We start from the raw sequence: 128800 nt of genomic DNA, 5'->3' as shown, positions 1-128800 counted from the left end.
GGGCGGAGCGCGGCCGGCCGGACCCGAGCTCATGAGGGGACCCGGTGCGTCAGAGGCCGCGAGCGGATTCGGGTCGTCCTTTCCGCGCCGCGAGCGCACATTCCGGAGCGTCCGCCTGGAAACATGGCTCACATGCCCTCCAGGGTCTCTGGAACGAACCCCAGGTCCTGACCGCTGCGTCCGCGCCGTACCCTTCACGCCCCGGAGCCTGAGGCAGCCCGAAAGTTCGGCGGGCGCCGGGTAGAGGCCCTGAGGAAGCTGCGGACGGGGCTTGCGCAGGGCGCTGGCGCCCCCTCGCGGCCATGTGGGCATCTGCACCCTACACGGCGGCTGGGCCGGGGTCACCTCTGGGAGCCCGCAGCCTCGCTGCTGCTGCTGCTAGCTTAGGGCCAGGAATTTGAGGGTGATGGGTTCAGATATGTGTGGACATGCTGAAAGAACCCCTGAAGGCGCCCCTGGAAGAAAATATTCCTTTTATACTCGGTTCACGCAGATTTTCTTTATTAAGCACCTCTCGTTTGTATGTGCAAGGCATGCATCCGCGGGCCAGATTCAGGGTTTGGGGGAGCTTACAGATACTGGGGGAAAAAATACTTTAACAGTAGATTGGGTGGCGTTTGTGACACGTGTATTGAGGAGTAAGGGCTAAGAGTGAAGCTCATACGGACCTGTGCCTCTCCACGACACTGGAGAACAGGCTTGTGTGTGATTTCAGGCTTGGGTGCACCGCAGCAAGGGGCAAAGTCTTGTTGGACCACGCTTTGTACCGCACTGCTTGCACAGCGTTGTGACTGCTGGCCAAACGCCCCCTATACCCGCACTACAGCGGTTTTGAAGTTGGTATCACCAGAGGTCACCCTCAGTGACAGACCTCAGAAGTGGAGGAGGCCTGAAATCCCAGGAGGCTCTCGAGGCCAGGAGCTAATGGGATCGAATCAGGCTTTCCCAGAGGGACGATGAAATGATGACTTTAATTTCCACTCAGCAGGTGCCCGAGTCGGTTCAGAGAGGTTTCCATTTTGTCAGCTCCTCTGGGCAAGGATGCCGTACCTTTGGCCCATGCTTCATGTCTGATTGTTGGAGCAGGGCCCAGCACGCAGTAGGTGCTCAGTGAATAAATACTGACTGCATGAATGGCCAGCAGCTGACCGTGCTTGGTCTACTGCCTCCCTGTGTCCCTAACCTGGCAGGAATTTCTGGTCGGCTAAGAATGAGCCGACTGCGGACTCTGTTATTAGCTCAATATTGTTGCTGTAGGCCCCCAACCACCTCAGTCGTCCACCTTAACATTTGCTGTGCATCCCAGGACACAGGCATGGAAGGGGACCAAACAGCCAAACCCCTGGATAGTGAGAGCCAGAAAGTGCTGGACTACAAGTCCCAGAACCCTCCAGGCCCCCAAAAGGGGCCGGACTTCCTGATTCAGTGTCGCCTCAGCGGCTCCCGGGGCATGCCCGGGCGAGTGGCGGGCAGGCAGTGGACACACAGCCTGGCACCTGAAGAGTGGCGGCTGAGGATGTTGTTGTCACAACCCACAGTCCCTGCTCCCCGGGGACTTTTCCAAAACCCTTTCCCTACTGTGTTCTGCCTCATCCTCTAGGAAGTTTGTCCTGATTTGGCTGCCCGGCGAGGGAGAGCTGGCCAGTGCGCGCTCTGTCCAGTGTCCGCCACCCAGGATGACGCGGGAAGCCTGTGGGACTGCAAGTGGAGTTTCCCTTGGATCTCGTTGGAATGCAGAGGAAGGAGCCGCTGCCCTGGGCAGCAGCGCGTGCCCTTCCACGGAGTCCTATCCATTCTGTGTCCCAGCCTCTCCAGGGGGGGACACCCAGCAAGCCCGTCTCCCCCGCGGAGGGGGCCCTGCCAGGAAGACTTTGCCCTCAGCATGCCTGGCACCTGGTTAACAATTACACGTATCCTCGGATCTTCGCTTTCATCTCAGTTCCTCCTTCAGAACGCCCTCCCAAAGGAGATGCCACAGCCGCTGGGGGCTCATGGCCTGTCTGAAAAGGGCTGTGGTCGCCAGGTTAAGTCTTCCTCTGTTTAGCCAGTGAGGGCACCGTCCTCAGAGACCCACGCTGGGCCTGGCACGGTGCAAATACTGGGTGCCTGTTCAGAGCCCAAAGCTGGTGGCAGGTGCCACGCTCCGGTGCCCGAGTCACCATGATACTACTAACCAGAGTGGTCAGTCATTAAGCCAAGGAACTCTCTGCCCGTGCCCTCTCCTTCCAGGTCACAACCATGCTGTAAGAAAGCGCCATTGGCTTGAAGCTCAGAAAGTTTAAGTTAGTTTCGGCGACGGGATAAGTAGGAAAAACCCCTGGCCATCACCTACTCCCACGAGTCTTTGTATAACACGAGAGAAGCGGGCACACAGAGGCAGGAAGCCCCCAGCTATGACCTGCACTTTGTGCAGAGGCTGGGCCTCTGTTCCCACCACGCCAGGGGCTGCGGCTATCTTTTTCTGCCAGTGTCCCCTGGACACTTGAGGCTACCCCTGGTCCCATCTGCTAAGAAATTTGTCCCTCCTTCTTTGCTGACATACACATCCCAAGCTCCGCCCGTGGACTTGCAAGGAGTGATGCTCACACCATCCCTGCCCCATCTCCAATGTCCAAGCTTCAGTTCCCAACCTCCAGGACCCAAGTCTGGCCAGTCTGAGTGTTGCATGTCTCTGACCCCTCTGTGATTGGTTGGTGAGTGTCCATGTGACCTGATTTTCTCCAGAGAAAGGCGATCACAGCACTTGGCTCCACTCAGTGTGAGGAGGAGCTTTCTCTCCTCTGAGGTTGCTGAGCCCCAGGGTGTGGCAGCCTGGAGCCGGCCAAGCCAAAAACAGCTCAGAGGTGCAGCATGGAGAGGCGTGGCTCATTTACCTGGATCTAGCTGTTCCTGAAGCTGCCCCATGGAGTTTTCAGTTATGTGAGCCCAAAACAAAGGTGACTTATTTCCCCCTTGATACAGCTTGAGTTCACATGTCGGTCACTTGCAGCAAAAGGCTGCCCCTACTGTGCACCATGTCTTTTGCTGGTTGCTGGAAATAGAGCTATTTAAGACTCGGGGTGACTCCTGTGAGAAATCCGTGGACTCAAATTCCCCCAGTTGGAAGGGGAGGGAACCCAGGCTGAAGGCTTCCCACACCTGGCGTCTACTTGTAGCTCAGTTAATCCGCACCTGCGCCTCTCTGTCCCCAGGGGACACCACGCCCTCACTCGGCCCCACCCGCAGCTGGCGTTTTCCTCCTAGCCCAGGCCGCCCTGGCAGCCCCAGAGTGCAAGGCCCTGGTTTTGAGAAACTGGGAAGAAAAACCCACACACCCCTGTCCAGGCAGCTTCCGGTGGCCCTGTTCTTTCACCAGCTGGAATGTCTCCTTCCATGGGCAGGAGATGCTTTCCCAGGTCACACACTGCTGCTATTTATCTATTTATTTATTTTTATTGGAAAGTCAGATATACAGAGAGGAGGAGAGACAGAGAGGAAGATCTTCGTCTGTTGATTCACTCTCCAAGTGCCTGCCACGGCCGGAGCTGAGCTGATCCAAAGCCAGGAGCCTTGAGTCACTTCCAGGTCTCCCACAGTGATACAGAGTCCCAAGGCTTTGGGCCATCCTCGACTGGTTTCCCAGGCCACAGGAAGGGAGCTGGATGGGAAGCGGGGATGCAGGGATTAGAACCAGTGTCCATATGGGATCCTGGCACATTCAAGGCGAGGATTTTAACCCCTATGCTATCATGCTGGGCCCTAGGAGGTTTTCTATGACATTCCCCCATCACGTCTGTCTATGACACATTCTAACACCTGACTGACTACATGGTAACTAACTTCTTTCCTTGCTCTCTCCCTGTCCTCTCTAGAATTCCTCAAGGAGGGGCTTTGTCTGCTTTCTGTACCCCAGTGTAGAAGGACATTGTGACCCTAGAAGGTCAGCGAGCACAGGATTACAATTGATTGTGGCACCACTGGTCGCTGTCCAGCAACGATGGACTTGGTGCACGGAACCGATAGTCACATGCGTGGATTCTGACTGATGGTCAATAGCTGAAGTTTACTAGAGGCATCAGACTTTATAGACTGAGGGTCATATAGGATAAGAGAGAAGGTATTGAGCTCATCAACAAAACCCGTCAACTGTTTCTATACTTTTGTTTGGAACTCTTGTTTTGTATATTCCACCAAGTGTTCTTCACATGCTGTCCACTCAACTGTTCTCGTACAGATGATGTCCAATCAGTTATACAAAAAGTATCCATTCAGTTGTTCTCCTACAAATGTCATCCCAACAATTGTAATCCTGTGCTCGCTGACCTTTTAGGGTCACGCTGTCCTTCTACACCCCAGCACCCAGGACAGATCCTGGAACATAGTAGATGCTCAGTAAATATTTGTTGGTGGATGGGAGGAGGGAAAGAGGGAAGGAGGGAGAAGGGAGGGAAGGAGGAAGAGAGGAAGGAAGGAAAGAAGGAAGGAAGGAAGGAAGGAAAGATAGGATAGGATAGGTGGATGGATGGTTGGGTGAATGGGTAGATGGATGAGTGGGCGGATGGGTGGATGGATGGGTGAGTGAAGGATGGGTGGGTGCGTGGGTGGATGGATGGAGGATGAGGGATGGGTGGGGGAGGATCGGTACCTGGGTGAATGGATGGATGGATGGAGGGATACATGGATGGGTGGGTTGGTGACTACTGTTAAGGAGTTCAGTGTCAAGTGGGATTGGGATAAAAACATGTTCCGTCCCTTTTGAGTTTCCCCTAGGTGGATTTCAGCCAAGTGCAACCTTGGCCGGATGTGGTTTCAGATTGTAAGCCTTCATTTAGGTTCCTGGGCACCTGTACAGTTGGCGTGATTTTCCCACGTGACATTGAGCATTATCTGGAGAACAAAACTCCTTTCAAGGTCAGAAACACGACAGGGTGGGGGTGGGAGGAGAGGAGGCCACAAGTGCAACCAGAGAGAGGCCAGCTGCCCGGCAGCAGTTACCCCCCTGGGGCCCTGCCAGCCCACAGGCAAGACTGACTGGGACATAGTGGGGGAAAAGAGAGAGTGAGATCAACATCTCTCTTGCTGGAGGGTTGTCTAATCTGGGAGTCAAAAGCCAGTGCAATTTGATTTTGTCCTACGCGCCCCTTCTCCCAACACACACATACACAGATGCACACACACACACACACACACACACACACACACACACATTAACCTTGGACTTCGTGAGATTTCCCAACCCTGTGTTCCAGTGAGGTGGGATCCCTCTCCAAGCTCGGATGGCTGGAGAGGGGGAAGATCCAGGCCTCTGAGTCTCTATCACTTCACCGTGCTGAAGGACGGAGTCCACCACTACCCTCAACCCGGGGAAGTTCTACTATTCTGGTCCAGACAGAGAAACTGAGGCAAGCCGTGGGCTACCTTGCCTGAGCTCCCTCAGATGGGAGGTCCTAGGGTGGCTGGGATTCTGGCAATGGTGGAAAGGGCTGTCTAGACTTTTCTTGCCAAAGTGAAAGGCAAGGTCACAGCACAATGGTCCCAGGGAGTCTCTGCGCTGCTTGATGGGCAGCTCAGCAGCTTTTGACCCTCAGTGTCCTTGGGCAGGGTCAGCCTTCTAGGCCTCCCTCCTGTGTGGGGTTGGTTGGTAGCACGCCATCTTCCTGCCTCAGCCCACCATGCAGCCAATCTGTTTTCACCTGGGTAAGACTTGCTTTGGCTTGCTTTTGTTGTTATCACTATTAAGATACATGGTACCTTTCATTAGGAAAGTAGCAGCATGCTGCTGGCGGGGTGGGGGCGGGCGGTTTGCTGAATCCTAAATCTCTCTGGGAATGATGTTTGGAGGCAGGGCGCTTGGAGAGAATTAGAGTTTGGATGATGTCTGGGAGGTGGACCCCCACCCCTACGGATTCCTAAGAGGAGAAAGAGAAGTGGAAGCAGGCATGTGCCTTGCAGTGTGTCCCCGGGGGGAGGTGCCAGGGCATGCCAAGCAGGTGTCATTGCCAGATGCTCTGAAACTTCTAGCTTCCCCTCCGCGAGATGTTCTTCACATGTCATCCAGGCAGTGGTGTGGCAGCCCAAACAAGGCCAAAAGATAGAACTACAGACATAACCCCTTTCACCGACTGCTTAGACTCTGCTATGGACTCTGGGTTTTGGCTTCTTCTCAGCAGAGTGATAAAAGGATACAGGTACATTTACACACACAGCTCCTCCATCTACCAGTTCCCTCCCCAGAGACCCACAGTAGCCAGGGCACAGCTGACCGGAAGTCAGGAGCCAGGAACTTGGTCCAGATCTTCCATATGGAACCCAGCCACTCAAGTCATCGCCTGGGTGTGAACTGGCAGGAAGTGGGAGCCAAGAGCTGGAGTTGGGAGATGAGGGTGTCTTCATTGGCGTCAGAACCACCACTAGGTCAAATGCCCACCCCTGGATTGAATATGTATGCCATTCCAAAATATACATAGTGAAATCTTGACACCACCCCCCCAACACGCATACACATGATGCAATGATATTAGAAGGTAGGGCCTGTTGCGGCTCACTTGGGGAGTGAAACACCGGATGGAAGATCTTCCTCTCTGTCTTTCCTCCTCTCTCTGTATATCTGGCTTTCCAATAATAATAAAAATCTTAAAAAAAAAAAAAAAAGAAGGTAGGACCTGCCCCTAGGGAAACCCAAACCAAGACCCACAGAACAGGCACACACACAGCACCACCAGTGAACCCTACACCCGTTACACATAGTAGCCAGAAGTAGAATGCAGGATGCAACCTTGAAATACCATTAGGCCCAGCATGGTAGCCTAGTGGCTAAAGTCCTCGCCTTGCATGCTCCAGGATACCATATAGGTGTTGGTTCATATCCCAACTGCTCTACTTCCCATCCAGCTCTCTGCCTGGGAAAGCAGTAGAGGACAGCCCAAAGCCTTGGGAGGGACCCTGCACCTGTATGGGAGACCCGCAAGAAGCCCTGGCTCCTGCCTTTGAATAGGCTCAGCACAGGCCCTTGTAGCCACTTGGAGAGTGAATCAGCAGACCAAAGATCTTCCTCTCTGTCTCTCCTCTTCTCCGTATATCTGACTTTCCAATAGAAATAAACACATCTTGAAAAAAACTAATACCACTGACTTAGATGAGAAGCACTCACACACCTCACTCCTCATTTTGCAAGAAGCCCTCTCCAGCCAAGGTGTGAGCATCAGGCAGTTAGGATGCTTTGCTGCCTGGGGACAGTTAGTTCACAGGCAGGGTGACTGCCAGAAGCACAGCCTGTGTGTGCCAAAGGCACCCTGGATAGAAGCACTGCTTTGGGACAGAGAAGGCTTGTTGGGCTGAGAGCATGAAGCATGGACCAAGGGCGGACAGAGGAGTGGGCAGCAAAGCTGGCTCTGTTGAAGTGCTAATGTTTATTCTAGGACTTGGGACTTCTGCGTCCTGAACTCGTGAGACAGGACAAGGTGCCCTGCCCCTCCCACTGCACCGAGCAGAGCCAGGCGGAAGTGGCCACTGCCCTGGGCTCAGGCCACAGGAGCACACTCCAGGCTGCGGAACACCTCTACCTGCCTCTACTTCTCTGCTTTGCCAGTCTCTACCACTTAACCCTGTCCTTGACCCCTAAGGTGCCGGCACGTCCTCATGGTGGGCAGCGTGTGGGCAGCTCTGGGGCTCACCCTGACCTGCATTTCCGCCCTCAGTCTTGTCTCCCCGGCCTGGCTGCAGACCCCCAATTTCTCCTTTGGCATCCTCACCTACTGCTCCTCACCTCAGGACAATTGGAACCAGAGCTGTGAGACTTTCGGGTCCCTGCAGGATATTCCTGATTTTGCCTGGAAGGTAAGACTTGGGCTCCCCGGACACAGGACCGGCTGGCTCTGCAGAATGGGCACTGGGGGGCCTTTGCTGGCTCTCGGGAGTTCCAGTGCCGGGAGCCCAGCACTGGTCTCCTGTAAGAAGCTCTTATACTTAACGGCTGCTCAGGAACACCTGCGGAACTCTGCAAAGTTCTGGGCTTCCCTTGACCCCTCCTCAGAGGCATTTACTCTCCAGGTGAGGGGTGGGGTCTGCCTTCCTAGGATGTTTTTTTCTTTTGCAAATGCCTGGGATGCCAACAACAGCTGCCAGCCCTCAATTGCACCTTTGTGGAATTAAAAAAAAAAAGTGCCCCTTCTTCATTGCGCTACACCGCCCTCTGCTGGTCACTTCTTGTAACTATTGAGCAAATCCGGTGACTCCAGCTCCTGGACCTCCTTAAGGGCGTCTCCTGCAGCTGTCCAGTGAACAAGGAACATGTTTACCTGGCCAGCCTCCCAGCATGCTGGGTGTGAAATTGAGAGTTGAGGTGTTAAAGGGCGTATAACAACGAACATCATTAAAATCCACAAGGAAGACAATGAATAAGTAACACTCCCGCCAGTCCAGCACCTCTCAGGAAGACGATAGAAACTTTAGAACTGAACTTCACAGGGATGAGTGTTTGAGGTCACAATTAACACACCACTTGGGACACCCTCCTCCCTTACCGAGAAACTAGGGTTTCGAGTCTGTCTTGTTTCCCATTGTAGCTTTTTGCTGATGCATCCAGCAGGTCTAGTCATTGAGTCTACCACTCACAAGATGGGCCTGGAAGGAGCTCCTGGCTCTTGGCTTCTCCTTGGCTCAGCCTAGGCTCTTGTAGGCATTTTGGGGAGTGGACCAGCATTCTGAGTTTCTCTCTCTATCTCTGTTTTCCAGATAAGTTTTTTTTTTTTTTTTTTTAAGTGCTGGCTGCTCACATGGTAGCTAAAGTGGTGAGGCTGAGCAGGGTGTTGGGGCGAGGAGGGAAGTACACAGACAAGCCTGAACTCCGGAGTGCTGTCACAGCGCCTGGCAGTGCCAGGCAGCGCCCGGCAGGCACCTCACCGGGTGACTCTGACAGGTGACAGGGCTTCATAAAAGTGGGATACAGTGCTTAGGGGTCCTGGAGCGGAATTCTGGCTCTCACCTGGTAGTAGTTGTGTGTCCTCGGGCAAATGACTCATTTCCTGGTCTTCTGTCTACCTCCCCCGGGCAATGACACCATGGTGGGGGGTGAGGGTGGGGCTGTGGCTGTTCAGCCGAGGGACCCCCATCCCAACTCCTCCTCCACTCTCTTCCCGGCAGGTCTCGGTTGTGATGCTCCTTGGAGGCTGGCTCCTGTTGGCCTTCAATGCCCTTCTCCTCCTGTCCTGGGCCTTTGCTCCCAAGGGGCTGTGCCACAGGAGGGGCGGTGGCCCCATGCCAGGAGTGCAGGCAGCAGCAGGTAAATCCACTGGCAACCTAGCAAGCATTCTGGGCAGATGTAGGCAGTGAATGAAGGCAGGCATGAATGAGTCTTTGAGTAGAGTCTGACTTCCTGGGTCAAGATCTTAGAGATAAGTAGTGTTCCTTCAACAAGGCAGAAGCTGAGGGGAAGGAGAGATGGCATTCTTAATGCCATGAACCCCTGCCCTTTACCAGCCCACCCCTACAGCCTGTCCTTCTTTGCTTCTTTCTCATCTGTTCCCTTAGTGGCATCTTTATTAGAATCACCATGCTCAGTTGGGAAGGTTGTACACTGCGCAAAGGTGTCAGGATGAGAGCTGAGAGCCAACATCCAGCCCACGCTCTGCTGGCAAAGCTGTGCATTGCCAGGCTGCCCCTCTCTAAGTCACACAGGGCCTTTGGATGCACTTAGCCCAGCTATGATCGCAGCTGTCATCCAGTTAACTCTCCACCACCTCTCCCCTGGATTACTGTGCTAAGCCATCGCTGCCGCCACCTGACAAACAGGTCCTGGGAAACAGAAATCAGATCATGCCTGCTCATGCTGGCTTATCCATCCTCCAGTGGCTTCCTGTCACACTCAGAGGAAAATCCAAACTCCTTACTGTGGCTTCAGAGGCTGCACCTGACCCCAGCCCCACTCCCTTGCCTGGCCCCCTCCTCCCTGCCCTGCCACATCGGTGTGGCTCACATACGTCGTATCTGCTCTTCCTGCCTGCAGTCCCCTCTCCCTAACATCTCCATTCTCTGCCCTGGGTTTGTGTGTTTCACAGCATGTGGTCACACACCTGAGGCTTCCCATCCAGTCCCTGCATCACTGGCCCCCCTCTCTGCACTATAACACGGCTCACCATAGGTGAGGCCATGTGCATGACCTTGAGATTGCCCACCTGTGGTCTGGTGCTGCACACCTAACAGGTGCCCCAAGATAGCTGCAGGATCAGTGGGTGAAAACGCAGCCCCTGTTCTGGCTGGCTGGCTTGCACACATCTCGCTGAGGGAGGGTTGATTCTCATTGTTCCATCCAGCATTTCTTTGTCCAGTTTGTGTTATTATAGCGAAGGATCTGAAACTTGGTCATCTTACAAAGAAGAGAGGTTTCTTTAGCGCATAGTCCTAGAGGTTCAAGGTCAAGAGCTTGCAGTTGGCAGTGGCTCTTTTCCCTGGCAGAGTCCCCAGGGCAGTGCAGGGCATCACAGGATGTGACGGGGAGCATGTATGTGTAGGTATATCCTATGGTCACTTTCCCAATGGTGCCCAGGCCTCTAGTTTCTCTACATCCTTCCCTACATTTATTTGCAGGTTCATTTTGTTTAGCAGTAGTCATTGTAAAGGGTAGGGGGTGGTGTCCCACTGGACTCTGATTTTCTTTCTCATGACTGTATCTGCCTCTGACAATTCTGATGAATGAACACAAGCATGGAGCAAAGGATGAATGAGTTAAGTGGATATGTGGGTGGGTGAACTGCTGGATAAGTGAATGGAAAGACATTGGGGAAAAATGTGAACTGGATGGTTGGAGAAAGGATGGGTGAGTGGGAGGGGCAGATGGCTAAGTGAGGAGATGGATAGCTGCATGGAGAGGGAGGAAGGGATGGAGAGGTAGGTGAATCCTGGGGCAGAAGGTGAGTCCCATGTTCCTAAACTGACAAACGGATGGTCTGTGTTTCCAGCAGCCAGCACCATTCTGGGCCTGCTGGTTTTCCCCATCAGCCTGGCCTCCCCGTTTGCCAAGGAAGCCTGCGAGACCTCCTCCCTGTACTATGCAGGGAAGTGCCAGCTGGGCTGGGGTTATGTGACAGCGATCCTCAATGCAGTCCTGTCCAGCCTCCTGCCCATGATGAGATGGCCCCAAAAGACCACGGTCCAGGGAAGGGTCATTGTCTTCTCCAGAGACTCAGAGAAAATCGTCCTTATGCCAGAAATGGACACATGAAAATCTCCCAGAAGAGCAGGACGAGCCCAGGCTACATGAGATCACCACACAGCCATGTCCACCCCCCACCGTCATCACCGCTTCCTTGCCGTGTGACCTCATGGGAGTCGCTTCCCTTCTTGGGACACATTATTTTCTCTTTTATAACCTGGAAGTTGAAAGAATGCCTACCTCATAGGGCTGTTGGGAGAATTCATCGGAGACATTTCTGTACATAGAGCACGTTGAATCATGTCTGACATATAATGCTCAATCAACATCAACTATGTGTGTCATCAGAGGACGGTGGGCAGGGGGATTAAATGTACTAAGAAAAAGTGCCAGGGCTGGTGTTGTAGTGTGGCCGGCTAAGCCTCCACCTGTGATGCGAGCATCCCATATGGGCGCTGGTGCATGTCCTGCTGCTCCACGTCTGATCCAGCTCCCTGCTTAGGGCTTGGGAGAGCAGTGGAGGATGACTCAGGTCCTTGGGCCTCTGCACCCACATGGGAGACTCCAGAAGGGGCTCCTGGCCTCGGGTCAGCTCAGTTCTGGCTGTTGTGGCGATTTGGGGAGTGAGCCAGCGGATGAATGATCTCTGCCTCCTCCTTTCTCTTTGCTTTTCAAATGAAAATAACTAGGTCTTTTTTTAAAAAGTGTCTAAGACAAATCTGAACACATAGTTGGTGTGCAGATGGTATGTCTTTTCATGAATACTAGGGAATGTATGCATGTTCTTCCTCTCCCCTGCCTTTAGAATTTTAAAGTTATTCATTTCTCCATCAGATATTCAGTGAGTCACTGTAAGGGACAAGATCCTGTGCCAGAGTTGTTGAGGGTGGGGAGGTAAGGACCCATCTTTCCTCACATACAGTAGGGGAAGGTACTTGTCCCAGAGCCCAGAAGTACTGGATGGCCAGCTCACTTCCTCTTCTTTAAAATAAATGTACCCGAGAGGCAGAGAGACCATGATTGGGAGCTGCCGCCCATCGGTTCACTGCCCAGATACCCACAATGTGCAGGACCAAGTCTGGTCAAAGGTAAGAACTGAGTCCCAGCCAACCTGAGCCAACCTGAGCCATCGCCTGCTGCTCCCCAGGGGGTGCGCATGAGCAGGAAACTGGAATCGGGAATGGAGCCAGGACACAAACTGGGACACACCTGTGTGGCCTGCAGGCATCCTAACCAGCTTCTTAACCATAAGGCCAAAGGCTCACCCTGGCAGAGTCACTTTAAAGGAGGTTTTGTTATTCCCATTTAACAGAAGTGCATATTGAGCTTGGCGGGATAAAGTCTCTTGCCCAAGGCTACACACGACCAGTGGGCAGCAGAGCTGGGTCTGGAAGGCAGGTCTCTGGCAGGACAGCACAGGCAAATAGAAGCACTTAGATTTGCTCCTTCAATCCCTTGCCCACTCAGCTCACCTTCAACCAAACTCATGCAGCTTGGAACACTTACCCCAGAATACTCCTAAACACCCCAGAGGTGATGCCATTATTCGGATCATGTAGAGTTCACCAAGAGGGCAGAAAGAGATACGGCAAGTGTTTTTGTCTCTTGATAACAGAATGGAACCATAGCCCAAGAAACCACTACCCAGTGTTCAGATGGCCTTGGGGCATCAAAAGTGCCATCCAAATTTCAGCAATGCATGTCAGCCTGGGTGGGAGGGCTCCGCCGAGCAGACCCAGGAACTGTCCCACTCATGCTTGGGACATGCTCCTCCCCTCCAGCACAACCTCATGATGGCTCATAAGTTCCTTACCTATCTCTTCAAACTTCCACTGAAGCCCCAGCAGGGACAGTTCTCCAGCCCCTAAAACAAATCCAGTCATGAAGAGGCTCTGTGTAATGGACAGGGGGACCATCCTGTAGCATCTTCTCTGGGTCAAAACAGCAGGTGTCTCTTGTCTGCCTGCAGCCTTGTCCCATGAACACTGGAAGTCCCTGTGGCCCACAAACCCAAGGAGAGTCAGCTAGGTAGACCCCAGAGGATCCCTACACCGCAGCCTAACACCACAGAAAGTGCCCTGGGAAGTGCAGGGTCCTGTTGCCCATCAGAATCCTGCTGGCTGGCCAAGGCAACAGCTGATGGGCACCAAAGCTTCTCATCAACAAGGATTCAGCTGGAATTTCTGGCTGTTATGACTCAACAGAATGCTGAGCAGGTACAAACGGCACAGTCAGCATGATGCCACCGCTGCCAAGAAGCTGAGCCCGGCCCCTCCCCCACTCCCGCATCTCTCTTCATCACACAGCCTTGGAGTGCATGCTCTCTTAGAACCACACTCTCGTAAGACCCAGACTGAGGTAGATGATGGATACTCATTCAGAGGAAATGGGCTCCCAAACAGGAAGTCATCTTAGGGGACGCTGAGGGGCAGTGGAGACTCTGGAGGAAAGAGGGAGGCCCGGGACCAAGGGCAGCACCAAGGGAAGCATTATGTTATCCATTTCACAGGAATGAAAACTGAGGCTCAAAATGGTCATGTCACTGACCCAAGGGATCCTAAATCATTGGCCCCTAGCTAGGGGACAGAGACAGATGAGCTGACGCAAGTCACTCCTGTTTCAGTTCTCTTGGGAGTCTTCCCATGTCTCAAACCCTGACTTGCATCTTTTGTAATTCTGAAAAATGTCATTTGCAAGGCAGAGAGAGACAGACTAAGAGCCTGAGCTTGCACCTGCTGACTCATTCGTCCAATGCCAGCAACAGTGGAGGCAGGGCCAGGCCACAGCCAGGAGCCAGGAGCCAGGAGTGCCATCTGGGTCTTCCGTGGGGGTGGCAGGGACCCAATTCCCTGAGCCCTCACTGCGGCCTCCCAGGGTGCACATCAGCAGGAACCTGGATTGGAGAGCAGGAGCCAGGACTCAAACCCAGGCATTCCAACATAGGATGTGCGTGTCCCAACACAAGACCAGGTACCCACTCCTACCTCTCTCTCTCTCTCTCTCTCTCTGTAAGATTTATTTATTTTATTGGAAAGACAGATCTACAGAGAGGAGAGACAAAGATCTTCCATTGGCTGGTTCACCCCTCAAGTGGCCATAACAGTTGGAGCTGAGCTGATTGGAAGCCAGGAGCCGGGAGCCTACTCTGTGTCTCCCGCATGGGTGCAGGATCCCAAGACTTTGGGCCATCCTCAATTGCTTTCCCAGGCCACAGCTGGAGGGGAAATGGGGCAGCCAGGACATGAACTGGCACCTATAAAGGATCCCAGTGGGTATAAGAAAACTTGGGCCATCCTCGGCTGCTTTCTCAGGCCACAAGCAGGGAGCTGGGTGGGAAGTGGAGCTGCTGGGATTAGAACTGGAGCCAATATGGGATCCCAGCGCATTCAAGGTAAGGACTTTAGCTGCTAGACCACGCCGCCGGGCCCGCAATCTCCTTTTTATTAACTCAGGCTCTGAGGACCTGGCATTGTGGTGCAACAGGTTAAACCACTGCCTTTGACATCAGTACCCCATATCCAAACTCCAGTTCAAGTCCCAGCTGCTCCACTTCCAATCCAGCTCCCTGCCAATGCACCCAAGAAGACAGCAGAAGATGAGCTTAACACTTGGGTCCTCCAACACCCACATGGGAGGGCCAGGAGCCAGGAGCTTCACCTGGCTCCTCACCTTGACCTGACCCAGCCCTGGCTATTGTGGCCATTTGGGGAGTGAACCAGCAGATGGAAGATTTCTTTCTCTATGTCACTGTTCCTTTCAAATATATAAACATGTAAATCCTTAAAAGCAAAACAAAACCCAGACTGTTGGCCCACGGCATCCTATGGTGGTTTAAAAAAAAAATGCCCCAGAACAAGCATGACATAGATTCATGGGTTTCCCCGTTCATATATATTTTCTCCATGTGTAGACACAAATCTTCGGTAAACACAAGATACACGGGCAACACTGACAACGAGAGAGAGCACTCCACAGGCGGACTCCACGCACTCCCACTCCAGAACACAGAGACACACGGGGAGGACAAGGATCTCAAGCACACGGCCAGCCAGATCAGCAGGGGCCGTGCCACGTCCACATCACAACCACGGACGATGCTCTCTGGAACGCTCAGAGAGAAGGCAGAGGAGAGGTGGGGCGCTGTACTTTGCAACTAGTCTGTTACAAAAATAAATATGCTTCAGGGAGGTCTGTGACCTGGGTTTGCTAAAATAACATCCTCTGGGGGGGGGGGGGAGCGGTGGGAGGAAATGGCTGAGTGACAAAATATACTTTTCTCCAAAGGGGCCTTTTGAACATTTGCAACCAGTCTTAGGATGCTGAGGGACCAGGTGGGGGAGGGGACTGTGGTGATCCCCACAATGTTGCTGTTCTTTCCTGTTTTGGTAAGGGAGAAATGAGTGGGGGTAGGGGTGTCCCAGCTGAGACTGGGAAGGCTTTGAATCCCCCCACAGAGTTCTCTGCAGAACCAAGGGCCAGTAGGGGCCTCTGTCCATCCCGCCCCACTCAAGCTCAAGTGTGAGTACAGGCCAAGGGCTAGCCTTTTCACGGTATGTGAGGAGACGTGGCCCCTCCAAAAATGCTGGCTGTTATTCCCGAGCTATGTGGGGGTGGCATCGCTGGGAAGAGCCTTCCTCCGTGGTTTTCATTGTCTCCCTCCTCCCTCCATCCCGTTCCATTCCAAGGGCACCCTCAGGAGGGCAGAGCTTGTAGACAGTTTAGCCTGGAGGGCAGGTGCTGCCCTAATCCATTTGGTAATGTCTACCTGTGGACATACAGTGAACCATTCTGAGACCTTGCCCCAGGCCTGGCCCCAGTTCACCCACAAATATTTCCCAAAGCAAACACACAACACCTGCTATCCTGGCCAAGATTCTCCCCTCCCCCTGAGTCTGAGTGAGCAAGGACACTTAGAAGAAAGCCAGCCTCCGGATCCAGAGGTGTTCACCAACACCGCTCCAGGCCTCAGGGACCCTAGACCCAAACCGTGGAAGGAGAGGTGAATGAGGTCTCCCCTGGGAGAGGGGAGATGGATGTAGCTCTGTCCTGTCCTGGGGCGCTCTGAACAGGACCCTGAGGAGCCAGGGTCCATCCCACACCTACCAATCCTTCTTCCCAGGGCCCCATGGCACTTACAGGGAGCTGCTTTTCTGACCAGAAGACAGGCAGCAGCTCCACTTCGGGGGACAGGTGGGATTGAGGGGAATATAACTCTGAGTGGAAACAGGGTCTTAAGGAAATGGGGCGAGGCCTCGGGCCTCAGGGAGGGGGTCCCACTAGTGGCCCCTTCTCTACAGTTCTCAAGTGGAGACAGTTTGCCCGGCAGGGCACAAGTGGCCATGTATGGGCTATCATCCTTGAAAGTAGGAGTGATGGGACAGTGCCACCAGCACCATGCTTCCTGGGTAACAAGCCAGGGGCGCCGCACAATGTCCCGCAATGCGCAGAGCAGAACCCCTTTACCAAGCTGACCCTTGGCCAGGCTGCCAAGACCCCACCCTCAGCCAACTGTTCAGCCATCTCCGAGAACTTCTGCACAGAGGCCTCTTTCCTAGCAGGTGGGTGCCCAGACATAGCTCTTGGACTAGGTCCCCAGAACCTTCTCTCCCCAGGGGTCATCTGCCAAGTGGAGGGTGGGGAATGGGGGAGCAGGGAAGAGGATCAGGAACGAAGAAGCAATCCCTGTTCCTATTCACCAACAATCTCTAGCTCCCACATGGGAGAACCCGCAGACTTGGCCATCTTTGGTCAAATAGGAAAACGTAAGGCTGAACCCAAGGGGCCACCCCTTGGCCACCACCTGTGCAGCAGCCAAAGTCAAGGTGGTTTCCCTGGGCACAGACATCCTTGCTAGTGGACGGACACCAGGACCCTGCTCCCACTCCCAGAGCGGCCTTCAGCTGGGAGGATACGTGGGCAGAGGGATGGGCAGGCGGGTGGCAGCTTGGCTGACGTCTCCCGGCGAGGGCTGCTCACTTGTTCTCGATCAGCGTCTGTACTTTGTACACAAGGTCCCGGGCCAGCTTCAGGACCTGCTTGGCATTGTGTCGCTCGGCCATTTCTGGAAGAGCCCAAGGCGAAAGCCAGTGAGTCTCCTCCTCTCCCAGAGACGGTCCATCCCCAAGGCCCTCTCATCACAGGAGGGCTCTGGAAGGAGAGATCCTGGGAGTGGCGGGGGGTGAGAAGGGGGGGGGGGCGGAAAATCCAGGCCTCAATGTCTCCATCTGTGACATGGGGCCAGGCACAGTTGCCACTGCAGAAGGCTATTCGGGAGATCAACTGAGATGTTGCCAGTTCAGGAGGTGCAGACACACCTTCCACCCTTCCACAAGGGCACTGGTTCAAGTCCCCACTGCTCTGTTTCCAATCCCATCCCCTGCTAATGCACCTGGGAAAGCAGAACAAGATGAGTCTCCACCACTCACATGGGAGCCCAGGATGGGGTTTTTGGCTCCAGCCTGACCCAGCCCCAGCCATTGCAGCCATCTCAGGAGTGAACCAGCAGATGGAAGACCTCTCCCTCTCCAGTTCTCCCTTTTAAATAATAAATTAAATTTTTTTGTTTGTTTTAAGCGAAGCCACAGGGCTCCTGTTGTGCTGCAGCATGTCAAACCTCTAGCTAAACAACAGCATCCTAGATCAGAGCAAAGCCCCGGCCATCTCAAGAGCCCAGGATGGGATCCCCCAGAAGCCCATACCCCTGAGATGGGATCCCGGCTGTATAGTACCATTAAAGAACTTGATGATGTCCGTGAAGTCCATGTTGTTCTCCAGGATGATATCCCGGTAGACTTCCACCAGGGCCAGTGCGATGAACAGCACATAGTGGGCAGACGAGACATGCTTGGCTGCCCAGATGGTCTCCCAGACCGAGAAGACGTCATCATAGACCAGTTCTAAGGGTGGCGGGTTGGAGAGGGGAGGTGAGAGAAACAGAGAGGGACAGACAGATGGACGGATGAATGGAAAGAGTCAGGGGTGAGGTTCCTGGGGCTACCCTCCCTTGTGGAAATCCCCCTGGGACCACCCCTGGCTTCCACTGCCCTGGTGCAGTAGACAGAGTTCAGGCCAAGTGGCAAGAGATGTAGACTCAGTCACTGGGCCGCAAAAGCCCCAATTTACCCTACTAGTGGGGGTTAGGGTCCCTCTGGGTCTGACAACTGCAGATGGAGGTACTGAGTGTGTGGGGGCTTGAGTGACGTGGCTCTGCACCTGCCCTGTCCCTGCCTCCAGCCCAATCAACGTAGTTTGTATCCCAGCGCCATCCCTGAGCAGCAGGGAGCACTGGAGCTGGTTGTTTTTCTCATGTAGTGGGGCGAAGTGAGTGATGCTGACTGCTGTGAAGGAGCTATCAGCCTGGTGCGCCACACTGAATGACTGCCTCCAGACACTTTAGGTATCATAAACATCAATCAGATGCACACAAAGGCAAGGTGCTGTGGCACACATCACTTCTAAGTCCTTGTTGAAACACACAAACCATCCCCTCTCGAGGTCACTGGAATCCTTGGCCTCCGACAAGTAGCTTAATAGAATGGGAGGGAACTGGGCTTTGGAGGTGGAGAAGGTGGGCTTGGTCCTGGCTCTACTGCTATTCTTGGCTCTGAATCCAGTCATTTTCTAATTATTTCCCTCATCTGTAAAATGGGTATCTTAAGAGCATGTGCCGTGTAGTGTTGGTGCAAGATGAGGCAGGTGCACTAAGAGTTTGCACCCAATAGGTACACATGTGTTAGATTTATCTCTTGTCTTTGACCCAACACAACCTCAGCCTCAGTTCCTCAGTAGCTTCTCCCCTGAGGATCTGTGACAAAGAGGCAAGCAAAAGGCCTCCTTGTGAATTCTGTACCTCGCTTGAAGTCCAGGAGGAACCAGCGGTAGCAGAAGTAGAAGTGAGTGTAGTCCCCGTTCTGGTGCATCAGTTCAAACAGCTCAGAGTCCAGGATCTGTCAGAGGAAAGAAAGGGAGCATCTACTGCCTGGGAGAAGGCTGCCATAGTAAGGACACCCCGATCTCTGAGCCCCCAGATGAGTGAGAAAAACTGAGCAGAGGGGACAAATGCACATCTCTCCAAAGAAGCTGTACAGATGGCCATCAGTATTATTTGTTGGGCAAGTCAGAGTCTCCAGACATCTCTTTACACACACTAGGATGGTTAAAATCAAAGCCGAGAGTAGCAAGTGTTGGTGAGGATTTAGAGCAACTGGAGCCCTCGTTCGCTGCTCCTGAGGATGGATCATCATGCACCTGCTGCGGGAAACAATGGTGCAGCCTCTCATAGACTTCAACACAGAGTTCTCACCTGACTCAGCAGTACTACTCACATATCCACTCCAAGAGAAATGGAAACATGAGAAGACTGCACAAATGTGCCCTGTGGTGCTGTTTCTAACAGTTGATAACTGGAAACAACCAGATTGTCTACCCACAGAGGAACAGACACACAAAACTGGCATATCCACACAACAGAATATTACTGGGCAATATAAATTAATCAAGCTTTGATATGTATATGTGATAATGCAGATTTGCCTTGGAAACACAGGAGGGTGAAAGAAGCCAAACCTACAGAGACAGAAAGTAGTTTCCAAGGGCTGAGGGGAGAGAAGGGATGGGGGAGTATCTGTTGAGGGGTACAGAGCTGCGTTTGTGGGGGGCAATGAAAATATTGTGAAATCAGTGATGGTTGCACAACTCACAGATCACTCAATTTGCAAAATGCTAGACTGCCTGAATGTTATCTCATTAGAATTGTTTTGTGAAAACAAGCAGCAGCGACAGCTATCCCTTACTGCACTGGCAGGTGGGAAGAAAGCAGGTCTTAGGACACACACAAAGAAAGGCAAGGTGTGTATTGCCTGATTCTATGGAAAATGGGCACTTGCAATGGGTAAAACATATGAACAGGCAATACAGGGGGAAAGTAACCTATGTAAGCTATAGGAAAAGATAAAAAAGAAAGCAAGCCATTCAGTCACATTGTTTAATAAAACACAAAGTCACAATGGGATGTTCCGGTCAGATCTAAGAGATTGGTAAAAATGAAGTGTGGCATTGATGAAGTAAGAATGGAGTTTGCTGAAAACCACTAACCAAGGGGATTTCTTTTTTTTTTTTTAAGACGTGTTTTATTTTTTACTGGAAAGGCAGATATACAGAGAAAAAGAGATACAGAGAGAAAGTTCTTCTGTTTGTTGGTTCTCTCCTTAACTGGCTGCAACAGCCAGAGCTGAGCTCATCCAAAGCCAGGAGCCAGGAGCCTCTTCCGGGTCTCCCATGTAGGTACAGGGTCCCAAGGCTCTGGACCATCTTCCACTGCCTTTCCAGGCCACAAGCAGGGAGCTGGATGGGAAGTGGAGCAGCCAGGCTGTGAACCAGCACCCATATAGGTTCCCAGTGCATGCAAGACAAGGATCTAACCACTAGATGATCACACCAGGCCTCTCCAAGGGGATTTCAAAAGTTTAAGGAGGAGCCAGCATTGTGGCACAGCAGGTTAAGCCAATGCCTAAGGCACCAAATGCTGCTTTGACTCCTGACTGCTCAACTTCTTTTTTTTTCCTATGATTTATTCATTTATGTGAAAGTGAGTTACAGAGACAAAAGGAGACAGAGAGAAAGAGAGAGAGAGGAAGAGAGAGAAAGAGAGAGAGAGAGAGAGAGAGAGAGAGAATCTTTCACTCTCCAGATAGCCACAAGGACCATGGCTAAGCCAGGCTGAAGCCAGGAGCCAGAAGTATCATCTGGCTCTCCCATTTTGGGTGACAGGATCCCAAGCACTTGAGCCATTTCCAGCTACTTTTCCAGGGCATTAGCAGGGAACTAGACAAGAAGTGAAGTAGCCAGGACTAGGAGTGGTGCCCACATGGGATGCTGGTGTGGTAGGAGGCAGGCCCACGGGCTGTACCACCACACCAGTACTACTGCTCCACTTCTGGTCCAGCTCCCTGCTAATGCATCAGGGAAAGCAGCCGAAGATGATCCCATAGGGCAGACCCAAATGGAGCCCTAGGTTTCTGGTTTTAGCTGGCCCAGATCCATCCATTGCAGCCTTTTACCATTTGGGCGGGGGGGGGGGGGAGGTGAACCAGTGAACAGAATATCTCTCTCTCTCTCTCTCTCTCCATCTTTTAGAAAAGGTCATGGAGGATGAAGAAATATGCTTATTTTAGTGCAAAAAAAAAAGTAGATTCCAGTTTTTCCCTAACAAGGAAAACTTTCTGGCAATCTCTTGTGCATAGATTTCAAAATTCTTTGCACCAAAATAAGTCGAACCTTCAATTCCACTTGCCCACAAACCTCTTGAAGAGCTTCTGGACACTGCAGTTAAGCACAGGGTTCAATGCGACAATGGCACAGTTGATCCTGCCACGTCAAATGACCTGAAACTGCTCCTGCTCTCTGGTCCAGTTATGTCACTTCATGTACACATGAGAAGCTGTGCATGTGAATTTCAACACAGCACGGTTTGTAAAGGCCAAAAAGCAAAACAAAATAAAACTAGAAAAAAAAAAAAGCACAAAAACCAGGAACTCTAATCCTCCTGGAGCAAAACTAATTATACCCAAATGGATACAACATAAATATTCATCAGCAGATGCAAATGAGATACCACACAGTGGAGGAATGGATGAGATTACAAACCCTGATGCGGGACCAGGGGTCAAGACAAGCTGCAGGGGAATTCAGACTTTTGGGAACTATTTCTGTCAAGTAGGGGAGCTGGAGAAGTCAAATGATATGTTTTCAGGGACACATGCACATGGGTAATTAAAGGTTCATGGGAAACTAAAATTAAAAGATTTACTTTGGTGCAAACATCTTTGAAAATTGTGTATAATTTTTCCATAAGCTCTTTCCATGAACATTTTAAAGATCCCTCTTTTATGTAATAAAGGTTTTTTAATGCACTGTAATGATATAGCTCAAATTCTGGAAAGCAATTACTACTAAGAGGGTAAAAGTGGAGGAAATGCGACCACGGGAGGCAGACAAGAAGGCTGAAAATCTGTGGTTAATGTTTCATTTCATGAGCAGACAGTAATAGACACATGGGCGTTGGTTACATCGTTCTATATTTTACATTATTTTTTACTCCACCCAAAAGACTCCATATATATTTTTTAACACAGCTAACTTGATGACTGCTATAGCTCCTTTGCTGTGCACAGACAGTAACACATCCCCGGGTTAATACATTTCCATTCCTTCCACTTAAAGTGGTGAATGTTTCACTTCCCTGGGGAGGCAGAAATATTAACTCCAAGGGATGCTACTGAGCTGGCATCAGGTCAAGGCCTGGCGTTGTGGCATAGTGGGTACATCCATCACTTGTATCCCATACTGGAGTACCAGTATGAGTCCCAGTTGCTTGGCTTCTGATCCAACGCTCCGCTAATGTACCTGAAAAAGCAGTGAAATCTGGCCCAAATGCTTAGGGTCCTGCACTCACGTGGCAGATGCAGAAGAAATTCCTGGTTCCTGACTTCCTTCTGGCCCAGCCCTGGCTATTATAGCCATTTGGGGGAGTTAACCAACAGACAGAAGATAATGCACTCCCTCATATTCTCTCTCTCTCTCTCTCTCTCTGCCTTTCAAAATAAATAAACAAGCATAAAAACGTTTTTTGAAATCTAGAGAGCTAATACACTCTGAGAGGCACTGGCAGGCCACAGTAACTGTAGACATTTATTGGGAATCACATGAAAGGGAAAATGGCCCATTTTCTAGATGAAGAAACAAGACCCAAGGCCAAAGTTACACAGCTAGCAAACAGCAGGAACAGGATTCCCAGGCAGGCTGCCTCCACACCACGCTTGTTTTTCATGACCAAGCGGTACCTACTGCCTCCCACTGCACGCCAAAGCAGAACTAAAGGCAGGCGTGTACCTGGATCAGCGACCTCATGTTGGCAAAGTGTGTGTCCATGGCGCCTCCGTGCGGGAAGTTCTGGTTCATTCTCTTCATGAGCTCTGTGAAGCAGCTGAAGGCCAGGGCCTCTGTGAAAGCAGCACAGTTAGAGGGTGGTGCCCGAGGTCAGGTCACTGCCCAGCACCTTGGGAAACACCGGGGCAGTGCAGGGCCAAGGGTACTGCATCGCCAGGGAGCGCTGAGTCGGCCATACAAGTCTCTTTCAGCAGTGCTGAATCAGGAAACCAAAATTATACAAGTTGTTCCTTTTTAAAGGTCCCTCTTGGCCTCGCAGGCATCTGACACAACAGTCAAGGTTCCACTTGGGAGCCTGCATTCCCCATCAGAGTGCCGGTTCAAGTTCTGGCTCCTCTGCTTGTGCCCCAGCTTCTTGCTAACATACACCCTGGAAGGTGGCAGGGGACTGATGGCTGAAGGACTTGAGTCTCCGGCCACCCATGCGGGACACCTAGATCGAGTTCTGGGCTCCTGGTTTTGACCTGGCCAAACCCTGATTGTGTGAACATGTGGGGAGTGGAGCAGTAGATAACAGATCTCTCCCTCTGTCTCGGACTCCCTTTCAGATAAAATGAAAATCCTTAATATAAATCTATATAGGGATGGTGGTACAATAGGGTAAGCCATCATGAGTTGTTTCACATCCTAGGTGTTCTACCTCCAGTCCAGTTCCTGGATAATCCACCTGGGAAGGTGGCAGAAGATGGCCTATGTCCTTGGGCTCCTGCCACCCACATGGAAGCCCCAGACCCAGATGGAATGTCAGATCTTGGACTTCCGCCTGGCTCAGTCCTGCCCATTGTGGCCATTTGGGGAGTGAACCAGATGATGGAGCGATCAACTGAGATGACTGTATGGCTTTATTCCTGATTTTTTTTTTCATATGGTGAACCATCCTGATGTTTTTGTTACATCAAATCACCTTTGCTTTCTTAGGATAAATCCCCCATGGCCAGGGGTAAGGACCTTTATATATCTAGTTGGTGTCCGTATGTTGGTATTTTGGTGAAGATTTTCACATTTATTTTCACAGAGGATACAGGTCTGTAAGTTTTCTTGCAATGTCTTTGTGTGGTGTTGGTGTCAGGGCACCATGCAGGCCAGCACCCTTATTGGGGGCCTGGGCTCCCACAGTGAATAGAAATCACTCCCTCCTTGGCTGATGTTTGGCTGACAAAGGCCTGGCAGGGCATTCATGTTGGGCACTGTGGAACACAGGACTTCCGATTTCGCTAGGCTATTCACAGCTGGGTACTCTGAGCACCTGTCCTGTCCCAGGAACTACCCTGCCCCCTAGTGGAGAGGCAGGCCGCGCACTCACCGTCATCCAGGATGACCAGCAGCGGGGCCAGGAGGTCGCACATGCCCTGCACGTAGCCGATCTCAATGTGCTGCCAGATGTAGCTGCGAGAGAACAAGGGATCCAGAGATGGCACCCACAACCCTCCCCTTCCCAGCCCCACATCTGGTCTCCCCTTCCTCACCCAGACTGCTCCCTCAACCTCCTGCCTGCACCCCCAGTCTCAGCCTCACTCCCTGCAAGCAGCCATGGGAGAGGCAGCCATCAGGTCAATCTTTCAGAAGTACTGTTCACAGACTCCACCTCCAGGCCCCGAGAACTCCCCAGGCTCTCAGCCACCTGATGTGATGAGGTTCAACCCCCTTTATTGGGGTACACGGTATGCTTGGTGCCCCACACATCACCTTCACAACCTCACATGTGACTTAGTAGGATTGCTTTTTCTCTATTCACATGGAGGGACTTTGTACAAACACAGCACACATCACGTCTCTCTGTCTCTAGCCTGGCAGGTCCCTGTGACATTCTGATCTGCCCCTTGATTAGCGACAACTTGTATCTAATGAGCATTTGGCCCACAAGACATGCATTGCATCTTTTAATTTTCAAAGTAATCCCATAAGTTGCATCAGTGTCCCATTGCACAGATGAGGAGACTGAGGCTGCAAGAGATCAATGACATGCCCAAAATTGTATACCTTACAGAAGTAGTGTGGGAACCCAGGAGGCCTTGAAGGTATGTGATCTTGAACCTCTACGGTAAGTGGGCTCTTCAGCTTTCCTCAATTTTTAAGATTTAGTTATTTTTAGTTGAAACAGTTACAGAGAGAAAGAACGAGGGAGGGAGGAGGAAGGGGAGAGAGCCAGAGAGATGGAGATCTTCTGGTTCACTTCTCAAATGGCTGCAGTGTCTAAAGCTGAGCGGAACCAGAGCCAGGAGCCAGGAACTGGCCCCAGTTTTCCTTAATTCTGTCATACCACCTCTGTGAGGCCTTCCATGATGTCTCCCTGTGCACCTAAGCAAACACTGATGCATCTATCCTTCTCCCCTAGCCCACATTTTTTATTTCAGTACAGCATCTATCACACTTTGCTATAGTTAAGACACATGTTTAAACACATATGTACTTGAGGCTGGCATGGTGGCATGATAGATTAATCTTCCTTCTCTGGTGCTGGCATCCCATATGGGCACTGGTTCAAGTCCCAGCTGTTCCATTTCTAATCCAGCTCCCTGCTAATAGCTGGGAAAGCAGCAGAGGATGGGTCAAACCCTTGGGCTCCTGCACCCACATGGAAGACCTGGACGAAGCTCCTGGCCTTTGAGATCATCTCAGAAGTGAAACAGCACATGGAAGAGCTTTCTCTGTCCCAATTTCTCTCTGTAATTTAGTCTTTCTTTCAAGAAAAAGAAGTGAATCTTTTTATAGAAAATACATGTATTATGCAATATATTATATAATACACAATCGATTGGTTATTGGATTAAGATATACATGTGACTTTGGGGGACATTTACTAAACTGTCAGCAGTCACTAGTTCTGTGTCAGGGACACTGCTGAGTGGCCATGGAAAGAGAACTTTATCCTTCTGTATCATGATATTCTGATTTCCTAGATTGGTTTAGAGCATCAATAAGCAGGCAAAGGATTAATGTGTTATACCACTGCCATCAGCCCCAAGTGGGGGGTTACTTTCATATTTTAGAAACACCATTACACCAATTATATATATAATTACATATTATATATATATATATATATATATATATATATAATATATAATTGGGGCTAGGGTTCTAATGCAGTGGGTTAAGGTGCAGCTTGCATTCCATATCAGAAGGCTAGTTTGAATTCTGGCTGCTTCACTTCCAAGTTAGCTTTCTGCCACTGCATGGAGAAGCATGGAGAAGGGCAGTATCTGATGGTTCAAGTGTTTGGACCCCTGCCACCCAGATGGGAGACCCGGATGGAGATTCAGCCTCCTAGGCCTGGCCATTGTGGTCATTTGGAAAGTGAACCAGCGGATGGACAGCCGAAGAGACAAGGCTCAGCCCCTGTTGAGCTGGGGAGTTTTGAGCAGTGTGTGTTGGGGGGGTCCCATCTGGACCTCCACAGCCTCACCCACGAAAGGGAATGGCAGTTACCTCATAGGGTTGTTAGTGGACAATGAGATGATAGTACATGCTCAGGAAGGTGTCTGGTATACAGAAAGTGCTTACTAAATGTTTGATGCTATCGTTATTAACTGTGGGGTAGACTGAGATAAGATACCAGGTGGGCATCATGCCAACTGCAGAGACAGAAAGCAGTTACAGCCAGGCTCCCAGCAGCCCCTGCCTTGCCCATGCCCCTTGACCTTTTCCTCCTCCTCCCCTGCGGCTGTGCCCAGCCCCAGCCACCTGCACATGACGTTACGCAGCTTCTCCAGGTTGGCGGGCGTGAAGTACCAGTAGTTGCGATCGCATCTCTGCACGTCCTTCTCAATGCGGTGCAGGTTCACCGTGTACAGGTCCAGCAGTTCTGGCTGCAGCCCCCAGCAGCAGGGGACAGGGCAAAGAAGAAAAAGACCCCACTGAATTCCCCCACTGGGGAACGCCTCTCTGTCCCTCCCAGCCCCTTCTGCTTTCACTGACATGAACACCTGCCACTCGGAAGAGTGTTCCACTGTTTGCTCATTTCTAGGCTTCCTCTATGTTTCCTAGCAAAGCCTCTTTTACCATCTATGATGGAAAATCTTGCTTATTCCTTTACAAAATGAGACACTCCCATGAAGAGCATACAATTAACATTCCCATTTTATAAATAAGGAAACTGAGTCTCAGAGCTAAAAATGGAGCCAGGACAGTAATTCAGAACTGCTGAACTATCAAAACCACTTGAGCAGGACCCTCAGAGCATGCCTCACATCAGGGACCCTGGGATGGTTGGGACGCTGGGTGTGGCTTCTCCCCTTTTCTTCCTCCTTCCCCCCAGATACAGGAAGGGAAAAAAGAGATTGTGAAAACGGTGATCTCACCCACCTTCCAGCAACCCTTGACCATCATCACTCTTATCAACTATGCAAAAATCATAAAATTACAATAATTAATAAAAAAAGGAGCCAGTCCTCTTTCATGAACACTGAACACGGAGAAAGAAGAGAATTCCAGTTGTGGTAATGTGTTAGACTAGACACCTTAGCCCACAACTGTGATGAGACACTTTTGTGATACAGCCCAAGAAAAAAAGAGGCGTAAGGAATATTTAAGGATCAGATAATAATCTAGAGAGGCAAGAAAACAGAGAAGCTCCCTTTTCGCCTTGGGAGAAGCTATCAAATCAGGAAGCATTCACTTTTTTTTTTTTAAAGATTTATGTATTTGAAAAGAAGAGGGAAGGAGGGAGAGATGGAGACAGGAGAAACCAGGAGAGGGGGAGAAGAAGAGAGATAAGGAGGGGAGGAGACGGAGGGAAGAAGGAAAATCTTCCATCTGCTGGTTCACTTCCCAACAGCCACAACAGCTAGGTGTGTGTCAGGCCAAAGCCAGGGGCTAGGAACTGCACTGGGCCCAAAGATTTGGGTTAGCTTTCTCTGTTCAAGCAATTCAGTCTGCCACCCTCATGGGAGACCCAGATGGAGTTCCAAGGCTTTGTGCTTTGGTCTGGCTCAGTCCCTGGTTCTTGCAGGCATTGAGAGAATGAACACTGAGTAGAAGATCTCTCCCTCTCAAATAAATTATTAACCAAAGGAAACTGGCCAAGAACTCTTGGGTGTGGGTAAGCTGATGATAAACATACAGCAAACCAAGGGTATGTAACATGAGGGCAGGTGTCTGGTCCACATAGCAGTGAAGTTGCTACATGGGATGCCCTGGATCAGAGCACTCCTGATACAACGTCTGGCTCACGCACACCCCAGGAAGCAACAGGCAAAGGTTCAAGCAGTTCGATAAAGGAAGAGACACAAAAATCAAAACACATCTAGGGAGGAGAAGGGGTTTTTGCTAAGAAACAATAAACACTGCCCATGACATGACTCACACACTATAGCCAGGCATGCACTGAACAGGCATCTAGCCCAAAGAGTCTATGAGTATACAGGAAGGATGGGAATGGGACAATGTCACTTGCTTGGCAAGGGTTTGCAATGGAGGAGGAATTGGAAGCTAAAGCCTTCTCTTCCACTCCAGGGAGTTAACAGATAACTAACAGGTAACTAAAAACAAGACTGAAAAGCCGTGCCACAGTGTGTTAGCAACACAGGGGTCACAACTGACTCCTCTCTCGACAGAAAGTAAACCCAAGTTTGAGCGTTTCAGGGGAGGGATGGAGAAGGGACCTTCTGGGTTCTGCATGAAGCCTTATCTCCATGTCTGAACTCCTCAAACCTCAGGCTTGGATCTCTTTGATGGAAAATAACGAGTCCTTATCCAGAAGATGGATGAATGGGACCTGGTTCCAAAGATCCCTCTTTTCACCTTGGATTTAATGGGTCTGGACCTAAATACTTGGGTCATCATTCTCTGCTGAAGCAGTTAGGTTCCTGCCATCCACATGGGAGACCCAGAAAGGTGTCTTGGATTTGAAGTGAACTTGAACGCTTGGCGGACATTGCACCTGAGTCAACACCATTAAGGTCGCTTTCCATCAAGTGCTTCCTCCGTGCCAGCTGCACAGGACGTGGCCTTATGAATTCTGTGGGCAACTCTGGCAGGAAGGTGCTGCACAGAGAAACCAACAACCAGAAGCACAAAGAGATTCAGTGATGCTGAGATTCCACCCCAGGACTGTTCACATCAAGGTCAGGTTCTTGGACTCTTCACCCATTATCCCAAATGCTTGGGGGCAGACATGTATGGAATTATTTGGGGTGGTCTATTTGTATATTTACACAATGGCCCAGTTTGGGGATAGACCCAAGTCTATACTTGAAATTCTTCTATGCCTTGTATACATCTTATACATAAAGGTGAAGGCAATATCATGCTTAGAGCACCTGCTGTAAAAGTGACCGATCCCATGAGGTCAAGTATGGGAGTCTACTTGGGGCAGCATGCTGGCATTCAGCATGTTGAGGATTTTGGAGCATTTCTGGTTTCAGAGTTTTAGATTAGGGATGCTCAACCACTATCATCCTCTCTCCCAAGTGGGTCCTTGTTGGTGGAGAAAATGCTATGTACCAGGAGTCTCATTCTTGGGTTGCATTGTACTACTGAGGTCGGTGGCCCAGTCCCTGCCCTCCAGCCACCCCGTCCCTTGCAGGTGGAGGTAACACAACAGAGAGGAGGAGAGCCTAGGTGACTTACAGAGTAGGTGACGCCACTGGATGACACAGGGGAAGCTTCACTGTTGGCAGAAGTGGCCACGGCCAGCGAGGCCAGGGCAGGAAAAAGACTTTCCATCTCGGGCTCCTCGGACAGGTTGTCCTCGCTGTCTGCCCGGTTGTGCTTCTCTGCCTCGCTCACCTGCCAGCTCTCCATCATGGCACCATCCTTGTCAGGCAGGGCCACGTCTATGCTGCCAGAGATGGACATGAACTCGTCCATGCTCTCGTTGGCCAGAAGGTCGCTCTCCAGGCTGTCCTGCACAGCCAACTCCTCGCGGGGGGCCTCGTCCCGGGAAGTGGTGGCCTCGCTGCTCTGCCCGTCATCCATGCTGCTGTCCCCAGGGCGGAGTGCTGGGAGGACATTCCGCTGGGCATCCAAGACACTGTCCTCTGTGCTCAGGCTGGGCTCCGAGTGCTCCGAGAGGCCAGAGGAGAAGTTGTGGGAGGAAGGATGACCAGAGTCCGGGGAACAAGTGCCGTTCACCACGTTCCCATTGGGGATCTTGGGCTGTTTCTCCTCCAACCTGCCTTCTGCCTCCACCTGCTCCACCTCATCCACCGACTCAAACACCTGCAGACGAGCACACAAGGACAATGGACTAGGATGTTTATCCTGCTTAGGACAGCAAACTAAGTATCCAGCAGCCACGGTCAGTTTAAACATGGAACCTGCTGCATTCCTCAGAGAAGAGTGAGACAAGGCAAGTGGAAGCGAACAAGAGTCCTCTGCGAGTCCATGCACACATAGAATAATCCAGAATGAAACAACAAAAGGACTGAAGTGGGTACTGAGGAAGGTAGGCTGGGGACCTGAGATGGGAGTGTAGCCTTTTTATCGTACAAACTTACACCACATGAATGTAATTTTTTCAAGTAGAAAAAACACAAGTTAACATAAGGAAGGGACTGGGGGAAAAAAAAGCATACCATAGTCATGCAGTTGCTAAATGTGGTTCAGTTTGCAAAAGTAATTAGATATATATAAAATATGAGAAAAAATTATCTCGAGTACATTTGAAAGATTCATTTGCGGCTCCCTGTGTCCTTAAATCACTCTTATTACAGACACAGCCTGTGTCCCAAGTCTGTTAGAGGATTGCTCTTTGGTGTGATGATATTACCAACTTGATTTAGGATTAATTTCATGAGCTTCTATTTTAAAATTTCTTTTTTATTCTATTGACTTCAATTATAAATATATATATACATTTAATTTAATAGCTATAATATATAATAGAGATTCTTGACTCCAAAGTTAAAATGAGAAAATAAGACAAATTCTGAGAAAAGTAGCTTCTTTCTTTCTCCTTCCTGCCTTGGTAATTGTTCTAATTATCTCACCACTGTTTTCTTAGTTGCATAATGATACACCTGCTAATATTTCCTTTTTGTCCATAAAAGGACTCTATGTGCATTCTCTGCATTTTTCTTTAATACTGAAGGAGACTGAGTTTATCCTTAATAAAATGGGGAGCTGCCCAACAATAATTATAACAGCATTTATGCAGAAATTCTAAAAGCACCAACCCCTGCTAGATATTATCTACATATTCCCGTATCAGGGAGGGCAGGTTGGGGTTAGAGGATCAAAGCAGAATTTAATTTTCTCTGCAATCTCTGATTTTTTTTTTTTTACAGGGAGAACAGATTCCTGTACAGTTGGAGCTTCTTATCCACATGCACAGACTCACCCAATTGCAGATAAGAAATATCCAGGGGAATGAGTTTGTACTACACACACCCAGAGTTATTTTTTTTCCTGTCATTATTCCCTAAACAACATCATCCAGTAACCATTTATGTGGCCTTCACTTTGTGTAAACTAAAGTCCCTGGAAGTTAGTGCACAGGTTACAGGCAAACGCCTACACCATTTGGCACAACAGACATGAGCTTCATCTTTGATATCCTAGGGAGGGTTCTGGAACCAATCCCCTGTGGATAACAAGGGACAGTTGTATTACTCGAGTTGCTAAACAACAACAGTCCAGTCTCAAGGTTCATAGAAAAAAGCTAGAACACAACCCAGAAAGCAATTGGTTGATGATGGACATCTACCAGCTGGGAGGGAGGGGCATGGGTGGATGGGAAGGTGCCCCTGGGCAGGTCACCTGGGTGCTGCTGCTGGAGTCGCTCTGCAGGCGGATGTTCTGGTGGCCGGAACTGCAGCTCTGGGATGACTGTGGGAGAGAAGGGCAAGAGGGAGAGGCAGTGAGGCTGCAGGCTGGCCTGGCTCCTGAGGGGTGCTGGGCTGCGAGCCAGGAAGTCTGGCTCCAACTCTACTGCCACCCTGGACAAGTCCCGTCAAAGACTGTGCTTCTTATCTGTGGGCAGAGAGAAGGGGAACTCCACTCTGCTCCCCTGAATCTCCTCACTTTGCCCTCTGGGCTTCCAATCCCACCTACAGTGCCCCATTTCAAACTGCTCTGTATTGAAGACTGCTGGCTGATATTCTACTTCCACCCACCTGCTTGCACCTGTGGCTTGGTTTTGGTCCCACTCCCTCCTGCCCTGTCTTTGCTCACTCTGACACCAGGCTTGACTGAGAGGCTTTCTTTGGTCCAGGACTTCCAACTCACTTGACACAGCAGAGGCTTGGTGCTGGGGTGTTTCTGCTCTTAGCATATGCCCTCACCACAAGAACATGCCCAGGCTGGCCTGCTGGGCGGATACAGCAGGTGAAGCAGGAGTATATGACAGCAAACAGGTGAGAAAGCCCACTGAAGAGCAATAAAAACTTTTTCATTGATGGGTCACTGACGGCTGCCATCAAAGTGAGCCCCACCCAGCCAAGCTCAAGGAAGAGACACCGGTCAAGAGATTTAACTTGGAGCTGAGCTCCTGCTTAAGGATGTTAAACCAGAAGTTCTGGGAGAGCAGGCACATCTACCCTGACCGATGGAACATTCTGGACATTTCAAGGACACTCTTGACACCTAGCAGTGTCAGTAACTACTCAATAACCATTTGTTGAATCCCATTCGCTGCTTCAGATGTACTATCTTATCTGTGCTCCATGCAAATCTCATCTAGATGCATGATTATACCCATTGTACTGACAGAGACACTGAGGTTCAGAAGCAAAGACACTCACGGATTTTGAAAAAGCGTGACTCAAGTTGGAGCCCAGGTCTGATCCCCAAGTTATCCCTTCCTCAGAAAACCAACTAGGCTAGGAGTGAGACTGTCCCAGGGGTGCTGACGGCCAGCCCTTTCCATGCCTTGGCTGCTGGAGTAGGCCTGGCCTTCACCCCCCATCCACCCAGATCCCCTGGGTCAGCTGCCCATCACCTCGTTGCTGATGGTGGAGTCCCGGTGCATCATCCGGTGCAGGTGGCTGTCCAGGCTGGCCCCCGATGAGCATTTGGCCAGGGCAGCCGCGTGGGACTCCCGCTCCCTCTGCCGCACGATGGCCTCACAGCCCAGCCACTCAGACATAGTTTGTGCATAGCAGGCATGGATCTGCTCATCCACCTGCAGGGACACATGTTGAGGGGTGCTGGGAACTCTGTTCCCAGGGTGCTGGGAACTCTGGGGACAGCCAGCCCGCCTGGAAGATAGCATCTCTGACCCAAATCTCACCCTTGCGGCTATCCCCCACCAGGCTGACAGCACCTGCTGTGTGGAGAGAAAGCAACGGGCACAGGCGCTTTGTAATGTGGGCACTCAGGGCAGCTGGGGAGTGGCCTGAGTGGTGCCCTCCTATGCACTTCCCTAACATTCCCCCAAGTCCTGCAACATACCAACTCACACTGCCATCCTCGGCTGCCAGGATCCCTCACCATCCTCCTTCCTCCCAGCATCCTGCCAGTCCCAGGCCAGTCCCTCCTCCTCATGTACCTCTCAGCAGCCTCACTTCTCCTTGCTGCCCTTGCCTCTACCCCTCCCCCCCAATAACCTGTGCCCTCCTGCCTAACTCCTTGTATCCTCGTGGCCTCCCCTTCAGGCCTTTCCTCCTGCTGACCCTGCTTCCAGCAAGCCCTCCCTCACCCTCTTGGCCTGAAAACAATTCCTTTAGAGCAGCAGGTGCAATCAGCTCCTTGGTGGGAGGTGAAGGGGTAAGGGGGCTGCTCTGTCCAGCCTCCATCTCCTCTCTGGTTCTTATAAGTTTTTTTTTTTAGATTTTAATTTTTTATTAGAAAAGCAGATTTACAGAGAGGAGAGACAAGAGAGAAATATCTTCCATCTGTTGGTTCACTCCCCAAATAGCTGCAATGGCCAGAGCTGAACCCATCCAAAGCCAGGAGTCAGGAACTTCTTCCAGGTCTCCCATGTGGGTACAGGGTCCCAAGGCTTTGGGCTGTCCTCTACTGCTTTCCCAGGCCACAAGCAGGGAGCTGGATGGGAAGTGAAGCAGCCGGGACACGAACCAGCACCTATATGGGATCTGGTGGTTATAAGGCAAGGATTTAGCCACTAAGGCTATCATGCCGGGCCCCAAATGTACATTTTGTCAAACGAAAAACACAGGGGCCAACATTATGGTCTGATGGGGTAAGCTGATAACTTGCAACACCAGCTTCCATATGAGGGCTGGTTCGAGTCCTGGCTGCTCTACTTTTGACCCAGCTCCCTGCTGGTGTGTCTGGGAGGGCAGCGGGAAGATGGCCCTTACACCCACATGGGAGAACCGGATGAAGTTCTGTCTCCTGGGCTAGACCTGGCTATTGCAGACATCTAGGGAATGAGCCAGTGGATAGAAGCTCTGTCTCTTTCCCTCTCTCTGTAACTCTCTGAAAAACCTGGCAAACTAAATCTCATCAGAAAATTTCAAATTTAGTTTGAAAAAGACTACAGAAGATGAAAAGACACAGCTTAGTCCAGGGGAAATTTTTTACAAAGCACACATATGATTAAAAACTATTTGGCAGGGGGAAACATCTAGTCCTTGGACCAGATAAGACAGATGAAATCATTTGGTTTGATTCAATAAGCACAACCCCAGAGGGGACTTAAAATTCAACAAATATAAGGCAGGCTAATTAATCATTTTGCATAGCCCATGAATGATATTATATGTACCCAAGGAAATCTGAATCAGATCAGTATTTTGCACCAAGGCAATAATCCAGTTGTAACATTACACTATAGTTTTTGTTAAGGTGTGACCTTTGGGGAAAACTAGTAAACAATATATAACATCTCTCCACTACAACTGCATGCAAATCCATCCCGATTTCATTATCACACAGCTCACTGAAGGCCTTCCATATTTGTCTGGGCTATGTTTGCACTAGATAGCACTGAGATCCCTGTGTCCATCCGACATGAAGCCATAGCTCTGCCAGCCCCACGGCATCCAGCTCCTCATGTAGCTGAGGACGCCGCCAGCACAGAGCAGGTGACTGACCTCTTTCCTCTCGATTTCCGTCATCCCGAACTGGTAGTGGCCCAGCAGGAAGGGCCACACGGCCTTGCGGATGGCTGGCTGGATGCCCCCGTAGTAGATTAGGCGCAGCAGCTCCTGCTCCTCGTAACTCTGTGCAAGGCAAGAGGAAACACAGGGTTAGGTCAATGGAACAGCAGGGGAGGACCCGGTGGTCCAGCAGTCCTGCTTTGTGCCCTCAGTCCCCAGTGGGCCTGCAAGGAGTGACAAAGCCAGAAGCATTTACCATGGGCATTCATCGTGTTCTGAAAAGGAAAGAGCAAAACCCCCTCGACTTGCCACCTGTGGCAAGACATGCATCTCTCCTTGGGCTCACCCCATGGTGATTTATGGGACAGGATGCAGTGTAGACCACGTGACACAAGGTGCAGAGCACACGGATGCAGACATGTCTAGGGTGAATTCCCTTTGCGTAAATAGAAAGGTAGGCCCGTGTAATGATCAACATTTCTAATTAGTTTTTCAGTCAGTTTTTCACACTGCAGCTAGTAGAAGATATAATCCATTGTTTACTGACCTTGACTCTAAGAAAAACTTCCCCGAAGTTAACCACTCCGAAAGGAAGGTTTTCAGCTGCAGCTTCACCTACTAAGAACTTCTGTGCACACTGGGATATCACTTTGTCTGCTGCATTGCAGAATCGCTTTCATATAAGGAGTATAGAAAGACGCAGGGTGAACTTGAAGTCTTGAAACTTGATTACACTATAGCCCTCATCTATTCTCCTGAGCAACGGCGGTCTTTCTGTTTCCTACTTGTTGAACTCTTTATCCAGTGGAGGATTAGGCTTGTGGTTATGAAGTAAACTAAGAGTATGTCATCCAAAAATCAATCAGTCCAAGAGGCCCTAACTGCTTATACAGTCACACATCACTGACCATTGCAAGAGAACTTCGTGGGAAATGGAATTAAAAGATGAATGCACATTTTCAATAGCCTTCTTGAAATACCCTAATATGTGATGGTGGTCCCACATGGTTTTAGCATCCAATGATTGTGCAGTCATTGGCATTTCCGTAAACACTCTCTATGATGTTAGAACAAGGGTGAATTACCTGGGGATACAGTTCACAAGGTACCCCTATGGTTATGTGTATATGACTTTCTGTACTTAAGGAAAAACACCAAGGCTGCAGGAAGGCTTCTCTGAGGGGTGGTGGCAGCCCTAGTTCCTCTCACTTCCTTATCTGACATTCTGGTAGTTAATCAGCATTTCTTTTGTCCCTGTTGGAAATTGTTACAGCTTTGTCAGCATTGTTAAATATTCAGAGAACTGTTTGTGACAGAGGCTGTGAATTCTTCAAAACTACATATCCTTAGGCATGTGCAGAGGCTCAGTGGGTTAAGCTGCTGCCTGTAGCACCAGCATCCCACATGGGTGCCAGTTTGAGTCTTGGTTGCTCTGTTTCCAATGCAGCTCCCTGTTGATGTGCTTGGGAAAGCAGCATAGGATGGCCCATGTGCTCGGGTCTCTGAATCCATGTAGGAGACCCAGATGGAGATCCTGGCTCACGTACTTCCCTTGGCCTAACTCTGGTAATTATGGCCATTTGGGGAATGAATCAGCAGATGGAAGACCTTTCTCTGTGTGTTTCTCCTTCTAGCTCTGTAACTCTTTGAAACAAATAAATCTTTTAAAAAATTTTATAAATCCTCTTCTCCGAGAACCCATTGCTAGACTCCATCTCCCAGTATTTGTCACAGATGGGTTTATGGCCACGTGATGCATTCTGGCCAATGTGCTGTGACAGGAAGAGATGTAAGGCATTTCCAGGTCTGGGCCAGAGAGGAGCAGGTATGTTTCCTCTGCATTCTCTATTTCCCCTTCCACTGATCACAAACAGACAATAGTGCAAGACGACAGAACCACAGAACTGGAGGATTCAAACTTTTAGTGGACAGGGAAGATGCCCACTCAACTGACCCACCTGGGCATAGAAAGTGAAAAAGGAACACCTCTGGTGTCAGGCACCTGAGCCAGTAGGGATTACCTGGTAAGGGGGCTCCGTCTACTCAAGGACAACCACACAACTAAATGGGATGAAGACATGGCTACACAGCTTGAAAAAGGCTAAGATGAAGATTTTTTTTTTGGACAAATTTATCGTTTCAACACATCTGTTCATAGGTGATTGCATCCCACATTGGGAAGGTAATAAATCTATAGGGGGCTTTCAAAAAAACTAAGCCTTGGGCTCTACTCCCAGACATGCCAAATCAGAAAAGGTGGAGCCAAGCCCAGTATTTCAGAAGTACTCAGGAAACACACAGGCTGGCTGGGGATTACAAACACCACGCCTTATGAGAAAAACAGCTCAGCACAGCTGCACAAATCTTAAATTCTCACTGATCAATATTACTTCTAGGAATTCCCTCTCGAAATAAAAGTACCAGTAGGGGAAAGATCCTTTCTTCTACTATTTTTTTTAATAAAGAACAAAGGTGTCTATTATTAAGAGGAAGATCTGAAAAACACAGGAGCGATCAACATCAAAATGTGAACATTCAATATTTTACCTAAAGATCTGAAGATCATTTCTGATACCACTTTATCCAAGGCAGCATTACGGTCTGAATGTCACTCTGCTCTGGGTACCATGTGCTTGGCCACTTTGAACCATTTTGTGGCAGAAATAAACCAGTGGTTCTCAACACAGGTTCCACTTTCCACTAGCTGAGGGACCACCAGTGATGGTGTCTATGGCCAATTCATCTAGGGGACTGTCCCTTGTGCTCCCCCATGCGCTTCTGGTTTCTTAAGAGTGACAGGGCTCCAAGAAGCCATGTAGAATTCAGAAGACCATCTAACCGGAAGCTTCCCCAATCATCTGGAAAACATTTTTCAAACCCAAGTATCATCTTTGCAGAAAGCCTGATAAGAAAATTTCAGAGAATATTCAAGGAGTGACCCTCTCCAGGTATACTATGCAACAGCAGAACTCCAGGCCCCAAGATAGAGACAGCAGACAGTTTCGAACAGGGGTAGAGAAGGAGGGCCTGGGCCAGCTGCCTTGCATGCCCAGCCATTCTCATCACCCTAGCTGGTTTCGGCTGGCTGCAAAGTCATTCCTGGCAGAGCCCAGTTACGGCATTTGATCCGGGGTCAAGTATACCACTGGTACTTAATAATTGCTTATCAACTGTTTTATCCTGTACCCAAACAAACAGATGAATATCCCTTATCTGACATGTTTGGGACCAGCAGTATTTCCAATCAGCGATTTTTCCTTATTTTGGGATATTTGCCTATGCATAATGAGATATCTTGGGGTTGGGATCCAAGTCTAACATGAAATCCTTTATGTTTCATTTGCTCCTTACACATATAACCTGATATATTTTCCCTGTACTTGCCTTTTGACTGCAACCTGTCACCTGAGCTCAGGTGTGGGTTCAGATTGGTGCACAGAAAGCTCTGGCTTTTGGAACATTTGGGACTCTGGATTTTTCTCTTACGGCTGTTCAACCTGTATGTTTTTCATTTCCCTCATTCTCCACTCACACAGGTTAAAAAAAAAAAGACCAATTTCCAGGTGCAGAAGCCAAACATATCAACTCGAGCCCCTGAGCTGGTGAGTTTATTTCTCAGGTGACAAAGCAGACTCCCCTACAGTCTTGGTCCACAGGTAAACCAAGCCTTACTGTACTGTCCTGCAGGTACTGCTCCCAGATCCCAGCCGTCAGCCCCTGTCCAGCATCGCAAGGCAAATCTGGAGACACAATCATATGATTGACCAAGGCCGACAGGTGCGTCCTCACCGTGGACAGGTGTCTGCAGTAGGCCAGCCCTGGATGGGAAGGGAAGCAAGGTATTACTATCCACCATCCAGTACCTCTGGCCTTGCCTTCCCATCCTACTGAGCCCGCACAACCCAGAGAATCCTCATCAGCCCCATTTTCTAGGCAAAGAACATGAGCCTTAGAAGAGTGACATTGTTTGCTCACTTGCCTGCTTAAAAGCTATGTGAGCCGCAGCCTGGGACAGGATGGCACCAGCTTCATCTGGGACCAGCTTCATCTGGGTGGGACCAGCCAACACATGTAATCTACAGGCTGGTGGCAGAAAAGGGGCAGGAAGGGGGTAGGTAGGGATTCCTCAGGCTCACTATGCCTTAATCCCCTCAGGGAGAAAGAGACACAGATGGCTCCTATTTCAGTTTCAGCCATGTAAAGGCCTGGTGGGTCAGTCACTGGAACACACTGAAGGCACATAGCTAGCTCTCAGAGATTTGGGATGGTCATTGGGCACAGCGGTTAAAATACTGGTTGGGACACCTGGATTCCATATTGCAGTGCCTGGGCCTAAATGCCAGTGCAACTTCTGGTTCCAGCTTCCTCCTAATGTTCACCTTGGGAGACAGCAGGTGATGGCTTTAGAACCAGAGACCCTGTCACCCATGTGGGAGACCAAGACTGAGTTTCCAGCTCCTAGCTTGGCCTGGTTCAATCTTGCATGTTGCAGGTATCTGCGGGGCGGGGGGTAAACCAGCAGTTGGGTGTGTTCTCTCTGTCTCTCTGCCTTTCAAATCATAAATAAACCTGATACAAATATTTATAAGGCTAGTACTGCCCACTAAACGGAAGGAGTGACCCCAGTGTGCTGCTCTCATGAGCTCCATCAAGAGCTCCTGGAGAGCGGCGGGCATAGTAGAAGCACTCAGCATTTATTAGTGTGTGCTTTTAGCTGTGACCATGTCCCCTCCTTCTGGATTTCTCATTCCCAATTGTTACAGAGAACCCTGGATGACCTTCACTCTGGACTCACCCCATGCCAAAAACAGGATGATGATGATAATAATGATGTCACTAGCATTTAAGATAGCATATACCATATGCCACCAGGCTGTTGCTAGAACCTGCTTAACTAAACTCATGAAATTATCCCCATAGCCTTATGAAGCATACATTATCATTATCTCCATCTTCCAGATGAGGTAAACTGAGGCACACTGGGTCTATGTGTTGTCCAAGCCAATGCGGAGTTGGGGCTTGGCTCCAGGCTACCTGGCTCCAGAGTTGGGCTCTCAAGTCACTCCCAGGAGTGACCCACATCCCCAGCAGGTGACACTGCTCTGGAGGCACCTCAACACCCATTCCTCCTCCTCCAGGAAGGCCTTCCCTTGGATTCAACAAATACTTGCCCAGTGTCTGCACCACGCCAGATACATCAAACCCTGGAATGGGCAGGAAGAGAACAGGCAGACCCCTTATCCCAGTGCAACTCATGTTCTTCCTGCCTCCTCAGGCACTCAAGATGAGTCCTGTACTGCACAGGCCTACATGGGCGATAGGAAGACTTCTCTGCAAACTCTGAAAATGCACACATTTTAATCTACGCAATTTGGGCTACAAGGTTGGGAACAAAACATGCTAAGCGTGAACAGATCAGGGAAAAACAAACCCTTTGGAATCAGGCCAACCAGGGTCTGAGCCCCAGCACTGCTACTTGTCAGCTGCATAACCCAGGGCAAACAATTTTGCCTTGCTGTGCCCCATGTGTTGAATGGAGTCATCAGAATACCTACATGGTGGTGAAAGCAGGTACTCAATAAATGCTCCCCAGAGACCCCACTGGCAATGAAGGACTGATACGTACACCCATAGAAGGCTCTGGAAAGGATCTGGTATTTCATATTGTCACAGAGCAGTTTCAAAGGTGCCCTGTAGATGGAGAGAGAGGAAGACACTTAGAAGAGCTTTACACACAGCCCTGGTTTTTCTGGAGAGTAGCCAACTTGTTATCTGAAGACAGAAGAGTGGAATCAGCCAGTCACAGGGGGCTACAAAGACGACCACTATCAGTTCTTCCCACACAGCATCACCACCCTCTTCTTTTGCTGCAAATACCCACAATGAGACACAGAACACAGTAGAAAGCCTCTGAGGTTTTAGGACTGTGTGTTCCTGAAGAGCAATCATGTTTATCCTGACTGATGCAGGTGAGTAACCTCCAACAGCTTGAACTTGGCAAAGCAAGAATCTTACCTAGATCTGGTTAATTCCACAGACTATGCTAGTTAGGGCAAGACATGCCCCCCCCATTCCCAAATTTTGGTAAAGCCTCTCATCTCTTGCATTTACAGTTCCAGCTCTCCTACCTCTCATGGTTGCAGCCATTGGTTGAGCTACCATCGGCCGAGCCACTCTGTGAACAAGATGAGCAGGAGGACTTCCGAGGGCTGGGTTGCCATAGTGATGGCAGGTTATTTACAGAGACATCCATCAGATCCTGGGGGACTGTGGCATGGAAAAGGGACAGAGAAGAGTGCTGTGATGCTTATGTAGATCCCAGAGATCTCACCCCCAGGCAAGCGGCTCCCTTATCAGGCCAGCACAAGGATAGGGAAAGACCCTGAATGTCAGAGGAGGAAAGAGTGACCTCATAGTTGACCCAAGTCCTTGAGCCCATTTGATTCCAAGAAACCCACCACCGTGATCTCAGGGCCCAGAAGATGGAAGAGCTGATGGCAGCTGACAAGAGAGAATGAGAACATGGAAATCAGAGCCAAGAAAACAGGCCAAATCCCTGAGCAGGCAGCCAAGACTTGCCATGTTGTCACTGAGTTTTGTTCACAGGGCAGTGACAAGGAAAACAGGGGACTTGCAAGGTGCTTTTGAGGGAAGGCACATGGTTATGGCTCCCCAGACCTAACCCTCACAGAGAGTTCCTAATGGGAATATGGGAGGGAGACTGTCTAAATAGATGAGGCAGGGCACCGAAAGGAAGAAGACCCTGTGGATTCTTGGAGATCATTGGTGCTGTCCGTGGTTCTGATGGCCAAAACTGTTCAACTGAGCATATCTCAAACAGATCAGCAACTCCGGAGTCTTATTTGGGGACTGCTGAAAAGCCATCTGCACCTGCTGCATCCCTGGACCACAGAATGGAGACTTCCTGGATGTGATCTGGGGACACCTCCCTCAAAGTTGTGTTTTGAAAACAATTTTGACAGAGCAGCAATCCCCAAGAGTCCCTGATCTTGTAAATCTATTCATTAAGGGTTCCTGATAAGCTACTCCAAAGATTTTCCCTTGTTTTTAGCTTTCCCAGTTTTTTTAGAAAAACATTAGTATTTGCATGACTGCAAAATGGACAGAATGTTGATCTTATAATTTCTGTAGTCAAAGTCCTGGCCTGTTGGCAGCTCAAGAGAGATGCAAGAGGGCTCGGCAGCGTGGCCTAGTGGCTAAGGTCCTCGCCTTGATCCCATATGGCCACTGGTTCTAATCCCGGCAGCTCCACTTCCTCTCTGTCTCTCCTCCTCTCAGTATATCTGACTTTGTAATAAAAATAAAAATAAATCTTTAAAAAAAAAAGAGAGAGATGCAAGAGATTTGTTGGGCTCATAAGAAATATTTCCTATAAAAAGCTAAGTAGTAAACATTTATGGCTTGAGAGCCATTTTGTCTCCACCATAACTGCTCTATTCTATAGTCATGGTGCTGGTGCAAAAGTAGCCATATACAAAATATAAGCAGTAAGCATGAACATGTTCCAATAAAACATTTGTTTGCAGATGTTGAAATATGAACTTGGGATTCTTTAGTCTTTCCCTATTATCTAAGAATATAAAAATCATTTTTCAGCTCTGGGTCTATCCAGGAGGAGGCTGGATTTGATCATAAGCCATGGTTTTCTAACTCCTGCTCTATGAAATTAAATGAAAGGCACATTTTCTTGACACTCCCTGGTCCCAACATGATACCTGGTAACACCCTGCCTCTTCTCTTGCATGTAGAGGAAGTGGGGGTTGTGGCTCTGCCATTATTTCATCATAGCTCAGCAGCTGACCAGGCCATCACCTACCCTTCAGCAGAGTGAGCAGCTGCCTGAAGGAAGTAGTTCTTACAGTTACTCCATGTGGTTGTTACAAGCCCCCTACCCATGCAGACTCATCAACAAGCTGACCAAGGAAAACTCTCCATTCTCTGTGAAATATCCTAGAAAAGCACCCCTCCCCCGCCCAGTTCTTGGGGAAACACAGCTCTGTTTAGCCCAGCTGTGGCAACTATGCCTCCCTCCCAATTCCTCCTACCCATGCAGACATCACCAATGGATCTCTTCATTACTGACATTTCACTAAAGGGCAAGAGCTGGACAGTGTGAGGGCATCTACTATATCTTGCTTCTATCTCCCTCAAGGTCAAGATTCAAATGACAACATGGCAGAGGTGGCTGTCCCTCAGCCCCAGGGGAAGCGGGAGGGAGCCTGAACATTACTGGGAGGCTGCTCCTTCAGGCCTGGTGTAGGAAGGGTGGCGTCCCGTCTGCTGTATGCCCACTGAGCGCCCCTGGCCACCACCAACATGGAGTGGCCTGCAGGAACCATCATCCAGGCAGGACCCACGGAGATGGAGGAAGAGTTGCCTGAGTGGTCGGGGAAAACTTGAGACACAAAACAATGAGAATTGGTGAAGCAGGAGGTGAGGCAGACTAAACACTGACACAGTTACAAGAACCAACTCTTAAAAACAAAAAAAAGACAGGTGAGTCAGTACTTTAGATTTCGGGGTCCATCCAACCTCTGTCATAATGTTTCAACTCTGCTACTGCAGAGACAATAAATGAAGGATGTGCCAATAAAACTTTATTGACACAACAGACAAGGGGCTGAATCTGGCTGGTAGGAAGGGGTTTGTTGATTTCTGATGTAGGTACTGTCCCATGAAGGTCTTCATGCCTCTCTCAGGCCCCTGAGGAAGCCAACCTAGAATGGGCCAACATGTGGACATGGACTGAAGCTGACTTTGGAGACAGTGAAACTACAACACCATCTCCCCCAGCGGCCAGGGCAGAATGCATGGCGTGGTGGCTAGAGGCATACGCCTTCGCATCCCAATCATGTGCTGAATCAGTTGGGTGAGCCTGGACCAGCTGCTCCTTCTTTCTGAGCCCCAGTTTCTTCTTCTGAAAAGTAGGTGGTGATGACAGTGGCACCCATCTGAGAGGCCTACAGTGGGGATGGAATGAATTCAGGCAATGGAGAACATACAGAAGCAGCTGTGGCAGCTGGGACTGGTTACATGATGCCTATGATCACTCACAGAGCACCTGCCAAGCACCAGGCCCCACACCAGGTGGTCGGTTGTCCCATGAATCAGCACACTGACCCCTCGGGATCTGACCTGGGATGGAGAATCTTATTACCTTCCTCCTACACACAAGAAAATGAGATCAGAAGTAAACACATCCCAAAAGCCTAGTGCCAAGACAGAACTGCATATTGAAAAGTTCCTAATGGGGGGCAAGTTGGCAGCTGACACCCTAGAGGACACTTGGCATTATCTGGAGGCATTGCTCACTCTCACGATTTCACCTTGGAGAGCTGTTGAGTTTGCCACTTGACCACTTCTAGGTAGAGACCAGAGATGCTGTTCAACCCTACGAAGCTTAGGAGAATGAATGTGTCCAACACAGCAGTGCCGGAGTGGAGAAGCCCTGTTGAAAAGACTTAGCTGGGGTTTCCTCAACAGCAGACAGGATTCATAGGCAAGTCGATTCCTGGGGAAAGGTTCCCAGCAACTATCAGGAGTGAGAGGAGATGAGCAAGACAAGGCAAAGAAGAGGGCAATGAGTAACAAGTCACCTGTGGGGCAATCAGGGCTTCGTCTGCTAGAGGGTCATGGGAATCTGTGTGACACATGTGTGTCAGAGTTGGCTCACGCAAGGAGGGAGGGAGCTGGGGCATTCATACACCAGTTCCTGTCAATCATGGGCTGAGAGGTGCTCCGGCGAGGCCCTGATTCTTTGGTGTTTCCAGCTGCCCTGGGTGGCAGGCTCAGGCTCTTAGGGGACAGAACAGAGGCAGCTCAGCATCTTGGCGGATTGCACCTGTAGCAAGGTGGCCTTGGTGTAGGACCAGGGCTGTGTGAGCACCAGTAATACAGAGGGACAGGTCAGGGGACACTATACCGTTATGAGGAACAGATTGATCAGCAATACTCCTAATTCCCTGGAGCACTTAAATAATACAAGAACATGAGGCTCTGTGGCTGACTGGCTATGAAGGAACAACATGGGGGAAGAAAGCCCGGGCTCACCTGAGTTAACACTGAGACCCGACCCTGAGCCCACTCCATGTCCCAGATGTGACTCAGCCACAGGTGAAAGCCTGGTACCACTCATCTGCCCTTGCGGGCACAGGATATCTGCTTTCCTAATAACCTCTGGCTGCCCAGCACATGCTCACATAAGCAAATCAAGGCTCAATGCTCTGGTGCATTGGGGGTTGGGGTGCAACAGGGTACAGAGGGTGAAATGAAACAAAGGTCACAGAGGAGCCTATGCCTTGACAGCGTTTCCTAAACATGCACCACCTTCTCAGCTGGTCATGGTGGTCCCATCTATCTATCTCACACAGTCCAAGGCAAGCTGTCTGATTCCTGTTGGTACCTGGTGTGCCAATGCCCAGTGTGTTGCTGTTCCCTCTGCTGTTTCTACTACTACTGACTGAGGGTACACTGTGTGCAGGCTTACCCCATGAACTTGATACTGCCCCCTCGCCATCCCATTGGATCCTCGCAACAGCCAGCCTTCATAGAATCTTAACAGCAGAAACTCTGTGACAGCAGCTGGCATTTGAGTTTTCTCAAACTGCCAAATGCCTTCTCTCACTTAACCCTCAAAACAACTCCATAAAGTAAGCATTACAAACACCCTCATTTTCCAGATGGGGAAACCAAGGTGTTGCCAGGGAAATGAGTTGTCCAAGATCACTCAAGACTCAGAACCCATGCCAAGGCCACCACTTCATGTAACCCCTTGTCTAGTGGCTTCTTTGGCAGCCAAGTAAGAAGTGGTCATGTGTTCTTGTTTAGGAAGCAGGGTGAGGGGAACTGAGGCTGTCCAGATGCAAACCTCTTGATTCCAGAAGCCCATAATGCCCCACTCTGGTCCCAGAATCCAGACCTCTCATTTTCTAGTTCCAAACACCTGCAGTTGGCTTCAAGTTGCAGGTACAGGTGGGTCCCCGGCCCTGGGGACAGGGCAGCTTACCGAATTCTGACTGCATGCCAGGGTAGATGATCCTAAACACATAATCTGTGGCCTCGTCATCCTCCTTGTCCGAAGACGTGGACTCAGCTGAGCTCTGAGGGCTTCGCTTGCGCAGCTTGGGGAACACTTTGCCCTGAAAGTACACATTCCGGTGCATGGAACCCAGAACATGCACCTGCCATGTGACCCACATAGCCTGGCAGGAAGTGTTGGTGGGGGGAGGTTTACCCAGGCGTGCAGGGGCCCAAAAGCAGCATAAAGTCTCAGAGGCCACACAACTGCCTGTCCCCCTGCCACCTCCAGCCCAGTCTCTTCCAGAAACACTCACCTTCCCTCGCTGGGACCACAGCGGTGGGTCCAGCTGCCCATGGGGGAGCAGCCCATTCTCCAGGCACGAGAGGAATTGCAGGAGGTGCCCGCCCTTGGGGAAGCGGAAGGGCGGCCTCTGGATGCCATCCTGGCTGACCAACACCACCGTGCCACCGCTGTCCACTGCCGCCGCCACCGGCCAGAGGAGACCCAGTGGGAAGTCACTAAGAGGCATGGTGACAGGACCCTCCCTGCAAGCACATTGCTCCCCCACCCCTCCACCCCAGGTGGCCCTGGGGAAGGCCTGGGTGTCAGGTCAGGGCAAAGAGTGACCCATGCAGGACAGGGTCAAGAAGGACCTGGGTAGTCTCCCCAGTGTGAGCACAAAAGGCACCAGACACTGCCAAGACTATTCTACGGATCTACACAGCATCCCTCCTTTTACGTATAGAGAGGTTTCCAGATTTTTTTCCCTTCTCAGGGCACTGGTTGACTCTGGATAGCAGGTACCAGCACAGTACACAGTGAAAGGACCATCTTACTGAACCACAATATCCCTGTGAGGCCTACTTCACCAATGATGAACCTGAGGCCCAGAAAGGTTGAGGAACTTCTCCAGGGTCACCCAGCTGATGAGGAGCTAGGCCCGCATGCAAACCCAAGTCTGTCTCGTTGCAAAGACTTAACCCCATTGGAGTTCATACCTTACTTGCCCCCTCAAGTAGGAAAGCCTTATGCTGACCAGGTGGCCATCAGAATACCCATTTTATAGATGGGGAAACCAAGGCTCATAGTTGTGAAGGCACTTGCCTGCGGTTGCACAGGTCATGTGAGATGCCTAGCACAGTTGTTTCATATGCTAATAAGAGGGCAGGGATGGAGGTGGGCAGGAGATCTAGAAAGACCCTTGGCACAACCCTGCTGCCCCCACAGTCCCTACCTTGCTGGTGGCAGTGCAGGTAGACGATCTCCTCCAAGCGGATGGTCATGGCATAGTCCCAGTAGACACTGGAAGGGGAAAGACAGCGAGGTTGCGGGACACCTGTCTATGTCACGATGGGGAAGGGCTTGCGGGCAGAAGGTCACAACCACAGGTTCCTCTGTCCTTCTACCACAACCTTCCTATCCCCAGACCAGTCCAGCCTCTTCATCTTTTCCTGGTCCTAGCAACTCAATGTTTTTAAACCACCACCCTTTTTCACCCACAGAGCTAAGGTGAAACCAACCCCACCAACATTCTATCCCATCTAAGACTTCCAGACGGGTCACGTGACTAAAATCCGGCCCATCAGCCCGTGCCACAATCCCGGACATAGAGATTGGTTCAGAGATAGCTCACAGACTATAGCAGAACCAATGAGACTCAACCGCAAGATCTGTGTATGAATCACTGGGTGAGGAGAGTGAAGAAGATTGATAATGTCAAGATTCATGGCAAGAGAAAGCCCGTCTGAGAATGGTGCTGATAGACAAGCAGGGCCAGACACAGACTTCGATTCCCCATCATGCGAGTGCCTGCATGCAGCCATGCCTAACGGTGTGTATGAGCCAGTGCTTAGGTCTTTCTGAGTTCATTTTTTCTATAACCAGGATCTAAGAGACTTGGACAACTCAGATCCGAACTCCAGCCCACATGAGTTCAAGGGCAGGAATTCAAATAGCTGCTCTGATGGCTTGGCTTCTCCAAGCCTCAGTCTCTTCCTCTATAAAACGGATGTAGTCACAACGCCCACCTCATAGTGTCAACTACATCATCCCAAGGGCTTAGCACAGAATCGATGCATTCCAAAGTGGGTGGGAAATGCTTCTGGTGATGACTGGTTCTGTTTCTAGCTCACAACCTGCTGCTGCCCTAAACATGAGAACACGGAGGTAGGTGGAGACCCCTTCCCCTTGCACTTGGGCTCTGGGGTAGCTTGGATCTCCACCAGAGGACCCTGCGGGAGGGTGGGATGGACGGACAGCCCCAGAGGCTGCTTGCCTGCTTGGGTCACTGTGTTTGTGCAAGGGCCGTGCTTCTCTTAGTCTGCTCCAAGCCAGGACTGAGTATATGAGGGCTGCAGGAGAAAGAACTCCTAACAGTCAACCAGTGGCTCCAATAAATCTAGCCAAATACTTTAGAACTGTGCTGCAATGGCAACCCATGTGGGTGATGGTTCGTGCCCCAGCTCCTTCAGTTTCTATCCAGCTCCCTGCTTAGGACCTGGCAAAGCAGCTGAGGATGGCCCAAGTCCTTGGGACCTTGCACCTATGTCGGAGACCAGAAGAAGCTCCTGACCCCTGGCTTCAGATCAGCTCAGCTCTGGCTGTTTCAGCCATTTGGAGAGTGAACCAGCAGATGGGAAATCTCTCTGTCTCTCCTTCTCTATATGTAAAATCTGCCTTTCCAATAGAAATAAATAAATCTTAAAGAAAGAAGACCAACATGAATCATCCAAGTCACTCAGCTGGGAAGGAGCAAGAGCTGGAACTCTATCTTGGTTTTCATGTTTGAATAGCTTTATTGAGGTTTGATTTTTTTTAAAACCATAACACTCACTCATGGTAAATACGCCACTTGATGAGTTGGATGCATTAATTTATAGATGGAGGCAACCATCACCACACTCCAATTTTAGAACATTTATATCAACCCCAAAAGATCCCTTTGTTGTTCATTATTCAATCAGTGCTCTTGGCTCATGCCTTACGTTACCCTAGGCAACCAGTACTCTGCTTTCCGACTTACAGATTCACCTTTTCTTGGGTAGGCACTTGGCCTGGAGGATAAGATATTGATTAGGACGTTCATGTGCCAGTGGAGAACCCGGCTTTGATACCCAGCTCCAGGCACTGACTCCAGCTTCCTATTTATGCAGATCCTGGCAGGCGGGGGTGGTGGCTCAAGTGATTAGGTCCCTGTCACCCAGGTGGGCGACTCAGAACTCCTGGTTCCTAGCTTTGGCTTTGGTGCAGCCTTGGTCATGGCAAGCATTTGGGGAGTGAGCAAGCAGATAGGAACTTTCTCTCTCTCTCTCTCTCTCTTTCCCTCCTTTCCTGCCTCCCTCTCACCCTGCAGGTGAAGGGCACCTCCTTGGCACCTATGCTGTTCCTCCAGGAGGGCCTCTTAACACGAGTCTGGCAGGAGTTGGGACTAACTACATCTCATTCATCTGTTGGTCAATATCTCCTCCTATCCATTCACTCATCAGTCATTATCTTCTTCCTTCCTTCCTTCCATCCTTTCTTCCTGAGAAAGCACCATCAATCACTCCCCTACTGATGCTACTACTGAGAACAATAAAGATATTCTGAAAAGAGTTCAGATGCATACCTAGGTGCTAAAATATTTCTTTTCTATTAAAGCTTATAGTGTTAAATCATATTAGTACTATTAAATTGTATCTGCAGGGCACTTCAAGATAATGCACAAGAGGGAAGGGGGTGAGTGACAGGGACCCAAGATCTGTTGTTATGTGAAAAATTCTTCATTACAACAACTTTTTGTTCTTGAGAGAGCAAAGGGTAAATCCCACCTAAATCCCAAATGACAAGATGCTTTCAGTTGGCTTCTGGGTCTTTCTGAATATTTGGCTGACCCTTGAAGCCATAGCAGGTGGCCACACAACCAACCAACCAGGCAGAGGAGAGGAGAGGAGAGCACAGGGGACACAGGACAGACTCGGTGCTTACCTTTTCTCATAGTCCAGATCCCCCACAGACCCATTCATCAGCTGGTTGGGCGTCCACTTCAAGGTCATGACATCAGCCGTCTGGTGCAGGGACAGGTACCCCGGCACAGCCTCCATGTCGTCTCTCTGCAGAGAGAGGAGGACTTAGACCTGGCCGTCGTGTTGGAGTCCCAGTGCACACAGGCTCTAGCTCATCTGAGCCAAGGATGGATAATCGGATGAAGAGGGTGGGCTATTCTTTTCAAAGTCGCCGTCAAGGGGAGGACCTTCAACCTCTGTCCAGGTGGCCTATTGCAGCCACCCCTCCAGGGCAGGCTCTGCAGAGTGCAACTATGATAGTCACCCAGTCACATTTACACTCACACCTCCCTCCTGAGGTTAAGGGGACCTGTCTGCTTCTAGGTGGCTTTGGAGCCAACACAGGCACTCTGTCCCTCTTGCCAGCACCTTGTGCAAAGCAGAAGGCCTTAAGGGAGGGAGAAAGATGTGGTAGCTTAGCTCCATGACCTATTTCACAGATCCTACCAGAACTCTCTTTGCTTATACCAAAACCAGACCTCTGCCCCCCCAAAATTCACCTGTAGGATTTGTCATCTGCTCTGCCTTTCTCCCTGAGGTGGGGGTGGGGCGCCAGGCAACATCACCATCCCTCAGGCACAGAGCAGGTGGCTCTCTACCCAACTCCCACCAGAAGCAGAGATACACTGCCACCAGGCACTGAGCACCAAGCAGGTACTGTGTGTGTCTCTGCGTCCTGTAACCACCCACCTGTGTCCGGCCCTCCACAAGGACACACAGTGTCCCCAAGACACACACACTTTGCCTCCTGCCATTTTATGGTCCCTGAAGCGGCCACATGTCTTACAATTAGTGGCTGTGATGATCATCTGACCTTGCCTCCATTATGTCTGCAGCGTGCCTGCTACTTCATTCACGGAGGACAGGTGCTATTTAAGCGTCTCCTGAAAGATGAGATTGTGATTCATCTTTGCCTCAGAAAGCTACTGGGCACACAGAATGGCAGACAGAGCAGCGGACGGCTCATGGGCTGTCAGTAAAATAGGCACTTGTTCCTCCCCACAGGGAGGCCTGCAGTTCCAGGTTGTCTTGCAACACCAGCACCCAAGTGCTTTATGGGACAGAGGCCATTCGCAGAGATGAGAGGGGGCACTCTTGCAAGAAATGCTGCACTTTCAGTATGGACTCGGTTCACAGGTCACCAACCTCATTGTGAAACGGGACACAGAGGGAATGTTTTTGGCTTTGGGAGACACACCACGCAGCTCTGCCGCAGCAGCCTGAACGCACCCCTAGACTAACCATATGCTACTGTTATGGTTGTGTCTCAATAAAGCTTTATTTATACAAAAAAACATAAACAGGTGGAATGCCACAATTGGCCCTTCTGTTAATGAAACAAAAAAATAATACAGGGAGAATTGAGGACATTAGTGATTCTAAACGGATGGTGTTACTGAAGACTGTACTCTGAGCCATGCAGAAGTTTTAGGATTTTCATAACTGATATTTTCCAATTATATTTGCCTAAAAAGGGTGATGTCTGATTTAAAAACAAAAACAACAAACAGGGCTGGCGTGTGGTGGGCAGGATAAAACCACTGCCCGCGACACCGGTGTCCCATATGGGCACCAGTTCTAGTCCCAGCTGCTCCACTTCCAATCCAGTTCCTTTCTAATGAGGCCGAGAAGCAGCAGAAGATGGTCCACGTGTTTGAGCCCCTGCACCCATGTGGAAGACCTAGAAGAAGCTTATGGGTCCTGCCTTCAGCCTGGCTCAATCCTTGTTGTTGCAGCCACTCTGGGAGTGAATCAGTAGACGGAAGACCAATCGCTCTCTCTCTGTCTTCCTCTCTCTCTGTAACCCTGATCTTCAACTCAAGAAACAAATCTTTAAAAAGATAAACGTAAGAAAACGTAAAGGATACTTCAGAAAAAGTTCATGAAGAAAGCAAGTAAGTTGGAGGGGAAAAATGGAAACCTATGCAGTGGTATCTCACAATTTCCATGAATTTTTGGAAGACTCTCCGTTGGTCTAAAGAAGTCTCAAAGAACTCTTTCCAAAAATTGGGGCTCAAATTTCTAAGTAGCGGAAAAACTGCACCACTGAAACACAGTTTTTCACTGCTAGATGGTTCCATTGAAAAATGGTACACTTTCGACTCCTTAGACCTATGGAAATGGGGCTTGCTCTGCACTGAGGCCCAGAGGAGAACAGCTGCTGGGGTCAGCTGGCTACTGAAACTGACAGCCCACAGTTGGAGCAGCTGGCTCTCTCTGCCTCCTCACAGCTGAGCCTAGCCCCCACACTGACCCTGTGACTCAAGGACCAAGGAAAGGGACAGTCAGAGAAGACACTGTGAAAGTGGCGGGCTGCAGGTGCCTCACAGGAAGGAGGGAAGGAAGGAAGGAAGGAAGGAAGGAAGGAAGGAAGGAAGGAAGGAAGGAAGGAAGGAGATAATGACCGATGGGTGAATGAATAGGTGGAGATATTGGCCAACAGATGAATGGATGACAGGGGATGGATAAATGTGTAGACATGTGGGTGAATGAACAACGAGTGGATGCAAGAATAGAGGGATGGGAGCTACAGAGAATGAAAAAGAGCTGATGAATGGGTGGGTGGGTGAAGGAAAGGGAAGAAGATGCCAACAGATGCGTCAGAAGGTGAATGGAAATGTTGGCTGACAGATGAATGGATGCATGAATGTGTAGATATCAGCAGATGAGTGAACAGATGGCTGGGTAGGTGGATATCAGCAGACAGATAGATGGATGGATGGATGAGTAGGTGGAGGGGAAGATGGATAAATGGATGAGCAGCCTGGAGCCAGAGGGAACTCAGGTTAGAAGACTTGGAGCCAGACCCTCAGGGCAAGGCCCAGGCCCCCATAAACTCTCACCGGCTGCACCAGGACATTGTTCTTGCCATAGAGCAGAGTGGCGCGGGAGTTCTGATGCAGGGACTCCACATAGTCGCGGGCGGAGAGGGATGGCCGGTCGTCCATACTGCCACTTGAATGTCTCTTCTGGATCTGGGTGCCGATGGGGGAGCAGGGACAAGTCCTGAAGCATTCAGGGTTCTACCCAGTTCTGCACCCCCCAGGTCAAGCCCAAGCCTTGACCTAAGTCCACCCCATGGCCCCACTGTTCCCCTGACCACCACCACTCACACAGAGGGCTGGACGCTTGGTGGGCGAGTCCTGCCGCAGGTGCGAGCTGTGGATGCGGTGTCTCTGGACCAGCTCATCAGCCGAGGGGTCCGTCCAGAAGTGATCGGCGGTCTTCATCTTGGTGTACTCCAGAGCACAGGGCCCCACTGTAGGATATGTGGTGGCTGGGAATCATAGCTCTCCTCCCCTCTCCTCTACCACCAGCTGGACCTCTCATGACCCCTCCTATCCAGACAGCCTGGACAACTCCAAAGTCCCTCCAAGAAGAGGCCAGAACAAGGGCGCAGGAACCAGCAACAGGTGAGCTGCTGGGGCAGGAAAGACCCCAGTGCAGGAGTCCGGCTGAGCGCCAACCACTTACCCAACAGAGATGCAAGGATGGGGCCGTCCACAGGGTCCATCAGGAGAGCATCCTTCTCATAGTATTTGCTAGCAAAATAGGAAAGGGTATGCAGGTGTGGACGGAGACTAGCAGAGAGCCCACAGTGAGTGGACACACTGGGGGCAGCCCCAGGGACACCTCGCAGCCTCAGCTGCCCCATCTGAAAAGTGGCAATGATGATGACGATGATGATGATGATGATGGTGGTGAGCACCTTTGTTTACAGCTATCTGAAGAACTTCGGAGAGAAACAAGAGATTAAAGAGCATTTAGCACAGTGCTTGGGAAGCGCCTGCTGAATCCCTGGTCTGGTTCTGGCTTTACGAGAGCAGCAAAATAAAAGTCATGAGAGCCACCACTACAGTGTTTGTGCTGAATGATTTGGTAGGTCGGTTGTTTGCTATGGTCTTGTGGTTGCTAACTCATTGAAAATTCATGTATTCTAGAAGCAACAAGAATTTCAAGGCCATTCTGACTTCCCAATGATCTCCAGCTCAGAAAGGGCCACTGAGCACACAGCAGGCATGCACAGGACATGCACAGTGCCAGGCTCCATCAAACTGGCTTGGCCCTTGCCATATAGGAATGGGAGATGAAGGGCACAGGATGTAGAATGGGTTCTCAGCACACGCGCTGCCTCTGCTCTCCAGCTGCCTCACTAGATCTTTAACCAACAGGGCTGGCTAACCTTGGACTTGAATCTCCAGAGCCTTGAACTAAATAATCTTTTCTTTTTATAAAGTCAGTGGCCTTGGCTAGTTCATCGTTGTCATAAGAAAAAAAAAAAGCTAATTAACCTGTAATTTGCCAGCAAGGAAGAGGTTCACTGGAGACCAGGTAAACAAAAATTGGATTTCTTATATTTTCTCTTCTACCTCCAAGCCTACCCCTGGGAATGTTCTTGCCCCATCCCAATTCATCTGTCTGATTCCTCATGTCCCTCCAAGGGAAGTGTAACTGTGACACCTTCCGGGCCCTTGCCCCCAGCCACCTGGTAGAGATGAATGCCCTCTTAGAACACTCACTATCATCCTAACCACTTGACACCTTTCTGGCTGGAACGTGAGTTTCAGGGACTTCACTCTGTGTTTTCATGTGCCAACAAAGGGGCCAATGTATTAAATAATTCTCCCATCCGTGTGTGAAGATAAACAAGCCCTTGTTACACTGAAAGACGGGGAAATTCTCAAACACTGATCTCCCTGTCTCTCTCTCCATTCCCTCTCTCTTTTTCCTCTCAGGAGCTGCAAACACACTCTAGGCATAAGGAGCTATAGATTCTTCTCTGGCTCAAACACTGCTCTCACACTAACACTGCCCAAGCACTCTAGCATGGCAGCCCTGGCCACTGTACCCTCAACATCGAGGTGAACGCCTGGCACACAACAGATTCTCATTAAAAATTGTTTTTGGATGAGCAATTGTGTGGATAGATGCTTAGTCAAGAAGAGTCATACTCTAAAGCCTCCACATCAGATAAAGCTGAGCAAAGGGAGAAAATGTAACTTCTTTGTACTTTTAAAATGCTGTGTTCTCACAAAATTCTCCCCTCACTACTTCTCTAGAATACCACTAATTTCTATCTCCCTTGCGAAAGAGACACACAGCGAGTCTCCCAGGAGCATACCGTTGTCACGTAGATTGATCCATGCGGAAAAGAAGAAATCCAAGATGCCCCAATCCCAGACTAAATATGAAGACCCTGCATGAATAATAAGCCCCTGCATCTTTTCAAGCTTGGAAAAAAGCCTGGACCAGGATCAAACATCCAGGAAGCATCTTTTAAATCACAGCCAAGTGGAAGTGCATATCAAAGAGGGGGGGAAAAAAAGCAACTTTGTGCAGGTGTACAAGAGTGTGCAATCCCCATGTGACCAGCAGGTGGCAGCAGAGCACACCCAGGTCGGGTCTCCCCTAACCCCTCTTGCAGCTCACCTGCTGTTTTCCACAAGGTAATGCACAATTTTGTCCAAGACCTTCTCAAACAAGGCCGTGCGGATCCACAGGTGCTTGATGGCGAGCGGGGACAGGTTGGGCAGCTTGGGCAACTTCCGTACGTTCTCCTGAAGGCCCTGGATCTGGTTCCGTCTGCAAGATCAATCAAGGAGAAGAGAGGCTGTCAGCTAATGAGCTTAGGGGTAAAACAAGACAAAAAATCTTAATGCGCAGAGGGTGAGAAGTTGTGGTCAGACAAACAGTCCGATACTGCTGGTGAGTGAATCAGACTCACAACATCTCTGTCTGCACGCATATCCTCCCCAGCTCGGGGGCTCCCATGACCATGCCTTCATTCCCCTCTGCAGCAATTTGCTGACCACTGCCTGCTCTCACAGTAGGACCCACCTGCACACAGCTGGTGGTGAAGCCCCCCAGGCTGTCACCTGCAGCCCTCCCCTCCTTGCCCTCCACTAGGCTGAGCCTTTCTCACACTCCAGGTCTCAGCCAAGGTACCCCCTCCTATAAGAAGCCGCCTCAGATCAGCCAAAGCTGGAGCGTGCTCCCTCCAACCTCTGGCATTGAACTTCCACTCACCTTTCAGTTCACCCCTCCACAGTGTGATCTTGGTGGGTACAAACCAATTAATGTGTGCTCTCTTTAAGGAAAACACTCCCTTCAAGTCCACCCAGTGGTAAGCACGGACCTTCCTCTTGCCTGCATCTCCAGGGCATCATGCAGGGCCTGGCCTACAGACAAAGCTCGGTATGTGTGTTCGTGAACAAGTGAGGTTGTGCCCCACGGGAGTTGGCACAGCTAAATCTGAAGCCGTGTAGTTCTGGCCAGCAGCCCTGAGCAGACAGAGCCTGAAATAGCACCCAAGATGGCACACACGGGTCGTGCCTGTCTCTCTCTTTCTCTTGCCTGTGAAAGACATGAGCAATCGATCCACACAGTGCCCCAGGATGCCCGGGTACGGTGTTATTTCACAACATGGTCCCTGGGAGCACCTGCTGGAGAGGAAACTCATCTGCTGTCTCTGAGCAGGCTCCAGGTTGGGGGTGGGGGTTGGCTGTGCAGTCAGGGCTTCGGGATGTAGCTCTGATGGAAGACTTATGGTCATCCACACAGACCAACCAAGACAAATGGGCAAAATCAAAAACTCCCACTCAGTGGGTACCTCCAGGTAGGATTTAGCCAGAGGTCCTGGCTTCTGGTCCATGCAGGAGAGACCACATGGCTTTGACCATGTGCACTTAGAAGAGGGCTTGGCCACTGCTTCTCAGGCATTTACACGGTGCTCAATACCGCCCCCAATGCTGGGCACGGGATGGGGATAACGCAGCGGCCTGCTCATCTGGATGTCATGGTCCTGTGCAGCAGTGGGACCTTGGTCAAGCAAACCGCAAACCACTGAGTGAAGAGTTGAAGATGGAAAGTGACAAGTATAGGGAGGAGAACACACAAGCAGGATGACCCGAAAGGGAAGGAGAGAGGGCAGGTGCCACGGCACGGATGGCTAAGTCACCAAGCGCAAGCACTGCTTCCCACACAGAAGGGCCATTCCCAGTCCTGACTATCCTGTGTCTGATCCAGCTTTCTGTCCGTGGGTCTAGAGGGCAGCAGAGGATGGATGGCTTAAGCTCTCGGGTCACTGCTAAGCTGGTGAGAGATCAGGGAGTAGCTTTCAGCTCAGGGTTTCAACAGGCAGGTTTCAGTACTCTCTGTGTGTGTGTGTGTGTGTGTCCCCTCCTCTCTCTTATTCTGCTTTCAAGGAAATGAATTAGAAAAAAGAAAGAGAGGCGGGTTGAGAGTTGGAATTTACTGTGCTGGGCGAAGGCCTGAATGGTAACAAGGAACCAACCATGGGCTGCTTACTACAAGGATTTCTAAAGGGAAGACTTCGACTCACAATGACAAGTCTGGTGGTGGGCACAGCCTATGCAAAGGCCCTGGGGTGGGAAGGAGTTCCACTGCGTCTGAGGAGCAGATGACATGCGAGGAGAGTACTCTCGCAGGAGGAGAGGTTGGAGCTCTTGCAGAGCCTGGGGAGGGATCTTAGGACCTGTCCCCCAGACCTCCCCCACCGCTCCCCGGCGCACACTCACGCGTTCTCAATCAGCTGCTCCAGGTCCTGCACCTTGCGGCTCAGCTCCTCAGCCGGCGGGAAGCTCTTGCCCACCTTCATGAAGAGCGCCGCGATCTTGTTGCTGCGCAGGAAGCCGGCCGCCCGTCGCCGCAGCCCGTGCAGCACACACGCCTCCACGGCCGCTGCAGGGGACATGACCATTCGCAGGCTCTGCCCTGCCCACCCGCCCCTGGGGTAACCGGGCTGGCCCTGGGGGCTTCCATCTGATGGGGGAACACCTTGGAGAGTTGGGAAACCCTCCCAGAATCACAAACTTCATAGGGGAAAAGCATGGATGCTTCCGTATCTGCCGCACGCACAAAAGCGAGTGGGAGCTTTGTGGCGGACGCACAGATAAGGCTCAAGGTCAGTGTCTCCCCGTTCTCACACTCGCCCAGCCACTTAGCAGCTGTGTGACTGTGGACAGTGACTTCCCCTCTCTGGGCCCCAGCTTCTGCATATGCAAACTGGGGACAGCAGGTGCATTAATCTTCTAGGGTTACTGCCAGGATAAGGTGGGAAAGCCACAGGGAAGATTGCTCAGAACAGAGCCTGACACTCAGCGAATGCTTTATGAATGCACAGTGGCGGGGACAAAGGGGAGACAGGGCCATGTGACTGCTGGGCTTTCTCTGGGTGGAAGAGTCACATCACTATTAAAGAAAAGCCCGGCACCTCTGGCACCTATGACTCCCATTCCGCCTCTGACCTGACAGGGGACAAAGAAAAACCATACCCATTGATCAGAAGCGTATCCTGAGGCTCAGAGGGGGAACGTGTATTTTCTAGGGTTACCCCACCACGGAGTAAGGGCGCTGGGATTCAAGCTGGGTTCTGAGCCCATCTGGTACCCGAACACATGCGCTTGCTACAAGGACTTCCCATTTCTGGGTTTTCTCCTGGAGGTTCTGCCCAGTGCTTTCCAGAAGAAAAGAGACTTGGGTTGTAGTCTAGGGCCTCTCCCTAACTCGTCATGGGACCTCAGGCTTACGACTTTGCCTCTCTGGGTGGCAGCGTGCCTTTCTGGGCAAACTGGCCCCAAGCAAACCATTGTAATGGTGCTCACTGCATCTCGGCACCCTCCCCTGGCTCCAAAGTCACCCACAAAGTTCCTTTGCCATCAGAAATGAACTCGATGGTGTCAAAGCCAAATGCGCTGGTGAGACAGCCCGGACTTCCCCGAGGCAGCCCCACCTTGACAGAGAAAGAAAGAGAGAGAGAGAGAGAGAGAGAGAGAGAGAGAGAGAGAGAGAGAGAGAGATGGGGGTGGGGGGAGCTTCCTCGGCCACAGACTCACCACAGAAGGAGATGATGTGGCTGCTGTCCTCATGCACAAACTTGCGTGTCACGGCCTCCTCCATGATCTGTTTCACCTGGGAAGTCGGACAGAGGCAGGGAAAGTGGTAGAGGATGGATGTGGCCCGGGCTGCACATGCCCCACAAGGGCTAGGCCGCCTCCCCAATGAGCCTTTTTTGTCAGGACGCCTGGGACTCAGTGGGTACCCATTTCCCACTTCATCATCCATTTGGCTCTTCTGCGTGGTGGAACCCTGATTTCTTCCCATGTCACACAAACACCATCCCTTTGGCTGCCCACATTCTTCAAGGCAGCCCTGCCTACACCATTCCCTATTACAGCTCATTCGAATATCTACCACCCTTCTCATGCTAACGACAGGTCCTCTGTCTCTTTCTCCCTCCCTTCTTTCTAGGAACCCCATGAAGGTCAAGGTCTCGCCACAAGAAACACCTTCCAAATGAGCAAATATATGAGTGGATCAGGCGGATCAAGGAATCCAGTAAGGATTGTGTTGAAAATCAGCCCTGAGATCCAGCACAGATTCCAGCCTGGGCCAGACCAAATCCCGGAGGACAATGTTCCCTGCTGCCCTGGATGGAGTCATTCCTGGCCCACCTCCCTGCACATCAGGCACTGTTTTGCAGGTGAATTCTGCTGAAGAATAAATACACGAAAATGAGCCTTCCATGGGAAATAGAACCTTCCTGGGTGATCTAAAGGAGTATGTCCTTGAAACACTGGATGGGGGCACAAAAATGCAGACAAGAGACACTTGGCTCTCAGAACCTGTAGGTCCTGTACTCTGGGTCCCACCAACTTTGGGTGGATGATATTTGGGCAAAAAAAAAAAAAAAAAAAAAAAAACCACATCTATAATGGACATGAGCTGACTTGGACCTAACAAAGCGACTCTATATGGAGTTGACATTGTAGCCACTCAGATGATTTCAAGTACCCAGGAGTCAGAGACTGTTAGGAATGCTACTGATGACACCTTCATCCCCATCACATGACTGGGTTCAAGTTCCACTTGCATGCTAATGTGCTCCCTTGGGGAGGCATCAGACCCTGGCTGAAGTCCTTGGGTCCCTGCCACCCCCATGGGAGACAGATGCTCTGACACAGGGCCTGGCCACCTGCCCACGTCCTCCCCCGCAGTGAGCACGGCCACCGCCAGGCCCCATCTGCTCTGTGTCCATAAAAGGAAGCTGTACGCTTCCATAGGACACATGGTAAAGTCTGAACGTGCTCTCTCTCAACTCAGGCAGGGGGCAGGGAAGCCAGCCTCGGGCAGCTCTAGCTCTGCCACCAACCAGCAGGAGCCCCTCGAGGCCCCACTTCACCCCCTAAGACCTGCCCGCTACACTCCCACTTCTAAGATGTTACCACTTCTTGCACCCGCTTTCCTCTCATCTTTCCTCTCTCACCCTTGGGCAGCAGGTCCCGCGGCCTCCTCACCTCTCCCACTGTTACAGGCTGAGCTGCGTTAGAATTCCCTATACCTCTGAACCTTGGCAGAAGTGATCAAATCCTTCCCAGGGTTAGTAATGCTGGATGCATCTGAAGAGCATCCTAAGCTCTCCCTTGGAACTCCCCACAGTCCTGGCTGAGGCTTCCCCTGGTACCCCGGGAGTGGCTTCTCTTCTCCCTCTGTTCTCTCCTCCTCACCTCCTGACTGCTGCCTGTCCACCAGCACGACTGAGCAAAGACCTATCGCAGCAGCCATGAAGAGAGACCCAACGCATATGGCGCAAATGATGGTGAATTCGGCTGGGCAGGAGGCAGAGGCCAGCCCCCTCTCGTTGGTCATGGGATGCTGAGTGCAAGGTGCAGAGAGAGATGGGGCGGTCAGACAGTGCTGTCAGCCAGGGGCTCCACATCCAAGGCTGTGTGATGTAGCAAAGGCAGCACCACCTACAGCCGATTAGACACTTCTGGACCCCTGTCTAGAATGACCGAATCTGAAATCTGGACATTCTCAAGCCCTGCGGGTGACTCTCAGGCAAGACGAGTTGATTAGAGAGTTTGGCGGGTGGGGAAGGGACGAGAATGGAACATGTGTGGCACGAGAAAGGGCACAGGCTGCACAGTCTCAAGTGTGGAGAAGGTTGTCTGTATACGGCAGTGGCTTCTGATACTCAGAGAGGGCAAGAACCTCTCCCGATGTCACACAGCCAGGAAGAGCCCGGGACTCCCTGGTGGTGGAGATGCCCCACCCCACTGGCTCCCAGCTATCAGCTAGAAAATCTCCCTCAGAAGTTAATAACAGCCTGACAGCCTGAAGCCAGGAGAGGCAATGAAAAAGGTCAGTGCTTTAGCACTGGAGTGGAATCTGGAAGCTTCCTTCAGCCAAGGGCATCATCTGTAAGCAGGAGGAGACTGTCCACTCCTTTGGGGCGGGATGGGGCGCCATTTTTAGGGTGGGGTTGGTAGGGGAGAACAGGCCTGGGCCTGCGTGACTTTCTAAGCTTCTTCTCAGATTCTTGCCTGGTTTGGGGAGTACCAAGGAGAGTCACTGTGGTTGGTATAAACACCTCGGAGCTGGGTGAATCTGGGCGCCCATCCCAGCCTGTGAGGATAACCTCCCCGTGCCCTGTGCCTGCTGGTGCCTCCCTCTTTCCTCCTGGGCAGTAGAGCCTGCCACCCCTTGAGGGCTGCAGTAGTGGATCACACAGATGTGATGGGTGAGCGGCAGGTCTCGTGCACAGTAGAAGCGTTATAGTGAGAAAACTCGCTGCTCAGTTTCTGGAGCACCTGCTATGTCAGGTTAGTCCAAGTAGGGCTAAGTGGTCAAATGGTCCCATTTTACAGATGGGGACACTAACGCATGGGGCAAACAGGCAAGCAGTCCAAGGTCATAAAGAGGCAGCAGGGTTCAGAGCCAGGGGCCCTTGTTATTACAGATTCCTTCTCTCAAGGGCAGAATTTGAAGGGCATTTCTAACCCAAGGCATTCTAACCCAAGGATGTTCACTAAGCACCTACTGTGTGCCAGGTGCTAGGTAGAGAATAAATGAGCCATTCGACACAGAGCACTACTACTTCCAGCTTAAAGATGTACAAAGGTTCAGAGAGTTCATGCTACTTTGTCAGGGTCACAAGACCCAGGAAAGAAGACCTGGACCTGGGTCTGTCCCATGGCCTCAGCCCTATCCAGTCCTGCTCATCTGGAAACCCCAGGTGCTGGGAAATCTGTGAGAAGAGGCTTCCTCGGTCTCTCCCAACTTGGGAACCAAAAAAAAAAAAAAAGATCAGGAGCCCTGGGTGGCCTAGACAAGATTCTGCCAACCTGATGGGAAGCTTTCATAAGAGGGACCCCGTAAATGGTCACAGTAACGAAGGACACAGTGACCGTCCATTCTCACGGACGCTGTGACATCCAGGGATGAGGAGGCTCACTCCGTTTGGAATTGGCTTATCAGCATGAAGGTCAGGTGTCAGGAGGCGGCAGAGCCCTCATTCTGAGCCCAGCATGCCTACACTGGCCTGGGGTCCGCTCCTTCACCACTCATCCTCCATGTAAGCTAAGCAAGTTTCCAGCATCTTCTGTGGAAGAAGGGCCATCGTGGTCATAGCACCCTCCTTCCCGACTTGGTGCAGGGACTCGCCAGAAGCGAGATGACAAAGACAGGTACTCAGAGAGCAGCAGGTGAGCCAGCCAGGAACCCTTCAGCTCGGATCCGCCTTCCCAGAGCCTCTCTACCACGAGGTAGACCCGGCCCCGCCCCTTCCACGTCGGGTCTCCATGCACCTGCCTCTCTCCACCCCCGGCCCCACCCTGCAGCCACTCAGAAACCAGACCCGCCCTCCCTCGTTCTCTCTCTTCACCTGCAAATATTTAAACAGCATAACAGAAGGATTAATCACCAGAGGGAGCCAGGCTGATCTCAGCAGGGACACTTGAACCAGTCCTGAGAGCCAGAAAAGGGCTTCGGGAGCAGTGCTATTTTTTTTTCCCCCATCCTCACACCTGCCACCTGTACACGACCAGGGACTCTGGGACCGCTCACCTTGAACCTGGCCAGCTCCCCGCAGTCGACCAAATACATCCCTGCCTGCCTTCCTCACACTAGACTGTGCCCACAGCCCTGTGCCCCAGCACTCAGGGATGTCTTGGGGATCTTGGAAATTACAGGCAGAGACCTCAAAGGGAAATCTCCTCTCCCTGCCATGCACATGACAGGTGTCAAAATGAGGCAGGCAATCTAGTGTCAAAAGTTAAGAAACACAACCCTTGGCGCTTTTCCCTGATTTTAAAAATATTTTCATCTCTTGGGAACACCAATGTGTTCCCTTTGGATGTGGTCAACATGGACCATCTGTGATACCGACTAGGCATAAAAATAAATAAATAAATAAAAAATCACTCACCTCAGAATGGGCAGGAGCTTCTTAATTACAACACCCACATACCATATCACAGGGCCTGGGTTCGATGCCCAGCTCCAGCTCCTGACTCCAGCTTCTCACTAACACAGCCCATGGGAATCAGCGGAGAAAGCTCAGGCAGTTCCAGTCTGGATTGCATTGACTTTGGCAGGGCTGTTTCAAGCACCCAGGAAAAGTTAGCTTGTACATACATACTCTCTGGATCTCTCAAATGAGTAAATATTTTTTAAAGATTTGCTTTATTTTTTATTATTATTATTGGAAAGGCAGATAAACAGGGAGAAGAGACACAGAGAAACATTTTCCAACCCCTGGTTTACTCCCCAAATGGCTGCAACAGCAGGAGCTGAGGCAATCTGAAGCCAGGGGCCAAGAGCTTCTTCTAGGTCTCCCACATGGGTGCAGGGTCCCAAAGTCTTGAACTATCCTGTACTGTTCTCCCAGGCCACAAGCAGGGAGCTGGATGGGAGGTGGAGCAGCTGGGATATGAACTGGTGCCCATATGGGATCCCAGTGGATGCAAGGTAAGGATTTAGCCACTAGGCTATAGCACCAGGTTTGGTAAATACTTTTTTTTTAAAAAATATCATTTGCATAGCCCCTTGCTCCTCACCCAAGGCCTCCTGCCTCCTGCGTGAGTCCTGGGTGTTGGCATGCTACCCATGAGAGAGGAATGCTGGTGGTGATGTGCAGCACTAGTCTGAGCCAGCGTATAGTCCCCTAGGACTGTGGACTTGAACCTGTGTAAGAAACCCATGGTGGAGGGCACTGTTAAACCAGGATGCCTGCAAGGCCTCTGCAAGTGACTCAAAAAGGCAAGCAGGAGATGAGAGGGGGTGACTCAAAGCCCCCTTAGCCACCATTGCAGCCAAGGGGCACTTCTGTGCCTCTTCTGCAGGTTCCTGTTGCTGACTCACAGAAAACATGCAGGTGCCAGTAGCTCCAGCCTCACCAGGACCGCTGACCCAGATCACCTTGGTGCCTGTGCACATCCGGTGCCTTCTGCCAGGCATTTCTTCCCTCCTCTGCCATGCTCAGCCTCCCTTTCCTGCTCAATCCTGTCATTTCTGGTCCTGCACCTGGAGCTCAGGGCCCCGCGTGCCTCTCCTGTGCCACCCTGTGGCTCCCACCACTGGGGAGCCCCTCCACTTGCCATCCCCACCCACCTAAGCTCTGGGAAAGCCCCCATCCTCCAGGACTAAGTTATGCACCTGCTCCTCACTTCCTCCTCGGCTTCCATGGCAAGATGAGGCAGTTACTCCTCTCCCAGACTACTAGGGTGATGCCTGCCACACAGCTCAGGGCACTGGAAAAGGACGGGCAGAATTCCAAGTACGCCTCCCTGATCCTAGGCAAATCAGGTCCCTTCTTGGGGACTCAAAGCTGCCATCAATGAAATGGGTATGAGCTGTATCTTCCTTGGTGACATAGGATCATCTGAAGGCCCTCCCCCACCTACAAGTGTCCCAAACAAATGTCAAATCAGAAATATTGGGAAGAGAGGTCAGCATCATAACACAGTGGGTTAAGCCTGCAACACCAGGATCCCATCTAAACACTGGTTGGAGCCTCAACTGCTCCACTTCCAACACAGCTCCCTGTTGATGTGTCTGGGAAAGCAGTGTTAGATGGGCCCAAGTGCTTGGGACCCTGCACCTATGAGAGATGAAGTTCCAGGCTCCTGGCTACACGTTGGTTCAGCCCTGAACCACTGTGGTGATTTAGGGAGTGAACCACCAGGTGGAAGATCTCTGTCTCTCTCTCTTTCCGTCACTCTGCCTTTCAAAAAAAAAAAATGAACAAATCTTTGGGAGAAAACTGCAGTGGCTGCCAGAGGTTTGGGGTGGGTGGGGTGGGGACGGGGAGAAAGAGAAGAGCAGAGAGAGCACAGATGGTTTTGAGGGCAGTGCAGACATTCTGTGAGACTATACACAGAAGACCCTGCCTGGTAACTATGTGCCCACGCAGGCTCGCCAACGGAAGCAAAGGAAGGGGAATGGCCTCCCCTTGCTCTGTCACCAAGGATGAACACTGCCGGGCATCCTGAGCCACCTGCCATCAGGGCTCGGTGTCTTGTTCCAAGCAGCTTCCTCTGCCGCAAGGGCCTCTGGGGCTGCCGCAAAGGAGAGGCTGGCAACAGTTTGGTTAGAAGGCCTCCCTGCCACCTCCATAGGGGACGCTCTGGGAGACCTTACCCACTCCGTCTCTGTCCCTCTCCTCCCACCTCTTCCTCTTTCCTTCCTGCCACCAAGGCTGGAGCCCAGCCACTCCTCTTCATCCTTAAAGGGTCAGCTCAAATGCCACCTTGGTCCACCCTCACCATACCCTGCAGTGCTGTTTGCCCATCCATTTCTGAATCCCTCATGATTCTTAACTTGCAAGTCTGCTGTTTGGTGCTGAGACCGTCTGCCCCAGGGGAGCAGAAGCCTCCACTGTGCTGCTAACTGCCCCAGCATCTGGCATGGAGCCTAGCATATCTCAGGGGCCAGCAGCTCAATGCTTCCAGGCCTAGACCTACTCTCACCTGCAGTGCCAGGACAGCCCTGTCCCCCACACCCTGCTCCCCAGCTCCTTTACCCAGCACAGGCTTTGATAAAGGCAGAGCTCAGAAGGGACTGGGTGTAAGCAGGGACTGGGGATCAGAAACGGCAAGGCTGTGGCACGTGGCTCTACAGCCCCAGAAGAGCTCTGTGGCCAGCCTCCTCCCCACTCCCCTGCCCTCACCTGTCTGTCAGAGCTTCCAGGAGAAGCAAATGCGTCTCCCGGAGCAGCTGCCAACCTGGCCCCAGTTAATCGTTGACGGACTCGCTATAAAACAGGTGCCAGCTACTGTTCTCCAGCGCTGTGGGGTGCACCAGCCTGGCCCAACCAGGAAGGAAGGAGGCATGTGGCCAGAACAAGCCCTGGGACTCCTGCCTGCTCTGTTCAGACCTCCTTCACAACAAGGGCCACTCCCCGACCCCCTTCCCCAAGGACCAATCTTGGCATCAAGGTCTCCTTCCATTCCCAGGAATACTGGCCACCACAGTGCACATTCCCAGCCCACGCCCTGGAAACCAGCCCACTTCCTGCCCTGGCTGTCCTGCCTGCTGCACGTGGCTCCCCTGGGATCCCCTGGCAACATACTCTGGCTCCACAGGGGCATGCTAGCTCTAGAGCAAGCCCTGCCTCTCCGGAAACCTGCCCACAGCTTGGAGGGGCTGGCAGCTCTGGGAAAATAAGAACTGAAATCCTCAGAAGTAAGAACTGAATACATGCAGGTGTGTGTGTGTGGTGGAGGGTGGGAGTGCGGGAGGTTGGCATGCTGATGCAGTGGGTTAAGCCACCAACTGTGATGGCAGGATCCCACATGAGCGATCCGTTCGAGTCCCAGCTGCCTCTCCTAGGATCCAGTTCTTTACTCATGCCCTTTGGAAGCAGAAGATGTTGACCAAGTGCTGAGCACCCCTGCTGCCACCCATGAGAGAGACCCGGATGGAGATGCTGGCTCCCAACTTTGGCCTATCCCAGGCCCCGGCTGTTGCAACCATTTGGAAAGTAAACCAGCAGATGGAAGATCAATCTCTCTGTTACTCTGACTTTGAAATAGATAAATCTTTTTCTTTTAATGGACACAAGCAAATTATAAAATGGACTCAGCACCTCTTTCTGACCTTAGGAGGAAAAGCATCCCAGACTGTGTCTAAATCACTGGCTTCAAGTCCTATTTCCTCCTCTTATGGCTGTGTGATCTTGGGCAAGTCACATCCATTCTCTGTGCTCAGATTTACCCATCTAACATGGTGCAGAGTGTTCCAAACGGATTAGCCTCGCTCATATAGAAGCAGAAGCCAGAGGGTAAGTGGCATAGCGGGAGCCTGGCAGCCCTGCTGTGGGGTGGACACTGCCCTTGCTGCTGGACACAGAGGTTCACACAGCTACTCATGGACAAGACCACAGTTCAAACCCAGGGCGGTGAGACCCCAAAGCTTGGCTCTCTCCCCAGTTCCACACTGTCAGAGCAACTGCTAACTAAGTGTGTGGCACTGGGCTTAGCTGTAGAGTAACGTCTATGCGAGCTTGGCGGCCAAACCCCAGTCTCTACCTAATAATGATACTCTCCATGACCTTATCCAAGTTCACTGCCATCTCCTGTGCCTCCCTTTGCTCGTCCTGAGAGTGACTGATCCACTTCATGGGGATAATCAAATAGGATCATCGTTAAAAACATGCTCTTTACACGCTGGGTTGTTTTGCATTTTTGAATTCTTATCTCAGTAGAACGACTCCAGCTGAACCTTGGTTGTTGCAAAATGTCTTATCAGCTGCTGAGTCCTCAGGAGTCTTAAACACAGACTTGGCAAATTCAGAGAAAATAGGGGAGACTTGGCTCCCAGGAAGTGGCGCCAGCCAAAATTAGATCAGCTGAGATTCTTAGAATCCTGGAACTAACTGATCAGCCTCATCCACTCAGACAGTAAGGAGAATGAGACCACAAGACCAGACCTGGGGTAGGCATCTGGACTGGCAGTTAAGACGTGGGCATGCCGCATCAGAAGCCCTGAGTTCAAGTACTACATCCACTCCCAGGTCCAGCTTCCTGCACAGCCGCGAGGTAGCAGGTGACAGCTCAAGTATGCAAGTCTCTGTCACCCAAGTGGGAGACCTGGATTGAGTTCCCCAGCTCCTGGCTTCAGCCTGGCCAGCCTCAGCCGCAGAGGTTCGCTGCAGGAGAGACCCTAACCAGGAGAAGGAGCGAGAAAGCCGGGGTCCTCCTGTCACCTTTGTCCCATGCAACCCAGGGACACCCGAGTCTGCTGCGGATGTCCACCACCTTCAAAAGCTCCTGCTGGAAGCCAGGGACCTAAAAAAGCATCCAAACCCACCAGGCAGACAGTACTGGGCTATTTCCAATCAGGATTTCTGTCCCCCTTCAGCCTGCAAATAGGTCGCACACCCACTGATTGGAGTCGACCCTACAGGGCAACAGAGGGCCCAAAAATATCCCACCCAGCATCCGATCAGCAAAGGGTTTTTTTTTTGTTAGGCACAGTGGGAGCTGGAGGCAGGGTAATTTCCAGACCAAGAACTGGAAGCTCCACAAAGAGCAAGAAGGGTTTCTCCTTCCTGGTTTGATTTGACCTGATGGAGTGGTACCTTAGTTTCCTCCCTGCTCTCCCCTCATCTGCAGTAAAAGTCAAAGCTGTCACAGGCACAATGGGCCTCTTGTTCTTCCTTGGGCTGGCTATCCCTTCTCTTTTTTAAGATGTATTTATTTTTATTGCAAAGGCAGATTTACAGAGAGAAAGAGAGACAGAGAGGTCTTCCATCCACTGGTTCACTCTCCAAATGGCCACAACAGTCAGAGTTGTGCTGATCTGAAGTCAGGAGCTTCTTCCAGGTCTCCCATGTAGGTGCAATAGCCCAAGGATCTAAGCCATTCTCCTCTGCTTTTCCAGATCATAAACAGGGAGCTGGGTTGGAAGTGCAGCAGCCAGGACTAGAACCGGCAACCATACAGGATGCCAGCGCTGCAAGGTGGAGGATTAGCCTATTGAGTTATCATGCCAGCGCCCAGGATCTCCATTCTTGCTCACTGCATGCCAGCCTTGTACTTGGCTACTCTCTGTTCAACTCTAAACCTTTGCATATGCTGCTATTCCCTCTGTCTGGCACAGCCTTCCTGCCAATGTCGCTATCCCTCCCTCTTTTCCTTCAGGTTCTGACCAAATATGACCTCATGTGATGCAGCCTCTGAAGCAGGACCTGGGACAAGGGCAGGTGCTGAGCTGTTCGGGCAGGAAAGGACAGAAGGCAGGGAGGGTTCCTCAGTTGAGACAGCCTCAAGTACAGTTCTAAGCAGAACCCTCTTTAACCTTTGCATCTTCCAGAGTTTCCCACTTTCTGACAGGGGCAAGGTCAAATGCCACAGCCTGGCCTGCACACACTGGGGTGCACACACCTTCCCTGCCTCCTCAGGCTTCCCCTAACTGCACCCAACCCAAGTGGTGTCTAGAGATGTTTTTAAAAACTACAGGAGCACTACAAATATTGTATACAATGACCTTCACACTATGTGTATAAAGCGATTATGAAACATAAATTAATTTCATGCTTAGACTCAGGTCCCACCCTCAAGACACTATATTTAGGCAGATGTAAATATTCCCAAATCTCAAACCCAAAGCACCTCTGGGTGCCACGCATTTTGGATCAGGGGTAGTACAGTCAGTTTTGGGTTGGCTCCTTCTCTGTGGTGACAGTGGCAGCCGTGCTGAGATGGGGGTGGGCAGTGTCTTGTGCCCTGCAGGAAGCTGAGTTGCACCCCTGGCTTCTTCTTGTGGGATGCCAGCAGCAACCCCAGCTGTGCCAACACAAACATTTTCACACATTGCTAAACGTCCCTCAGTGTAGGGCTGCCAGCCTGAGTAAGACAGACTTAAACGGAAAAAAAATAATAACAGATTCCCTGTTTATCTGAAGTTCAGATGTAACTGGGTGACATCCAGCCTATTCGAACCCGATCTGGTGGGGGGAAAACCCACCTGGCCCCTCCAGAATGAAAAATTTTGGGTTACAATGAAGTCATAATAATGGCAGGTGTCTCTCTCAGCTTCCTCTGACCTTCTCAGTACAACCCACCTTGTTCTTTCCTCATCTCCCCAACCTGGAGGCTGGCAGACCCACTTCCCCAAACAGACTGTGCCCAGCAGCTGTGACATCAGCTCCCATTTGCAGAGCTAAATGCAGCTTCCCCTCCAGGATGTGCCTCATCACTCCCCCACCTCGCCCCCCGCCTCCTTCCCAGGGTCTCATCTGCCACCCACAGGCCCCTGCCAGCACCCTTTCCAATGAAGAGGCCTCCAAGGCCCCAGCCAGAGGCAGGAAAACAAGGCAGTTAGTCACTTTGCTTCCGTTATCCACTGGCATCACGTGGCCAGTTCCTTTTAATGGCAGTCGTCATGGCAACAGAAAGCCAGCTCCTGCTTGCTCTGGAAACCAAAACAAAATTAAGAGGTGGCAGAGAGGGCAGCGAGAGCCAGAATAGAGCTGGCTGGGTTTCACTGGAGGAAATCTCGCAGTGGCCATGCTTGTTCCCCAGCGGCGTATGGGGGACAGAAAGAAAACAAAAAAAGATGCATGCCCCCCCGGAGAAGCTCAGGCTAAGGTGGTGGGTGTCTCCACACAGCTTACTCTGCCAGGTGAGTAATCGTCATCTCTCTATGAATACCCTGCCATGCAGACACGTGTGAGTAAGACTGCCTCGTCTCCAAGGTGGTGCCCTTAAACAAGTCCAGCTGCAGCCTCTGCTTATCCCAATCCCCCACCCCCGTCCTCCCCGACACCTGCCTGTCATCATGGGCTACGACCCAATGCTAGCCCTTCTGCACCCGGCACCATTCTCCCTGTTCCCTGCTCCAATTCCTTCTCTCCTGTCTGGCCCCAAGCCTTCCCCTAAAAACCTGCTCATCTTCCACAGATCTCTAACATCTCATCCTTTGAGCTGGAGGTGAGGCTTCCTGGGCCTCCTGCACCTGTTCAGTTGTCTCCATTCAGCACCTCCCCCCCGTATTTATCCTCCACATCTTTCCAAGTGGCGTGCCGGTCCCTGCAGGTCATGCAGCAGGCCTGTGTCGTTCACTGCTATACCCACAGACCCTAACCCAGTGTCTAATATCCAGTGTCTGGGATTGGAAACCAGCTCTGGCTTGGCTTGGTGCTGCTTCCCGCCCTGCCTGCTGGATGCTGGATCCTACCGACTGCCTAGGTCAGCACTGGACAGAGCTCTCAGCGTCGTGGTGGCTGCAGGCTTACAAAGCCCTCTGGAAGGCTAGGAGGCACCTTCAGTAGGGCTGTGAGCCAGGGACGGGGAGAGGGCAGATCTGACCCTTTGGATTGCAGACAAAATGCTCCCCCTCCTGTTTCTCTGCACACAGGCTCACTCCCACTGGAGGAGAAAAGGAAGGAAGCACAGGGCATGAACTTGTCACCCTGGCTGAACAGGGGGCTCAATGCTCGAAGACCCGAACCCACTCCCCTTCATTGGCTCCAAAACATCCAGTCCTTTCTTTGCGCCATACAATTTTGTCATACGCACCATGAGACTAGTACCACCCACTTTGTGGTAGACACAGATGGACATGTTTCTGGAAAGGAGGTGGTGAGAGTTTGGCTCTGATGTTGGACCAACCTGAGATTTGGTGAGCCCTTTGCCGGCCAGCTTCTCCTGAGCAAGTCGCTCCACCCCACCAAAGCCTTGGGTTCCTTGTCTATAAAGTGGGGAACACTCGACCCACCTCACAAGTGACTCCTATGCGGAAGAGGGGAACCAGCTAATTAACAGCCATGCCATCTCTGGCGATAAACATGGGCAGTGTTGTTTTATTTTAAATCAAATAATTTTTCCAGGGTCCACACCGACCTGTCCCCTGTCGCAATTTTGAACATGGGGGGCGGGGAGGCTCTGAGAGTTCTGATGGAAACGGGGACTAGACAGCGATCTTTGTGTCTCCCACAGGGTCCCTTTCCTGTCTCTTGAGCAGGCCTGGAAAGGGACCCTGCACATCCTGCGCATTTCCTACTTGGAAACTCTAGCCTGTGCATCCAGCCCTGGGCTGACAGACTGAACACAAAAGGACCTTACACACACACGCACACACACACACACCCCACAGGGTGGGGCAGCAACAGGTGCCCACCTCCAGGCTGCCCTTGGCAGCTGCCACCGCGCAGGGAGGGGCTCCTCTGAGGGTGCTAGGTGCTGGCACCCCATGCAGACACCCCCACTTTCAACACACACATGCATGTGCGCCAGTGAGGCCCAGGGGTCAGGCTGGCTCGTGAGATCTTTAGGATTCAGGTTCAGAGGCAGCTGAGCGATGCGGTGGGGAATGAGTGACGGAGCTTAAGAAATCTACCAATACACACACACACACACACACAACCACCATCTTATTTACACGAACTCACACATCACACACAGACCTAGATGCACCAGAGGCAGGCAGAAACACAATACACGGACCTGTTCTCACAGACTCACCGCCTCAGGTCCTCCCCACACAGGCGTGGGCGTGGGCGTGTGTATCCGCACACATACGCATGCACACGCACCCAAACACACACCACACACGCTCCAGGCATCCAGCCATACACACCCCTCTTGTGAGGCTGCTGCTGTTAACCTTAAAGCTCCCGGGGGGGGGGGGACAGGGGGTGGCCCTCTGAGTCTCACCTTCCTGCGTGTATGTTGGGGGCTGGGGAGCAGCACGGGACAGGGTGCTGAGGGGACACCGCCTTCTGGTTGAGGCATGCCTGCCCCGGGGCTGGCAGGGAGGCAAGCCCCTGATTCTTGGAGGTGGCAGGGATGGCGGGGGGGGGGGGAGGTTTTGTTTTTCCAAATGGAAGCCCCCCCTTTCCCGCTGCCTCTTCTACAGCCTCATCCGTCTCCTCCATCACCTCCACGCACCCTGCTCGTGCCCCGCTCCCCAACCCCAGCTCCCAGCACGTCGCTCTCTGACGCACACAACTCCCCCCTCCTACACAAGAGGGGTCCTCCTCAGATGCGACAGGCTTTGCCCTCAACTCCCACCCGGAGGTGGGCACCAGCTGCCGCACCTACCTGGGCACACAGCCCTGCCGACCCTCCAGCGCCAGCTCACCACTCCAAGACCCACCCCTCCAACCCGGCAACTGAGGTAAACGCCATTGCCCCGCCCCGCCGCCAGGGGCCACCCTCCCGGCGCCACCCTGTCCCCCTTTGCGCGGTTCCTCAGCTCCGGCGGCCTCCCCGAGGATGGCGGCCCGCGCCCCTCACCCCTAGCCCGGTGGCGCCTACCTCTTTCTTGACCGTGCGCAGCAGCCTCTGGCGGGTCTCGGCCTCTGAGGGAGAAGACAGGAGAGCGAGGTCAGTCGAGGAGCAGGAGCTGGGCCCGGGGCGACCCCGCCGCCGCTCCCGCACCCCCGGCGCCCACGGCCCTCACCCGCGGGGGTCAAAGCCATGGCTGCGCGCCGCGCGGCGGCTCCCGGGCTTGGCGCGGCGACGGCGGGAGCTGCTGCTGCTGCTGCTCCTGCTGCTGCCGGTGCGGCGGGCGGGGCGGAGCCGGGCACCGAGTGACGGCCGGAGGGCGCACGACGTCAAGCCCAGCCGCGACCGCCCCACCCCTGGACAGCCCAGGCGCGGCTGGGGAGATCCTGCGCGCCCTCAGCCCCTCGAGCTATCTTTCTCCCTGCCTGGGGACATCAGACTTGGAAAATCTGTTGTAGGCCAGGCCCCAAGAAGAAACGAGAGAACCGTCACTTTTTGCCTCTTTAAAATGGGTATGACGTGGTGTAAAATGAAATAGTGGGGTGTCAAGCATTGGACACAGACCTGAGAACCAGGAGCCGACGCTATAGATGGCGGCTGCCATGGCTACGACTATTATTCTCATTGTTAATTGTTGAGTTGCTTTCAAGATACACCGGCTGTCATCCAGGAAAGGCCACAGGCCAATGACCTTTTCCCCTTCATGCAGGTGGTTGGGGTGCATAGAATCCTCCCAGGAGATTGGCCTCAATAGGATGCACTTGCCTTCCTTCATCCTCTGGAGACTGGGTAACAGGGAGCATGCTCCACAGTACAAAGCCTTGTCCCGCCTGGAGTCCCCCCTCCTTGCTGCCTGGCAGCCACGTCCAAGTCCCTGACCATGGCCATGTGTGATGTAATTCAGGTCAGTGTGCTGTGGGCACCTGCTGTGTGCCATGTGACTTTGCTAGAGATTTTGGAGTGGATGGGCCAAATTAAGCTGAAGATATAGTAGGGTGGAAGGCTCTGAAAAAAATAAATGAAGTAGGTAAGAGAGACAGGAGGGCCGAGACAGGTGGGGCTTGTACCAGAGGTAGGGAGAGTCCCCTGATCAGGTGATCTGTGAGTAAACAGGACATGGAGGAGGCCATGCTGTGGGGATTCCAGGGGGAGAGAAGTTTAGGTTAAGGGGTCCAGCAAACCCAGAGGGCCTGGGGTGGGAGCTGCCCACTGAGTGACATGTAGCGAGGAGTAACGTGGTGGTGAGGTGGGGCCAGTGGGGTGCTGGGCTTGAGATCCTGCAGGGCCTTGATAAGCACCATCCCCCAGGGCCCCATCTATGTTTGGCTCCACTTTCAGTTGGAAATCATGCAATGAGTGCACCTGCCACCTGGCTAGGGGATAGGGGATGTCTGTCACAGTCCCACCCCTGCCCAGGAGCGTGGAGGGGGGAGGCTCACTCCACTCAGGATTGCTGCTGGGCAGCAATAGAGGAACATGTTAATATCCTACCACACGCCAGGCGCTACACTGGGTAAGGGCTCTGGGCATCTCCTGAGATTCTCTTCCCCATAATACTTCCACCAGTTGAGGAGCGGAAGGGAGCAATAGCCCACATTCCAACATTAACAGTTCTCCCCCTCGGCTGCACCCTGAAGTGAATTTGGACCCTTTGGAAAAGCGGTTTGCCTAAGCAATTGCTCTTAGCAAGTCAATCTTCGAAGTTGGTGGGATTTTATTTTTTTCTTCCCGTCCCAATCACTGAGTAACAGCCACTGACCTATACTGTGCCTCCTGGGACGTTTGGAACTTTGCTTCCAGGATAAACGGCCTGACAGCACTCAGCAGCGACAGCAAGATGGGTCTGACTGGGCTCCCACACAGTGCCACAACTCTGAGTCCAGGGCCTGGTACCCTGGAGCATTCCACACCAGGGTGTGTTTACCTAAAAGCAGCTTCCTAAGGCCTGGATCCTACTTTATTCCAGATCCAGAAAACGCACCTGAGTGAGTCCCAAAGCCTTCCCCAGGGTCTGGGAATTGTGGCACCTGGACCATGCTACTCTTTTGGCCGCAACTCAGCCCTTGGTGGTTGACCATAGCCAACAGCAGTAAGTCTGCATCCTCCTACCTTGTCCCTCTGGTGCCCTCTACTGGGAAAGCTCAGCTTTGCACTCATCATCAATGAGTCTTGGAAAGAACCGGTTTACTTTATTTACAAAGACGCCAACATGGAAGAATTCTTTTGGAGCAAAGAGGTGTGCATAACTGGCACAGCACATGGCCTCCAAAAGAATAATTAACAATAATAGCTATAATTTATTGAGCACTTAATGTGTGCGATGGTGCTACAAACATCGCACATAGGATCTTGTTCAGTTCTTTGTACCAGACAGCCTTGTCACATAGGATCTGCCTGTAATCTGCATTTTGGAGCAGAGACTTGGAGGATTTAAATAGTCTGAACAAAGACATGCATCTAGGAAAAAAAGAGCGTGCGAGCACGTGCGAGAGAGACAACATCCAAAGCTGGGCGCTCTTAACTTATCGGAGGACCCCTAGTCAGTGTTGCATTGTGGGTACTTTGCAGCAGAGTGCCCTGTGGTTATGAAACTTAGTTGTGTGCATCCACTTGCCTGGGCGATGAGGCACGCAGATATTTGGCTACATTCTGGGTGTGCTGCGAGGCTGTTTCTAGATGACATGGATGGCAGTGAAGCAGGTGGTCTTGCCCGATACACGTGAGCCGTGACCAAGTCATGTCGCTGTCCCGCAGCGATGGACTTGGTGCACGGAGCCGATAATAACACGCGTGGACCCTGACTGATGGTCAAAAGCCGAGGTTTATTAGTAGCATCAGACTTTATACTCTGAGGGTCATATAGGATAAGGGAGGAAGTGCTGAGCTTATCAACAAAACCATTAATGCTTGTTTGGAACTCCTTTTGTCTTGTATATTCCACCAGGTGTTCTCATATACATATGCAGATGATATCCAATAAGGTATACAAAAGGTAGCCATTTGGTTATTCTCCTCCAAATATTATCCAACCAACTGTAGTCCTGTGCTCACTGACCTTTTCGGGTCACAATGTCCTCCTACAAAGTCATTTGAAGATCTGAGTAGACTAAATGCCTGGTGGTTTGGAACTCTGTCCTTGGTTTGGAACTTAAGGTGCATTAGCAGGGAGCTGGATTGGAAGTGGAGCAGCCAGAACAGGCACTGGCACCATATGGGATACTGGCACTACAGGTGGCAGCTTCACCGCTACGCCACAACACTGATCTCAGAAAATATTTTTTCTCACTGTGAAGTGTTTGGGCTAGGGCTTTTCTCTGCCATGCAGTTGAAATCATCTTATTGATGCAACAGGGCTTGGTAACGTATGTCTGCTTCCACGCACACAAACAGGAAAAAAGTCAGCCTGCTTTTCAACATTCTGATCGCTATGAATGTTGCTGTGATGGGCACCTGGGTGCAGGTCCTTTGTGAATATACTAAACACGCAAAGTAAACACGCTTGTGTATTTAGCCCAGGTATCTACCTAGGAGTAGCACTGGTGGGTGATATGCTGGCTCCATGTTGAGCACTCTTAATTCTTTCCCAAAGTGACCACACCCTTTTGTGCCCTACCAACAGTGTTTTTAAATGTGGAGTTTTATGCCATATTTTTTTACCAGCCTATTGAAATATAATATGCACACCAAGAAATGCATGCAAGTGTACAAATAAGCGAGGTTGTCTTGTCATCTAATCACACACATAACCAATGCCCCAAGTAAGAACAAAGCACTGGGGTTGGCACTGTGGCATCATACGTTTAACCTCATCTGTGGTGCTAGCATCCCATATGGGTGTTGTTCGAGTTGATGTGAAATGGTCTCTCCTGTGGTTTGTATTCTCCTGGTGATTGATTGTGTTGAACATCTTTTTACATGGCTGTGAGTCATTTGTCTTCTCTGGAGTCCTTTGCCCATTTTAAAATGGGAGTGTTTGTCTTTTGGTTGTCTCGTTAGACCAGTTCTTCATGCACTGGGGAGACGAGACCTTTAGCATAGATGTGATCGGCAAATAGTCTCTCATTCTGTGTGTGATTTTTTTTCTTTCTTGCCATCTGCCTGCAGGGTTGGTACACTTAGGCTTTTCATTTTTATAAAGCCCAACCAATTTGTTTATTGTCTCTTTTGTTCTTTCACTTTCGGTGCCATTGCTAAGAAGCCATCACTAATTCCCCAGGTTGGGAATATCTGTCCCTAGCTTTTCCTTTGAGAGTTTTGTGGTGACAGCTCCGTTCTGAGTTTTGTAAGATGTGAGGGTCCAGATGGACGTGCAGGTGTCCCAGCGCCATTTGTTGAACAGGCTATTGTTCTTCACAATATCTTGAAATCAATGGATCTCAGGTGTTTGGATTTACTCTGGACTCCAATTTCTATGCAGTGGTCTAGATAGCTATCGTCATGTCAGCACCACACTATTTTGATTACTATAGGAAACTGCATATCCCAACCATGACCAGAGTGTTTTTAGTTCATTTGGTGACAACTTATGTTCATGTCACCAAAGCCAGCATGCTTGTCTTATTTCTGATCTTAATGGGGGAAACGTTCCTCCTCTCCTCATTGTGACACTGCCGGATCTGGGTTTCCTACTCATGTCATTTGACAGGTTGAATGTTCCCTCCTCTCCCTAGGTTGAATGTTTCTATCATAAAAAGATGTTGCTTTTTGTTAAAAAGCTTTTTTTTTGTTTGTATCAATCAGCATGATCACTCTCTCCATTCTGTTGAGAAGTCAGAAAGCTTCTAAAGGAAAATGAAGTGGGCTAAAGAAGAAATAGAAAATAGGCTTAAAGGGGCAGGTGTTTAGCCCAGCAGCTAAGATGCTTGTCGCAGGGTTGGCATTGTAGCGTAGCAAGCTAAGCCGCCAGCCATCTGTGACACTGGCATCATATATTGGGGTGTCAGTTCAACTCCTGGCTCTTCTGCTTCAAATCCCACTCCCTGCTGATGTTCTTGGGAAGGCAGGAGAAGCTGGCCTAAGTGCTTGAGCTCCTGCCACTCATGTGGGAGAACTGGATGGTATTCCAGGATTTTTTTTTTTTTTTTTGCTTTGATCTGTCCCAGCACTAGCTGTAGCAGTGATTTGAAGAGTGAACCAGCAAATGCAAGATTCTCATTCTCTCTCTTGGAAACAAAGTGAGAAATAAATCACATTTGAAAAAGATGCCTGTGTGCCACATTACAGTGCCAGAGTTCAATTCCCAACTCAGGCTATAGACTCCAGCTTCCTGCCAATTCAGCCTGGAAGGCAGTAGCAGGGCATTCAGTAATTGGGTTCCTGCTACCATGGTAGGATCCCTGGGTTGCGTGGCCAGCTCCCACCCTTGGCCTGGTGGTTGTAGGCATTTGAGGGGTAAGAATTCTGTTTTTCTGCCTCTCCAGTAAGTATTTTTAAAAGAAAAGGAGAAGGTGTTAACAGTGAATCCATTGATTCCATCATCAAAAATCTTCCAACAATGCTGATGAATGACACTGAATCTTCACACAGAGTAGCATCAAGGCTTCTCAACTCAGTCCATTTAACATACCACATCACCAGGCGAGAAGGACCAGGCTGTGACCCACACCCCGCAGGCTCCTGTGATGGTGGTCTCCACAGAGGAAACTGGGTCTCTAAGAGAGAAAAGAAGTGACCCACCCAGGTTGTGGTTACACAAAGGCTTCTAAGTCCAGATGCCAGAAATATGTTATTGCCCTTTTACTGCAGAAATGGCTCTCCACTGAGCCTCCTTTTTTTTTTTTTTAAGATTTATTCTATTTATGTTGCAAAGTCAGATAAACAGAGAGGAGGAGAGACAGAGAGGAAGATCTTCCATCCATTGATTCATTCCGCAAGTGATTGCAATGGCAGGAGCTGAGCCAGTCTGAAGCCAGGAGCCCAGAGCTGCTTCCAGGTTTCCCACATGGGTGCAGTGTCCCAAGGCTTTGGGCTGTCCTAGACTGCTTTCCCAGGCCACAGGCAGGGAGCTGGATGGGAAGCAGAGCCACTGGGATTAGAACCGGTGCCCATATGGGATCCTGGTATGTTCAAGATGAGGACTTTAGCCACTAGGCCACCAACTCACTCCTTTTTAAACTTTAATTACAATGTATCAGTGTAGAATTCTTCCATATCAGGCCTGGCTCCAGAGCCTAGTGGCTAAATTCTCATCTTGCAAGCGCCAGGATCCCATATGAGCACCAGTTCATGTCCTGGCTGCTCCACCTCCCTTCCAGCTCCCTGCTTGTGACCTGGGAAAACAGTCGAGGACGGCCCAAAGCCTTCATATCATGCACCCACGTGGGAGACCCGGAAGAGGCTCCTGGCTCCTGGGGCTCAGTTACTGCCATTGTGGCCACTTGGAGAGTGAACCAGTGGACAGAAAATCTTTTTGTTATCTCCTCTCTGTAAGTCTGAATTTCCAATAAAAATGAATACATCTTTAAAAAATTAAAAAAGAATTATTCCGATACAATATCAACCAGAAGCTCCTCAGATTTCACCAAAACGTGTTGTCATTGTTGTTCCATTCATGTGAACTTTCTGACTTATCAAAGTTTTGGCACACCTGTCAGAACTCAAATGTCAGGAGGGAGAGTATGTGGATTCAGAGCTTGCCTGCATACACAGCGTGGCTGCCTGTCCCCACCACCTCCACTGAGGTGGATGGCGGTCACTTCAGTACCCACGCATGACACAGGGGGCCTTCACATGAAACCTTGACCACAAGGGAGCTGCCGGACAGTCCCAACACACAGGAAACAACCTGGGCTTGCTCTCTGGCCAGGGGAGGGATGAAGGTTCCCACAGGAACAGAATCCATGACTCATGGAAGGCAGGCCCCTCTGGCAGGGGGGTGGTGTCTGAACCTCTACCCCTGCCACCTGGTATCTGGCCTCTGTGGGTCTCAGGTTGCTCATCTCAGAAACAGGTTCTCACCTGCTACATCTGGAACGTTTGGCATAATGCATATAACACTCTTAGCACACAGGCATCAGTGAATAATAAATGCTGAAACACGGTGCCAGCTTCTGGACTGCGGGCCAGGCTGTGCCTTCTCCTCCACCAGCAAATCTATCGCTCTGTTGATCCTCTTCCCCAGCTGCATGCCTGCGTGCTCAAGCTGGGTCCTTCCCATTGAAGACATCATCATCAACATCAGCCATTTGCCTGGTTGTGGAATCCACCAGTCACTATGGAAACCCTGTAGTCTGGCAGGCTTCGGAGTAGACTACCTGAGACCCTTGCTTTCCATTTCTGCAGGATGATCTGAGGCTGTTTTCTAGGGAGGATCAAATAGGATGGTCCTTGGGAGGGGAAGACGTATTACTTTATAGGCCTCCTTGAATTGACACCATCTCCTGTGTGTTCTTGAAAAGTGGATGGTTTCTAGATATTTGTATTTTCAAGGACTGCTGGAAATTATCTTTTTCTTCCTCATTCTCCTTAGAGAGATGAACCTATCAGGGACTGAAGTCGTGTCCCTTAGGGATGTGGGGAAGGGGCAGACGTCATGTTTGAGACAGAAGGTTAGAACTAGGGAGTGGGAGGGATGAGGTGAGTCACAATGAAGGAGGGTGCTGGGTCAGCAGGCAAGCAGGGCTGGGTATTGGGGCCCAAGGGACCTGGGTTTAAGGGAGAGAACCGTGTGATGGCTTTGTTCACCTGCGTATCATGCCCCATTCCCTGGTGCAGCAGTGGCAGATTTGCTGGCTCCTCAAACAGTGTTGCTGTGTGTTTTATCCAGCAGGTTTGTTCCGTGGGGGATGAGCCCAGAGATGATGTTTGTTTCATTTCCCTCTTCCCAAAACAATCTACGGTCTATGCCTGTCAGAGTCCCCATGTGTTTTGCAGACATGAACAAACCCTTCCTTAAATCCCTTTGGAATATCAAGAGATCCCAAGTCATTAAAACAAGGTTGAGGGCCCCTGTGCGATGGCTCAATTAGCTAAATCCTCACTTTGCAAGCACAGGAATCTCATATGGGTGCCAGTTTATGTCCTGGATGCTCCACTTCCCATCCAGCTCCCTACTTGAGGTCTGGGAAAGCAGCATAGGACGGCCCAAAGCCTTAGGACCCTGCACCCATGTGGGAGACCCAGAAGAGGCTCCTGTCTCCTGACTTCAGCTCAGCTCAGCTCTGGTTGTTGAAGGCAATTGGGGAGTAAACCAGCAGATTTTTGGAAGATCTTTGTCTCTCCTTCTCTCCATAAATCTGACCTGCCTTTCCAATAAAAATAAAGTAAAACAATGTTGGAAAAGAAGGAAATAGTTGGAGAACCATAATAAATACAGAGCACAGAAACATGGATGGGGATCCCGTTTCCCAAATATCCCTCAAGAATCACCCTTCTACGGTCCCCTCTTACATCATACCAGGGTTGGTCTGGGAGGTAAATAGTACAGAAGAAGTGATGGTGTACTGCTTCTGAGATTAGGTTATTTAAAAAAAATAAACAAATAAACACAAAATGCTGCAGATGCATCGCTTTGCTTTGTTGATCTCTGTTGGAAGATCTCAACCCCTGCATTAGAGGCTGGGGAGAGCCAGGCCTGGGGATCTGCACTGAAACAAGCCCTCTGAATAACTCTGGTGCCTGTTCAAGTGGGAGAGCTACCCCACCTTCCTGTGCTCAGAATGGCCTGAGCTCCATCAAATGGTGAGGTCTGGAGGGAAGCTCACGGCAGATGTTCTGACTGGTCTTTAACCACAGGTGTTAAGTCCTGTCTGTACCAGTGGATCAGGACTCATGGTCAGCAATCTGACCTCATCCGGCTTCAGAGTTACCTGTGGGATTTCATGAATCCAGGTGGCTGGCTTGTCTCCCGTTTAGGCCAGTTAAAGCAAGAAATGTCAGAGCTGGCACTGGGGATTGGTATCTTTTCACAGAAGAAGGAGAGTAGCCAGCCTAGAGGAGCCCTGGTGCTCCTTAATGTTAAAGTCCTCGTCTTTACCGATGACACAGGAAGCCGCTGCCCTTTGCTTCTGCACCTGTGAACTTGAACACGTTGCTGATGTTTTATATGTCTTGGCTGCCTCTTCAGTACAAGTGTGTTCAATGAGAACTCTCCCATCCTTGATGAGAAAAGCATTCACCGGAGTAACTTTTGGGACTGGAGTCATCTATTCAGCATCCCTTTCCAGTAACAATAAAACAATGTTGGGAAAGAAGAAAATAGTTGGAGAACCCTAATAAATGCAGAGGCCTTCATTCTTTCATTTATTCATATCCCTGAGTTTCTCGGAGTCTTGATGGACTTTAAAAAAAATTGTTGATTTTTATTTAAGAGACATGTTTACAGAGAGAAGGAGAAACAGAAAGAGCTTCCATCTGCTGGTTTACTCCCCAAGTGGCTGCAATGTCGGGAGCTGAGCTGATCTAAGGCCAGGAATCAGGAGTTTCTCCAGGGTCTCCCACATGGATCCAGGGTCCCGAGGCTTTGGGCTATCCTTGACTGCTTTCCCAGGCCACAAGCTGGTTGGGAAGCTGGGACACGAGTTGCTTGCAAAGAGAGAATTAACCAATTAAGCCATCGCGCTGGCTCCATTGAAGTAATAAGTAAAAGATCATTTGAAAATAGTAAGATAAAGATCATTTGAAAAAGAGTGATAGATGTCTCCCTCCTCCTTAAAATAGGTACCCAGTACATCTCTCAAGGACATACACGCCAAACTATGCAAATATCGAGAGTTAACAATTTAAAAAATGAATAAATAAACCTAAGTTACAAGCGTGGATGCAATAAATGAAAAAGATACAAGAGACATAATAATGATTTTTTTTTTTAATATTCAAAATACGTTATCGGTTTACAAAGCACAGCGAATCCACTTGCCTGGCCCGGTGCCAAACGGACCTCATCAATAGACTCCAAAGAAAGTCCGAGCAGCTGTTCCGCAGTAACCACTGCAATTCCAGGGTTTCAATCTCAGCGCTTTGCAGGGCCACCTGGCAGAGAAATCCGTGATGGTTAATAGAGAAGATGTGCGGAGGCAGGAGGAGGGTGGAGGGTGGAGGGCGGAGAGGGAGGAGGCGCCAGCGAAGGGCCAGGCTGGCAGTGTTAAATTCAAATTGAGCAGAGATCGAGGGCCGGCACCTGTGTGCGGTACGTCTCGCTGGAAAGCTGGGCTGGTCGGCACTTCGGTGCCCGGCAGCCCCTTCGTGAGTACTGCAGACCCCAGAAGAGGAGCTTTGGCGGCTCGGGCTTGGCGAACACCGATGATCAAGAGTTGCTGCTAGGCGTCGCAGCGTCCCCGTGCACGGCGCTGTTGTCAGCTTGATTCCTGAGAGAATAGGTGAGCTGTTGTGACCCGAAAGCCTGAAGGCCCAAGATAGAGCAAAGGGGAGAACCCATCCTGGTGTAAGGGAAGGGCTGGGAACCCAAGGCTTGGGTGCCTGAGAAAAGAGAACACGGGGCCGTACCCACTGGAGACCTCCAAGCAAGCGCAGTATCATCTTGAGAGTGTGTATAGGGCAGAAAACCGCAACCAACGCACTTCTTAAGTTCCTGAGGTTGTTTTGACCAAGTTCGCTAGCTTTTGCTACAGGAATCTTTTCTCCTTGAAGCACCAGGTTGGAAGAAAAAAAACCCACACCTTTATCTGAATCTAGGTAGTCAGGGACTGGGAGGAGTGTGGGTGGATTTAGAAGGATGTCTACTGTAACTGTGATATCCTGGGGTTTTCTGACCACAGGAACATCCTCTTGAGGACCACAATGTCGGGCAGGAAAAGGGGCAAGGCCAGGAAACACGCCCAAAACAGGTTACCCAATCAATCCACAACATCTGCTATGGCTTTGGTAAGTGTTGCAATGTTTACTGCTTCCTTTGTGCTAGGAACAATAAGGAACATGGAACCTATTGTTGAGCCAGTAGAGTTCAGACTTAGGATCACCTCCTGGCTGGCGATCAGAAACCTTCCCAAGAAAAGTCAGAATTCCATCAACGTTGGCCAGGAAGGAGCGCTCACCCACCTGGGTCCTCCTCCATGGCTTCCTGTTCTCCTTTGCAAACAAGCTTGCTTTCCACCCAGCCTGGTGGCCGTGGTTTCTTCCCATGTCTTGCTTTCAGCAAAGGATTCCTCGTGGGAAGTGTTTTGAAAACAAGCAAGTTCACTAAAGCAAACGGCTATCTGAAAAAGTTCACCAGGGAAATGGAATTAAAAGTTGTGTTTCTTACGGTGCTCAATGCCTTTTAAGAAATCCCTCTGCTTTTCTTTGTTATACATTTTTCATGAGCTAGTGGCAGAGCCCTGATCTGCATAGACTTAAACAAATGTTGACACCAAAATACATGTGCCAATTCCATGTTCCACAAAATGGTTGCCGTGTCCTTGGAACTTGCACAGCCTCAAGTAGACGAGATTTCTGGTTGTGTTTAAAACTCGGAGTTCCTTCTGTCTGCCTTTTGTCTGTTCCTGTAAGCCATTGCATAAACAACCAGGGAATACTGTTATCTCAATCTTTTTTTTTTTCTAAAGAACTACCCAGTAGCTGGTGCCCTCTTATAACCTATACTCCTACTTTCTGGTCCAGACCACACCTACCTTTGCTGGACATGCAGTGGCCTCCTGTGGTTTCCTGGCTTTTGCTTCTGTCCCCACCTCTGAGTGTGCTCCAAGTTAGAACCTGAGAGGGACTGATGCTGGGGTGCAGCTGTCACCTGAAATGCTGGATCCCCTATGAACATGGTCCTGACTATTCTACTTTCAGCCCAACTCCCTGCTGATGCAAAGCAGCAGAAGATGGCCCAAGTGCTTAGGTTCCTGCTACCCAAGTGGAAGACCCAGATGGAATTCTGGACTCGTGGCTTTGGCCTGATCCAGCCCTGGCCACGGTGACCACTTGGGAAGTGAACCAACTGGTAGATGCCTGTCTCCCATTCCATCTGTCTCCCCTATTTTTCATAATTTTTCAACTAAACCTTTCCTTTATGGCAGACCAGACAAATCAGTTCAAGCAGCTTCTCTTTTCATGTCCCCGCATATCACCCTGGGAAGATTTCTACCTTCCCTTCACTTTCCTGGCTTCTCCTGCTAAGCCCCCTTCCTTCATCTTCCAGCCATGGACCTCCTTGTTTCTTCAATGTTCCCACCTGAGACATTTCTTTCTTGCGTTTCCTCCCACGTATGGTTTGTGTAACTTTGCTAGTGCAGTCACCTGCTTCAAGCCTTTGGTTCAATGTCAGCTTCCTTTGGTACCCTTGAACTAGTGCCACCTGCCCCTTTACTAATTCCTCTCCATAACCATGTACCTCCTGACACTCCTCACTGCATGTGGTGCTGCTCTCTCCATTTTCTTAGCAGTTCAGGTGCACAGCGCTCTATGTACTAGTTATCAAACTGACTTCCTATCACGGGAATGTGAACCCTTCCAAAAAAGGTACTTGCCTGATCACAAATGCCTTTGGGAGGGTGAATGGATGTATGGAGAGCACTAGTTGTTACTTTGATCTCTGAAAAAATGTACAGCCCCAGCGTGAACACCAGCCACCACAAGAGGAAGTCAAAGCCCCTGAACCAGAGAGTGGTCCAGTGACTATGGAGGAGAAACCACGAGGAGCAGAAGGAGAAGCTGCAGCTCAAGGTGGGAGTGGAGGCAAGGGCGGGGAAATACTTCATGCAAGCAGATGCACTCCAGCGGAAGAAAGTTCTGGACAGACAGCCTCACTACTCCCCTGAGTCTTAGCAGAATGTGCAAGTTAGTTGGCAGTTCTTCCCCCATCCTACAGCGAATTATCAGGCTGTCAGTGTTTGATTTGTCTTTGACCTGAAATCTTAGGGAAAAGAGGTTATTTTTCATAAGCCAACTCAATAGAATTGCTGTTCCCACTTGGGCCACATCTTTGCGATAACTGATAAGAATTCTAGGTACATCCTTTCCTTGGCTTCTTAAATTGCTGTATTTGAAAAGCTGACCAGCTCCTTGCCTTTCTGGGTGTTTCACCTGCCATGTAGCATCCTCTTGGGTCACAGGTGAGCCTCATCCTGCTGGTACAAGTGAGAAGACAGGCTGTGGTATTGTTACTTGCTGAGGATATGTCCAAGGTGATGACACAGCTAGAACTAGTTTTTTGCTCCCTGCAGCAGTATGGCTTCTGATGAGTCAACCTCTAATCATGTAACTAGAACAGTACACAATCTAGAACCCTTACAATGAAGTTACACATTTGAATACATCAAATTAAGACGTGAAACAGGGTACTTCAAAAAGTTCTCCGAAAGAATCTTAAGTTAGCAAATAAAAAAAATCTGTATGTTCAAAAGTCTTAGAGTACATGGGAATGTGTATGATGGAAACGGTGCAGATTTCAAATGCTTATTTTGTAAGACAGACCAAGATCAAGCTCTCTGCTGCTGATTCAAACAACCTGGGCTGCCCATGTAGTTGGGGGTGATGACTATCATGCTCCTGATTCGGGATCCCTCCTCACTTGGGCCCTCTGTGGAGTTCACCTTGCTTTTCCCATAGGAAACTCAAAGGATTTGAAGGACACTAAAGAGAAGACTTCGAGGCTGTATGACGACTACTCGTTGAATACTATACAGAACTTGGAACATGTGTGGCAGTCAAAAACAGGTATGCTGGCCAATGACCGCTTAATTCCCTGGAGCTGTTCATTGTAAGCATGGGGTCACAAACAGGAACCCCAGTGGGTAACAGATACTCCAGCGCTTCCTGTGAGTGAATGGAGGCACACCCTCACTGTGCACCTACTTGTCAGAGCATTTGTGTGGAAATGACTTTTGCAAGGTCTTGAATGAATTCTTCACTTAAATAGAATGGCTAGTTCTTTGTGTTGATGTATATATTTAACATAATACATGATATATATTTTACAATTATATATGGCATGCATTATATAATCATAAATTATATTACATTTCATATAATCATAATAGATTAGTAATTATTTTATATATGTAGTATGCATTTTTTTAAGTTTGTTACACATGTTAACTTTCAGTTTGGCCTTTTGGAAGGAGCAAAAGCCTTTGTTTTTGATTTGTCTTCATTGTTAAGTAGTTGAATCTCGTTACACTGACTGGTTTACCAAGATCCTTGCTACAGGTAACTTCAACTGCCCAGAGAATCGTGTCAAGATTCTTGGGAAATGGTGATGTGGGGCGGGGTAGGGAGTGTTGAATCGGTCATCTTGTTTCATGGTTGCAACCTAGCTCAATTTTTCAGGTTCAGCAGGTGTATCTACAGAGGTTTGTACAAACCATATCCGTGTGACATCGCAGCTCCGGAAACTTGCCTATACATACCATGTGTATTACCACCCAAAAATAGAAGGTGCAGCTGCGCAGATGATTTTACTGAATCAGCAGAAGTCGAAGATTGGAAAGTACTTTCTGCTGGATGGAAGCTCATTAGTGGTATTCCAGAAACTGGATAACAGGGTTAAGTAATGCTATTTCACATTGGCCTTACTTGCTTTTCCATTTGTGCTTATATATTGTATGTATAGTATGTAACAACACTGTTTCTCTACAATAGTTTGTACAGATGTCCTGAAGGTCTTTTACCCATGTAGTTTGCAACAAAGGCAACATGCCATATTTGGTCATCCCTAGTACTGAATGTCTCAATTTTCGATGCTTCCATGGAATTTTAGAATTTTTAAGCACTGTGTGATGATTTACAATGCTAAATCATTTTGGCTATTTTCGTATTTCCTCAAACTTGAGCCATCCCCCTCAAAACACACACACACACACACCACATTCGTAGGATTTATCTTCTCCAATTGATTCTTCTGCAGCATCAATAACTTGCAGGGTTGGGAGATGTTTTTCATTTTGAGTATTAGGTACACATGCTTTGTGAAACATGGGTCCTCTGAGCATGTCTGTATGTGAAAGATGATTGTGCTATGTGGTGTGTTGGATGGCCAACTGACGTGTGACTTGTCACGCAATGGAAACTGCTATGTGTGGAAGGACATCTGGACATTGGTTTTTCTGCATCTCAGAACATGAATTTAATCAGCCGGAATGATGACGGCAGCACCGTGGAGATTACACTCGTGTTTAACACGGAGGTCCTGCCCACCTCTGTCGATTACATCCGCTACCACAATATCATCATGAGAAGGTACGTTCACCATAGTCCATTTCTGTGGGATGGTGTCGTGTTGATGTGTGCCAGTGAGGAGGGAAGAGGTCATTGCCTTTTAGCATTTACATTTTAAGATCTATTTTTATTTTTATTTGAAAGTTAGAAATATAGGAGAGCCAGATCTTCCAATGGTTGGTTAGCTCCCACAATAGCCACAGTAACTAAAACTGGGTTGGTCCAAAGCCAGGAGCTTCCTCTGGGTCTCCTACATGGGTGCAGGGTCCCAAGGCATTGGGTCTTCCTATTTATTTATTTATTTATTTATTTATTTATTTATTTATTTATTTTGACCTTTATCAGGGAGCTGGATGTAAGTGGAACAACCAGGATTTGAAACAGTGTCTAGATAAGGGTGCTGGCACCACAGGTAGAGGTTTAGGCTACTATGCCACCATGCCAGCTCTAGAGTTTCTATCGCTAACAGTGCTCCTGTATTGTGAGTAAAGTTGTTTGTGATGAAATGATCCTTGAGAATTAAGTAGAATGTGCAGGTTCAGCAGCTTCTCCCGGATATATACTTGATCCTTTCTCATCCTTTTTTTCCTGAGTCTGGTACTTAGCTAGCGGGAGTGGCTGGGCACCAACTGTGTACATCTGTGCATATTTCCTCTATGGTGCAAATACATTTGTTTCCTGTGCTGTGACTCGTGATGACCAAATGCTCAGGATTAAAATGTGAGACAGTTTGTAGGAGATGTTGTAGTCAGTTCCTGCTAGGAAGGATGTCTTGATGACATGAACGTAAGATTTTATCATGAAAAGACAAAGTTCTGAGAGCAAATGAAAATACCTCATGTAGTGTACTTATCTAATATGTAGTGTTAATGGAAGTAATGGCGAACTCATGGGAGATTATTTTTCCTAGTGTATGCTTGTATGTGTTACCAAATGCTTCATAATGAAGATGTTTCCAACAAAACTTATTCTTTACATTTCTAGAGTTCTGAAATTGATGAATTTTGAACAGATTGGTCGCAACTATTTCAACCATAACCATGGCTATGTGTTCCAGGAACACGGGTTCGTATGGAATGGAAAAATCTCATGTCATACAGATTTTGGGCATATACTTTTCTCTCTAAAAATTTATTTTTTTCTGAAAGCAGACTTACAGAAAGAGAGGCAGGGAGAGAAAGATGTACTATTCACTGGTTTGTTCCCCAAATAGCTGCAATAGCTAGAGCTGAGCCAATCCAAAGCCAGGAACCAGGAGCTTCGTCTGGGTTCTCTCAAGTGGGTGCAGGGGCCCAAGAACTTGAGCCATCCTCGTCTGCGTTCTCAGGTCATTATCGGGGAGCTGGATCAGATATGGAACAGCCAGCATGTAAACCAGCACTCATTTAGGAATGCCAGTGCTTGTGAATGGAAGTGCATACTACTGTGCTATGGCGCCAGTCCCAAACATATACTGTGGGAAGCTACTCTTGTAAAGTGGTGTAACTTCAAAGCGGCCTTTTAAATGGTACCCACAAAACATGAACAACAATTAAGTTTTCAGTTTTATATACGTTTCAAGTAAAGTAAAAAGACTGACTTAAAAAATTCTTGGCATGATTAGTTGTGAACCATAAGGTATCTAATTGTTCTATAAACATCATGGGTAGCCTAAATGAAAAGCCTAGATAATGAATTTCTTGAAGATATTTTCAGTCATAACAATTAAATTGTTGTGTATCTGTATTCCACATGGATGTATAAAGATGGATTAAATATAAAAGTTTAATTTTTTGCAGACATATTTAAACCTGTAAAAGGTAATAAAAATGATCTAACAAAGATGAAACCTTATAAAGATCATATCTGGTCAACCTTTAAAGGCCCCTTGAAAGACCAATTCTTCTTAAGCATAGAGAGCTCAGGCCCCTCCAATGTTTGGCTTCATATTGTAAACTTGGACTTGAAGGCTATCTTCTCATTTGTGGTTTACAGAATGGAAATCTGGCCTGGTTATAGCACCTCTGTTCTGCCGTACGAAAACGGCCTTACCCTATGTGTTGATGCATGTCACAAAGTTGTCCGATTTGAAACTGCTTATGATGTAATATGCCGGTTACGTCATTCCTTGCCACCGGATAGAGTAAGGAATAAAGTGGAGGAAGAACTAGTGGGATGTGTTGTAATCACAAGGTAAGTCCAAGTCACGTGGATTACTTGCTCACAGGAGAAGGCCCTAAGGCTTCGTAGTCATTGAGTGCCGCTGCAATCTGGGAGTCAAAGGCGCAGGAACCTGGTATGATCATAGTGTGATCCAACACTCTGCTCTGGTTGCACTACCTGGGTGTAGATGCTGCTGTCCTTACAGCCCCTAATGTGACTTGCTGTAACCCACTATTGGCACGTAACAGAACGTCTCTTCTCCCTGAGTTTCGTAACAGGGTGTAGGTGACTTGTGACCCATCAGTAACTTTCATTTGAAAATAGTTGCATTTTTAACTTCTATGAAAAAGATATTAACTCAGTCAGAGAACGAATTTCAAGAACCAGTGGCTTGGCAAAAATGTTAATGAAGTTGGAGAATTTACGTTGCCCAACTTTGAAACTAGTGATAATTCTGTAGTCGTTCAGACAGACTCTCCTCGCGTAAGAGACATACAGCTTAGCAGGATAGTTGAGACGCCCTGGCTTAAGCCTCACACCCAGTGACTTTTGACAAGGATGTCGAGACAATTCTAATGGGGAGTAATAGTCACTTCAGTGATGTTGCTGGGACAACTTAATATTCACCTGCGCTCTTCCTCATGCAGACTCAAATTTAACTCAAGAATGAACTCAAACTCAATAGCTCCAAGTGTGAAAGCTTAAAGTGTAATTCTTAGCAAGGGGTCAGGAGGCAGGAGGTAGTGATAAGTCTTCAGGTGAAACCTGCATAAATAGGAAACAAAAAGCATAAGCAATAACAAAAAACAGCCAACCGGACTTCTCCAAATTAAACATTTGTCAAAATACTTTTTTCAAAAGAAAACTGACCAAAGGTTGAATTGCAACTTTTTTCTAATAAGTTGCATCTATAACACATGACACATGTATAGGGCAACAATTGAGACAACAGGATTTACTTTTAAATTTAATGGCTGCATAAAAACGTGTGTATGGGTTTCCATGTGATGTTTTGCTATGGGTATTGTGTAATACCCACTCAAGCGGAACATGTCTCCTCAAGCATAAAACCTTTTAAAGGTGAAAACATTCAACGTTTGTTAGTTGTTGTTTTAAGACAGTCCAGTTCTTCAAATTGGAGACATTTCAAGATAGTTTTCCTAAGGAAATGTGCTAATGATGAATACACAAACTTTTCAAGTAAATGATGACCCCAGTGAGATACCACCATATACCCACTAGGACAGCTAAAGCAAAGACTTGTTAACAGGTTTGGGATGTGGCCAAATCAAAACCAATCTACATGCATTACTGGTGGAAATGACATTTGCTTACTCCCCTCCAACCCCCAAAAAGGTACGACCAAGGGATACACTCCAGTCTGAGCTATACACCCAAGAGAGATGAAGAGATTTGTCCACCAAAAGTAGAACGTAAATATTTCACCAGAAGTATAAACAATGGTAATGCTATCAGTTGGCAAATTATCCATACAATGAAATATTATGACTCGGGAATTCACAGGCATTAAGCACCAACATTTGCTGTTAAATGGAGGAACTTAAAATATTATGCTAAATGGAAGGAGTCAGTTGGGAAAGATCCCATACTGTGCAGCTTAATTTCTATGAAGTTTATCAGTAGGTAAATATATAGACAGAATTGGTTACTAGACAATTAGGGTAGAAATAGAGGGATTACTTAGGGTAATATTTCTTCCTTGTGTGATGAACAGGCTCTAAAACTGATACACAACTTTGTGGCCATACTGAAACCGCTTGGTTTATACAAGTAGGTAAGTTACATAGTCCTTGAATTATATCATTAAAAAAACGTTTCTTTGTAGGCTTTTCAACAGATTTCATGCAATGACTGCAGTTTGGCATAACTCTATGTGTTACTATTATTCCACAGATTTAACAACAGGACCTACAGAATAAATGAAATTAGTTGGGACGAAAATCCCAGACATAAGTTTATGAAATCAGATGGCAGTTTCATCAGCTTTGCTGAGCACTGCAAAGAGGTATGAAATTTTATTTTTCAAAATACAGAACTTAAAAGCTTTTTTCATGCTATTTATATGGATAATTCTGAAGATGAATTTGCTCAAATATGTGTGTATATATGCCTGTTCTATATAGAAATAAAATACATAATAATGAGTACAAGTAAAGTCAAATTCCCAAAGGGAGAATATTTCTATTCTCCATGTCTTTAAATGCCTTTTATGTAGGGCAGTCTTACAGAACTAATAAGTCCTGTTTCATCAGTCTTAGAAGTGACTGTATTGGTTTCAAATATGTAAATGAAGGGCTAGGTAGAAATTAAAATCTGGTAAAGACTTATATTACTAAATGATTCCTGCTTGTGGCTACTAGAAACAAAAGTGGATGGCTATTGCATCTTCATGTGAGAATTTGACACCTAGTTACTAGGAAGTTCTAAGGGTCTACAAAACCTGGCTGACCTCCAAGGGGATGTTTCAACTGCAATTTGACCCTGATCTGTATGCCATACTTTATCGCTTCTCGGTTTTTTTGGCTAAGATCAAGTGCACGCCATACCTTGTGCTTGTCCCTCATCTGTGCACCATACTTTCTGCTTGTTCATCAAGCTGTAAAGCACTTGGGAAGTGCCTGTTAAGTTAGCCTGGGCATCCATAGGCAGGACAGTTGAGTTCCTGATCTCCAGGAACTTAGAGACGAAGAAGGTGAGCACGCAGGTCGTTCAGACTGTGGAAGTATTAAGGCAGGTATCTGGTGGCCAATCAGATCAGATGATCATGAAGGCATGTGAATGTCAGAATGGAATGAGCTGTGCACACATCAGGGAGAGGAGAACTGCAGGCATTGTGCAGGAACACCCTTTTTAGGATGAGCCTGCTATATTCATATATTAGATAGCTGTGTCCCTTAAGTAAAGTGAGAATGCAGTGGAGATTACATGAACAGGCCGGGGTTGTACCATTATTGAACAGTGATGCAGGAGCCACCTTCTGAAAAGTTTTGTAGGCAAGGACAAAAATGTGGGATGATACTTCCCTTGAAGGGTCTCATGTAGACAAAGTATTGTTTGTCTGGACTACCTTAGTGAAAAGAGTGTGGGCTGTGTGGTGATGGACGTAAAGGCAGAAAAGATGGGAGTGGAGGCTGTTGAAGGAGTTCAAATCAATGCTAATGGTACAGCCTGCATTCAGTTTGGAGAAGTGAATGGAAATGGTCAAGCCTCAGCAATGGTGTGGTTCTGGTGCAAAATGATATGGCGTCATTTACTGCAAAGAGGGAATCATTTTAACTTGTGGCAAAGACTAACGCTGTTAGCAGCCTTAGCCACATTTGGTGGTTGGTTTCAGGCATGGACCAGGCAGATAGGTTTACCAGGATTAGAGACTTGCCAACATCATTTGATAAAGGCATAAAATAGTAAGGAGTTAATAACATGCATGAAGAAGTGATTACAACTAGCCAGGAAATACAAGCTTGGGGTGTAACATAAGGCCTCCCCACTGCTCCTGCCTCCTAAATTTCCTGACTGTTGTACCTGGCTGATATCTGTGTGTCCTATAATTATTGTCTCCAGGGTCACTGAATCGGTAGACATTCTGGATATTCCAGCCATACCCAGACCACACACATAAACACAACACAGATGCTAATCTGTAACCCCAGACCCCCATGAAGTCAATGCTATTCTGTTACATACCTTGTTTTTATCTCCTGCGTCCCAATCTGTAACTACAGGTTTAATTTTATTTGAAGTTTATTTATGTCATTCTTTTTTTTTTTTCCTTAGAAGCACACACATGGTCAAAGAGTAGGACTTCTACAAAACATATTGGCGCATTTGTACTGTTTGTTTTTCCTTTTTTTTTCTTTTGAGAGTCCTTTGTTTTTATTGGGAAGGCAGATTTACAGAGAAGAAAGACAAAGATCTTCCATCCACTGGTTCACTCCCCAGATGGCTGCAAAGGCTGAAGTCAAGCTGATCTGAAACCTGAAGCTGGGAGTGGCTTCTGGGTCTCCCACATGGGTATGGGGCCCCAAGGACTCTGCTGCTTTCCCAGGCCATAAGCAGGGAGCTGCATCGAAAGCAAAAGAGCAGGGACTAGAACCAATGCCCAAATGGGATGCCAGCACTGCAAGGTGGAGGATTCACCTGTTGAGCCACTGCACCAGCCCTTGTAACTACATGTTGGGGTGTTTATTTGATTGCTGTTCTCCCCAGTAGATAATGCTGTCCTGTCCCTCTATCAACTCATTGTTTGTTTGTTTGTTTGTTTTGGTCACATCTCTCATGCTTCACCTTGTGCCTGGTACAAAGTAGCAGCTCCTGTATAGGTTGTAGTCATTGATTTGTGCATGTCAGCAGCCCAGAGTACTGCAGTTGGGGACTACATTGGGAATAAGAGCTTGATGTACTGAGGCAAACTACTTTCCTGGTGTGTGTTGACTGGTAGGAGTCTTGGTGGAAAAAATTAAATACTTCATCACTCAGATATTTCAGACTATTTTCAGAACTGGCCCACTGGGGATTCAAATTAATGCGACATGTCATTGGTTACCTTTTATTATCATGAGACCCAGAAAAGTAATTGAATTCATGCCATGTCTGGTTAGAGAAGCTTGAACCTGGCCCTCAAAAGATCTATTGACCAAATAAGCCACAACAGAACTGATTCTTATTTAGATGTTCGTGTTATCAGGGACCTTATAGGGTATTACCCAAAAGCTGTAACAAATGAGGGATACCACGTACAAAGTTCCTGTACGTTGTACAGGAAGAACAGCACATCCAAAGACTTTGCCAGATTGGGTAAGAGGAGAGGTGGCAAGTCCTGGCTGTTCCAGCTCCCTGCTGATATGCCTGGGAAAGCAGAAGATGACCCCAGTACTTGAGGTCTCTGCCATCTACATAGGAGACCTAGACAAGAATCCTAGGTTCCTAGCTTCCCTGTGAATCAGCCCTGCCTGTTGTAATCATTTGAGGAGTAAGCCAGTAGATGGAAGGTGAATCTCTCTCTTCCTCATCTCACTTCCTTCCTGCCCCAACTCTTTCAAATAAATAAAACAGTAAATTTTTTTCCAGATGATTCAAGAAGTTTTAAGATTGACTTATTATTTTTTTTTTTTACAAAGCCAGATGTACAGAAGAGGAGAGACAGAGCAAGATCTTCTGTCTGATGATTCACTCCCCAGGTGGTCACAATGACTGGAGCCAGGAACCTCTTCCCGGTCTCCCACATGGGTGCAGGGTCCCAAGCCTTTGGGCCATCTTTGACTGCTTTCCCAGGCCACAGGCAGGAAACTGGATGGGAAACAGGGCTGCCGGGATTAGAACAAGCACCCGTATGGGATCCCGGTGCACTCAAGGTGAGGATTTTAGCCACTAGGCTACCACGCCAGGCCCGACTCAAGAATTTTAAAGGCATGACTGGTAAAAACTACTTGGCCTCTCCCTCGAATATACACAGTTTTCTTAGAAGTAGCACAAAGGCTCCAATGTAATGTTTTGTGGGAGTCCTACTCTCACATAATTCTGATGTTCTAGAGATGATATGATCTCTCAGAATTAAGACACGATGCTTTCGTGCACTTGGGGGAATGTCATCACCAGCATGCCTCAAAGCCTCATCTGATTGAGAACAAGTGCTTTCGTCCCTGTTCTCATATGAAGTTCCTGTGGTTTTGCTGATAGTCCCGCTCATCTTTCTTGCTTCCGTTGAGCAGCGTTATAAACAAGCTATCACGGACTTCGAACAGCCAATGCTGGTGAGCTTTGGAAAATGGAAAAAGGGGAAAGAGAAAACACAATGTGAACGTATAAAGCTCATCCCTCAGCTGTGCACCCTCACAGGTACTGCTCACCTCCACAGTCCCTAGAGAAGAAAGGCTCTCTCAGAAAGCAGATGTAGTAGCGTTGTAGAACAAGGTTCACGGAGAACCTAGCATCGCAATCCCCAGCTAAAGACCACAGCTGAGTCTTCTCTAATATGGGTTGATCCTTGCTTTTGTTGCAGCTGTATCATTTGAATATCATTTGAATTTTTTTTTAAGGTATAGCCGAACGGGTGCGCAGAAACCACCTTGTGATGCAGAACCTCTCCGCATACACACGTTTGAGTCCACAGACTAGGTGGAATAAAGTAAGAAACTTCATTTCTGATCTAAGCAGGTGAGTGCTGAATTTTCTCAGTCTCTCTGCATGTGTGTAATTTGGCACCAAAGCGGAGACCCACATGTGTCCCATAGCACCTCAGATTCTTCTCCCCAGCCATTTTTTTTTTTTACTTTTTCATTCAGAGAACTTTCTAAGCGCATTCCTGGCACGACAGAACTTCCTACATCACCCACCAAGTGTGAGATCAAGCCCCACCTCCCCAGCCTCCTACTTGCCCCAGCTCCCACAGGGAAGAGCCCGGAGAGTCTTCCTTTGAACATGACAATGGGAGGCTTGGTAGTTTAGATGAGCCTTGGGGTGCCCAGATCCTAGATCAGAATACCTCGATTCCATTTCCAATTCCAGCTTCCTGCTAATGTCAACCCTAGGAAGCAGCATCAGGTGGCTGAACCACTTGGATCCCTGTCACCCAATGGGAGGTCTGGATTGAGTTTTTGTCTCCTAGCTATGACCTGGCCCAGCCCCAGGTTTGACAGCCATTTGGGATGTGAATCAGTAGATGGGAGATCAGTCTGTGTTTCCATCTATCTCTACCTTTCCAAAAAGAAAAATAGTAATAAAATGGTATTTTTGGAGGAGTGTGTCTAATATTTTGGTCACTGTTGATGTTTTGAGGCCAAGGCGGGGTTGGGGGAAGAATGAGACAAAAAGACTCTGGAGCCCAGTGCAAGTAGCCTAACAGTTAAATTCCTCACCTTGCACATACCATGATCAATATGGGTGTCAGTTCGTGTCCCAGTGACCCTGCTTACCATCGGGATCCCTGCTTGTGTCCTGGGGCCAGTCAAGGATGGCCCAAAGCTTAAAAGGACTGAGATGGTAGGGGGGGCAGTGATGTAGCATTGCAAACTAAGCCTCTACCTGCAGCTCCAACATTCTTCTGGGCACAAGTTCAAGTCTGGCTGTTCCATTTCTGATCCAGCTCCCTGCTAACAAGCCTGAGAAGGTGACAGAGGAAAGGCCCAAGTCTTTGTGCCCCTGAATCCACGTGGGAGATCCAGAGGATGCTGCTGGCTCCTGGCCTTAGACTGTCCTAGCTCTAGCTGTTGTAGCCCTTTGGCGAATGAGCCAACAGATTGAATCACACTCTTTTGCTCACTCTCTTCTTCCCCTCTCTCTCTGCCTTTCACATAAAAATATGTAAGTCTTTACAGAAAGACTCTGACTTGCCTGTATACATGTGAGAGCCAAAACAAGATGATTTCGGAGATGCAGTGGGGGTCTCTACAGCATCCCAACATGGACTGAGGACAACACAGTCCTCTACTTGGGTTTAGAGGAAATGCGAGTTCCCTGTGCTGGGCAAATGAATAACTAGTATTTGCTTATTTTCTTTGTTTTTGCACATGTTGGAAATATTTTCACTTGCAGATATCGGTGTGTGCAAGAGGAGTTTAAAACGTGGGATATGGAATTTGATTACAATTTATTGAAAGTCCCGGCAAGAATTCTGGAGGATACCAAAATCTTCCGAGGCAAAGCATGGGTAAGATGAGTTTCAACATTTTCATTTCTTAGTGTGGTCAAAAAGAAATAACATGAAAAGCAGCCTGTGTTCATGATGGCAACACTCTTAGCCAGCTTTTGGCTTTTTCCATATAAGAGGAGATGCAGACATCCCATAAGAATGCATGTAAATGTTTAGCTAATGTTTAGTTAATGTTATTTAGTTAATATAGTGGACAAGTGCTCATGGCCTCCAGGGTCAATTTGAAAGCTCTTTCAAAGAGATCTCTCAGAATAAGAATTATCCGGAGGAACCAAGGTTGAAAGAAAAAAATAAGAGAAAGTAAAATTCAGGATACATTTAAGCAAGGAACAAGTCCTGAATCGTGTAGTCTCCAGAACCACTGGAGGCAATGTTGCAACAGGAGGAGCAGTGAACGTCTATAAGATGTAGAAGGAAGATGAAAAATGTTATATGGGTGAAAAGGCCCTAGCTGGAGGTCTATCAGCATTTCTTATTGATAATTTCTAGTTTCATTTTTTGTTTACGTATTTAACTGAAAGGTAGTTCGCTGCTTCAGTCTCCAAATGACCGCAATAACCATGGCTGGGCCAGGTTGAAATCGGAAGCCTGGGACTCTACCGTGGTCTCCCATGAAGGTAGCAAGGGCCTAAGCCTTTGAGCTATCTGTGCTTTCTCTGGCACATTAGCAGGGTGCTGGACTAGAAGTGGAACAGCCAGGCCTCAAACTAGAGCTTCCATACCCACTGTGTCATAGCACCAGTCCCCATGCTAGGTTTTAAGAACCTGAATGTCTAGAGCCATCCCAGTCTCATGAGAGGCAGAGAAGCAGATGGCTAGAGCTCCTAAACACTCATTCCCTTTCCGGATGTCTATGGCAGCTGGAGTTGGGCCAGGCCTGGATGTAGGAACTCCACCCAAGACTTCTGTGGGTGGCAGGAAACCAAACTCGTGGAGCATTACCTCTGCCTTTTATGGTACATGGTTAGCAGAAACATGAACTCTGGAGTACAAAAGGACTCGGACTCGAGCATCCAGTATGGGATATGGGCTGGCATCTTAACTGCTAGGTCAAGGGCCCACCACTGAGCTAAAAACAAAAACAATTCCACTCTCGCATTAAAAATAAAGACACAGGACAGAATTGGAGGGCAGTGTCATGGCCCAGCAGGCTAATCCTTCACCCTGCAGCACTAGCATCCCATATGGGAGCTGGTTTGTGTCCTGGCTGTTCCACTTCTGATCAGCTCTCTGCTTAATTTTTTTTTTAATAAAAAGATATGATTCAGCCGTTGGCTTAAAATTTTAAGACGGTCATACCTAAAATAGGAAATGGCACAAAATTACAGTGAAAAGGACCTTGAATAACAGTGACCTTTTTAAGGTATAAACTTTTAACTATGTCCAATTCTTTTCCAGTGTGAAGCTAAAAGAAAACATGCAGAATGGTCGAAAAGCGTAACATTACTTAGTGCGAAAAAAATGAAGAAATGGGCAATAGTGTATGCTGCAAGCTGTGAATCTCTAGCCAATTATTTATCTGCTAGACTAATTAATGTTGCATCTCAAATGGGTATGACAGTAGAAATACCACAAATGTAAGTATAGTAAAATGGACTTAAACTTGATCCAAAAATTCACTTGTCTTTTGAGGAGAGTTTATTTTACTCAGAAAAGTTTTGGGCTCAAAATAGTAGTAGTAAGAAGGCGTACAAATATTTCCCATGTACTCCCTGATCGGCATTCTCCACCAGATAAACTCATTACAACGGATGAACCTGCATTGAAAAAAAAAAAAACACGTGACCTTCCGTAATTGATGCCAAGACCCTTTCTTGGTATGGTCCATCCTTGAGGTTTGGTTCCATGTATGTGGCATGTCATCTGTCATGATGGTATCCCACAGAGGCTTCAATGTCCTAAAAAAAAATCTGTGCTGTTTTATCATTCCTTCCCATCAACCCACAGCTTTGAATTTTCCAGAACTTCGTGTTCTTGGACTTGAACAGCATGTACAGTTTTCAGAGTGGCACTCTTCACTTAGTAGGATGCATTTCAGATTGTTCTGACTTTTCATGGCTTGGGAACTCACTTCTATGAATCCCTAAAAAAATACATATATAGTCTCTCTGGATATTTTTACAGTTTATCCAATCGCTTCCTGGAGAATCTCTTGGCTGCTTCAAGTTTGGGTGATAATGAACAAAGCTAATGCAAGGTTTTTATGATGCAGACTTTTTATGTAGACACAGGTTTTTCACTTTTGTGTGAATTCCAAGGAGTATGATTGCTGCATCACATGATTAAATGTATGTAAATGTTTATAAACAAACTGTCATAATGGCCGTATGGTTTTGCATCCCCATCTGTCCTCAATGGGCATTTCTATGGTTCTGTATCCATGCCAGCATTCACTGTCACCTATGTTCTGGATTTTGGTTATTCTAATAGAGATGTTTTATTGTGCATTTCCCTAAAATACGGCATAGAGCATGTTCCCTTGTGCTTTTAAAAAATAACTATTTCTTAAGTTTATTTTAATTGAAAATGCTTCTGTCTGCCTCTCTGTCCTCTGGCTCAGTCTCCAGATGTCCACAATGGCCAGGGCTGGGCCAAGCCCAAACCAGGAGCATGGAATTCTGTCTGGGCCTCCCAGATGAGTGGCAGGGACCCAAGTACTTGAGCCATCATGTGATGCCTGCCAGGAATGCATTAACAGAAAATTGGATAAGAAGCAGAGTGGTTAGAATTCAAATTGGGCAATACAGTGGAGCAAAGATAGCCTTTGGAATTAACATTCGCAAAAAAAAAAAAAGTGTACTGTTATTGAATCTGTAGGTTAAGTTGGAAAGAACTTGAATCTTGTAGGTATTGTGAGAAACCTCTTCATTTTTTTAGTTCTTTGATTTCTTCCCTACGTGTTTTCTTAGGCTTTTGCTTACACTGAAGTGTTAGATTTATACCGAAATACATCATTTGGGAGGGAAGTACTGATATAAATGAGTAATTGCAGTTCTCTACTTGTTCATTGCTGGTATAGAGAAGCAGTAAATTTTCATGCTAATCTTGAAACTTATAACCTTGCTACAATCACTTTATTGTAGTTTTTTTTTTTTTACTTTAGATTTTCCACAGTCATGTCACCTGTAAGCAAAAAGCTTTGTCATTCCTAATCTGCATAGCCTTTCTTTCATTTTCTTTCATAATAGCATTAATAAGGACTGTTGGTACAATAACAACTGATGACGGGAATACCCTGGTGTTACGTTGTTAGTGGGAAAGTTTTAAGTTTTTCACCATCAAGTTTGAGCTGTAGATTTTTAGGTTCTGTGTCTCAAGGAGGTTTTTCTCTACTCCTAGTTACCTGAGAATATTTTTTCATCATAAGTAAGGGTCAAATTTTTTAAGATTGATTTTTTTTTTTAAATTGGAAAGTCAGATATACAAGGAGGAAGAGAGACAGAGAGGAAGATCTTCCGTTTGTTAATTCACTCCCCAAGTGATCACAACAGCCAGTGCTGTGCTGATCCAAAGCCATTAGCCCAAAGCCTTTTCCAGGTCTCTCACGCTGGTGCAGGGTCCCTAGGCTTAGGGCTGTCCTCAACTGCTTTCCCAGGCCACAAGCAGGGAGCTGGATGGGAAGCGGGGTCACTGGGATTAGAACTGATGCCCATACGGAATCCCGATGCATGCAAGGCAAGGACTTTAGCCACTGGGCTACCATGCAGGGCTCTAAAGGACAGATTTTTGTAGAATGGCTCTTACGCCAATTGATATGATTTTTTAGTCTGATTGTAATGCATTATACATACAAAGACTAGCTTAGTCACATACTTTCGTACCAAACGGCTGAACTTCAGCCACTCATAGCGTATTGTTCAAATGACATAAACTGAGATGTAACCCATCAAAGCTGTTTCTGCCCCTCACTTTTATTTTCCATCCATCAGGGTTGCCTGGTTTACATCCCCAAATCCTCTGAATCTCTTCTGTTTGTCCTTCCTTCCTTATTTTTATTAGAAAGTCAGATTTACAGAGGAGAGACAAAGATCTTCTATCCGCTGGTTTACTCTCCACATGACCAGAGTGGCTGGAGCTGGGCCGATCCGAAACCTGGAACTTCTTCCAGGTTTAGCACACGGGTCCAGGGTCCCAAGGCTTTGGCCTGTCCTCTACTGTTTTCCCAGGGCACAGGTAGGGAGCTGGAAGGAAAGTGGAGCAGCCAAAATACAAACTGGCACCCATAAGGCATGCAGGTGAGGACTTTAGCCACTAGGCTACCCTGCTGGGCCCCATTTGTTTCTGAGAGCTATTCTGTGCACCATGAAAATCTGTTAAAATTGTTTCAAGTTTTCCTTCTGAAAAGCTATAGGAGCCCTTTTAACTGATTAATCAAAGTTCTGCTCAGTTTCTGGTCGGGTAACTCTAATTTCCTTGCCAGGTCTGATGTTTGTGTAATCTCTGCAGATTCTGGTGGCATTTGTTTCTTTGCCTTTGTGGTGCCTTCATGGTTTTTTGCTTGATGGCTGTATAAGATTAAGCAGACTCTTCAGCACGTGATAACAGGTGTGGCTCTGTCAGTGGGTCTCTTCTCCTGCCTTAGGTGGGAAACGAGGGCTTGAGTGGAACACAGTTGGGTGTTTCTCTTCTGCCAACTGGAAGGCTAGAGCTGACTGTGATGGTTGTCACTGTTTCCTAAGGAGGGTGGAGCTCGCTTCTAGCCCGGTCTCCGGCTACCACCCAGAAGGGACAGTGGAATTCTGGCGCACCCCTCAGGTAACGGGGTCACTGCTGGCACCAGTGGCGGACACAAACCAATATTCCCCACCATATAAGGGCCGAAGTGACCCCCCACTTCAGCTTCCATGGTAAAGGGGGTTTAAAACTCCCTTGCACGTCTCTTCCTGGCTCTTCTTAGCTCTCTCCTTCACGTCCATCTTTCCACTACACAGGGAAGAGAAGCCCTTGACCAAAGTTCCCTGGTTGCTTCTCAGTTTGACTTTTTACTTGTTTTCAGGACGGAGTGGTTGACATCCATGCTCTGTGTAAATGAACCAAAAGGATGCTTTGTCTTGAAAACAAAACCCTTAGGGTTATAGTAGCATTGTGGTATAGTGGGTTAAGCCATTATCTGTGATACAAGCATCCCATCAGAGTACTGGTTCGAGTCCCAGCTGCTCTGCTTCTGATCCAGCTCCATGCTAATGTGCGTGGGAAGGTGGTGGATGATGACCCAAGTGCTTAGGCCCTGCCACGCACATGGGAGACCCAGGATGAGTTCTGGGTCCTGGCTTCAGCCTGACCCAGCCTTGACCATTATATCAATTTCATGAATCAGTAGAGAGAAAATTCTTTCTCCTTCCCTTCCCCCATCTTTCACCTTCCCCCTCCACATCCCTCTACAACTATGCCTTTCGAATAAATATTTTTAAAAACCTGAGATCATTCCTTTGAGAAATTGCCATGTATTCTCATACCTGAATGAAATATAAGTGCCTATTGTGTTTCACTGTTCATGACCTGTTGAACACAAATGATGCCTGTTTTCCAGGGAAAACCTAAATGAAAGGGACACCTATCAGAGCAAGGTAAAATCACTTGGCAAGACGGCACAAATAGTAAGTGTCTACATGTGTGTACAGTCTGCAGTGATTATTCTAAAACCTTATTTATTTGCAGTTTAGAATTCAGAATGTTGCCTCTGGTTTCTAAACCACCCAATGGATGCAAATGTAACTCCACGATGCAGCTGTTCCTTAATATGTCCATTTTCTTAGGCTTAAGAACTTGAAAGTATAACAATGTTAAGAAAACATCCTACAAATAATTTGGGTTACAGTATCCAACATCTTCACTATTTTGATTCCAAGTTCTAAGTTGCTAAGTTTTTGCTCTTCGCCTTCTAGTTGATATTTTTCTCAACCATCTTTTGTCTGACATCTTATACCAAGGTGTGATTATATTGTATTTTTTTTTCCCTCTTCCTTGAGTACTTTCTCCTAATCAATCTTCCCTTCTTATTCCCTCAGGATGATCTGGTGGGGCAAGGGGAGAGGGGGGAGGAGGGATCTTTGTTTCTTAATCACAAAACCCAGCCATTGTCTTTATTGTTGCATTTCATAAAGCTGAGACCTACCCCTTCTGTTTCCACTGAGGGATCCTTGCTGCTCTGAAGAGCACCTCGTGTAAGCCACACTCCTCCGATGCTTTTACAGTATAAAACTGGTTCCTATGACATGATTGGAAGTCAGTACGTTGTGGAATGGCTTTATTTAAATAACTCGGGTATGGAACAACTCAGAGTTTAAGATTCGTGGCGAGAACGCTAGACATCTCGCAACGTTTCTCAAGGACATGTTCTATTCTCATTAACTCTGGGTGCCGTGGTGGACACTAGATCACTTGAAATATTTCCTTCTACTGAACTGTACTTATCCCCTGACCAACATTTTTTTCTGCTCTCCCTTCCCTCTTCCCACTCCAAATTCTGACAGATACCATCTGTTCTCTACCTCTATAGATCAACTTTCACAGGTCACACTTGTGGATGATATTCATGTGGTATTTGCCTTTCTATGTCTTTCTTATTTAACATGTGTCCTTTGGGTTTATCCATGTTAGGAATGATAGGATCTCATCTCTTGAGATACATACACATAGTCTAGGGAGTCTTTTTCTCTGTCTTAAGGTTCGTCTTCAGGTACATGCATAGCCCATTCTTGTCTCGTTTAGTATTACATTATCTTACATGAAACACATCGTATCGGTGAATGATTTGGGATGTTCCCAGTTCTGCTCTTACAGTGCCATTATTGTACATAGTCTCTTGCACATCGATCTTTTGGGTACCTGTGTATGTGTGCCTGTTGGGGCTATCCCTATAAGTAGCAAGTGCAATCTCATTAAATACTGTGCTAATCAGCTTTCCAGAAACCACTGTCCCCTTGTTTATCTTCACCAGTAGTCTCAGGATTCCAGCAGCCAACTTTCTCCATGCTCTGTGGGGTCCATCTGATGTGCTTTGTTAGTGTTAGGCGATCAAGATTTAAGGTGAGCATCCTGACCTTGTGGTAGAATCTGATTCTTTTTCTGTGACTCTTCCTGGATGGTGCTGTCAGACGGCTGGGTCGTTTCCCAGACACACTTGCTGGGATAGGCAGGTGCTTTGGGGAAACAACACAGCTTCAATGGCTGCAAGTATCTATCTGGGTTCCACTTCTCTCTATCATAACCTTGCAATACTTGATTGCCTTGTTGGACTCGGTGAGTCTCAAACACACATATGCCTCTGTGCTTTCTTGCAGGGACATTTTGTGCTAGAAGTTAACATATTTGTTATCCACAGGACCATGTTTGTTTACCATGCTAAGGGAACCCAAGGATTAGAAGATAAAGATGGTAGTTAGAAGATTTGTAAAGGCATTTTAAAAAGCTTAACCTGCTTACCTACACACATTATCTCATGCCTTCCCAAGTGCGTTAGCAGGAAGCTGCCCCAGAACCAGAGCAGCCAGGACTGAAACAGGCTGGATGCTGGTGTCACAAGTGATACCTCAACATGCAGTACCAAATGCTGGCCTCCCAGTGCATTTTTAAAACCCATCCATGTTCACTTTATGATAAATTTCTAACAACTGAATCCTGAAGACAAAGGACTGTTTAAGTTCTGACTATTGATGCAGATGGATATCTTGTCTATCTTCTAGCTCCTCGTGACACCCCTCACAGCTAGTTACATGCAATGTGGTTCGGGTCCCTGTTTGGTCTTAAGACTCAAATGTTTGTGAATGAGAGAACCTAATTTGTGAATACTGTCTCTCCTCCCTTCTGAAAATAGCTTGCATCTCTACAGTGCTATTCTCTTGAAGCATTGTGTGTTTGCTTGTTTTCAAGGTGCTTTGCCTCCTTCCCAATGAGGAGAAAGCTAGATATGATAGCATTAAAAAATTACTGTGTGAGGAAATACCAATTTTAAGCCAATGTGTGGTGGCACGGACCGTGGATAAAGCTCAGACTACACCACCTATTATTTCAAAGATTGTACAGCAGATGAACTGCAAGCTGGGAGGAGCTCTTTGGAAGGTCGATATAGACGTATGTAGAACTGGGTTACCTTCTCTTTCGTTTGCGTGTTGTGAACCTTCATGCTATTTTCATGTATTTTTTAGCTTAATGGTTTAGTTTTGTTCCTGTGCTGTTTTAACTCAGTGGACTACCTTTTTTTTTCTAAATGAAGCTAAAGAAAACAATGTTCATTGGAATCGATTGTTTCCATGATGTTGCACATAAAGATCAATCAGTTGCAGGGTTTGTGGCAAGCAGCAATGAAGAATTAACACAGTAAGTTTTGGCAAACACTGGTTACTATATAGTTGTCTTGAAAGGAGTAGTGGGTCTAACTCACACTTGTTGTTAAGAGGTTTGTGAGTTCAATGGATGTGTTGCTTTTCAGGCAAAGTTATGCTCCTAAAAGATAGATAACTCTGTCATCTTCTTTGCTGCCTAACCTACCACCAGTGTGTTGCCTTGCAAAAAACACCTATTTCTGTATAGTTCTTTGTGTTGGACCATCAGGCCCTGTATATGGCTTATGACTTTGGAAGATGGCAACCAAGGCATCAGCCAAGCCATGTTCCCATCTGGATACTTCAGGTCCTCTTTAAGCTCATATCATTGGATCATAGACCATTCATTTGCTTGTGAGATTAGCAGAGGTTCCTGGTTGCTTGCTACTATTGGCTACAGGCCAGTCTTGGGTCCTGGGGCCATCTGCATTCAAGTCAACTGAGCCACAGTAGTAGGGATGATGTCTTGATAAGGTCACAAAGTGCAGGGATGAGAACAGGTAGAATTCTACCTACCAGAGACTGAAAAGTCTCTTCATGGGACTTGTTAATGCACAGAATTACTTACAATATCAGTGAGTGAAAAGAAATGGATCACTAGAAATGTCATCAGAGGCCTGTACGCACAGGATCAACACCATCATGTCTGCAGGAGACAAGTTTCTGTGTCTTGACTGCTCCATTTCTCCAGGTGTTTTAGCTGTAGTAAAGTTCTTGCAGCAAATTCCCACGGCCAAGTCCTTTTACCACAAGCTGAAAATACCAGATGCAGCAAGGTGTTAGGAGGTCCTTTATTCCATCAGGGTAAGAACAGGAGCAGGGGTAGAGGGGGAGAGCACGCAGGGAAGTGTCTCCTGCCATGGAGGCAGGATGGGGGGCTACTAGGACAGGGGAAGGGGCAAGACGGAGGAGGAGGACAAGGTAGAGCCAGGTAAAAATGGGAAGAGGGGGCACATGTGGAGGCTCATTTATACAACCCAGGTGAGCCTGCAAAGTGTTGGGGGGAGGGCATGGGGAATTGGTTGGGAGGGGCTGTAGGCAGACCCCAGGGACTGCTGACTGAGATTATCACAGGTGATTGGTAGGTGGGTGGGGATTAGGGGGAGGAACTTCGAGAATGGTGGGTGAGGTTCTCAGGTAAGATGACATGAGGTTACATTTCATTGGACAACCAGAACGGTGCATATTTTGCAAACTATGGGAAGCAGAAGCAGTGCCAGGTCTAAAACGGGATGTTCGAATCACTCCACACACCAGAAGCCCTTATTTCTTTTCCTCAGAGTGGAAGCCACAGCACACCTTGAAATGAGTTTGAACATTCTTGATAGTTCCTTGTACATCATGGTCTGTGTGGTCATCCCCACATTTAATGGACACCGGTGGCCCTCAAGAGTGTAATTCCAGAATATTCATTAAGGAAGACACATCTTTATTTCTACAAGTGGCAGCATATTCTCATTGAAATAATACTTGAATTAATATGGGCACATTGTTTTGCTCTGTTCTTTCTTTGTACTTGGAAAATACTGTTGTGAGTATAGAGATAAATCAAGCCTTCATTCATTGAACATATATTTTCGAACTCTCATTAGGTCCAAATGCTGGGAGCAGAGCACAACAAATACATAATGTCAGGTGGTCAGATAGGATTCCTCTGAAGTAAAAGGAGATATAGTAAGAGGATAGAATCTTGTGGCATTTGATATGCTGAAGTTGGCGCAAAAGCTCATTGTTCAGAGCCAACTGCTTGCTCGGATGTCTGTGGATGATGAGTCTTTGTTGGAGATCATGATCCTGAACTGGACTTTTGTTTGCATTTCCCCTTAGGTAACTAACTCTCCATGATGAAAACATGAATAGCTAACAGTGATGTGATCTCACACTTCCTTCTGGTCTTACTATTTGAGTGCACTCAAAGTTTTAGAAACTAAGTCATCGGAAATAACACCAAGATTCTGATCTTTGTAGGGATGTAAAAGAATTGATTCCTGATGGAATCTTCAGATGCTGATGGGATTTGGGGTGGGCTTGAGGGGAGGGGGGATTCAAAATCCAAATGACATTTTCAGAACCTGGTTGAGACTGATGATGGATGTTTCTGCAAACAGGTGGTACTCTCATACTATCGAACAGTCTACAGCACAGGAGGTTGTGTTTGCGCTGGAAGGCTGCTTGCAAGGTCAGTCTTTGGTGGAGGTGGGTGGCTGTCCTGGACTCCATACCAGTGATTCTCTGCCAGGGGAGATGCTGTTCCCAGTAGTCACTGAGTAATGACAGAAAGACATGATCCAAATTGGGGTGGAGATGTTTCTGGCATTTGGTGTTTGTAGAAGCCGGGGATGCTGCTCAGTTCTCCAGCAGGCATGAAATCACCACCAAGAATTACCTAGTTCAAAAATGGATAGTGCCACTGTGGCCAAATTTTGGACTGGACTTCAGATACAAGCAACAAAAAAATCAGTCCTGAAAATTGTAATGTTGAAAAAAGTGATCCTGGAGCCTGCCCTCCCCACCCCCCCAAAAAAAATAGCAGAGACCAGTTTCATTCAAGGAAACATTTCATGTACATGCTTCCGGTTTCCTTCCAGAGGCTATTGAACAGTGGAAGAAAAACGTCTCATCAGAACCCAAGAACATCATTGTGTATCGGGATGGAGTGGGAGACGGCCAGCTTAAAAATTTGCAGACCACAGAAATACTAAAGCTGGAGAACTACTTAGATGCGAAATTCCCTTTCAAGTAAGTATATTGAGTTGTAAAGGAAGGAGTTCTGGAAACTCTGCAATGCTGGTTTTCTTTTCCCCTAGAATATTCCTGTTCTAGTGTTGGTATTTCTTTGCAAATGGCATATTTTGATGAAAGGGAAGAGGTTTCGTAGTGTTTCATCCGAGCAAGCCAATACAGAGGCGCTCACACATGCTAGCAAGATTGGAAAGTCTCTTTTTGCTGGTGGTCAAGAGCAGGCTTGTACACCAAAAGATCTCACTCCTCCCTCTACCTCCCCAAGTGTAGAACAGCAGGGTTTATAAAGGTAAAAACCACAAACCAGGAGAGGCACCACGGAGGATTAATACAGAACTAGAGGTGGGGGCGGATACTGAGCTAATGCAGAACTATCTTAGGGAAGAAAATAATCACTATCCTATAGGCTTTTGTTACTGAGCCACTCATTCTGCATCCCCCCCACCCCCATTCATGCTTAAACAGTCTCACCAGGATTTCTGGGTTTGTGCTTCCCCGCCCCCTCCACAAGCAGGAGGTAGTTTCCGTGGTAACCATTTCACAAGTTGGGGTGGGGTACCTCATTTAAGTTACAGCCCAGCTCCATCAATAGGGAGTGCCTAATGTCATGCTTGTTGACTTCAATAGAAAGGAAGGATAGGTGGAAAGAACTCCATCCCTACCCATTGTGTTAAAGTCACAAGCAGTGACTGGAATGTGGCAGTAGCCCAATACTTCTATCTCTTCTTCCCATTTCCTTGCAAGTCCTGATGTGGGTGAGAGTGTTGGTCTCAGGAGGCTCACAGCAATGCATAAACACAGCTGATCAGTGGGGTGTGCATGCATGTCCCTAATATACCCTGGAGTTCTGTAAACTTGGGAGTTGGGAATCCTTCCCACCTGCTCTCAGCCCCATCTCTTTGATAGCCTGTGAGGAGGGTCAGTGGGAACAATTCTGAGGCTGTCAGGAGGGAATGAGTCCTCACCTTGGGTGGTGTGGGTTGGTGTGACCAGATATACCTCTTTGTCCTTGGAGCTAAGATGTTGGAGCTGGGATTGGGACCCTAGTGTGAGATGCTGTCCCGTCTTGACGGCTGCTGACATGAGACTGAATCAATATAATGACACTTTTCCCATTTTTTTTTTAAAGAATTGGTCTCACTTTCATCGTGGTGAAGAAACGAATAAACACCCGATTTTTTGCCCAGTCCAGAGAATATGTGAATCCGACTCCTGGCACAGTTATCGATACAGAGTTGACCAGGCTGCAATGGTAGGCATTTTGACCTCTGGATTGAAAATGCTGATTCACTTCCTGGCAATAATATCACCTTAAGCTTCTGATTCTTCATGGCTAATTTGGATTCTTTTTGTCTTTTACTATGAGCTAGGGCTACTTCACTTGAATGTCAAGGTTGTGATTGGTCTTTCGTTTCATAACTTAACGTTTACATCTGTGGCCAAATTAACATTAATCTTATCATTGCCCTAAAACTCCCATCTTGATACAAATACGAAAGATAGAAAAATTGTTTGCATTGACATTTGGAATCATCACAGATCAAATGATATTATTGATTATTGCCCCCAGAATGTTTATTTTTGCAATAGCCTTGGGATATTTTTTAAATGTGTTGGTGCCTTTAAAGAAACAATGAAGCAGCAGGGACCAGTTTCTCCTGACACTTGTCCTATATGAACCTGGATGAGTGCTGTGTTACAGAAGTCAAAGTTTGTGGTGCATAAGTTACAAAAGTCCAGCTTAGTTAGCTGTCCTCATCAGCCCTCTTATCCACACACGCCATGTAGAATTGCCGAACAGTGAATTGGGAATTGAGTTTCCACTGTGAGAGGCAGCAGGCAGAGTAATCAAAGGATGAGACCTGCCGGACATTCAGATACTGAGTGTTATAATAAACCTTCTGTTCTCAAGCAACTAAGTTGGACCAGGAGATTCAGAAATGTAATCAAATCCATAAAAACATCAAAAAGGCAAAGTACTGAACTAAAAAGCCTTCAAGTGACTAGATTGGATGAAGAGATTCAGAAATGTAATCAAGCAGAAATCAAAGAGGTAATCAAGAGGAAAACAACAACAAAACAAACAACCACAGCCGAGTGTTGGACTAAAAGACTGACTTGTATTTGCCTAACCGTCAATGTCAAGCAGGTGGGAGCATTTGCATCAGGGATCGAGGCACCCAATAAAAAAATGTGCTTAAAAGGTTCCCATAATTCAGTGTAGGTGTTTTAAAGATACCTAAAGTGTGAAAGAAGTTGAGGGACATTGTGAGACAAGGCAAGGTTTGCTGCATGTCAAAGACATTCTCTGTAAGGTGTGATGGGGGAGCAGTGTTCCCAGGGACAGAATCTGAGGCTTGGGATATAGAGCAAGATGGATGTCTTGGAGAGGCTTACAGTATGACTACAGAATGGCAGGCTTGAGATGGAAGACTGGTATGAACTATCATGGGAATCGCACTCCAAGGAGGCAGCCAGAGGGCCATGACAGAAAGGAAAGTTGTTTGCTGCCTAGCAGAAGGGATGGCGATGCCATACCCGGAGCTCATGCACACTTCCATGCTGTTTACACAAGGCTGTGCCTTTGCCCAAAATGCTCCTACTTCAAGATTATATCTTGGGAAGAAAGAAGGTTGCAGCGATGGATGAGTGGGAGGTGGGTATTAACAAAGAGTGCAAAAGCAATGAGTAAAATAGAAGGTATGTAGAAACCAGGGGTCTTGGAATAACAGTGTTTGCATAGGAGACAGCTTCCCAAACTGAAGTTGTTAAAGGCTGTTTTGCAAGGTGATTGTATAAGGAAGAGTCTGTGAGGGGGCATTCATCCTGATGGGTGGGGTTGAAATGGAGGGCAGACTTGTTGATTCATTCAGCCACTAGCTGGGCGGGACCACAGGAAATCACAGATGAAAACAGTCTGGTGGATCTGCCCTGGATTGGCTCAACTCCAGCTGTTGGCAGCCATTTGGGGAATGAACCAGCAGATGGAAGATCTTCCTCTATAACTGTGCCTTTCCAATATTTTTCCAATTTTTTTATTGGAAAAGCAGAGTTAGAGTGGAGAGAAAGTAAGGCAGAGATACAGATCTTTTTTGCTGGTTCAGCCCCCAAATGACTGATCTAAGGCCAGGAATTTCTTCCAGGACCCCTCCTCCCCAACCCACCCCTCTCAACCCACCACGAGTGCATGGTCTCAAGCCATTCTCTGATTTTCACAAGCCATAAGCAGGGAGCAGGATTGGAAGTTGAACAGTCAGGACACAAACTAGTGCCCATATGGAATGTCAGCGCTGCAGGTGGAGGCTTAGCCTACTACACCATGGCTCTGGCCCAGCACAAATATTTACCAGCCAGCTGCATCACCTACAGAGTTTGTGGGCTGCCTAGTGATAGTCTGAAAAAAAAAAAAAAAAAAAAAAAGGAGGCCTGCATTTGTGAACCTACCTATGGCCCCAGGCAATGTGAGTGTGCCAAGTTAATGTTTCGTTCCGAGTGCCGGAGCACTGAGTGGAAGCCCAAGTCCCATGAGAGTTACTGCTCGAGCCCGTGATCTCGCTGCTCTTTCACTGGTTGGGCTTCTAAATGTAAAGGACATTGGCCGTGGGGTGAGGTATGGTAGGGTTAGTCAAGCATACTATATACTCTTGCTCCAGACCCCAGGTTTGCTATGCTCTTTGTCTTTTGCAAGAAGCTAACGGCCATGTTTTCTGTCATTCCAGGTATGACTTTTACATTGTGAGTCAGTCAGTGAGGGAAGGCACCGTCACCCCCACCCACTATAATGTCATCCATGACACAGTTCGCTTGCAACCAGACGTAGTGCAGCGGTTAACATACCAGCTGTGCCACATGTATTACAATGTGACTGTAAGTGCTTGTTTGTGTTGGATTTTGCTTTTCCTTGAAGTTTGAAAAGCAACAGATCAGTTTTGAATAGTCTGTGCAAAGCTCTGGGAAAAGCAGACAGCTAAAACAATCTTTGCTTTTCCTTTTCCTACAAAGGACATGATTCGCGTTCCTGCTCCTTGCCACTATGCCCACAAACTGGCTTACCTTGTGGGTAGGAGCCTTAAGAAGGAGCCAAGTAAGAAACTGTCCGAGTGTCTGTACTACCTTTGACCTCCAGGACTTTAAAGACGACTCCGTGTGGCTTTGGAAACCCCAACTGGCACATGGGGGTAGGGAGATGAGAGCTGGCAATGGGGATGCCTCACAGCTTACGTTTCAAATATGCTACAAAGATGCGATGGTCAGAGCTGCCCGAACACTTCCTAAGTGGGAATTGACATGGTTGGGCATTGGGGCCACATGGAAAGCACACCTGTGAGCCAGTGCAACCTGCTTGGATGAAGCTGTTACTTTTGTTTCAAAAGTTGTTTTTGAGGACAGGAGAGGAAGACATAAAATCAGTAAAATTAGGTAGGGGCTTATTGTGTTGGTATTTTTTTTCCTTGGGAGTTTCCTATACTTCCACCCTGCTGATATGTGGATTGCGTGCTTAGTTCTGAAGGCAGAGTTTGAATGGATTTTTGCCCCTTCAGTAAAAAGGGAAACAGAGTATTCTCCTGACACTTCTGTTTGGTTCATTTTAGTAGGTACGTGTTTCTAGCGGGACACTGTCACGTTCATTGTCCCATAAGCAAAAGAGTCTTCAGTTGTTGAAGTGAAGCTATTTTTGCTTTCACTGAAAACCTGTTTCTTCTCTCTCCACTTAAAACTGCCTTTATTTAAACTATCTTCAGACTCAGCAAACAATGTGAGAATTTCTGGCATCACTACCTAAATATTGTATTTAAATGTATACCAGGAGGGATAGGTTTGAAAACAAGGGTCGGGGGGGGGGGGCGGCGGTTTGTATCCTATGTCAATTTAGGTTTACAGTGTGAACCACTCTGGTGTGAAGTGAAATTGAAACAATCGTTTCCCAGAGCATAATCTGAGTAGCGTCCTGCTAAAAGCCTTGTTATCACTGGTGTTAAGTCTACAATGTGACCAGCACATGATTAAAGAAAAACGAAGACTGTTCCTTTTCTGAAGATAGAATTGCATTTATATGAGAATACGTTCCTAGGGCTCTAAGGGGAAAAATCATTCAGAGGGAATAAAAGGAAAGGCGTTGTTAAAGTTTCCTTAATGTTCCCTGTGAATGCAATATGCATTGCTTTACATTATTGGGGTTTTTTTTAACGTTAGTCTTGCACTATTGACCTTCAAATGGTGTTAATAAAGATACTTGCCCTGGCACAGACTTAGCTCAATCTGCGCGTGCCACCTATCCCCTCCCCCTGCTGCCTTCACATCCCCAAGCGAGGCTGCACCACAAGCAGCACACTCTTGGTTCTCGGGCTTTGGGGCTGGAGGTCGGGTTTAGGGGGAATGGGTCCTAGCTCCCCCAAGGAAGCCTGCAGCTTCATTCCCAGCCTGGCTCCTGGTGCCTGCGGTGGGGGTGGAGGGTGGTGGGACACTGGCTGGGCTCTCCCTAGGGGTGTTGTCAGCTAAGGCACAGCCCACGCAACTGCCCTTACCAGTGGACAAAAGCCACACAGGTAGTTTTGTCATTCGCTGAGATTGTATCTTTGGGCAACAGGGGCGATCAAACGAGGTGAGACTGGGTTTTAGAACTGCATTATTTGAAAGGTTGGGTGGGGGGAGAGAGGGTCACTGAGATCCCCGGAAGCAATATGCTGTGGGGAGAGTGGAGTTTCCATCTGTGTCCAGGGGAGCTAAGCGATTGTGGCCTTTGGTTGCACTAGCTGCAGAGCTAACCCCGGGAACCCCACTGCACCCAGGCCACTGGAGGCAGGTCCAGCCTCCTGCACCCCAGGACACGGTCTCCTGCTTTCCTCCATTCTCTTGCGATCCCGTGCCTGTTTCCCCAGTGTGAGACTAGAGTGTGCCTCAGTGGGGTGTGCCCCAAGGGGAAGCTCCTCCTGTCTCTACCTCATCTCAGAGGGTGCTGACATCCTTGCAGCTCCCTGCTGACACTGACCTTCAACGCTCCACGGGGTCACATACCCGGTGGCTCCAACATTGTGGTCTCTGCAAGGTCTAGCCCACCGTGTGGTAAACACAAGTTCAGCCCTGCCTAAAGTCAGTGTGTGTATGTGGAGGGAGGGGTCTATTGGAAGTTTTCGAGAACTTACCTTTTTTCCTCCCATTTAGGTATTTGTTGAAATCACTATGAAAAAAAGAAACCACTATGAACTCAGGCATGTTTTTAAAAAGCTTTATTTTTGAAAGGGAGAGAGACTGTCCATCTGTAATTCACTTCACAAGTGTCCACAACGTTTGTGGAGCTGGACCAGAGGCTGAAGCCAGGAGCCTGGAACTCCACCCACATCTCCTACAAGGGTGGCAGGGACCCAAGTACTTGGGTCATCATCTGCTGCCTCCCTGGGTGTGCATTAGCAGGAAGTTCGATTGGAATCAGAGTGGCTGGGTCTTGAACTGGACGCTCTTAGTAGGGGACGTGGGTGTCCCAAGCAGGGACTTGGCCACTGTGCCCAGTGCCTACCCCTACATGCACAAGCATTTCATGTTCTGTGTGATGAGACCTGAAGAACAGAATGCATCAAGCATTGTGGGAACCTCTCTATTGCATCCACTTTAGGGGTGAGGAAAGTCGGTCTTAACTTCACAATGGCTTAGGCAGGATCTGACTGTCTAGGTTGTTGCAAAGCTTGCCCCATGTCATGTAGCAGAACTGCTCCTGGCTGGGCAGTGCATGGGGTCTTCCCATTGCAGGAGTTCAGAGGACTCAACCCCACATGGACAGGGCCTCCCCCCTAGCTTCCCCTCCTGGCCCTCACCACAGTTTTGTTCTTTATTCATTTCTACTTGTGTGAAGTCAAGTTGGCCAACTTCACACACATCCCTTTTTTTTGGCTTGCATGTCCTCCCCCTACCCCATCTTAACCTCCTCGTGTCCACCCATCCGTCACCTTGTACCACACGGAGGGAGCTGAGTGCATCAGTGGACAAGAGAAATTTTTCACAAACCAGGCACACCTGGGGTAGTGACTATCCTAGTTGGAACATCAATCAGCAGACGAGTCCCCTGGTGCTATCTTTCCTTCTTGCTTTCCTCTAGTTGTAAATGCTGGATCAAAGCATAACAAGTCTCTGTTAATGTCTTCGCCCTTGCTTTTTAGTTTTAGTTAGCATGAGAAAAACTAGTCTAAGTACTGCTAGTTTCACATGGGATAAGGATTCATGAGAGCTTTGTAAGACCACACCTGGGTTCTTCGTGGGGCTATACAAGGTTGTGTATTCTTAAAGTGCATCATCCTAAAAGTGTGGATGATGGCTGTGGTGTCAGTTAACAAAATATCTCCGTTAAGCATCTTAATCTTTGGTCAATCTGTCGTGACACACATCAGCAGCTCCTGTCAGCTCAGGCAGGACCCCACAGATTGGAAGTGTCGGCACAGGACTTACCGGTTCACCCTCACGCTGGTCCCCTGCCGCTCTCTGTGGCAATGTGAGGTTACAGTGGTATGGATCGGCTCAGATCAATGACACTGTGAAATTTTGAATAAATGCCAGGCCCTGTGTGTGTGCAGATATCCTTGCAACAGTCACGTACTGACTTCTGTACATGGGACATATTGTTGCTTCCTGGTCATCAAACATTGGCTGATTAACATTAATATGGGACATAGCTGTCAATGTTCATGTCACATCAATTCCTATAATTTGGCTCCCTAAGCATTTCAATAAAAGATTGAGGCCACGAGCCTTGTAGGTCAACCTTCTTTGTCGGAGAAGGGGGCTTCCCTCTGGCCACTTGCTTTCACAGTCTGTGTCTGTCTCTTCTGGGTTCTCGATTGCATGTCATGCCCTCTCTAACCCTGTTCATACCACACTGGTCACAGTAGTTTGTGTGCATCAGACATTGCCTGAGAGGCCTGTGTCCCACGCAGGAGTGCCTGGGTTCGAGTCTCGGCTCTGATCCTGACCCCCAGCTTCCAGCTGGGACAGATCCTGGGATGTAGTGGGTGATGGGCTCCAAGTGATTGGGTCCCTGCCACCCAGTGGCAGGCCTGGATTGAGGTCCCAGTTTCTGGCTTCAGCGTGGCTCATTCCCAGCTGCCAAACACATTTGGGGAGTGAGTCAATGGATGGAGTGTTTTCTTTCCCTGCCTCTCTCTGATGTCCAAATAAGCAATTTTTTAACAGAGTATTTGGGGGTCCGCCTAGCCAGGTCCCTTGCAAACACCCACACAAAGCCACGCTGGAGGGCCACTGGCCTCTGCTCAGGTCCAGTGATGTCACCACTCTGGCTGTTTGCCACCCCCTGAGCCAGGCAGAGTTCCCACATGTGATCCCCAGCTTCCATTTGCATTCTGTGGCTGGCCTTACAATGACCTTACACAGTCCACACCGCTGAGGTGACCCAATTCAGTTTCCATGCTGCCCACCTGAGGTTGGTGTCAAACAGGGTAGTGAACAGGCTTGGTCCCCAGACACCAGTGGCCAGCCCTAGCCCCGCCTCCCCGTGCTTCCATATGGCCAGCTGCAAAGGCGGGGATTCCAGGTCCCCAGCATGGTGACCTTTTTGCTCCAACAGTTCTCAGAAGCTCTGGTCTCACAGCCGTGGTTTTCTTCTGAAGGATGTGAGTCACAAGCAAGTGTGCACAGTGGGCAGGGCTGTGGAGGCTCAGGTGCTGGGAGGTGGGCCCCTGGGACGTGGAAATGCCTTGATGTTTCCCCTGTGTCTTCCCAAGGAAATGATGTGTGTGTGTGTGTGTGTGTGTGCACGCGCGCATCTCTGGCATGTTTATGTCACCACCTGCTTTTATGAAGGAGATATCTACGTGTATACATGCACCTTGAGGTGACTGTGTCACCACCTGTGAATTTATATAGAAGCAGATTTGGAACTCCTGACTGACCTCAGCTCTGACTTTGACTGTGCAGGAGAGTCTATTCCCCCAGGTTCCCGTATGTATCTCACTTTCCCATTTGCAGCCTCACAGCCCCGCTGGTTTCCAGGACCCCCTGGAGTACCCAGTTCTGTGAGATCACCAAATCTATTTATCCCGAAGACTGTTCACCCCCTACAGCCTTCAGCCCTTCCTAACATCACCCAACCTGTATCTGTTCAAATTGGGGCACATAAAGATTGGCTGTTTGGGCCTGGCGCCGGGGCCTAGCAACTAAAGTCCTCTCCTTGAAAGCCCCGGGATCCCATATGGGCGCCGGTACTAATCCTGGCAGCTCCACTTTCCATCCAGCTCCCTGCTTGTGGCCTGGAAAAGCAGTCGAGGGTGGCCTAAAGCCTTGGGACCCTGCACCCTCATGGGAGACCTGGAGGAAGTTCCTGGCTCCTGGGGCTCTGGATCAGCGCAGTACCGGCCGTTGCGATCACTTGGGGAGTGAATCATCAGACAGAAGATCTTCCTCTCTGTCTCTCCTCCACTCTGTGTATTTGATTTGCAATTAAAAGATTGGCTGTTTATACTAGAAAGTTCTATGGACTTTTGGAAAACCTAGCGTGTCATTTAAACCCTCACTTTAGATTGCTTCATTGGTCTATGTCTCCTCCATTTAGTGCCACCACTGCCTCACCCCTCTGCCAGCCATGAATGGTTTTGCCATCTCCACAGATCCCAGCCTCTTTAGGTGTCATATACTTGGGTTTGTAAAAGACCATATATAGGGCCCAGTGTGGTGGCCTAGCAGCTGAAGTCCTCGCCTTGAACACGCTGGGATCCCATATGGCCCCGATTCCCTTCCAGCTCCCTGCTTGTGGCCTGGGAAAGCAGTGAGGATGGTCCAAAGCTTAGGGACTCAGCACCAACGTGGGAGACCTGGAAGAGGCTCCCGACTCCTGGCTTTGGAATGGCTCAGCTCCAGCCGCTTGGGGAGTGAATCATCGGACGGAAGTTCTTCCAATCTTTCACGCATGCTCCAGCCCAAGTCTCCCCATTAATATACAGCAAAAGGTTAGGATATTGGAGCTGAGTAGAAGTGACCCCAGTTCCCTGCCATTTAGTGCACCCAAGAACGCCTGGAATGCAGAGTCGGCGCAGAAGGTCAACACCCGCCATGATGATCTATCCGCCCCCACAGAGGCACCCTGAGAAGCTCCCCAAGATCAGCCCTCAGAGACCACATATTCCGGCAAGCTTCAGGAAGAACTCAGCCATTGATTCAAAAGGACCTTTGAATCCTTTAGTAACCCCTCCCTCATTCCTGTGTCACCACTCAAATGTAACATTTTTTTTTCCTATCCAAACCATTGACCAGTTTCTTATGCAGGGCTAGGAACCTCCCATTCCTCTCCCACCAAATTGAGACTACCACCAAGAGAACACTCTGCCCCAACTCAGCTCGAAGATGCAAACAGGAAAATGTCAACTCCTTTGGGCCTCCACAGTCACCTGACCTCATTCTTTGTGGATGCAGCTCGATCCGGGCCCCTGATGGTTGCCACTATACAGCCTGTGCGGTAGTGACCTTGGATTCTGTCCTTGAGGCACAGTGCCTCCTCCGGGAAACTGCTTCCCAGAGGGCTGATCTGTATGTGCTCATTTGGGCATTGACAGGGAAAACAAGCCAATATCTATACTGATTTCAAGTATGCTTTTCTCATTGCTCACTCACACTCAGCCATCTGGCAGGAGAGAGGATTCCTCACCACCAAGGGCAATCCTATCGTTAATGTCTCTCTGAGTAACAAATTTCTTCAAGTCCTCTCTCTCCCGGCACAGGTGGCAATTATTCACTGCCAGGGACATTAGTCTTCCACAAACCTGGTGGCAAAAGGCAACAGCAACTCTCATTAAACTTCAACAAGAGTGGCCACTCAGCCGCTGCCCTCATAATGTTCCTTTCTATCTCCCTTGAGCCTACCTACACTCAACAGGAATGACAGTACCTGCTCACCTCAGGGGGTCAGGCACATCCGGAGGGCTGGATCTTCACAGGTGCCAAGATTGCACTATCAATGATGCCCTGTCCATCCTCACTGATATCCCCAATTCTTTGCATGCGGGGCCAGATTCATTAGTCCAGTTTTTTACCCCATTATTCTTGCGTCCTAATCTGTGTGGACTTCTCAGGCAAACTCATACTTTGTGCCCAACTTGCTCCATTGTTGGCCTTCATTTCACAGGTCACCCAACAGGTCTCAGAGGCCTTACCTATCAGCTGGAAACTCCACATCCCATACCATCTCCAGTCCTCAGGAAACGGTGGCAAGAGCCAATGGAATTATCAAGGACCACCTCGCAAAATTATCCTTGGAGCTCATATCCTCGTGGGTGGATTTACTCTCTTGGACCCTAATGCACATCAGTGGCACCCCTAGCAAGCTCCTTGGATTAATCCCATTTGAGCTGCTGTATGGCCGGTCCTTCCTAGTTACCCATCAGCTCCCTATAAAGCCTCCTCCCTTAGCTAACTATTTACCTTATCAGATTTTAACTCACAAGCTTCTCCGAGAACACGCGGACAGATGCCTGCCACATCCCGACCTGAGCTCATCGGTGGATCTGGACACCCTTCCACTCCAACCGAAAGACTCGGTTCTGCTCAGGACTCTTCACCCAGACTCACTTCAGCCGTGGTGGACTGGGCCCCACATGGTTCTCTCAGAAGAAAATCTATAAAGCCTCACAGACCAGCTTCATCCAAATGTTGCTCCACCTGTACACTCCACTACCCACAGAACCTCTCCCAGATCTTGCCTAGGGATGATGCCTAGGGAACAGTTCCCACGCCCCAGATATCTGCAATGTCACTCTTCTTGTAAATGCATATGCATGTGGCCAAAGGAAGAACTCCATGTTTCCTAAAAGGCCTGGAGAACATGGAACGGATGTCTCCTCTTTACCTTTGTGTTCATCATTTTGGTGAACTAAATGCAAGATGGTGGCGCCAGCTGAAAGCAAGCCTCTTAATTGTAGTTGTCCTTCAATATTTTTGAGAGGCAGGTTTTCGAGAGAGATGGTTATTTCTTCCATCCTCTGGTTCATTTCCCAATTGGTTGCAATGGCAGGGCTGAGCCAATCCAAAGGCAGGAGCCAGGAGCTTCTTTCCAGTCTCCCATGTAGCTACAGGGGCCCAAGAAAGAACTTGAGCCATCTTCCACTGCTGGATTGGAAGTGGAACAACTGGGACTCCTAACTGGTGCTTCTATGGGATGCAGGTGCTGCAGGTGAAGGGTTAGCCTGCTGAGTCACGGTACTGGCCCTAATATACCTTTTCTTGTCATCTGGATTGTTCTCCAGAGTAATCTAACAATATTTGCAAACTTCATAGTCAGGCTGAGCTCCCCTGGGAGTTCCTCCCAAGTTTTCATTGGAAGACTCATGGTGTTTTGCACTTTGCACTCCTGTCTCTAACCCATTTGTGGCACCTGGCAGGGTCTGTCTCCAGGTTCACCTTTTGCCCATTGACCACGCGTGCGGCTGTTCCCAACACCACTTGTTGGAAAGACATCCTTTCTATGTTCCGCCCCTTTGAAGATCTCTGTGGTTGACGGTGGCGCCTGGCTCTTCCCCCAGTTCCCTCTCTACCCTGCCAGCTACTATACCTTATCTTCTGCCAGTCCCTGTTTTAAGTATGGCGAGTCTGGACATCAACTGCTGGGTGAGAATCCCCCAACGCTCACTCTTCTTCAATGGCACTGTGGCTACTTCAGGTCTCCTGCCTTCCGGTGGGTGGAAACATGAGAAGCAAACACAGGAATGTTTTGTTTTCCTATTGTTATTTTTTTGTTTTTATTGTGATTGTGTTGACTCTCTAGATCAGACTGTGAAAATCTGACATCTAACCAAAACGAGCCCTTCCATGCTGAACAGGAATTATGCATTTTATTGAAGGCTCATTTCATCAGAGCTTTGCAATTTATTTTTATTATTATTTTATATAATATTGCTTCAGCAGATCTGGGAAATAGGATGAGTGCTACCTGTCAACTGTGTGGGATTGACAGCTACAGAACACTTCCCAGCAACAGCCAGGCACACCGTCCCCCCAAGAAATGCGGGAAGTAGTCCAGCCTGGGGAATGCTTCCCCCACCCCAATCCCCCAATCCCAGGCCAGGAAGGAGGTATGTTTATCTGAGAATTCACGCAATTGGAGGAAAGCACAGGCCCTTGGATGGCTTGCTTTGTACACCCAACCAAGTCTTTTAAAAAGGAGTTGACAGCTTTTCCCAGACTTCCAAAAAACTTGAACAGGAGGAGGTAATACTTCCTAACTCCTGAGTTATTCCGACCCCAAAAATAAGAGCATCCCCAAGAAAAGAAAATCAACAGCTCAGGTGCCAGGACCAATGACTGCCCTCTTCCGGGCCCTTGCAAGACACGTAACATGGGGGCAACTTCTCAAGGGAGAGAGGGCCGAAGAGGGGTTGTGACCCACAAGCCTCCTGGCTGCCCCTGAGCTGCGCCGGCATAGAGCAGATGCTACAAGCCGAGGGGAGGCTCTGAGCCCTGGACTGTGGTGGGAACAAGCATTCAGCATCTGGGTCAGTCCCTGCAGGTGCTGGTCTGTGTGGCCTGACCCCACGGAAACAGTAGGGAAGGATCTGCAAGCAGCTTCCACCTTTTGTACTTCTCTCTGACATTGTCTGAGCGCTCCGGCTCCCTTCGCTACATCGGAGCCCTGGACTGGGATGCGATCACATTTGTCTAGCTCTGTGCAGTTGCGTGCACTTGGTTGTCAACATCCTTGCTGTCAGAAAAGACAGGGATGTGGGGAGAAAGGGAAGCCCTCTAAACATGGCAGATGGGAATGTGAATTGGCGGTGGAAGTGGAGAATGAAGTGAGGGGTTCTCAGCACCTAGAGACAGCATTGTGGGGGCCCAGCAAGCCCCGTCAAAGAGCAGCCGTGGCCCCTGTGCTCACTGCGGCACAGCTCACCACCGCCAAGACGCACAATCAGTTGCGGTGTCCATCAACACCGGAACACAGTGGCCAAGGTGTGGAATCGACAGCCGTGTCTGCCAACTGCCAAATAGACTTAAAATGAAAGTCTGGGCTGCTTGCTGCAGCCTAACTCAGCCAGGGGTCTTGTGACCATTTGGGAAGAGAACCAACAGATGGAAGATCTTTTTCCCTTTCTGTTATCCTTTCAAATAAATAAATATATGTAAAGAAAAGAAAAACATGGTCTACATATACACCATGGAATACTATTCAGCTATAATACAGAATGAACTCCTGTCATCTGCAGTGAAACAGATGGAAGGGAAGGGAGGACACAGAAAGATGAATAAACACTACATACTCTCTCTCCATCTGGGGGAGCCGAGAAAACCTCCACATGAGCACTGAGTAGTAAGCACTAAAGGCTGGGAGAAATGGGAGGGACAGCAGAAGCCCAGGACACCACTGAGGTGCCTGACCGACCAAATATTAGTCAAACCCGGCTGATTGGCCAAGGAACAGCCGCCAACCTGGCCTGCAATGGCTCCCACAGAGAGGACTCCGGGTGTCTCAGCACCCCAAAGAAGAAAGGACGAGTGCTCTGGGGGGCAGGGCAGAGTGGAAGGCCGCAAGCTCTGAGCAGGGGAGAAGAACCCTGGGCCTGGAAGTGGAGGTTTCAGAACTGAGTCCCTCTCTCAGGCAGAGGGATTGAGTGGAAGAGGAAGGGTGAGGCCAAGGGCTTGGGGTCGACAGAGAGACCCCAAGCTGTGGTGCAGAGGAAGGAAGAAAGTTTAACCTGAAGGGCCCCTGGCAGGGGCAGGAGGTCATGAGGAAGTCCGGTTCCTGTGCCCTCTTTGTGCCCGGAAGATGAGGAAGAAAACGACAAAGAGTAGAAGAAAAGAAGTAATACAACTAGAGAGGAGCTGGGTCACCCCTGCCCCACCATGTCCAGGAGGCGGGCCTGGAGCAGCTGGCCCCTCCACAAGGAGGTTGCCGCCACATGAAAACCAAGTGAGGGTTCTTCTGGCAAACCAGCAGGACTGGGATCCCTGGGCATATGGTAAGGGTATCGCACCCAACCTGCCCCTGCCAGCCTGTCAGCCCAGCTTCAGGCACTGAAACCAACAGATGGGGAAGACACAAGCCGTCAAGGGGGACCCGCAGCCTTCACTGGCACCACTTTCTTCCATGTCACCTACATGCATGCCTTGCCTTGCCCTCAGGCATACTGGGCACAGTCTCAGCCATCCACCTGCTCTGAGCATGGTCACCAGCATAGCCATGCAAAAGTCCTGGTCTAGTTCTGTCTGCTGCACTTGGCACTGGGCTTGGAGGGAAAGAAGGTTCTCAGCACCCATAGACAGTTTCTAGAGCCTGCCGGGAGGGTCCCTGGGGACAGTGACAGCCCAGAGGGGTTCAGCTGCCCAGAATGCTCCCAGGGTCACCCTTAGAAGTACTCCAGGACCTTTCTGCAGCAGTGCCAGTGCCACTCACGGGACAACTGATAGGGTTAATTGTCAGGGTGAATGTATTCCTGGAACTCTGGGATCTCCTAAGAAACACCTGCATCCTGTCATGGGAAAAACCCTGCTTTCTGAAACACTGGGAAGCAAACAGGAGATAGGAATGTTCTTGGGGTTTTTATAATTCCCAGGAAGGACAATTACCTTCGAGGTATGCTATTTATGTCTACACTGAAGTGATAGGATTGGAATCCTGAGCTTTTGCACATTGTAAATCTATATTGAAGTAATTGGATCAGTGATGGCGACCATGGTAACCAAAGAAGGAAAAAGTTCACCTCCAATAAAACCCGGAACAGATGGGGGAATCTGGTGGGCCCCACAGACAGTGCACCAATGAGAGGCACAGACCCATATCCCCCCACCAATAAGGGCCGAGGTGACCCCCATTTCAGCTTCCGTGTCAAAGAGAGTTTAAAAAGCACTTCCCCGTCTCTTCCATGCTCTTCTTCCTCTGCAGCCCACTCCTTCACGTCTGTCTGTCCTTTCTGCTGCATGGGGAAGGGAAGTCCATGACCGTGTTTCCCTGAAATAAAGGCTATCTAAATTATTTTCATGTATTCGGCTGAGTCATTCTTTCCCTGGTGGTCAGCGAATCTAACATTTTGGCAAGTGGTGAATCTAACAATCAGAATCTTAAATATTGTAAATTTTTGTCTGCTCTATGTCACAAGATAACCCCGTTATATATTTAACCCAATATCATGTAGCTATTAATTTTCCCATAGATACTTGCTATAAAAACCACACACTTATTTTGTTCAAGGTGCAAGAAATTGCCCCCAGACTGGAAATTAAAATCATTTCACTAGCCTTGGAGTCTCACTCAATTTCATTAAACCCCAACAGACGACACTGCCTACATGGGGACCCTCGGCTCCATCCTGGCCGGTCCGACCTCCCTTCACAGGCTTCGTCGTCAGACGAAACTGACCAAGATGTCCTGCAGCCCAGCCAGGATATGGAGCCAGGTCACAGAGTCCCATGGAGGACTTGGACAGGAGAAGGGCAATGGGTCGAGGCTACTGCGCACCAGGGCAGCATGCGGCTTCCCCACTCTCCTTGCTAGAGCTTCCCCAGGGATTGCTCCTGTACCAGCTGCCCCTCTAGGACCCAGTATCATGGAGAGACCAAGAAGGAATTAGGCTGCATCCATCAGGGGCCCTTTGCCTTCCTGCCCCACCTGCCCTTCCTGCCCTACACTCCCAGACCCAGTTCCCTAGTACCCCCGTGTGGGCCCCTCACCAGCTCCTCCTCTACCTCCAGGCTGGTGAAGAACCTCCTCCAGTGGATACCTCGCCCCCTTGCCTTTGCCACCTGTGCCATCATCACCTCAAATCCAATGTGTAGCCGCCTTCCTGTTGGCCTCTTTCCTGCCGCTTCCCCCAAGCCTGAGATGCTGGAACTGTTCAGTTGATTATCCTTACTCATCGGTGCAGACAGGTCCTGCAGAAGCTCAGCAGGCAGCCCCACCCAGGGCAGCCACTCCTGTGGCCATGTCACCCTGACTGAAGCTACACCTGCTGAGGGCATCTCCACTCCACACCTTTGGACTATCTGAGGCAAACCACACACAACCCCCCCACCCCGCCCCCGCAAGCGCCCTCCCCATCAGAGGGGAGGGTCAGGCCTACAGGAAAGCATCCCTGCAGCCAAGGGCAGCTTTTGGCCTAGGATGGTAGGATGGGTCACGTTTCGGGCGTCCTGCTTTTCAAAGGGAGGAAAAGGTCCCAAGCAGAACAGGAAGATTTCCTGTTGTTCAGGTCAGAGATTCTTTGACAGGGAAATAAGCAAAGCTGCATTTCAGTTATTGGAAACATATTACATAAGTAACTTCCCAACCTGGGGCCCAGCATGTGTAAAGGGCTGCAGCCTGACAATAAGAGAAAAAGCTGGACAAGCCGGACATCAACATTCTTCTCAGATCAGCAGACCCAAGGTCACGGGCAAGGCCCTCCTCCAGAAACTGGCATGATGAAGGATCATGGCTGCTGCTAGGGCTGGAAAGCAGGTAGAACGAACATGCAGAGTAGCCATTAGGGGAACCTGGGCCCTCGTGGGGACGAGGTGGGGACCTCAAAACTCCCCAGAGAGGCAGTCGGGTTTTAAACTAAGGATTAACATTTTCACATGTTACAAATGTATACTCATTTTATTTGAAAGAGAGAGACACAGGGAGCTAGACTAAGAGATTTTCCTTCCTCTGGCCCACTCCCCAGCTGCCTGCAACTGCAGGGGTTGACTCAGAGTTCAGCAGGAGCCTGGCACTGGCCTGGGTCTCCTGCGCGGCCGACAGGGCCATCGAATGCTGCACCCTCCCCTCCCTCACCCGTGTGTGCATTAGCAGATACTGCATTGGAAGTGGGGGAGCCGGGACTTCCGCCAGGTCCTCTGGTAGGAGACCCTAAGTCTCAATCAGCTGCTTAATCCCTACATTAACGCCAGCCCTCCAGGAGAACAGTCTCTAGTGCCTCCTCAGGCTCTGATGCATCCCAGAACCTGATCACCTGATCGCCGCCCCAGGGCCAAGAGCCAGGTAAATCTCCCTTTGTAATGGCAGCAATAGGGGAAGATCAGACACCACCGCCAAGCAGGCCGGAGCCCAGGTTTTCCCAGAGCCTGATCCACACAGGTTCTACAAGTAGTTAAATAGAGCTCCTTCTAGCTAGAGATGTAGAGGGGACACATCGAAGCAACTGCAGCTTTCACAGTCCAGGGCCTGCGTCTGCCTGACGGACACCTCCCAGGAGAGAGACTGAAGAACCTAGGTGATTTCAGCCTTTTGTGATTTCTACCTTAGTTGCTTGGCTGGGGGCTGTGTGATCTCCAGGCCTGACAGTCTATGTGACACCCATAGACTGTGGCAGGACACCTGGCAGGTCACGTAGGCAGACTACTCCTCAGGTAGAAGGTGCCTGGTGTTTGATAAGACCCACTACCCTATAGCTCATCAATTTGTATTTTTTGAAAGTTGCTTGCTTCAAACCCACCAATAGAAGCCTGCTAAATCATGTCTTAATCAATAGCCTGAAATGTATTAAGAACCCTGTGCTGTTCAACCAGGGGGGCGGTTCTCTGGCTCTTTTTCCTGCCCTGCTGTTCCCGCAGCAGCCTCGTCTGCGGCTGCCCCTCCCCCGCCCAGCCCTGCTGGGCTGGGGGTGGTGGTGGCTGGGAGACCTAGGTTAACCTGAATAAACTGCCCTTTATGCCTTAGCACAGACTTCAGAGACTCAATGATTTTCTGGGGATCTGAAAACCTGGCGCAACAAGATGGCACCCCTCTCCAGCTGCAGTGGCAGCCTCTGAACACAACCTTGTGGAATTGAGCATCTTAGAGCATACCCACATCTCAGGCCTCGAGGACAAGGACAGCAAAATAGCGATTCCACACGACGCTTCAAGCTGCTGTCCATCTTGCTGTTGTCGGAGCACCCATGACCTAGTCTCCAGTTAAAGCAACCCAGAGCCCCTGTCTAAGGCTGCCGACCCAACTTCACAATGAGAAAACAAGAACGCCCCCCCCCCCCGCCCCGCCAAGTGCAAGGACTGTGTGCAGATGCCTGGTGAGCCACAGAACTGTGCTGATGTGTAAAAGGTGGAGGGGTTACTGTTGAATCTAAGGCTGGCTGTGATCCATCAGAGAGCCCCAATAACGTTTATGGGAAGTGTGCATTAAGAAACTAAACAACATGAATACACTTCTCATTTTGTTTTCCCCCAAACAAACCTATACTGGCTTTTCTTACCAGTCTTGAACAGCTTTCCAGTTTGAGGTGCTAAGAAAGTTAAAGACATCCGTCTGAAGAGAAACTTTCAGTGCCTTGTGAATTTTGCTGAAACTGAAGAATCAGCAGCGCCCAGAGTCTGGCAGAGCTGGGGTGAGGGGTGGGGGTGATGGGGAGGAGGATGGTGACGTCATTGATGCTTTACCAGTGCAAAGCCCCTTGTTTGAGGGATAGGGTATTGCTTGAGGGGCTTAGGAAGCCTCGCTCTCATTCATGCCCTCCTTGAGAAGGGCTGACAATGACCTGTGACAGCCATAGTCACGCACCAGTCCACTGGGCGCCTCACTTCTGACTGGGACAACTACACGGGTACAAGCATCCTCACTCAGTAGCTGGCTCCGTGACAGGAACAGAGCTTCCCATGGAAACTTTTGAAATGGGGAGGATCGCAAACCACTCCCACCCCCCAAGCGATTCTTCCAGGACTCACACAACACAAATGCCAATATGGGCCCCATCAGTGCGGTCTTGAAAACAGAGCACGCCTCCAAAGAGTGC

General features: G+C 49.1%; 4 protein-coding genes across 6 annotated transcripts; 3 read left to right on the top strand and 1 right to left on the bottom strand.

Moving 5' to 3' along the window:
- Nucleotides 1-7323: 7323 nt before the first annotated feature.
- Nucleotides 7324-11941, top strand: LHFPL7 (LHFPL tetraspan subfamily member 7). 2 transcript variants are annotated; one of them, XM_058656967.1, is made up of 3 exons: nt 7324-7815; nt 9121-9259; nt 10938-11941. In XM_058656967.1, exons 1-3 carry the CDS (start codon nt 7618-7620, stop codon nt 11195-11197), a joined length of 597 nt encoding a protein of 198 aa, XP_058512950.1. In that variant the 5' UTR covers nt 7324-7617; the 3' UTR covers nt 11198-11941. The 2 variants fall into 2 exon arrangements, with proteins under 2 accessions (XP_058512950.1, XP_058512949.1); XM_058656966.1 differs by having other exon boundaries at nt 7326-7815; nt 10935-11939.
- A 4452-nt stretch (nt 11942-16393) lies between these two features.
- On the bottom strand, nt 16394-73387 carry SGSM1 (small G protein signaling modulator 1). Of its 2 annotated transcripts, XM_058656964.1 has the most exons (26): nt 73312-73387; nt 73167-73210; nt 58959-59034; nt 57642-57804; nt 55534-55686; nt 53578-53645; nt 53217-53362; nt 52947-53078; nt 50027-50151; nt 47295-47362; nt 46374-46537; nt 46046-46178; nt 43271-43435; nt 41148-41286; nt 40646-40710; nt 38692-38837; nt 35014-35142; nt 32955-33137; nt 31775-31843; nt 29645-30235; nt 26759-26883; nt 24378-24460; nt 23018-23127; nt 18978-19074; nt 17857-18024; nt 16394-17189 (listed from the first exon to the last, which is right to left on the bottom strand). In XM_058656964.1, exons 1-26 carry the CDS (start codon nt 73328-73330, stop codon nt 17101-17103), a joined length of 3450 nt encoding a protein of 1149 aa, XP_058512947.1. In that variant the 5' UTR covers nt 73331-73387; the 3' UTR covers nt 16394-17100. The 2 variants fall into 2 exon arrangements, with proteins under 2 accessions (XP_058512947.1, XP_058512948.1); XM_058656965.1 differs by lacking the exon at nt 43271-43435.
- Nucleotides 73388-83855: 10468 nt separating this feature from the next.
- On the top strand, nt 83856-90999 carry LOC131478279 (piwi-like protein 3). Its single transcript, XM_058656830.1, has 7 exons — nt 83856-83957; nt 85628-85742; nt 86628-86735; nt 87348-87562; nt 88135-88256; nt 89220-89300; nt 90210-90999. Exons 1-7 carry the CDS (start codon nt 83874-83876, stop codon nt 90409-90411), a joined length of 927 nt encoding a protein of 308 aa, XP_058512813.1. The 5' UTR covers nt 83856-83873; the 3' UTR covers nt 90412-90999.
- A 1314-nt stretch (nt 91000-92313) lies between these two features.
- Nucleotides 92314-113272, top strand: LOC101525851 (piwi-like protein 3). The gene is made up of 13 exons (XM_058656873.1): nt 92314-92403; nt 96107-96233; nt 96434-96551; nt 97929-98043; nt 99445-99623; nt 103577-103643; nt 105919-106119; nt 106262-106365; nt 108479-108549; nt 108959-109109; nt 110242-110364; nt 112832-112979; nt 113115-113272. The coding sequence occupies exons 1-13, from the start codon at nt 92356-92358 to the stop codon at nt 113229-113231; spliced, it is 1569 nt and encodes a 522-aa protein (XP_058512856.1). The 5' UTR covers nt 92314-92355; the 3' UTR covers nt 113232-113272.
- Nucleotides 113273-128800: the final 15528 nt, after the last annotated feature.

The sequence above is a fragment of the Ochotona princeps genome, chromosome 29, assembly GCF_030435755.1.
Source record: "Ochotona princeps isolate mOchPri1 chromosome 29, mOchPri1.hap1, whole genome shotgun sequence".
NCBI lineage: Eukaryota > Metazoa > Chordata > Mammalia > Lagomorpha > Ochotonidae > Ochotona > Ochotona princeps.
Note: the sequence above shows the minus strand (reverse complement) of the source record. Positions and strands in the feature narration are given on the sequence as shown.

Excerpts from the sequence above, each read along its gene's own strand:
- LOC101525851 (XM_058656873.1), top strand. The coding sequence starts at position 92,356 with ATGAAATCAGATGGCAGTTTCATCAGCTTTGCTGAGCACTGCAAAGAG. Across the intron at positions 99,624-103,576 it reads ACAGTAGAAATACCACAAAT|GGAAAACCTAAATGAAAGGG; the intron begins GTAAGTATAGTA and ends CCTGTTTTCCAG. Across the intron at positions 106,366-108,478 it reads AGCAATGAAGAATTAACACA|GTGGTACTCTCATACTATCG; the intron begins GTAAGTTTTGGC and ends TTCTGCAAACAG.
- SGSM1 (XM_058656964.1), bottom strand. Across the intron at positions 53,079-53,216 it reads CCAAGCGTCCAGCCCTCTGT|ATCCAGAAGAGACATTCAAG; the intron begins GTGAGTGGTGGT and ends ATCGGCACCCAG. Across the intron at positions 38,838-40,645 it reads TTCCAGAGCCTTCTATGGGT|GGCTGGCCTACTGCAGACAC; the intron begins GTACGTATCAGT and ends CTTCCCATCCAG.
- LHFPL7 (XM_058656966.1), top strand. The coding sequence starts at position 7,618 with ATGGTGGGCAGCGTGTGGGCAGCTCTGGGGCTCACCCTGACCTGCATT. Across the intron at positions 7,816-9,120 it reads TTCCTGATTTTGCCTGGAAG|GTCTCGGTTGTGATGCTCCT; the intron begins GTAAGACTTGGG and ends TCTTCCCGGCAG. Across the intron at positions 9,260-10,934 it reads AGGAGTGCAGGCAGCAGCAG|CAGCCAGCACCATTCTGGGC; the intron begins GTAAATCCACTG and ends CTGTGTTTCCAG.
- LOC131478279 (XM_058656830.1), top strand. The coding sequence starts at position 83,874 with ATGTCGGGCAGGAAAAGGGGCAAGGCCAGGAAACACGCCCAAAACAGG. Across the intron at positions 83,958-85,627 it reads CAACATCTGCTATGGCTTTG|CCCCAGCGTGAACACCAGCC; the intron begins GTAAGTGTTGCA and ends AAAAATGTACAG. Across the intron at positions 87,563-88,134 it reads TCCAGAAACTGGATAACAGG|AACATGAATTTAATCAGCCG; the intron begins GTTAAGTAATGC and ends TCTGCATCTCAG.